Genomic DNA, 144,179 nt, shown 5'->3' with positions numbered 1-144,179 from the left:
TCAACATTACTGTTTACATTTTGGCCTCTTTGCCATCCACCACGACCTGTTTGGCTCCCCCTGCCTCTAGAGTTACCACGTCCTCCTCCATAGGACTGGTTTTCTTGAGTTTGCTGCATATTCTGATTTCTACCACGGCCTCCGGATTGGCCTCCTCTACCTCTGCCTCTACCTCTTCCAATATTTTAGTAAAAGACAGCTTCTTTTGAAGTTCCTCCTGAAGAAGATGCACCACCATTTCTCTGCTCCTCAGAAATTAGAAGAGCAATCAACTCCTCAAAATCAGGAAATCTTTCACGGATGGAAATGGATGTTCGAAACTGTGCATAATCCTTTCCTAGACCATTCAAGGTCACAGAGACTAAATCATCATCTTCCACTGGCGACCCAATGGAAGCAAGTGCATCTACAATCTTCTTTACCTTCATGTGGTAGTCATTGATGCTCATACTTTCTCTTTGCACATTGTGCAACTCTTGCTTGAGCTGCATTTTCCTGGCTTGCGTATTTGTGCTATACATTTTTAACAAAGTATCCCATGCCTCCTTTGGCGTACTTGCATCTTGAATATGCACAATCATAGAGTCTGAAATGCTGATAGACAACCAATACATAACTTTCCTGGCTCTCTCATGCCATGCTTTAAATGCATGCATTTGTTGTTGATTGGAAACATCAGGAAGAACTGGTTCTTCTTCATTTCCTGCAACAAATTCCCAATATCCTTTTCCCATAAGGAAATTCATCATTCTAAACTTCCATACTTGGAAGTTGTTCTTGTCAAGCTTTTCAGTGACAATTTGTGAAAGAGAATCACACGCCATTACAGAACACTGCAAAAAATTATGTCATTGCAAAGAACATAGCTTCAGCCTCACAAGGGCAAATCTGCAAAACTGGCAAAAGTGGTATTTGACCACACAGTCACTTCCTAGTGACAATTTTGCATCAACAGGCAACAAGGATGATTTTGTAACTCCCAATGTCTCTGCGCACAGGCATACGATGCAATTTCTACAATAACTTTTCACCAACCTGTAGAACAGTGGTCAGACAGCATAAAACTGGGCCTTTTCCTGAGTGCGTGCAGAAAACTTCCGCCTCCAAAACGGGCCCCGAAATGGCCTCAAATAAAAAAAACAGAGCAACCATGGGCTAAAGCCCTTTCCCGCAGTATATACTGCCCTCTTGCTACACCGCGAAGGGCGTCTCAATCTAAGACAATGCACTCTTGCACTTTCCGACTGTGCTACCTGCAAAGACTTGCTCCCAAAACAAAAGAATGAAAGCAACACTGGTCCTCTTACCAGAACACCGCGAACTTGGCTTGCTTTCTTGAGCTTCTTACCACGAACAAGGCTTTGATACCATGTCAAGATTGTGGGAGAGAAGGAAGGAGTCTCACTTGTAGCTTTCTTACTTGCACAATGGAGGAATGCACACACAGGTGGAGGGTGAAAACAATTTTTCTCTTCTTAGTTGTGTAAGCCAAAAGAACTCAAGTACATAGAAATAGACGAACCCTATATATGGGTCTCAAACCAAACTCAACTAACTAAGATGGCATACTAACTAAGCCACGAACTAGAGTAGATAAGGATAGCTATCATCTAGCTATTTGTAATATTCCCACCCGTGAATAATGACGTCCCGCACACGACGTAAACCTTGTGCAAAGGTTATCTCTTGCATTGAAACTATTGGCAGTGTAATGTGTGACCGCACGCGAGAAGTGGGGTCCTCCGCATTGGTAAATCAAAATCGAAAGTTCAAAACCGCAAGTCTCACAAAAACACCCTCTTGGGAGGGGCAATTTGAATAATTCAAGGCAAATTTTTTTATTTTTACCCCTTTTTCTCCAGCCGATGCATGACTGGAGAAAAGGGAGTGTGGGAGAGATGGACTTGGGGGAGTCGTGGACTCCATGGAGAAGGGGAAACCCATGCAGGGGGGGCCACGTGGTGGAGGCCTTCTCCCCCCCCATGCCTATATAAACACCCCCCTAGGAAGGGGTGAGAGGGAGGTCGCCGTGCTGGAGGAGGTCGCCATCGCCGTGCTGGAGGAGGTCGCCGTGCTGGACGTGCTGCAGCCGCCGTGCCGCTGGCCGCCATAGTCCGCCGCCACGGCCGCCAGACCGCCACAGTCCGCCGCCCCGCCTAGATCACGACCCCCCCCATCCCCCCCCCCCCCCCCCCCCCCCCCCCCCCCCCCCCCCCCCCCCCGACGTTGCTGCAGTCGACTAGAAGCTTCTTAGAAGCTTCTTAAAAAGCTTCTAAAGGGGCTTTCTTAAGCCCCCTTCCCACTAGATCCCCATAAGTCCATTTATACCCCCCCTCCCCCCCCCCCCCCCCCCCCCCCCCATCCCCCCCCCCCCCCCCCCCCCCCCCGGGACTTTGAAGAGAAGAGGAATAAGCTATAAAGCCCTCCTGCAAGATCCTTTGTAGGAGGCTTCCCGTAATTAGACTTCAAAGGCCACAAGCCATCCGTGAACCCATTCCTAGCCACCCGGGTTTTTCCTAAAGAACTCATAAAGCCCTCTTCCGCAAGCACCATTTATCCAAAGTCCCGCAAAGGAATCTCCTGCGTACGAGGGAAAAAGGCAAAGGTCTGGAGGCTGCATACCAAGGCAAGTCAATTCATAGACCGCAAAGGCAACCCAGAAGCCGAAACCACGCCTACGATGGCCCCTAAAAAGTCACAAGGTGCGCCTGCGGGAGGTTCATCTCCAAGCATTCAAGTGGATATCTCCCCGAGCCCACAAGTCCAGGTTTTTTCGAGTTTATTCTCACATAAAGAGATGTTTAGGCACGCTTAATTCCATAAGGGAGAATGCATTTTACGCTTAATTTTAATGCATGTGGCAGCGTTAAAAATACATTTGATAAATTATCTCTTTAAACATTAGACAAGGTTGATGCATGTCATGAAATTGAAATGGTTGCATTTCCAGAGTTGTCCGCCTTAGAAGACTAGCTGCATGTTGCTATTTTGGAACATTATCAAAGTAATGAGTCTAAACATATAGGGCAAAGAAATGAAATTGATAAGTGCATTTGGTTACTAGACATGGTAGGAATAAGCATGTGCCGCATTTTAGGCAACATCTTCCTTGTAATGATTCATGAGGAAAAGTTAACACCCATAAGATATTATCCGAAAAGAAATAGAAGAGTACGAAAATGACATTATGGACTTGCAAGTAGCATGTAACATGGAATAAGTTAACACTAGCTTTAGTTTGGTATGAACTTCATTAACTACATTGTAGCTAGGGAAAAGTTGCGTGTTGCATAGTCATCATGCAGAAATTTCATTCATTAGGAGCCGTATTTAGGAAAGGTTACATGGTTTATCAAAGCATGAGATTCTAAAGTGTAGACAACAAGGTTGTAAGCATGATTATTTGATGTAAGTCCTAGTAGGTCCTAGGAAAGTTAGTATCCAGATTATCATGCATTTTTACTATACCAAGGAAAGATAGAGTTATTGTGAACCATGTGATGCGTAGGAGCAATGAATCACATGTTTACATGTATTGTGTTAGTTGCAACTATTTTTCCTCTTTTAGATCTAGTTTATTGTCTCTAGGAAGGATTCATCCTTGTCGCGAGACAAGCATAATGAATTACCCAAATCACCTAGCCACAAAGGAATCATATGGTACGATAGACACCCCGAACACTAACTAGGTTAAGGATTTGGCCAAGTTTTCCAATTGACGTTAAGTCGAAACCTTCAAGCCCTATAGTCCTAACCACATTCCCAAAATGTTGAGTTAATTGGATGCTCATGTAAACAATAATCTAGGATTCCTACCTTAAGGACCAAGCGTTTAAAATGATGAAACTCGACTTGAGTTGGAACCCTAGGACTAAACATTGTCGATTTAGTGAAATTAAGGATGGGGTGGGTAAAAAGACACCCTAAACCCTCCTTCTCGTCTGAAGTTAATTCCGTGACCTGAATACGCCATTCATTAGGGGAAATGATCTTTTGGAATGGAGACAACACTTGTGCAATAAGTCGCAACGTCACTTAGCCTTGCAGGTTGATTGTAAGGAGTTTTGCCATTCCTTGGAATAAGGTTGGCAAGTTCTTGCGCAAGTTTAACTTGCAAGGGGAAAGGGTAGTCATCCTCTTGCTCTATCCTCATTAGGGAAAATTTGCCAAGTTAAGGGGAAGCTAGGTATTTGGTTGGACGCAAATGATTAGTCAATAAACTAAAGCGACATGGTCGCCGGAATCTACCATTAACAAAACCTAAAGTATTGACAGGGTATGACCCTAACCCAAGGACGATAGGAATCTTGCCAAGTTGCAATTGATTCCGGATCGAATGCGGGTTGCATTCGGAGAGAAGGAGTCACTCCTTAACAGTTTGCCAGCTAAACGTCCACTGGAATTGATTGTGCTTGTAACAGTTTAGAAGCACTGTTTGCATTGTTTGCTCAATGAACTAAAGGACGAAAATATATCTAAATACTTTAGGTTGAAGGCCTGAAGGGAGAGGCAGCTTCAGTTACCCCCGACTGCCTGCCTGACCCTAACCAAGGGGGTTGTTGACCGCGCCGGGAACGTGGACCGAACCCGCCGTGAGAGGTCTCTCCGTTGAGTTCTACTTGGAGCAGGAGGACGCTTGGGTGCCAGGGGGGGCTCTGGCCGTAAATCCCTCGCCTTCCGGGCCCTGCACAAGAGGCTAACGTGACTCGGGATTGGATCTCGAGGCCCGCATACTAGTCTACGGGCAGAAGCTTGGAATAGTGATCCCTGGTGGATTACTGGATAGCCTTCGGCCGGATTATGATCAAGCCTACGGGCGGAACTCCTTGTATTTCAAAGATAAAAGGATAAAATGATAATAAAGAAGTTGTTTGACATTGTTTTCTTTATGTCCTGTGATAAGATTACGTGAAGGAACCAGTGCTTAACAGGGCTAATCAAAGAAGATGTTTGTTATATGTCAAATTAATGTGGTAGGTAATTACATAACTAAAACAAACCGAGGAAAGTGCGGAGGATGGACCATGGGTCCGTCCTATGGATGGGTGGTCCCGGTTAGCCGGGAACTTTTCTCAAAATCTTCGACGAATAGAGGGATGATCATCATCGCCGAAACAAATAACGAGAACGATGACTTAGAATTACCTATTACCCGATTCACGCTGTTTTAGGGGAACGGAATGGGACTATTCCTTATGGCAGAGAGGTCGAGCCTTGCATCCCTCTCGTTTCCCATTCTCCTTGAACCAAGTGCAGCGTGAATCCGCTTCGGACCTGGCGTTTCTGCGTAAAGTAGTTCGCTCGGGTCTGACGCTAGTTGCTGCTAGCTAATGACCAAACTAGAAAACCTTAATTCCGGTCGATCCTAAGTGGGAAACGGCCAGGACACTTCCGCTACGTGGCAGACGCGGAAAGACCTAGATTACAAAACCCGTAACATTCCATGGGAGTGCCGGGCGGAGTTCTCTAGACAGCCTTTTCGATGGACTGCCAAGACGTGTCCTAGAGGATTCTAGTGGACACGTTACACTATTATTCATGGGCGGTGTACCAACCGCATCTGCAACTGACAAGTCGGTGACATAAATGCACAACGGTCACCCTGGCATATCACGAGTGGAGCTCGATATCTCAACAAATGGAGCATCTTGTTATATGTCTAGTACCATTCCAAGTGGGGATGTGGTATAAGTTGTATTGATTTATTCCTTTAGGCCAAGAGAGAGGATTGTTTTGGATATAAATGTTATATGATGTTATTCCAAGTGGGTGCCAGGGGGGCATGTATTTGGTTGGTTGTGGGTGTATTTAATAGTTCTTTGTTTTAGTGTTGCACTAGACCAATTTGAAGATGCATCTAGAGGGAGCCAAATCCTATGTGGAAGCTTCTTGTAGCTAGTCAAGGTAGTGTCTTTCCTTTCTGAGTTCTTTTTCCCTAAGAAAAATGTGTATATACATTTGGGGATGTTTCTTTCTTTGTTGGGGACTAGTACACAAGGCATGAAGTTCCAAGTTTAGGTTAGGTATGTCTAGGGAGGTTTGAGTAGTTGTTTGGCTCCTACATGAAGACATTGTCAGTCATACAAAGATATGTATTAGAGGTAGCCTAGTGACCTTATCCTCTTAGTTTGCTAGGAAGTTGATCCTAGGGATTCCTATTAGGTGTGAGACAACTAGGGAAGCCTGACAAATACAAAAAGCAATGATAAATGTGTCTAAAATACATACAATATAGAGATGTGTAAAAAGGGGTTCTAATCCCTGAATTAAGAACATAAAGAGAAAAATAAGCTTGCTAAAGTGTCGAGGCCTAAAATAGGCCTAACACTAGCTCTAAGTCTCTAGTCAGGGCCTCTATGCTCCAACAAAACACCCCACGAACTCATGGCCACTAGGAGTGTTTGGAGGCTACACACTGATCTAACTAAATAAGCATTTGTATGGCTCGTAGTCCAACGGATAGACCTTCCCAAACTCTTCACATGGAGTCCCTACACATATTGGTGTTGTACACCATGGAAAATAGACACAGGGAGCACCCCTTGGCTAATCATTGCGGCCCCTGTGTGGCTCTCCTACACCACCTCAGGGATTGGCCCCAAGATGCACCATGAACACATTAAGCACATATGATACATACTCCTCTATTTTCACCAATCATTCCAAGAGATAAAAGATAATCCTCACTAAATGCTCCCTTAAAGAAAATGAATCACTAACCCTACGGTTTGGGATACCTCACTCTCAGCGTGGGTCAATGTTCATGAAGACAATTGCCTTGCATCCAGGATAATACCACGTGTTGAATGCAATGCAACTGTGAATAAATCATAGTGCTCAACTATTTGTGTTCATTTAAAATAGCATTGTGATCGTGCGAAACCATTTCATTTCATGCTTTTATTCTAAACGTAATTGCTGCATTGTATAGGGTCAGCAAGCACCTAGCATGCTCGTGCTATTGAACCCTTTAATTCTCAAAACACACATATCATGTATGCAAAGTGTATCTAAAAAAATCAAATTTAGCATTTAATATGCACTTATTACCCCCTCCTCTCCCTATCATTTAGGATTGTGCATTCAATCGTAGGTTTAGAGAGTGTTTTGATGTTTTTTTTCTTCATAAAAAGTGATAAATAGTCACTTTAACATAAAGTCATCCTTCAATCATACCATGCATCCATGGACACATATATTTATTTTATTTATTTTTAAAATACAAAAAACTTATTTTTCTCTATTTTTTCTTTTTATTCATCAATAAATATTGATATTTTCTAATTTTTTTACGTGACTTGATTAGACTTGTTGAGAATTATTTTCATTCCTCATTTCATCCCATGTGTACACCATTAACACATCAAGAATCCCAAAATCTATGATTTACCTTAAAATCATAATTTTATGGGTTTTGTGTGTTTATAGAAAATTTAATAAACAATTGATTCTTGCTGATTTTCATAATGTTTCTCATAAATCAAACCATTAACAATCCAGAACAACCATTTGCAACTTAGATTTATCATAAAACGATGAAGTTTATCACTTACTCATAAAACCATGCTTTATTCACATGTATCACATAATTGGAAGGCCGTTGACGCTCATTAATAGCCATTAACGCTCTTCCAAATATCAATATATGCTCCATCATGTCTCAACATCATCTCCCAATCGAAATCTCTCAAATAATCCCACTCCCTTCTCTCATAGATTAATGTGTAAGAATAGGCACTAAGAGGAGAGAGAGGAAGGAGAGAGAAAGACTAATTTTTGCAATTTCAAACCGTGCAGCCATTTCGTGCGATACAACAGGTGATGGAGAGTGAAAACTTTGATGATTCCATTACCATGATCTGCTGGGTGGCTTCTTTGTAGCCCCACCCTTCCAAAAAATCGACGTGAAGGAGAATGCAGCATTTCTGATCAGTCGCCATTAAAAAAACACCCCCCCATTTCATTAAAAATTTGGGACCTCTAGGTCCCCAAAGGCCCAAAAGTTCATTATTTTTATTTGACACTTCAAATGTCTGACCTCTACTTTGTCTCCACCGAGTGACTAATTTGGGGCCTTTGGGTCCCCAAAGGCCCAAAAGGCCATTTTTTTTATATGACCGTTCAAATGTCTGACCTCCGCTTTGTCTCCATCGGGTGACTCATTTACGATCCGAAAAAATCATGTGCATCCGACTTGAGGTCCTAAACAGCCAGGAAGCCATCTTACTTCGGGTGACTCATTCACGATCCGAAAAATCATGCGCATCCGACTCGAGGTCCTAAACAGCCAGGAAGCCATCTTACTTCGTTTTGATAGTCAAAAAATTTATGAAAAATCTGCAACCACTACAACTGTCAAAATTTACATTCCCATCTTTCATACTCGAATCTGTGTCTTCCGTTTCCATCGGTTTTGAATTTCAGCATAAAATTTGCGTCATTCCACTCCTTTTCGGCATGTCCTAGGCATTTAAATTCTACTCTCATAGATCCTAATGAGTTCTTGGGGATGAATCTAACCCATGGCCAATGCCTTGACTTCCTAGGGCTATCTAGCCAAAAGGAAATAAGGATGGTTGGAGCAAAAATAAAAGTGAGTAATAAAAAAAGTATTCAATACCTCGTGAGAGCTTGGTAGGTTCTTGGGTATCAAGACTAGACTTGAGGCCAATGCCCTATTCTCTTTGGGTCACAACATGCTCAACTCCCTCCTTTTTACACATTCGATTACCAAATAATGCAGAATAGAAAATTTTAAAAAATTAAAAAAATATATGAATTCAAGGAAGCCATGCTATAAGAGTACTCACCTAGTAAAAGTTCTTGCTATAGTTATCCTAGGTCAAGTAGGTGGGTTAGACCACCACTTATGATTATCTCTTTGATAGATCTTTTAGCTAGTCTGTGTTGGAGTAGTTGGTTAGCAACTAGTTCTTGATCTCTTTGTTAGATTATGCTTGGCCTATCCCTTGCAGAATTCACGTTATCGCAGCATGTAGGGTTGAAGGTCACCACAGGGATTTGGCAAGAAAACTAGCCAAGACAAATGGAGATATGTCTTCAATAGATTACAGTGAATGTTAAAAGGTTCAAGAGGTACTTCTTGGTCAATCACTGGGGTTTGAGAGAGAAGATTGTTTTGGGGTTCAAGAGCTTAGACTCTAGAGTTGGTTGAGATAAGAAAAGGGTTGATACAAGAGTATTACCTCATAAGTTCAATTTCAAGTCAAGCTTGTTTTCTTGTAAGAGCAGTCAACGGATTATTAAATTAAGTACATGTATCATCAACAACTTCGCATCCCATCATTCAACTTTGTATGATTACATTCAATGTAAACTAAAGCTTATGAGTCAATTACAAGGCTTGATGGATAAAGAACTTTTCTTCAAGAGAGCTTCAAATAAAGATTCAGATAAGGTTAAGTTTCCATAGCCAAGAAGTAAAGAGGGAAAGCTTTTCTTTTATTCAATTCAAAGCATAAATGAATGGTCTTCAATCATTGCCATGCCATAGGAGCTCATAATACATGTATATTTTGATAAGATGTCAATTGAAAAGCAAGAAATGAATTGAAAGATCACTGCTGAAGCTAAATCTCTGAATATGCCTAAAGATATCAGCCTCAAATCAGCCCATAAAACTTCCAGAATTCACCTCTGATGATAGTATAAACTTTCCCTAACATAGAGAGCATAGAATAACCAAGTACAATTGTAAATCATACCATATGAAGTAATAAAGAAGTAAAAGGATCTATTATCCACAAATCACTGTGTGGGCTACCTATTTCAGCCAATATACATGGTTTCAACCTTCCGAGAAGACACTTTGAAGTAGCACAAAAACAACCCCTATATTCAAGAGCATGAAACAAGTAACAGGTAGCTTGCAATAGGCATGTAGAAGTAGGAGAGAAGAAGGACTTCATGTTGCCCTTGTTTGCTTTGTAATTGGCCACCTATTTCAGCCTTAAGCATGTACATAGAGCAATCAAGATGCTCCCTTCCATAATGCTTATGCAAGATCTACTTGCATCAAGCATAACAATGCCATGGATCTACAAGAAGAGCAAAACAAGTGTTGATATCCACAATACTCTGTTTGGACTAAAATATTCAGCCCACTTTCTTCTCATAAATAAGCCAAGAAGGCTTCTTGTCACATCCCTCTTCAAGCTTCAAGAGCAAGGATGAGTCCTTTGAGTTAGGATTAATCAATAGAGCAAGTAGTGAATTTCAGCCCTTCAATTTTATAGGATTGGAAGACCAATAACAGTCCCTAATCAGCTCTTAAAAGACTCAAGAGAGTGGATTTAATGTCTCTCTTGACATGAGAGATCAAACTTAGCATACATAGGTTAGGCCTAGTCCTTCCTCAAGACTCATAATTGAGTTTGCATCTACAATGTCCTATGCTCAAAGACATAGTCAACTTCATGAACTTTGGTGATTTTTCTCAATAATAAACTTGTGAGACCTATTTTTGAAGTAATTACATCACTTACACATGCAGTCAGCCTCACAACCAAGCCATTGAAGTGCCCAAAATTACTTATATCATGACATATGGAGCATGACTTACAAGACTTGTAGCAACTTCAAGTAAGCAATGCAAGGAAGATTATGAATAAGTAACCAAATTCAATCATCTTGACAAGGGACCATGGTAAATTTATTGCATTTAAAGGTAGAGAGTCCCCATCTTTGTTTTACCATGCCATATGCTGGTGAACTTAGGTTTTTATGACTTATTGCACTAGGCAAGTCTTTTGTAGTATGTTTAGATTGCAAGTGACTAAGTAGTATATGTATAGGTTAAAAGTTTTATGTTAGACCATGGGCAAAGAATCCCATGACAACGCCCTTGATCTTTGTCAAGGGGTAGGGTGAGAGTTGTGTTGTGTGTTATGTTGTGTATTTTATTTGAAGCGGCTTGATGCTCGCTATGTTTTATTTGTGTGCAAATCAATCTGTGGTGGGTTTGATGGCCTGAGTCACCCTATCATGTGGTCACCAATGAGAGATGTGATTAGGCACCAAAACTCAAGCAGAAAATGAATTTTTTGTGGTAAAAATGAAGAGATGCCAAAGTTTCTTAAGCAAACATAGGTGGCCGAAATGGGTTGGAAGTGTTCGTTTGTCAATCACAATTCGTTATACAATCCATTTAAAAATGTACAACTTTAACATTACAAAGCAGGTACTTGATGTCTAGGAGAACAAATTTTGTAGAAAACGATGCCATGAACAAGGTTATACCTTTAGATCTTGAATCAAAGCTCGTTTGTCCCTCCGATTTCGGAAAAACCACTTATCGATAGTATGAATGCACAAGGAATAAACTAGTTAATTGTTCATTTGGGGATTAAAGAGCTTAAATCTAAAAACATTATCATGATGAAAGGGGGGGTGCATTTTTTTGTGCACCCTCATTGGGATTTGGCAACTATTGGAATTGCAGGGAGCATTCTTGGCCATGATCTCCTAAATTTCTTTGCTATGCACTATGTAGAAATTTGTAAATCTAGTATTTCTCTCTCCTCTTTCTCTCTCGCCATAGTGGATGTTCATATCGGCTAAGAGGGCTAAAGGAAAGGGGTGTGAAAAGTGATATGATGTGAGCAATGGAGTAAGGGAGCATGAAGGTAATTGTTAGCAACTCTATGGAGCATCAACGAGGTGCTTGAATGATCCCAAAAAACAATAAAAAATAAAGCCATTTTATGGAATATCTTACAATAAGTGTAAGACCACTTTGCCTACGTGTTTGTAATATTTCTACAACAGAGTATTAAAGACCCTAGACCCCACACAAAAGCAATCCGAAGTAATCTCCCGCAACAAAGAAACACTAGCCTAAGTGCTCCATCCTCGTGCATTAACGATACCAGCCCCGCATTGTGCATAGGAAACCATGGCTCAAAACCGTAACCCACCGTGGGAACTCCCCTTCAAGGGAAAAAAGGGATAATGATTTATTTGCAAAAAAAAAATACATTAACTCCCTCTCCTTCACCCGTTGCATGGCGGGGAGAGAGAGTGTGAGTAGGAGATTGTGGAGAGGCATGGGAGGAGGACATGCAAACAACCAACTGTGTGGCCACCCCCCACCTTAAAAACGAACCCCCTGCCAAGCTTCAAAGGGGGGGATCGTGAGGGAGCTACCCGCTGCCTATCTGCCTGCCGCCGTCATCGCCCAGCTACCGCCGTCATCGCAGGCTACTGTCGCCACCAACGTCTTCATCATCATCATCGTCGTCGTCTCGTCATTGTCGTTGCCATTATCACCCTCATCATCATCTTCACCATCATCATCCTCACCAACACACGTCATCTCTGTTTCTTCCAGAAGCTTGAGAAGCTTCTATTGAAGCTTCTCTAGGCCAAGTTCACCCGTGCCTCCCCGGTCTTTCTTTAGATCGTGTCTTGCAAGGCCCGATTCCTGCGCAGTAAGGGAGATCTCGGAATTAGCAACCTCAAAACTTGTAAGGGGTGCCTAGGGGGAGTTCGCCGAGTCAAAATTTACTTCGTCAATGGCTCCAAGGAGCACATGTGGGAGCTTCCACCCAAAGTATGAGAGTGGACAACACCCCGATTTTGAATGCCCAGGTTCGGAAAAATATCCCCGCATGGGAAGGATGCACAAAGCATGTTTTAAATTTGCATAGGAAACTTAAATGCATCGAAAAATTTATATACTCGTTTGATTTACAAAGTTTAGTTGCATGACGAGTACTTGCATTTGCTTGCATTTTTGTTGTCCAGGGTAGTTACATTCTTTAACGTATGTTGCATAACTTAAAAGATGAAATTGTATGAAGGCGTCCTTGTTGCATCTCACAAAGGATAGGGCTTATGACACATAATGCACCTATGTAATAAATTCCTGGTTGTGACTCGTGTATAAGATAATTGTGGATGGGCATTGATTGATGTCTAAATAGTTGCAATGAAAGGGCAAGATTTATGATCTTTTGACAAAAACATATATTATGCAATTCGCATGCAAATGAATAATTACAATTTAGGTTGAGTTAAGTGATAAGTGAAGGATTAAATCAATGATGTATTCATTGGCATCTGGTCATGAAATAATGGTGCATCCATGCATAGAGTTCTTTTATCAAAGTTCGAATTTGGGAAGGGATGCATCTTCATTAAAATACTAAAGCTTGAATTTAATGCATAAAACGTAGGGTTTATAAGAATAGCTCTGAATGTCAATCAATATCGCATAGGGCAAGGAAAAGAAAGATCACTATAGAACCTAGAGTTGCATAAAGGCAAAAGGTCTATGGTCTTGAAATTGCATATTCACATGGAATGATACATCTCATATATCTTGCAGTTACTTACATCTTTTAGGGAAAGTACTTGCAAGTTTAGAAGAAAGTATTTGCATCTCTAAGGAAAGGATCACCTTTAATCGTAAGACAATTAGATCAATTAGATAAATCGCATGTAATTGTGTAACTCACATGAGATTCATAAAGCTGTGAATAGTTAGTGTACGACGAACACCTCAATGTGCTGGGTTAGGTTAAGTTATGTTAAAATTCTGCCTAGTATTGCACTTAGGATGCCGATTTAATATTTTCGATCTTAAAGGTCCTACCCACATCCACAGAATGTTAGGATTATTTAAATGCCATGCAAGAATGATATGGGGTTCTCACCCTAAGGATCAATTGACCAAATGCTAGACTCCCGCAAGGAATTTAGGGACCCTAGGGCCAAAACATTTATCAAGTCTAGTAGGGTTAGGGTTTTGGGTTGGGTCAATAGGACTTCCAAACCCTATATCTTGATCAAAGGTATTCTTGATCAAGAAATACCGTACGAAGAAAGATATAATCCCACAAGTCAGATACCGACATCTATCTCATGCTACAAGCTGCAACGTCATATGCTCTTGTGTCTAAATCACAAAATAGTACTGCTACACCTTAGACCAAGTTGGTGAGTTCTAATTACAAGTCAAATTTCCTAGGAATTGAGTAGTCGTCCTGCTCAACACTCTTCCTTGGAGACTGATTTGCCAAGCTAGGGTAGTTATGAATTGCCAAGAAAGCAATTGACCAACCAAGTTAGGGTGATGGGGATGTCCAGATATTATTGACCATAATATAAGGAAACCTAAGGTAGTGACAATTTGGGTCAACAGGGTATAAACCCTAACCCAAGGAAAAAGGGTAATCAAGCAACTCAGCTTACGTAACCCTTGGGATCTTGCCAAGTCCCGAATGATCCAGGATCGAATGCTGGAAGTATTCAAGGAGAAGGAATCACACCTTAGCATTTGGCTATACGAACGATGACTGGAATGCTCGTGATTGTACACTTAGGTGCACTGTTTGTACTTCTTTGCTCAAAGAACTAATTCAGGAAAAATAACTAATGCTTCAAGTTGAAATCCTGGAGGGAGAGGTAGTATCAGTTACCTCCGACTGTCTGCCTGACCCTATCCAAGGGGGTTGTTAGCCACACCGGGTTCATGGATCAAACCCACTGCGAGAGTCTCTCCGTGGGTGCTACTTGGAGCAGGAGGACGCTTGGGTGCCAAGGGAGGCTCTGGCCATAAATTCCTTGCCTCCGAATCCTGCACAAGAGGCCAATGTGACTCGAGATGGGATCTCGAGGCCCACATACTAGTCAACGGGCAGAACTTGGAATAGTAATCCCTGAGGATTGCTGGGATAGCCTTCGGGTAGGTTATTTGATGTATTCCAAAGACTATGATAAATAAAGATCAAATGTTGAAAAAGGAACTTGCTTGACATTTTTTTTAAATGTCAGTTCCTAAGTTATGTGAAGGAACCAGTGATTTATTGGTTAATTAAAGAAGTTGTTTTTACTTGTCAAACTAAATGTGGTAGGTAATTAGATAACTAAGCAACCCGAGGGAAGTGCGGTGGACGTGACTCTGGGTCCGTCCTACGGAAGGGTGATCCCGTTTGACTGGGAACTTTTCTCAAAGGAATTGACAGCAAGGTAACAATGACCTAGAATCAATAGAGCTAGAGACCGATTTATGATGTTTTAGGGGAACGGAATGGGACTATGCCTTACGGGCAAAGAGGTCGAGCTTTGCATCCCTCTCGTTTTCCATTCTCCCTGAACCAAGTGCAGTATAAATCCGCTTCGACCTTGATGTCTACGCAAAGTGGCTCATCTGGGGCTCGATGCTAGCTACCTCCTAGGAACTTGACTATTAGGAAAACCTTGGGAATGGCCAGATGCTTCTGCTTTGTGGCAGACTCGGGAAGACCTTGATCGCAAACCCCGTGGCATTCCTTGTGAGTGCCAGGCGGTGCTTTCTAGACTCTCTCGTCAATGGGCTGCTAAGACATGTCCTACAAGTGGACAGGTGTTGAAAGTGAAAAAAGATTGAATTTTTGACTGATTTTTGTTATTTTTGAGGTCTAAATGATTGATTTTTTATGGATTTAGAGTGATATATGGTTGTTAATGGAAGTATTTGAGAGTGTTTTGGATGATATTGATTATGTTTTGGAAGTTCATGATGATTCTCAGTAGAGATATGAAGCTCTATGAGGTTCTATTGAGGTTCTGATTGGTTCTATATAGCTTCTATTTTGTTCTGATTATCTTCTGTATGAAGCATGGATTGATGATTGATGAAGATTGAGATCTTTTGAAAGCTTGTTGAATAGTTTTTGGTAGTTTGGAATGGTTTGAGTATGAGTTATGAGGTTCTGATGACCTTCTGTAGACCGTTTGTAGAGCCTCTGTCTCTGCTCTATCTCTGTATTGTAATTCTGCTATAGCTGCTCTGGTTTTATAATGTAATTGTTCTATAGACCTTCTGTAAGTGTTCTGTAGAATGTTTGTGTGACTTTGGAAAAGTTTTCTAACCTTTGGAAAGGATGAATCTAAGTTCAAAAGAGCTAAAACAAATGGAAGAAGCAGCTCTACTGAAGAGACTGAAGAGAAGACTGAAGTGGCAGTGACAGTAGTGAGCTGTGAAAAGACACTGTAGTGGCTCTGTTGACTCTTCATATCAGATATACCTCTTGGGAGGTACATCCACGACCTAAGAAGGATTATTGAGAGTTATTATAAGAGTATTGTAGTAAGGAGATGATGTGCTATTGAGAGAGAGAGAGAGAGAGAGAGAGAGAGAGAGAGAGCCAGCCAGAGATAGCCAATTCTATCAAAACAGTGTAACTGTATATGAGAGATTGAGAGAGAGAACTATAAAGACATTGAAGATGAATATTATGTGATTGATTTCCATTCAAAGATGGTGTATTCCTTTGTGTTCTTTGTTATATTGATGGATTCTATGAAGAGAAGATTTGGCATTCATTGAGAAGTTTTCAGACATCATCAAGTGGGAGATTGTGAAGAAGCTTCAGGAGTCTTGGTCTATAGAGATTCACGAAAACAAGAAGGAAAAGAGTTGGAATTTATTCATGGATGCTCAACAGCAAGATACATGGGATGCTTGGTGCACTGACAATCTTTTGTTTGTCCAATTAGCAACCCACTGGAAGTTGATAGACAGAGTATTTTTCACAACATACACTATTGAAACCCTCAGAAGCTGGCATTATTATAATGACGCAACAACAATCCTAAGAAGAATGAGTTTTGATACTTTTAGAACATAATATCTTCCCCTCTATAGTGGTTTAAAAGCTGAATTCAGATATGTTGAAAAGAAGAAAGTAGAAGAGATGTTGGCTAGAGAATCCATCAGAGACTGAAGCCCTCTCTGATACTGTCCTGTTGAGTACAGACCCACTAGTTGGAGCCAACCCTTTGATGAATGACACAATAAAGAGGCAAGCGTTAGAACGATTCCAGAGGTACGTGAGAAGAGAGAAGGCAAAAATCAAAGCTGAGAACGAGCTTGTAGCAGAAGCCTCCCTTGACGCCCTAAAAGCACTCTTTACAGAAGTCCCCATGGTGACTCAAGGTCCCCTTCCTAGTCAGATCCGTCCTGGAAATATTGATGATAGGCCAGCAAATGTAGTCCCATTGCCAATTTTTAAGGGAGACTACAATGAAGACCCTGATCTTCATGTAGCAGAGTTTATGGTACCATGTGTGGCTAACAATTCCAGATGCCCTGAGCATTGGTTAGCAATATTCCCCACCACTTTCAAGGGCGCGTCGTTTCAGTGGTATGAGAGACAAGCAGCATGAACTTTTGGCACATGGGACGACCTGAAGTTGGCCTTCCTCACTAAATTCAGGCGTGAAGGTTTTGAAGAGCGGATGCGAGAGGAGTTCATGAACCTAAGTCAGTCCTCTGGAGAAAGAGTAGAAACTTATGTCTCGTGAATAGAATCCATCCTGAAGAGATAGACTAACCATCATTTGGACGAAGGAATCCAAAAAGGAGTGTTTCTCAGAGGCCCACAACCAAAAGTTCGCAAGTTCGTGGAATTGAGATAACCAATCAATCTGCAAGCTGCAGTGGAAGGTGCAAGATTGTATGACAAAGTTGAAGCAAGGCTGTCAATGACTCTAGGAAGAGGAGTCTTACCTCCTCCCATGCCAGGAATGGTATACCCACCAAATGCAGTCCCGGGGACAGTTTCCTACCCCTATCCCTAGATGCAAACAATGCCACAGTATAATGCCCCTAATCCAGTGAGGTCACTGCAGATGACAGTGCCTCAAATGATGGTTCAACCACAGCAACAGTGGCCTCAAACAGTTCCTCCAATGGCGACTCAACAATGGTGGAATCCTACCACTGGAATCAACAACCCCAAGTCTCGGCAGGAGCTCTGAATCAGAGCCAAAACAGAGGACCTTCTGGATCGACCCAACTAGTGTATGCAGTAATTATAAACGCTTCCCAAAATCCCACTACAAGTACTTCAAGAGGTGAAAATTTGAAGGACTACTTATCCAACTCAGTTGCGAGTATCAAGAAAGAGCTTCTGGATGTGATTACAGAACAGCTACAGATGTTGAAGGTGAATACCACCAATATATCTACTCCTGTGGGAGCTGGAAGAGATGTGATGCGCTCTAATACATGGTGTGGAAAGTTTTATCAAGTGAGACATTTAGCCACTGAATATACCCAAAAACCAACCATTCCTGGAGCCTTCTATTCCTACTATTTATGGAAGAACCATACAGAGGATATTTGCTCTCTAAAAGAGATGCATGAACGAAGACAGAAGGATGAAAATGCAAGATTCAACTTGCTAGAATCCAAAATGACAACACAGGATATTGGACCAAAGCCTAGAGAGTTTGGTCCTAATTTTTGTCCAAGGAGGTTTCCCTCTTAAAGTTACAAAGGATGACAGTCTGGTGGTGGTCAGAGATCAAAGGTGGAATGTTACAGGTATGGAGAAAAGGGACATATCTCCCCGAATTGTCCAAACCCTAGACGATCTGTGGATTACAATAATCGATGTAAATGTGAAGGCCACACTGCAAAGGAGTGTCTGAGTTCAGCCCCTGTAAAGGCCAATGCCACTGATAGCCAATAGAAGGTGCAAGAGCCTGCCTCCAATTTGGTAGAGTTGGAAGTTGTTGTTGTTACACGCACCAAGAAGAAGGAACCAGTGGTTTAGAATGAAAATGATTCTCCTGCCAAGACTGTAAAGTTCAATCTACCTACAGAGGGACAAAGCAGTATAGTACAGAGCACTATAGCGCCATAGAGAGCTACAGAGACAATCCCAGAGATCGGACCAGAGGGCCAAGAGATGGATGATACAAAAGCACTTCCAGAAACAGAAGAAGTGCTGATGCAGCAATTATTAGAAGAAAAAGGAAAGATGAAAATGGGTGTAGCCCCATTTCCCAGAGCCGGCTAGAGAAGCCTGTGGATCCTATCAAAGATTATAACTTGGTCAAAGACCTAGACACTTTTAAACCAAACTTAACATTTCGATAGTTTGCTGATGTTGTCTCCCAGTTACCGAAAGAAATTCAAAAGTATCTTGACAAGAAGACGTGGACTAAGGATCGCTCCTTCGACAGCAACCAAGACCAATAAGGCCCCGAAGCCTGTAAAGGACATAGATGTGGCTAATGCCTTCCTAGATCCTGGAACCCCAGAGATTAGTATATGGATAGAAGGATGCTTCATTTCAGATGCATTGATTGATGTAGGCTCACCACTAAACATAATGACGGATGTCACAATGAAGGACTTAAGGTTGCAAGGAATTCAACCTACACAGTGGATTATTAGATTGGCACACCAAAGCAGAGTCAAACTGTTGGGCATCCTCCCATACGTAAAAACAACCCTTGTATGAAGAGATTATTGGCTAACATATCTGGTCGTCAAACCAAATTCTAATGGGACCTCATGTTGAGATATCAAGCTCCACTCGTGATACGCCAGGGTGACCGTTGTGTATTTATGTCACTGACTTGTCAGTTGCAGATGCGGTTGGTACACCGCCCATAAATAATAGCTACATGACAGCTATCCTTATCTACTCTAGTTCGTGGCTCAGTTAGTATGCCACCTTAGTTAGTTGAGTTTGGTTTGAGACCCATATATAGGGTTCTTCTATTTCTTTGTATGAGACTTTTTTTGGCTTACACAACTAAGAAGAGGAAAACTGTTTTCAGCCTCCACCTTTGTGAGTATTCTCCCATTGTGCAAGCAAGAAAGCTACAAGCGAGACTCCTTCCTTCTCTCCCACAATCTTGACATGGTATCGAGCCTTGTTCGTGGTAAGGAGCTCAAGAAAGCAAGCCAAGCTCGCGGTGTTCTGGTAAGAGGAGCAGTGTTGCTTTCATTTTCTGTTTTGGGAGCAGATCTTTGCAGGTAGCATAGCCGGAAATTGCAAGAGTGCATTGTCTCAGGTTGAGACGCCCTTCGAGGTGAAGCAAGATGGCAGTATATACTGCGGGATAGGGCTTTAGCCCTGGCGACCTTGTTTTTTTGATTTGAGGCCATTTTGGGGCCTGTTTTGGAGGCGGAAGTTTTCTGCATACACTCAGGAAAAGGCCCAGTTTTATGTTGTGCAGCCACTATTCTACAGGTCGGTGAAAAGTTACTGTAGAAATTGCATCATATGCTTTGTGCGCAGAGACATTGGGAGCTACAGAATCATCCCTGTTGCCTGTTGATGCAAAATCGTCACTAGGAAGTGACTGTGTGGTCAAATACCACTTTCGTCAGTTTCGCAGATTAGCTCGTGTGAGGCTAAAGTTGTGTTCTTTGCAGTGACAGAATTTTTTGCAGTGTTTTGTAATGGCGTCTGATTCTCTTTCACAGATTGTCACTGAAAAGCTTGATAAGAACAACTTCCAAGCATGGAAGTTTAGAATGATGAATTTCCTTATGGGAAAAGGACATTGGGAATTTGTTGCAGGAAATGAAGAAGAACCAGTTCTTCCTGATGTTCCCAATGAACAGCAAATGCAGGCATTTAAAGCATGGCATGAGAGAGCCATAAAAGTTATGTACTGGCTGTCTATCAGCATTTCAGACTCTATGATTGTGAATATTCAAGATGCAAGTACGCCAAAGGAGGCATGGAATACTTTGTCAAAAATGTATAGCACAAATACGCAAGCCAGGAAAATGCAGCTCAAGCAAGAGTTGCATAATGTGCAAAGAGAAAATATGAGCATCAATGACTACCACATGAAGGTGAAGAAGATTGCAGATGCACTTGCTTCCATTGGGTCGCCAATGGAAGATGATGATTTAGTTTCTGTGACCTTGAATGGTCTAGGAAAGGATTATGCATAGTTCCGAACATCCATTTCCGTCCATGAAAGATTTCCTGATTTTGAGGAGTTGATTGCTCTTCTAATTTCTGAGGAGCAGAGAAATGGTGGTGCATCTTCTTTAGGAGGAACTTCAAAAGAAGCTGTCTTCTACTCAAATGCTGGAAGAGGTAGAGGCAGAGGTAGAGGAGGCTGATATGGAGGCCATGGTAGAAATCAGAATATGCAGCAAACTCAAGAAAACCAGTCCTATGGAGGAGGACGTGGTAACTCTAGAGGCAGGGGGAGCCAAAGAGGTCGTGGTGGATGGCAAAGAGGCCAAAATGCAAACAATAATGTTGAATGCTACTACTGTGGTAAAATGGGTCATATGGCTAAAGACTGCTATAAAAAGCAGAATGACATCATGAATGGAAAACTGCAACAAGGGAATTATGCATCTTCTAGTAGACAGGGTGATGACAGAAATGAGCATTTGTTGATGGTGCAGCACATGAACAATTCTGTGACAAGTGCAGAAGAAAGCAATGATGTATGGTATGTTGACTCAGGTGCATCAAACCACATGACAGGTCATGCAGAATGGATGGAGGATGCAAGGAAAATGGAAAAACCAGGATTCGTGGAGACTGGTGATGATACTGCACATCCTATTGTGCAGATTGGAAAAATTCCTTTGTCTATGCAGGATGGGAAAAATAAATACCTGTCCGATGTATTTCATGTCCCGAATATCACCAAGAATCTAGTTTCTGTTGGTCAAATGGTTGAGCAGGGCTTGCAGGTCAGATTTAATCCTCATGGATGCTTTGTTGAGGATATGAAAAATAAAGGTCGCTTGATAGCAAAAGGAAAGAAGAAGGGCAGAATGTTTACATTGGATGCAGACATGTCTGAATTGAGTGCAGCAATGTTTGCACATGGGACCGGTGTAGTTGTAGATATTGATATCTGGCATAAACACATTGGTCATGTTAATGTACAACGACTTAAATCAATGCATGCCCAAAATATTGTTGCAGATTTGCCTAAATTCAAGGTTGCAGAAATGCATAAGGTATGTGAAGCCTGTCAGTTTGGAAAACAGGCAAGGAAACCATTTCCTAGACATGTTCAAGAGAGTGAGAAGCCATTGGAATTAATCCACTCTGATGTGTGGACTACTAAAGCTGCATCTCTTGGAGGCTGTCATTATTTTGTCACTTTTATTGATGACTATAGCAGAAAAGTTTGGGTGTATTTTATGAAAAAGAAAAGTGAAGTTTTTGGGCATTTCAAAACCCTTAAAGCTATGGTTAAAAAAGAAACACACCTGCAAATAAAATGCCTAAGGTCAGATGGAGGGGGAGAGTACCTCTCAAATGAGTTTGCAAGATTCCTACAGGAGCATGGCATAAAGCAGCAATATTCATGCAGTCATACCCCACAACAAAATGGAATTGCAGAAAGGAAAAACAAGCATATTGGAGAGGTATCTCGTGCCATGCTCAATGAAAAAGACTTGCCAAATTTTTATTGGGCTGAAGCAGTTGCTACAACAGTCTACATAATGAACAGGAAACCCAGTGCAGCAATACATGGAATGACTCCAGAGGAGAGGTATACTGGTAGGAAACCAGATATTTCTCATTTGAAAATTTTTGGTTGCATTGCCTATGTACATGTGCCAGATGAGTTGAGATCCAAGTTGGATCCAAAAGCTGAGAAGTGCATCTTTATTGGTTACTCTCTGCAGAGCAGAAAGGGTATAGATGCTATAACCCTTCTACTCGTAAGTTTATAGTGAACAGAGATGTTGTTTTTGATGAGATGAGTAGCTGGTATAAATCAGTAAATGTGATTGATGATGTAGATGCACAAAATGGTAATGCTGCATAGAATTCACAGCAACCGTCACAAAATATTAGTGGACCTGGAGCATCCTCTAGCACTGGTTCACATTCTTTGCCATGGACAGGCAGATTGAGATCAGGAGAATCTTCTCAAAGCAATGCAGATAGTGGTATTCAGGTATCACGAAAAGGAAAAGAGAAGATAGATCAGCCCATGTTTGATGTGAATGTAGGTCACTCTTATGTGGATGGTGAATCCAGTGGCTCAGAACAGAGTATTGATGATGAGTTGGGTATTCCTTCTATTGTTACACCTGGAATAAGGAAGACCAGGGATGTTTTGAGAGCGCCTGGGAGTGAACCTACTTTGCGCAGGTCTACTAGAGCTAGGTATCATGTGGATAGGCTGAAATATGATGGATTTACAGCCATTCACTATGCATATATGGTCAAAGTGATACAGGAACCAGAACCCACTTCTTTTGAGCAAGCCATGGGAAAAGAAAAATGGGAGAAAGCCCTGGATGAAGAAATGGATGCCTTGGAAGCAAATGCTACATGGGAATTGGTACCTTTGCCTAAAGGTAAGAATGCAATTGGTTGTAAGTGGATTTATAAGGTGAAGCACAATGCAGATGGTTCTGTGAACAGATACAAGGCAAGATTAGTAGTCAAGGGGTATGCACAAACATATGGCATTGATTATGAAGAAACATTCAGTTCGGTTGCAAGGATGGCAACCGTAAGAGCAGTCATTGCTATGGCTGCATCAAAGGAATGGTCTTTACATCAGATGAATGTAAAGAATGCCTTCTTGCATGGTGATTTGCAAGAAGAGGTATATATGGAGCAGCCACCAGGTTATGTGCATACTGTTCATCCTGAGTTTGTTTGCAGGTTGAAGAAAGCCTTGTATGGCTTGAAGCAAGCACCTAGAGCATGGTCTGACAAGATAGGACAGTATCTTGTCACTATTGGCTTTCAGATTTCCAAGGCAGATTTCTCACTTTATGTGAGGAAAATAGAGAAAGGTATTATGCTACTTATCATTTATGTTGATGATTTGATTATGACAGGTGACAGTGATGAAGATATCCTTCATGTGAAAATGCTATTGAAGCAGAAGTTTGAGATGAAGGATTTGGGAGAGCTGTGTTATTTCTTGGGCATTGAGGTGATTAGATCACCAAGTGGGATACGGCTCTTGCAGAGGTAGTATGGATTGGACATGCTATCCAAATATGGGATGACAGGCTGTAAGCCTATTTCAGTTCCTTTGGAGCAGAATGTGAAGGTGAGCGTAGATGCAGGTGAGCTTCTGGAAGACCCTACTATGTACAGACGCATAGTAGGAAGTTTGATTTATATGACTATTACCAGGCCAGATTTGAGCTATGCTGTTGGATTGGTAATTCAGTTTATGTAGGCTCCAAGGAAACCGCATTTGGATGCGGCTAGACGCATACTCAGGTATGTGAAGTCCACATTGCAATATGGACTATTTTATGAGACTAGGGTTCAGATACAGTTGCATGGATACACTGATGCTGATTGGGCTGGTAGTATTTCTGATAGAAAATCTACCAGTGGATATGTGTTCTCTTATGGGAGTGCTGCAGTCACTTGGAGCAGCAAGAAACAACGTACAGTTGCCTTGTCAAGCACAGAGGCTGAGTACAGGGGTACAGCAATGGCTGCATGTGAGATAGCTTGGTTGCATAAGCTACTTTATGATATGCATTAGCCTATAGATGGGCCAGTTGTCATTTATTGTGACAACATGAGCAGTATACACTTGGAAAATAACCCAGTCTATCATGCTAGAACAAAGCACATTGAGGTGCATTATCACTATGTGCGGGAGAGGGTTTTACTAGGTCTTATTGATCTAGTTTATGTCAGCACAGAGGATCAGGTAGCTGACATATTTACGAAGGCATTGGGCGCAGAGAAGCTGCACAAGTTTAGAGACCTGCTTGGTGTGTAGGAATTGGGATTGAGCTCGAGGGGGAGTGTTGAGATATCGAGCTCCACTCGTGATATGCCAGGGTGACCGTTGTGCATTTATGTCACCGACTTGTTAGTTGCAGATGCGGTTGGTACACCGCCCATGAATAATAGCTAGATGAAAGCTATCCTTATCTACTCTAGTTCGTGGCTCAGTTAGTATGCCACCTTAGTTAGTTGAGTTTGGTTTGATGTCAAGATTGTGGGAGAGAAGGAAGGAGTCTCGCTTGAAGCTTTCTTGCTTGCACAATGGGGGAAGACACACAAGGGTGGAGGCTGAAAACAGTTTTCCTCTTCTTAGTTGTGTAAGCCAAAAGAACTCAAGTACAAAGAAATAGAAGAACCCTATATATGGGTCTCAAACCAAACTCAACTAACTAAGGTGGCATACTAACTGAGCCATGAACTAGAATAGATAAGGATAGCTATCATGTAGCTATTATTCATGGCCGGTGTACCAACTGCGTCTGCAACTGACAAGTCGGTGACATAAATACACAACGGTCACCCTGGCGTATCACGAGTGGAGCTCGATATCTCAACACTCCCCCTCGAGCTCAATCCCAATTCCTACACACCAAGCAGGTCTCTGAACTTACGCAGCTTCTCTACGCCCAATGTCTTGATGAATATGTCAGCTACCTGATCCTCTGTGCTGACATAAACTAGATCAATAAGACCTAGTAAAACCCTCTCTCGCCTATAGTGATAATGCACCTCAATGTGCTTTGTTCTAGCATGATAGACTGGGTTATTTGCCAAGTGTATACTACTCATGTTGTCACAATAAATGACAACTGGTCCATCTGTAGACTGATGCATATCATAAAGTAGCTTATGCAACCAAGCTACCTCACATGCAGCCATTGCTGCACCCCTGTACTTAGCCTCTGTGCTCGACAAGGCAACTGTAGGCTGTTTCTTGCTGCTCCAAGTGACTGCAGCACTCCCAAAAGAGAACACATATCCACTGGTAGATCGTCTATCAGAAATACTACCAGCCCAATCAGCATCAGTGTATCCATGCAACTATATCTGAACCCCAATCTCATAAAATAATCCATACTGCAATGTGGACTTCACATACCTGAGTATGCGTCTAGCCGCATCCAAATGTGGTTTCCTTGGAGCCTGCATAAACTGACTTAATAATCCAACAACATAGCTCAAATCTGGCCTGGTAATAGTCATATAAATCAAACTTCCTACTATGCGTCTGTACATAGTAGGGTCTTCCAGAAGCTCACCTGCATCTGTGCTCAGCTTCACATTCTGCTCCAAAGGAACTGAAATAGGCTTACAGTCTGTCATCCCATATTTGGACAGCATGTCCAATCCATACTGCCTCTGCAAGAGCTGTATCCCACTTGGTGATCTAATCACCTCAATGCCCAAGAAATAACGCAGCTCTCCCAAATCCTTCATCTCAAACTTCTGCTTCAATAGCTTTTTCACATGAAGGATATCCTCATCACTGTCACCTGTCATAATCAAATCATCAACATAAATGACAAGCAGCATAATACCTTTCTCTGTTTTTCTCACATAAAGTGAGAAATCTGCCTTGGAAATCTGAAAGCCAATAGTGACAAGATACTGTCCTATCTTGTCAGACCATGCTCTAGGTGCTTGCTTCAAACCATACAAAGCTTTCTTCAACCTGCAAACAAACTCAGGATGAACAGCATGCACATAACCTGGTGGCTGCTCCATATAGACCTCTTCTTGCAAATCACCATGCAAGAAGGCATTCTTTACATCCATGTGATGTAAAGACCATCCCTTTGATGCAGCCATAGCAATGACTGCTCTTACTATTGCCATCCTTGCAACTGGACTGAATGTTTCTTCATAGTCAATGCCATATGTTTGTGCATATCCCTTGACTACTAATCTTGCCTTGTATCTGTTCACAGAACCATCTGCATTGTGCTTCACCTTATAAACCCACTTACAGCCAATTGCATTCTTACCTTTAGGCAAAGGTACTAACTCCCATGTAGCATTTGCTTCCAAGGCATCCATTTCTTCATCCATGGCTTTCTCCCATTTTTCTTTTCCCATGGCTTGCTCAAAAGAAGTGGGTTCTGGTTCCTGTATCACTTTGACCATATATGCATAGTGAATGGCTGTAAATCCATCATATTTCAGCCTATCCACAGGATACCTAGCTCTCGTAGACCTGCGCAAAGTAGGTTCACTCCCAGGTGCTCTCAAAACATCCCTGGTCTTCCTTACTCCAGGTGTAACAATAGAAGGGATACCCAAGTCATCATCAATGCTCTGTTCTGAGCCACTGGATTCACCATCCACATAAGAGTGACCTGCATTCACATCAAACATGGCCTGATCAACCTTCTCTTTTCCTTTTCGTGATACCTGCATACCACTATCTGCATTGCTTTGAGAAGATTCTCCTGATCTCAATCTGCCTGTCCATGGCGAAGAATGTGAACCATTGCTAGAGGACGCTCTAGGTCCACTAATATTTTGTGACTGCTGCTGTGAATTCTGTGCAGCATTACCATTTTGTGCATCTACATCATCAATCACATTTACTGGTTTATACCAGCTACTCATCTCATAAAAAACAACATCTCTGCTCACTGTAAACTTATGAGTAGAAGGGTTATAGCATCTATACCCTTTTTGCTGCAGAGAGTAACCAATAAAGATGCACTTCTCAGCTTTTGGATCCAACTTGGATCTCAGCTCATCTGGCACATGTACATAGGCAATGCAACCAAAAATGTTCAAATGAGAAATCTTTGGTTTCCTACCAGTATACCTCTCCTCTGGAGTCATTCCATGTATTGCTGCAGTGGGAGTCCTGTTCATTATGTAGACTGCTGTAGCAACTGCTTCAGCCCAATAAAAATCTGGCAAGTCTTTTTCATTGAGCATGGCACGAGATACCTCTCCAATATGCCTGTTTTTCCTTTCTGCAATTCCATTTTGTTGTGGGGTATAACTGCATGAATATTGTTGCTTTATGCCATGCTCCTGCAAGAACTTTGCAAACTCATTTGAGAGGTACTCTCCCCCTCCATCTGACCTTAGGCATTTTATTTGCAGACCTGTTTCTTTTTCAGCCATAGCTTTAAGGGTTTTGAAATGCCCAAAAACTTCACTTTTCTTTTTCATAAAATACACCCAAACTTTTTTGATATAGTCATCAATAAAACTGACAAAATAATGACAGCCTCCAAGAGATGCAGCTTTAGTTGTCCACACATCAGAGTGGATTAATTCCAATGGCTTCTCACTCTCTTGAACATGTCTAGGAAATGGTTTCCTTGCCTGTTTTCCAAACTGACAGGCTTCACATACCTTATGCATTTCTGCAACCTTGAATTTGGGCAATCCTGCAACAATATTTTGGGCCTGCATTGATTTAAGTCGCTGTACATTAACATGACCAATGCGTTTATGCCAGATATCAATATCTGCAACTACACCGGTCCCATGCGCAACCATTGCTGGACTCAATTCAGACATGTCTGCATCCAATGTAAACATTCTGCCCTTCTTCTTTCCTTTTGCTATCACGCGACCTTTATTTTTCATATCCTCAACAAAGCATCCATGAGGATTAAATCTGACCTGCAAGCCCTGCTCAACCATTTGACCAACTGAAACCAGATTCTTGGTGATATTCGGGACATGAAATACATCGGACATGTATTTCTTTTTCCCACCCTGCATAGACAAGGGAATTTTTCCAATCTGCACAATAGGATGTGCAGTATCATCACCAGTCTCCACAAATCCTGGTTTTTTCATTTTCCTTGCATCCTCCATCCATTCTGCATGACCTGTCATGTGGTTTGATGCACCTGAGTCAACATACCATACATCATTGCTTTCTTCTGCACTTGTCACAGAATTGTTCATGTGCTGCACCATGAACAAATGTTCATTTCTATCATCACCGTGTCTGTTAGAAGATGCATAATTCCCTTGTTGCAGTTTTCCATTCATGATGTCATTCTGCTTTTTATAGCAGTCTTTAGCCATATGACCCATTTTACCACAGTAGTAGCATTCAACATTACTGTTTGCATTTTGACCTCTTTGCCATCCACCACGACCTCTTTGGCTCCCCCTGCCTCTAGAGTTACCACGTCCTCCTCCATAGGACTGGTTTTCTTGAGTTTGTTGCATATTCTGATTTCTACCACGGCCTCCAAATCGGCCTCCTCTACCTCTGCCTCTACCTCTTCCAGCATTTGAGTAGAAGACAGCTTCTTTTGAAGTTCCTCCTGAAGAAGATGCACCACCATTTCTCTGTTCCTCAGAAATTAGAAGAGCAATCAACTCCTCAAAATCAGGAAATCTTTCACGAACTGAAATGGATGTCCGAAACTGTGCATAATCCTTTCCTAGACCATTCAAGGTCACAGAAACTAAATCATCATCTTCCACTGGTGACCCAATGGAAGCAAGTGCATCTGCAATCTTCTTCACCTTCATGTGGTAGTCGTTGATGCTCATATTTTCTCTTTGCACATTGTGCAACTCTTGCTTGAGCTGCATTTTCCTGGCTTGCGTATTTGTGCTATACATCTTTGACAGAGTATCCCATGCCTCCTTTGGCGTACTTGCATCGTGAATATGCACAATCATAGAGTCTGAAATGCTGATTGACAGCCAGTACATAACTTTCCTGGCTCTCTCATGCCATGCTTTGAATGCCTGCATTTGCTGTTGATTGGGAACATCAGGAAGAACTGGTTCTTCTTCATTTCCTGCAACAAATTCCCAATATCCTTTTCCCATAAGGAAATTCGTCATTCTAAACTTCCATGCTTGGAAGTTGTTCTTGTCAAGCTTTTCAGTTACAATCTGTGAAAGAGAGTCAGACGCCATTACAGAACGCTGCAAAAAATTCTGTCACTACAAAAACTCAGCTTCACCCTCACAAGGGCAAATCTGCAAAACTGGTGAAAGTGGTATTTGACCACACAGTCACTTCCTAGTGACAATTTTGCATAAACAGGAACCAAGGATAATTCTGAAACTCCCAATGTCTCTGCGCACAAGTATATGATGCAATTTCTACAGTAACTTTTCACCGACCTGTAGAACAGTGGCTGCACAGCATAAAACTGAGCCTTTTCCTGAGTGCGTGCAGAAAACTTCCGCCTCCAAAACAGGCCCCGAAATGGCCTCAAATAAAAAAAACAGGGTCGCCGAGAGCTAAAGCTCCTCCCCGCAGCATATAGTGCCCTCTTGCTTCACCGCGAAGGGCGTCTCAACTTGAGACAATGCACTCTTGCAATTTCCGGCTGTGCTACCTGCAGAGATCTGCTCCCAAAAACAGAAAATGAAAGCAACACTGCTCCTCTTACCAGAACATCGCGAGCTTGACTTGCTTTCTTGAGCTCCTTACCACGAACAAGGCTCTGATACCATGTCAAGATTGTGGGAGAGAAGGAAGGAGTCTCGCTTGAAGCTTTCTTGCTTGCACAATGGGGGAAGACACACAAGGGTGGAGGCTGAAAACAGTTTTCCTCTTCTTAGTTGTGTAAGCCAAAAGAACTCAAGTACAAAGAAATAGAAGAACCCTATATATGGGTCTCAAACCAAACTCAACTAACTAAGGTGGCATACTAACTGAGCCACGAACTAGAATAGATAAGGATAGCTATCATGTAGCTATTATTCATGGGCGGTGTACCAACCGCGTCTGCAACTGACAAGTCGGTGACATAAATACACAACGGTCACCCTGGCGTATCACGAGTGGAGCTCGATATCTCAACATTTGAGACCCATATATAGGGTTCGTCTATTTTTACGTACTTGAGTTCTTTTGGCTTACACAACTAAGAAGAGAAAAACTATTTTCAGCCTCCACCTGTGTGTGCATTCCTCCATTGTGCAAGCAAGAAAGCTACAAGTGAGGCTCCTTCCTTCTCTCCCACAATCTTGACACCATTTGTAAGGAGAAACTAGGGCTCCTAGCCCTAAACTACGTACATCAAATTATAACGCATATCTCTTGCATATATATCAAGAGGCATACACATAACATGTCAACTAACGAGCCTATGGGTCTAGTATAATAATGGTAGATGGGTCTCAATGACTTTCTGCATTACACAAACTAACCACTACCTACCAAATAAAGCATGTTTAGATAAGATTCCCCATAATACACCATAGGCCATGTCTCATTATCAAGAGATATATTAGAGCTAAGACCATAGTTGAAACAAAGAGATCTTCTTTATAAGCATAATTTGCTAAGGAATCAATAAACTGCTTCCAATGTCGTGGAACTAGCTAAAGAGACTCTTTCAAGCTCGGTGATCAAGTCTATAATAGCGTGATAATACATACAAAGGGTGGGGTTTGTACCGTACACATCCCATTTGTTGATTCAATATCAATTAGGAATGCTCCTTTACTAATAGTTGGTGAATACCAACTCTCTTAGAAATGTTCACTCCCACTATCAGGGCTTGATATTTTTCCATATTGTTAGGAAATCCTACCCTAAGGTAGGTAGCTAATTCCATCATGACCCTATGTCGGGGATCTCTAATGACTACCTCAATGCTCCCTTTCTTATTGGGACACGTAGATGCTCTATCAAATTACAATGTATAGGTCCATGAAGGGTTTACACCGTCAGCCATTGACAATGCCTCTATTCGTAACTATAATAATTGAAGTTTAGCATATTCAAAGGGTGAACCAATGGCTCCATCCCACCTTCTTCATTGAAATCTATAGGGATACTTGTCAGGATACTCGATCAGTGATGGTATAAGACCTTAATTTTCCAAACAAATATCCCATCTTCTTACTTAATCACCTTATACTCTTTGCTTCACCGAACAAGCCCTCCTTGATATTATCTTTATTCTAGGTATAGGTGCTCCAAATAGGTGATTAGTCATGCCATCAATCGGTTGCTATCTCTCTTGCAAATTTCAAATCAAACATGGTATAAACCTACAAGGGCATTCATCTAATTAGTATGCTTATAGACAATAAGGCTTCAACATGGTATAAACCTGCAAGGACTATGCCTATAGACAATAAGGCGTAATTTGTTATGATTAACCTAGTTCTTAAAGTACACTTGTAAATTTTCTAATAATGCAATGGATATTTTCACCTATTCTAAGTATTTTGTGGGGACCATCCCACGTAGGCTCTAATTTTCTAGGAAAAATCTCCCTATACACATCATAGTACAAGACCAGTTGTCCTTTCTTAAAGGTATACTTCTTCACTTTCACATCATGAAGCTGTTTCATATGACACTTGACCACCTCTTGATGTAATAAAATCTAAAGTTTAAGCTCATTAAGATGTGCTAATATTGTAAAGTATCTGAAAAGTGTATCTTCATCGTGTGATAGAATGGTTGATCACGAATCTTATTGTAGGTAACTCAATCTCAAGGGGTAATGCACAATCCTCTCTATAGACTAATTTGAATAGGGTGTGGCCAATAGCTCGTTTAAAGATCATGTCATATGCCCATACAACCATGTATAATTTTTTGTTCCAATCTCGTTTCTTTTTTGAAATGATCTTTGATAGGATTCCCACAAGTTGCTTATTAGTGCTTTCAACTTACTCATTGTCGTGTGGATTGTAAGGTGTTATTTTATTATGCTTAAATTATCATGCTTTTCATCACCTTATTCAAGAAATGAGTTCCATGATTTGACGTCAACTCTTTTAGCAGACCAAACTGGAAAATTATATGTTTAAGAAGGAAGCTAGTAGTCTCTTTTACATCATCCTTCCTCACTGCTCATGCTTCTAACCATTTTGTAAAGTAATCAATTGTTACTATGATATATCTCTTTTGTGTAGAAGATGACGAGGTAATTGGTCCTACAAAGTCAATGCCCCACTTCTGAAATGGTAATAAAGCCATAATAGGAGTTGGTGGGTCCTTCTAATTCTCTTTACTATCATATCTTTGGTATATATCATATGTATTTACATATGCAAATGCATCTTGAAAGATGGACAACCACCAATATCTAGCTCTTAAGGCTTTTTGTGGAATCAACCATCAAGCAAAGTGCCCTCCACAAGCGAAGTCATGACACTCTTCCAAGATGAATGGAACTTTATCAAGCATAATGCATTTGCGAGATAAACATCATCTACCCCTTGCTGATATAGAGTTCCTACTGTTAACCATCAGATGAACAAGGTGGAAAATCTGGAAAAGCTACAGCAGAAGAAAAAGGCAAAGGAAAAGTGAAACGGAAGACAAAGGCACACAAGGAAAATCTAGAAACACAAGAAGTGCATAAAAGTCCCAAATAAGGGAGAAAGACACACAAGGAAAAGTGCAAGTCAATACTTTTGTAAAAGAGTGCAAGTGCATCATGATTTAATTTAAGGAGCACCGGGCTCTCATCCGTGCAATTTGTAAAGGTAGATGGGCGGTAGGAAGGAAGCTAGGAAGATAGGAGGACAATGGGAAAAAGGGTGTAGGCCACGGTCGGCCATGTAAAAAATGGGATAAGGGGATGATCGCCCAAAAGGGACTTAGGGTTTTGTATATAAAGTTGAAAAGTGAATGAGAAGCTCATTCTTGTGTGTGGCCAAAGCTTCTTCCTCTTTTTCTCTTGTTTCTTGCCTTCTTGCTTGTGCTTGAGTGAGAGATTGAGGGAGTGTGAGGGAGTGAGGGAGTGAGTGTGTGAGAGTGAGGGATCGTGGAGAAGAAGCTCCCCATCTTCTCTCTTCATCTTCTCTTCTTCTCTTCTCTTCTCTTTTCTCGCGTGGCTATGGAGGATGGAGATTGACGGAGAGGGCTTGAGGTTGCTTGAGCTTGTTGCAAGGATCGTGGAGCTACCAGAGTGCAAGAGAGAGGAGGGAACTTGATCGAGCATCAAGGTAAGCTCACTACACCCGTAAGGTAGGAATTGCGCATCGGCTATGTGAGAGGTAGCCATGGCCGCTCGGCTTGAAACGCTTGACCGTTAAGCGGTCCGTAGGTCTCGGGGTAGAGCTCTATAGCTCCCCTTCATTTTGGTTCCATTGTCGGGACCAACAGAATCAAGCCCTGAGCGTCGCGCGCATGGAATCGAGCATAGAAGTAGGGTTTGCAACCCGAACTGGTGCTCGAGATAGTTAGGAGATTTAGGAGGTTTTAATCCTGGAGCAAGTAAGGATTTTGATTTGTTGTTGAATATTAGAGTAGGACTATCCATCTCCATCTCAGTTTTTTATTTTTGTTGCATTAGGTTAAGATTAGGATAGGAAAAAGAAGGAAAACAGAAAGGGTTCTGCCTACTGGAAACAGGGAAATAGGGCCACAAATTTTGGAATGCCATTCAATTCAAGCACCACAGTGATTCTAGGTATGTCTGGCATCTCCTTGTAGTGTTTTGCACCTATATGGAAGGCACTGGATGATTCCATGGAGTAGGCGTTGAGCTTGAGCCATCACGCGCAACCTGCGGGCTGTCGTCTGTGCAGTCGGGACCAAGTTGTCTGGGTCCGATTCCCAGAATTGAACCACTCGATTTCTGGAGTCGGATTGTCCGACTACAAGAATCGGACCATCCTATTTGAGTCCCATAGTTAGACCACCCCATCCGACTGTGAGAGTCGGACCACCCCGTACGATTGCAAGAGTCGGACCGTCCGACTGCAAGAATCGGACCACCCATCCGATCCGATTCCAATAGTTGAACCCAGTGTCAAAATTGGACCACGTGTCCTAGTCTCAAAATTGGACCCCAACTGCAAGGATCGGACCACTTTTCCTAGTGTGAGAATCAGACCATTGGTCCTAGCGCCAAAATCGGACCATGTGTCCTATCACAGGAGTCAGACACCCTGTCCAACAAGGGAAATCAGACCAAAGTAGAAATTACACTGTCCGATTTTCACAATCGGACCACCCTGATCAATTTTCACAATCAGACCACTTCACCAAAACTTAAAATAGAGGGTTTTTGAACTTGCCTGACAGTCCTGCCCACCCTGTTCACATCTTTGACTGACCCTCCCCAACCCCCGCTTCCCCCCACCCCCCCGGACCCCCACAGACTCCGCACCTCCCCCAAGTAGGTTGGAGAGAAAACGCGTGTCATGCAAGGTCCTCCAAATTGGACCCTAGTGTAGTAATTGCTCTACACGAGCATGGATTCTCACTTGCAAAAGAGCAACCAAAAGCCCATACTCGAACAGAGAGAAACAGAGACCCTAGAACATCAATGGGCCAATCTAACCAACAAGGGCAAAAAGGCCACACTACAAAAACACTTATGTATTGCATATGGACTGCATCTAGTCAAAGCAGAAATCAACAACATCAAGCTGCAACTACGAGGAGGACTAGATATGACAGCCTTGACAATAGATGCACTTGAATAGCACTGCATAGACGATCCAAGACATCAGTGGAGAATCCACATCTGGTCGTGCAGTTGGGGACTCAAGGGCATTTGTCAAAAGGCTTAAATTTACAAGCCAAGACCCGGAAGACGAAGACATAGTACCACCTGCTTATCTTAGGGTCAAACTCATCGTGAAAAGAGAGCATACTATCGATGCTCTGATTGATGGAGCAGATTTTAATATCTTGACCTATGAATCACGGACCCTACTAGGCCAACCAAAGCTCACACCGACTAATGCAACTCTTAGCCCTTACGGGGACACCCACAAGCACTCATAGGGAAGTGAAAAATCCTTGTGACAATTGAAACTAAAAGCTTGCCTATCCTATTTCATGTTCCTCCAAATAGTACTAACTACGGGAAGGAAACCCTCCTTGGAAGACCCTTCAAAAGGGCAACCAAGTGTGAGGCCAACTATGTAGCAGATAGGATATACCTGACACTACCGGGTGTGAGGATAGTCACAACCTTTAGCAAGGGTGACCACATCAAATCTCAAGGGAAAGGCAAGGAGGGTGCTGACATAACAATCAGACCAGCTAACACGAGAGCAAGGACTTGTTGGAAGAGTTGATACAAGCACAAGTCGAACAATGAGAATCAGTGAGTGAGGCCATGCCATAAACAAGAAGGTCAAGAGACAATGCCAAGGACGGGCTTTGGACTTACAAATATCATAGAAGACCCCAAAAGAAGCCCAAGCCTTATAGATGAAGGCATTGATGGAGGGTCAGCACAATGCCACAATGGATTTCCAAAGCATTGCTACGTGCTCAAGGGTATTACGTAGGTAACCGATGGATTTGGGTGCCAAAACCCCTTGCTAAACCTCTCTTGTCAACTGAAGGCTAGATCGTATCAAGAGAAAAGAAGCATAGGAGGAGATCTAAATGAAAAACCAAGTCTTGAGTCAACAACAGTGGAGTGAATGAGCCCCTCATGGTCAAAATCAAGAAACCAAATGGGACCAATCGGAGGATAGATCCTCAGCCTAGCGTGCTTGACAAGCAGATATCAAATGTAATCATTGAGGATACGCAAAAGCCACTAGTGCCCAAGGAGCCTTTGATTCCCCAAGAGGATAGCAGGCATCATAGGCACAACATTGCTCATGGAAAGGTTAAATGCTCAACAAAGCAAATAGCAAAATCATCTAACAGCCATGAGTAAATCTCCCAGCCAGTGTCAAAGCCACTTAGGAGTCCCAAGTCTCCTACACTCTCTTCCCCTAAACGAACACAGGAAGTACAACAGTCCTCAAGTGCAGCTACTCAATCCCAATCTCTACCTACATCAGAGCTTCCAAATGTCCAAGAGACAGGACATTACACCACCCTTAGCTCTCAACCTAAGGATATGCCTGTGCAATCCACCGTGACTAGCTCAACTGATACTTGATCTATGCAAGTGAATGCTCTAAGGGCAACAAAAGACATGACCACTTTCAATCGATCTAAGGACTTGACACCGCAATCCACCAATAGTAGCAAGTCCACTGAACTAGCTGCTACTACTTCCAATCAGGGATCATAGCAGTCATAGCCCTTGATCGTGACAATGCCCCTTGCGGAACATGTCCTTAGTAGTTTATTTGTGGAGGAGGTGTCACAACCAACTTCACTGACAACTCCAGCACTTCCAAAGCGCCTAAAGTCTAGGTTGGAGGAGTTAAACAGAAGGGAAGAGCTAGACTCTCCAAAAAGGGAGGCAGTTGTACCCTCACAACCTAGCGAGGCTATTCAGTAGGCCACAGCTATGTCCCATAAGGATATACTAGAGAAAGAGAATGTTGAGTCCCAACCAAGCACATCAACGATTGACCTAGTCCAGGGTCCTGAGTCATTGAGAGATGCACCTTCACTGACCAAGAAAAAGAGGAGAAAACAACGAAAACAACAGCACTTACAGGTGGTTGTGGATCCCAAGAACATTGACACCAAGAGTGTTGGAGAGCTCAGGAATAAAGCATCGAGTCAATCCACCAATGGACCCATTGATGCCTCTCCTAATAGCGGTGAAATCTCAGACCCATCTGTGTGCTCTGAAAAATCAAAGCAGTTGTTACCATCAACGGTTGCTTGCAACACTCAATCCACCGACAACAAAACTCTCATTGACCAATCAAGAGTGGATACAACGCTGTCACAAGAGTGTGACAAATTTATACCAGTCACATCCAAGGAGAACCATGACGCAATAACAAAGCCTCAAGAGAAACATGGAAACCCCAAGAGCATAAGAAATCCTAGCGTTGATCAATCTTGCTCATCTAGGCCTAAGCCCCCAGCTATGCTAAAGCCTAGGCAAACTCCTAGAACCGTGCATGAGATAGCAACCGAGCAAGCCCTCGTTGAACATAGAAGTGTTCCAAAATGCTTAACTGAGTTGGATGCTATGCTTAAAGTGTTCACACGTGTCTATGTCCTGGGAGACATGGGCGCATTCCCTAAAGAGTAGCTTGAAGAATACTTGCCATTTCCCTTATCTTAGGAAGAGCAAGAACATCTTAACAAGCACTATAACAAGCTCCTGCATGAATGCATGCGACTCACCTATGACGAGGAAGCCGAGAAACTACGCTTAATTGTAACATTCAAAGAGGTGCTATGCCAACCAAATCTCTTAGAGATAGAGCAACTAAAGTGACAATCAGAGGGTCAAGTCAATTTGAACAAGGTTGGTTTGAAAACCGCGTTGCAATGGCTGAACTAGGAGCCCAGATTATGACAGTCTCAAAGGAGCGATTGGCCAAATGGCGGTCGCAAAGAGACCCAACTTATGTGGCACCAACTTCCTTTCGAGTGCTGACTGCCATTCGGGGTACAGACTTAGCTAAAACTAGCCAAGAGAACTCTCTGTCTGATAAGGTTTTCACTGAGGAGGAGTTACATGTTGCTAGTAGACTCGAACAAGGTTCCATGCTACTCGATGTTGTAAAATATCTATCGGTATTGAGTAAGCTGCCACGAGTACTAGATGTGTGTGCCACACTCCAATACAATCCAAAGTTCTACAATTGGCTTTTATCCTCGTGAAGTGACATGGATTTGTAAATATGTACATAAATAAACAATAAATTTTGTGACCCTGTATAGACAATATCAACACACACAAGCAATGATAGTCAAGCGTAGGAAGAAGAGTTGGGTTTGATAGGCTAAGCTCCTCAGGTCCTCCTCTCACCACACATTTTGAAGTCATGTGACCATTCCCATCTCCAAGTGGAGGGCATGCAACCCTCATTACTGCCATAGGAAGCCTTGACCAACATCTCTGATGGTATACACGGGGTACTGTCCCTTTCTATACACCTTTCTCCCTTTCCGGTCTATCCTTCCAAGGATGAGCCCCGCCCCACTCCATGATAATCAGTCCATGCAACTTAGCATGAGCCAAGATCTACTAATGGATGGAGGCCAAATGAATATCATCATCGGGGCCATCCCTCTACAACAAACACTGCATGCCTCACCTCTCTCCTTCTTGTCATGTGCGCTTGATAACCCACTGTATAATCCCTTCCATGCGAATAGTTTTATCCTGCCTTAAGGCCTAATCCTTGGTTTGCATATTGCAGGTCCCCCTATGGTAGCCGACATGGAGCACCCAGTGCAGCTGGCTTGCAAGGACGTTATCTAACGTTGAAGGGAGCATGTAGCACAAGCTCCTCTACCGGAACGCTACGTACCTACCCTCAAAAGGTATGCAAAGAAATGAGGTCCCAAGCAACACCGCTCAGACGTAGGCCAAAAAATCCCTAGGCTAGGGGAATAGAAGATCAAGGGAGCACATGGGGCATGGCAACACTGATCGTGCAGGCTCCCACCAGACGCTCGAGCACCAAGTGCTCAAAAGAGGAGAGGGCAATTCGAGACAAGCAGGAATTTGATGCATTGTGTAAAAGCATTCTAGAAATAGTTGCGGCCCCAGGGACTACACCATTCAGGTCCCGACTGACATTTTCCCCACCCAGCCTCATAGGAGCCCCTCACCAGCACAGCCTCAGTTGCCCGACCACCCAGACTCGCCCCGCCTCGTACAAATAGAGTAGCCCCATCTTGTATAAAAGGCTTATCAAATGCTACCTGTCCATGACTTTTTGCTTTTAAATGGTTAAGTGCTGACATGTTTCCCAATTGTACAAACTTTTCATATCAGCGTTTAATATATTTCATGTCTTTAAGCAAACGAAAAAGCTAATCAAGCGCAGGTGGTAAGTATATAAGTCAACACCATGGAATTCAGATAAGTGATGTCTCCTTGCATTGCACTGGTTTATTATAGTTGCGGCATATGCCGTGCATGTACTCTCATGAAGTGACAAGTGAATGCAGGATGACGCAGGTTTTTGTGCGAAAGTGTTCAATGCCCAAGTCACCGCAAGTCCACCGACCCCACAAAGAGCCGTGACAAAGCCATGCTGCCAAAAGCAAAGATCACCCATGCGAGTGCCCATGTTGCATGGGCCAAAGCATGATCTTAACCACTTTCTCTTTTTGGGTTACACTCTATGCTAGTGTGGGAGCTTTCGCTCAACTGCCAAGACCCACGAACTGCTTATTGTTTCAAGTGTTCCAAGCTGAGCACTAATGGCTACCTCTCACATAGCCGATGCGCCATCCATATCTACGGGTGTAGTGAGCTTACCTCCATGCCGATCGAGTTACCTCCTCTCCCACGCACTTTGATAGCTCCACGATCCAAGTGCAAGCTTCAGTCCTCAAGCTCCATGCTCCAAGCTCCATAGCCACGAGCAAGACAAGAGAAGAGAAGAGAAGATAAGAAGAGAGGAGAAGATGGAGAGCTTCTCCTCCTCGGTCCCTCACCCTCACACACTCACTCCCTCACACTCTCACACTCCCTTTCTCAAGCAAAAGCTCAAGCAAGCAAGAAGAAGAAGAAGAAGAAGAAGAAGAAGAAGAAGAAGAAGAAGAAGAAGAAGAAGAGACCCACTTTTGGCCACACACAAGAATGAGCTTCTCATTCACTTTTCAACTTTATATACAAAACCCTAAATCCCTTGTTGAGGCAAACGCACCAACAGTCGGGACTTTGGACGGACTTCTATTCTTTCAGAAGTTGCAACTCACGTTGGCGACAATCTCTCATCTTGTCTCTCACGCTCCACTCTAACTAACCAAGCATTCTCCTCTCCAACCCAAGGAAGCAAGAACACAAGACTAGCTCAAGTTGTAGTGAACTCACCTAACTTACCTTTCAAAGGCTCGAAGATAGTTCCACGACCACGATCAACACGATCCGATGCCGTTGCTCCTTCGCATCCACCACCAACCACACCAACGAGTCGAAGAGCTAGTAGAGACGGCGAGAAAAGCAAGAAGACGGTGAAGAGCTTCACCTTCCCTCAGTCCCTCACTCAACACACCTCTCACTCTCTCCCTCTCAGTCACTCTCAACACAATGGAAGCAAGATGATAGAATAGAAAGATTGAATGGTTGCACTAACAGAGCTTCCGCAGCATGAATGTGCCAAAGGGGATGAATACAACTGAGACCTCCCACCCTTATATAGACATAGAATTAGGGTTAGGGTTTGCGCCCCTTTTGCGTTTAGGGTTTCCACAACTGTGAATTAGGGTTTGCACCCTCTTTGGGCATCCTACCCACATAGTGGGCTTTAGGCCGGTCAATCCTTGAAACATGCTTGAACCTTAGCCTAAATAGACCAAGCCTACACTATTCTAATCACAATTACATGTGCGCAACCCACGCAACACATGCGGGTGTGACAAATACAACTACGGGTGATAAATACAATATGCACGGGAGTGAGCCCGGGCTCTCACAAAATAATACAACCATGATAGTCTGATGATGTCCATGAGTAAAAAGTAATACACAAGTGCCCAAAGTAATACAATGAAGCTCCACAAAATAGTAATCCACCAAAAAATAGTATCCAGCACTTGCACTTTCTGCAGCCTTCTCAAAATACGGTTAACATTATTTCCCCCCTAGACGAGTGCCAGTCCCATGGCACTCACGTCGTAGGTAGCATGCTGTAGCTTGCACCGAAGACGCGGAATGCTGGGAACAGTCCTGATCAAATAGTAGTCCTGATGGAGAAGAAATGGATGTGGCTGATGAAGAACGGTGGTTGTTGAAGATGAGGATGTTGCCTGCTGTGGGTGGTACAAATGATGTTGCTCAAATTGTGGTAGATGGTGAGACTGATGGTGTTGCTGGTGACAAATCCTGTAAAGTTGGCTATGCTGAAGATACATTTGACCGTTGATCCTTCTGATGAATAGAACTTGAATGGTCATTGGAAAATGGAATAGAGGTCGTAGAAGATGGGAGATGCAATGTTGATGTAGAAGTGATGCGCATGATTCTCCACAACTCGAATACCTGCAAAGTAAAACCTCACGTGCAGTCACTCCCTAGGGGAAAAGTGCTAGTCTTCTGATCGTGCACAAGACATATGATGATGTTGGTTTGGGAGATGGGTCAAACTCCAGGCAAGCCTGAAGTGTTGTCCCACACTTGAGGACCCAAAACCGTGAATAGGTTATGGTGCAAATACTATAGTGAGTGCACGTGCATACATAGTCTAATACATAGGTAGAAGACTTCTCCATGGGTGCTTCTGTTGATGATGATGCTCGATGATGAGGAAGCAAGGGAGCTTGATCTGATGAAGATGGAAAGAATGGTAGGTACTGAGAAAAAAAAAGGTTGTTGTTGAAGATGCAAGGGAGACACCTAAGTGGGATAGATAAAGGAATTCTTGAAGCGCATGGTTCTCCACTAGATCAACCACATGTGGTAGGTGACCTGAGGTGATGTGGTGTTACTGAGATAAATGAAGTAGAAATGAAAAGTGCACATGACTCAGGGTGACAGGTCTAACCTAGGTGAGCCGAGACTCCCTAGGTATGTCCTGACCTTGATGTGCCCTAAGCAAATGTGTGGGGAAATGGAAAAAGGGCTAGGGGGTTAGAGACAGAGCCAGCCGACCAAAGCCACTGGACGCATCCAACTTGAGGACCCCTAGGTGCAGTGCAGTGCATGTGAGTGCACATATATATCTTTTTTTTTTGCTTTCTCTTTTTTTTTTGGTTTTTTTTGGTTTTTTTCCTTTTTTTCATCATGTGATGCACAAGGGAGTCACTCCTCAGGAAGTGGCTGCAAGGTAAGTGAAAGACACCCTTTGCTCAAAAGATATGGCTTAAGAAAGGTTCGGAGATAAATGGGCGATTTTGGATAAAAAGGATGGGTACACCGAGCAAATCTGCTATCCACCATATCCTCAAGCAAGGCTACGCAATAAGAGGGGAATAATACAGCTTGAAGAAGAAGTCTTGCCATGGCAATGCGCTCAATCCCTGTGTTGATGTCGAAGAATAAGGGTGGCAGGCCATCCTCATAGGGAGTCGGTGGCTGCTGTAAGAGCTTGACTATGAGGCGGAGATAATTGCAAGTGACTATGAAGGTAGGATTGGGGCAATTTGAGTAGAGTTTAAGGAAACTGTCAAAAGAGGGTAGCAGATCACGCAACTGGAAGTGATAGATATCACTCTTATGCGGAGCATTGATATTGGGAATTTTGGGAAAGTTATGCCTGCCATGCTTCTCAGCATCATAGTTTCTGCCATACCTTCTCGGATAGGGGCAATGGAGTACATCTGTCTTCCGATTTGAGTAGAAAAAGGCGGAATGGGCCATTTCATCTGCTTCAAGGATAGGATATCGCCATTCTGGTTGAAGCTTCCACACCTCTCGTGGCTTCTCGGTGAGATACTCCCTCTTGTTCTTCTCCTTGGGAATCTTACAAGCTCCTTTCAAAGCTGACCTATCCTGTTTCTTCAACCACTTCTTAGCAATCTTCTCTCCCACTTTAATAAGCTTTTGCACTGTATTGACTGGTAAGGGTGTTCTGAATTTGGCATCTCCATAGACATTGAAATAAAAAATGATGGTCTCCTCCCTCGTCTGCTTCTCGTGATAGGTCTTAATGGGCTCATCTAGATCCTCTCTCTGTGCCTCGATGCCTTGCATGTCAATGGAATACTCTGGCACATCTTGAGGGGTAGCCCTAAGAATGTGAACCATCCTATCAAAGCACTCTTGGACCTCAAGTTCCTTGTCTGACACTGTTGGGGGTACCTGTATTTCCTCAGTAGCTCCATCTTCCTGCTCAGCAAAATCTTGAGGATCCATATAATCCTCAGAAGGAACCATATCTTCAAAAGGCTCTACTGCAATAGGGTCTTCAACAAGTGTCTCATATTGTAAGTCACATGGCTCAATAGATGTTGGCTGCATCATTTCTACATCCCTCAATTCTTGATCATTATAGCCCATGTCATGCAAATGACCAATCATCTGGCTGCTAGTTGGGTCTGAGGTCAACAACATGAGCTCCTTACCCTGGTCAAAAGTGGCTAAGGCACCGGTAGCAATTCCCAACTGAGCTTTGAGTTCCTCCACATCATCGGTGCTTTGGGATGATAAAGTGCGAATGGCCTGATGATAAAGCCCCTGCTGTAATGATAGTGCATTTTGATAGGCAGTTGCATGAAGCTTAAACTGGCGTTCCTTGTGAAGGGAATGAGCCAAGCATGTGAGTAGTTGTTGTAACATCTCCTCGTAAGCTCTGTTAGCTTTTTCCTCAGCTTGATTGACAGCAGTAGTCAGACTCATTGCAATTGTATCTTGCAACCCTGTAAAGGCTATCTTCATCTGCGTCTGAGTCCGATGTGCTTCTGACAACTCTCTGGTGAGAGTTGATGTCCTTGCCTTTTGAAACTTCAAGGCCCCAAAACTCCATATGCTGGTCTCTAGACCAAACTCCTTGCATTGCTCCATAGTGAATACTCCCCTGTCCTCATAATGATGATCCTTGACAGCCACTGATGTCGACATTGTAGACATTTCAAATTGTGAACCTATCATCTGCTTAATCAAAAGATAAGACCACATCTTGAGAAATTTCTAGCTAACCATCACATAAAATATAAAAGTCAAACTATACCTTTGCCTTTTTATAAAAATAATGCCAAAATGGATTGGGGTAGGAGAGGAGCGAGGCAATGGATGTTGGGGGTCATCCTCAATAGGCTGGGTCTCGGTGCTTCCATCAATCCAAGTCTTGAATGTTGTCCAAATGGTAGGATTGTTCTTGAAGAGCATGCCCAATGGGATGGAAACACTAGTAGAGGCTAAGGCAGCTAGCAACCCAGGGCCTACTTCCTGATACTGTAACTTCCTTGGCTGACCTTGGGCAAATGGTTGTGCACCAAGGTCGGTAGTGGGTCGTCCAAAGGTGTTAGGGCCAATTGTTGAGGCCAAGGGAAGTATGCTATTGATGCCATGTGGTTGCAAATTATCCTTGGCTTCTTCATCCCTAATCTCAGCTTGAGCCTCTTCCACCCAATTCTTTACTTTGCTAATCAACTTAAGTTGATGCTCAAGATCGGGGTATTCACCTACTTTGGCTGAAGCAACCATTTCTGTGTGTGGAGCAGACGTGGCTTGCTCAGCACTCGAGGCAACTGCGGGAACTGAAGTCACCCCGTCACTCTTGAGTTTGAGAGCAGCACGCTTAGTTTTCTTCTTTGCATTCTTCTTTCCAATGATAGAGCCAATAGCTAGAGATGGGCCAGGGATACTGACGCCACCCTGCTTATCTTGTGCTCGGGTAATGGCATTAATCGGAATGGGAATCACATCCTCATCTTTCAGCATTTCTACTGCAAAGAGAGTCAAGGGAACAGTGGGAACAATAGCTTTGCTAGAGCTAGCTTTCTGCTTCAGGCAATCGGAATACATGTGAGTGATTCCACACTCAGGACACCTTTGATCAGATTCGTTCTCCTTTGATTGTTCTTGTTTTTGTGGGCAACGTGTGGAGATGTGACCAGGTTGGCCACAAGTCCAGCAGGCAAGAGTCTCGCGGGGTTGTATCAAGCCGCGCCCTCGACCCCGTCCCAACATCATGATCAGGATTGGTCTATAGTCCATGAGCACCACATTTCCTTCTTCGTCATAAGAGACAAATGGGTTGGTATAATCATCGTCCTCAACGGGCTCTTCAACATAGTGGACAGGGGGATCACTAGGTGGGTGAGTTATGATAGGGCCCGGAGGCTCTGGGATGCCAGAAGGGTTAATGTCAGCTCGAGGAGCTACAGGTCTATGGTCAGGAGGAGCAGGAAGAGCCATCTGCTGAGGTCTGGGGTATGGAAACCCACGATTTGCGTAGGGTGCAGCATAGGGAAGCCGCCTAGGTGCTCTACAAGTAGAAGCTTCGTGACCAAACCGCCCACAATTTGTGCAGGTCCTACTCTGTCGAGAGCATTCGGATGGCAAGTGATCACCGCCGTAATGTATGCACTGCATGTTTTATTGGTACGGTCGAGGCTGCCTGAATGAGTCGATCATTTTTAAGAGCTCTTGCTGTTGTTTCATCACATCAGCCATGAGATGCTGAGTCTGGGTGTTTCCTATCTCAAGTTTGCCTCTATTAGATTGGGATTCAGATTCTAGGCTTTTTCCTTTCTTGTCATGAGTTCTCTCCTTGTGTAGGTCTTCTATGCGGATTGCTTCATCTAAGACTCCATTGAGATTTGCTCGATCTAGCACGGAATTGCTAGCCAGTGCCTCATAGATCTTTTCATTACGGATACCCTTGATGAAAGCCTTCGTGAGTGCTTTAGCAGCTAGTTTTTCAGCTAGTGGGATTCTCTTGTAGAGGCCTTTTAATCGAGACACATAGTCTCTCATGCTCTCTTCGTCGTGTTGTTCAATATTCATGAGTCGGACAATTAAATTGTCCCCGTAGCCTGCCTCGGCAAATTGCTTTATGAAGAGAGTCTTAAGAGCTGCGAAGGAAGCCTTCTCAGCTGGATTGAGGCTAGTAAACCAAGTACAACCCTTCTCGCCCATGCAAAGCCCAAAGGCTTGAGCCTGCTTGGCATTGCCTATAAGGTTATTGGCCTCGCAAACTTGCTCAAATTGCTCTATGAAGCTGTATGGGTCGTCGCCAGCACGATACTTATCAATTTGCTTGGCCACTAGGGGAACTTTGGCTTGGTCTCGTTGGGCAGGTGTATTACCCATCCCAGTAAGCAGTGTTTGAGCGATGTGAGCTCCCACACTGAGCAAGTGTGCTTGATCCCATCCAGTTCGGTTTTCATGTTCAAAAGTTCTTGCTTTGTGTCCATGGTGTGTTCGAGGATCTTGCTAAAAGTACTAGTTCCTTGGTCTTTGAGGATCATGAGTTTTTCCTCAAGGTCTGCTGGGGAGAGTCGAGCACGATCAAAGCGTGCAGCTATTTGGTAGCTATCCAAGGACTCTCGGACATCTTGTGGAAGAGAGTCTAAAAATGTTGCTTCATCCATTGTGAAGGTTGTTGGGACAGTAAGAGTCTCGGGGCTAGGGCTCCGCTCCCTAGGAGGAGAGAGGATCACCTTGCCGTTTCGCAAGCGCATACAACTAAATCACTGAGAGGTTAACCTAGGTCTTAGCAATGGTCCTCAGTGAATGATGGTTCAAATGTTTCAGAACGTCCGAATTGGTTGTTTTGTTGAGTTGTTGAGTGGGAGTGAAAAGTACCTGAAGGGTTCTCTCAATATTGGTCAAATACACACATTCTCTTCATCGTTTCCATTTTTAAAGAAAAACACACGAATTATGAAATCAAGCTTTCTTCCTTTCAAATACAATGTGCATGGGGACAAACAATTCCACCAAGTATCACAACCAGGTCATGATGACAATATGGCAAGTAAGGACGGCACTTGATACCAATACTTAAAGCAAGAGGTTCAAATTTAGAATGTGAGTAAAACAAGTAGGAGTGAAGCTTAAGGTATAGGTTAAGAGACTATGGGTGGGAATGTCAGTGAGAGTTAAGAGAGGATGAGTGAGTAGGGATGAGTGAGAGATGAGTGTGGAGAAGTAAGTGGGGGATTAGTGAGAGAGGAGTATGAGTGAGGGGTGATTGGTGCAAGTGATAATTAGGGTTTGTGAGGGATTAGGGTTGGGGTGGTACTAGTGAGTGATAAGAGGTGGTGCGAGTGAATAAGGTGCTAGGTGGGTGCGAATGAGGTGGTGCGAATGAGTATGACCTAGGTGGTGCGAATGAGGTGGTTCGAATGAGTATGACCTAGGTGGTGCGACTGAGTGTGACCTAGGTGGTGCGAATGAGGTGGTGCGAATGAGTGTGTTAGAACAAGGGTGAGAGTTATGTGACCTAGGTGGTGCGAATGCGAATGACCTAGGTGGTGCGAATGAGTGTGACCTAGGTGGTGCGAATGAGGTGGTGCGAATGCGAATGAGGTGGTGCGAATGAGTGTGACCTAGGTGGTGTGAATGAGGTGGTGTGAATGAGTGTGACCTAGGTGGTGCGAATGAGTGTGACCTAGGTGGTGCAAATAGAGAGAGAGAAAGAGAGAAAGAATATATACATATCTCTTTCCTATTCCCCTACTGACCCTTCTGGCCAACTTTCCTACTTATTATCGTTAATCTGCTTCTCCTTCTCAACTGCTTCCACTTCCCTTCTCTCCTAGTCTTCTTCCTCAACTTCTCATATTCTCCTACGCTTCCTCTTCTTCGTACTCTTATCTTCTTCTATCCCCTTCTTCTTATTCTTCTTATTCACCTTCTTCTTCTTACTCTTGGAACACTTCTCTTCTTCTATCCCCTTCACCTTCTACTTACACCTCTTTTTCCCTTCATCTACCTCACCTTCTTCCCCTCTTTCTTCCACTTCTCTTATTCTTCTTCCTCACTCCTTCTTACTTTCTTCTTCTCTTGTTTTTCTATCCTCCTCCTCTTCTTCTTCTTCTATCGTTCTTCTATCTCATTCTGTTAACCCCAACACGAAGAAAACAAAAAGAAGTGGAAAAGATGCAGGGCAAAGGCGGAAAAAAGGTAGCCTGACTGAAGAAAGAAAAGGAGAAAAGGCCAAAAGCCCAAAAGCGCAAGGGCAACCTTAAAAGTCCAAGGCAAAGGCAAAAGGGAAAAGGCGCATTTTAAAATAAAAAGGCGCACCCTGAAATCTTGTAAACGAGCGCCGGCGGGCTCTCACCCGTGCAATTTGTAAATGTAGACGGGCGGTGGAAAGGAAGCTAGGAAGATAGAAGGACAATGGGAAAAAGGGCCTAGGCTATGGCCGGCCATGTAAAAAGGGGAAAAGGGGATGACCGCCCAAAAGGGATTTAGGGTTTTGTATATAAAGTTGAAAAGTGAATGAGAAGCTCGTTCTTGTGTGTGGCCAAAAGTAGCTCTCCTCTTCTTCTTCTTCTTCTTGTTCTTGCTTGCTTGAGCTTGTGCTTGAGAGAGGGAGTGTGAGAGTGTGAGGGAGTGAGTGTGTGAGGGTGAGGGACCGAGGAGGAGAAGCTCTCCATCGTCTCCTCTCTTCTTCTCTTCTCTTCTCTTCTCTTGTCTTGCTCGCGGCAATGGAGCTTGGAGCGTGGAGCTTGAGGATGGAGTTTGCTTGAAGCTTGCACTTGGATCGTGGAGCTACCGGAGTGCGCAGGAGAGGAGGTAACTCGAACGGCATCAAGGTAAGCTCACTACACCCATAGATATGGATGGCATGTCGGCTATGTGAGAGGTAGCCATTAGTGCTCGGCTTGGAACGCTTGAAACAATAAGCGGTCCGAGGGACCAATGGATTCAAGCCTTGAGCGCTTGCGCGCTTCGAATCGAGCATCAAAGTAAGGGTTTCCCTGAACTGGTGCTTGAGATAGGTAGGAAGCAAGGGGGTTGAAGATGGTATTCGATCTCCTTGGCAAGTAGGTTTTTTGCTTTCTGTGATTTATGTTGTGGAATGGAGTAGTATAGGCATTTATTTTGTGATTTGGATGCATTTAGGGTAGGAAAAAACGAAGAAAAGGAAGAAAAAAAAAAATAAACAGTAGGGTCCTCTGTTGCTGTATAACAGGCTAAAACTGGGAAATAGGGGCACAGATCCTTGGAGTGCCATTCGATTCGAGCACCATAGTGGTTCCAGGCATGTCTGGCATTCCCTTGTAGTGTCGTGCACCTATGTGGAAGGCGCTGGACGATTCGGTGTAGTAGACGTCAGCCTAGAGGCATCGTGTGCAACTCGCAGGTCGTCGCCCGCCCCGCCGACGCGCTCGGACCAACTCGCTGTGGTCCGATTCCCAGAATCGGACCAGGGAGTCGGACCGTCCGATTCCCAGAATCGGACCAGCCCGATCGGATGTGCCACGTGGCACTCGGACCAACCCGTCCGATTTTGAGAATCGGACGCTCGGACCACTCGGAGTCAGACGCTCGGACAACCGTCCGATCGGACCAACCCACCCAGAATCGGACCACCCAGAATCGGACCAGTCCAGAATCGGACCAGTCCAGAATCGGACCAGTCCAGAATCGGACCAGTCCAGAATCGGACCAGTCCAGAATCGGACCAGTCCAGAATCGGACCAGTCCAGAATCGGACCAGTCCAGAATCGGACCAGTCCAGAATCGGACCAGTCCAGAATTGGACCACCCTGTCCGATCCGATTCCCAGAATCGGACCACTTGAAAATCGGACCACTTTTTGATCCGACTCCTAGAATCAGACGTGAGCAAAATCGGACCACTGGGCCGATCGGACCAACCCAAAATCGGACGTCCGATTCTGATAATCGGACTCCTAAAAATCAGACATCTGAGAATCGGACAAAAAACTGTCAGAATCGGACACGTGCCTAGAACACAAATTTTGATCATCTAAACCCCGAGATTGACCTCTAAGGCTACGTAGAGCTGAAGGCACATCACAGATCCATAACCAGGCTAAAATTTAGAGCACGTAGTTCAAAATTTGGCTATAACCGGTCCTCCAAATTGCATATGGCGTCTACCGTAACGGCCTTGCGGGCCGGGGGAGACTGGCCCCCCCGGACCCCCGCAGAGAGGGCTCTGCCCCCTCCGCACCTCCCCCGAGAAGGTTTGAGAGAAAATGCGCGCCGTGACAGGCCTTCCAAATTGGACCCTAGTGAAGCAATGGCTCTACATGAGCATGGATTCTCACTTGCAAAAGAGCAGCCAAAAGCCCATACCCGAACAGAGACAAACAGAGACCCTAGAACCTCAACGGGCCAATCTAGCCATCAAGGGCAAAAAGGCCACATCACTAGAACACAAAGACATTGTGTTCATACCACGTCTAGTCAGAGCGAAATGCAACATTAGCAAGCTACAAATGCCAAGATGACTAGACATGACACTCTTGACGAGAGATGTACCTTGAGTAACACTGCACCGACGATCCAAGACAGCAATGGAGAATCCACATCTGATCGTACAGTCGAGAACTCAAGGGCATGTGTCAGAAGGCTTAAATTACAAGCCAGGACCCGGAAGATGAAGACATAGTACCATCTGCTTATCTTAGGGTCAAACTCACCGCGAAAAGAGAGCATACTATTGATGCTCTAATTGATGAGGGAGCAGATTTTAATATCTTGACCTATGAATCATGGACCCTATTAGGCCAACCAGAGCTCACACCGACTAGTGCAACTCTTAGCCATTATGGGGGACACCCATAAGCACTCATAGGGAAGTGAAAAATCCTTGCGACAATTGAAACAGAAAGCTTGCCTATCCTCCAAATAGTGCTAGCTGCGGGAAAGAAACCCTCCTAGGAAGACCCTTCAAAAGGGCGACCAAGTGTGAGGCTGACTATGTAGCACAGAGGATACACTTGACACTACCAGGTGTGAGGATAGTCACAACTTTTAGCAAGGGTGACCTCATCAAACCTCGAGGGAAAGGCAAGGAAGGTGCTGACATAACAGTCAAGCCTACTAACGAGGGCAAGGACTTGTTGGAAGAGTTGATACAAGCACAGGTCAAACAATGAGGACCAGTGACTTGAAACAAAAAGGTCAAGAGACAATGCCAAGGACGGGCTTTGGACTTACAAATATCATAGAAGACCCCAAAAGAAGCCCAAGCCTTATAGACGGAGGTGTCGATGGAGAGCCAGCACAACGCCATGATGGATATCCAAGGCGTTGCTCCGGGCTCAAGGGTATTATGCGGGCAACCGATGGATTTGGGTGCCAAAACCCCTTGCTAAACCTCCCTGGTCGATTGAAGGCCAGAGTGCATCAAAAGCAAAGAAGCACAGGAGGAAATCTAAGAGAAACCCTAGGTCTCGAGGTAAGAAACCAGACATGAGTGTTCGAAAGAAAGAGCCTCAACCTAGCATGCTTAATAAGAAGATGTCATATGTTGAGTGTGCACAAAAGCTATTAGTGCCCAATGAGCCTTTGATTTCCCAAGGGGAGAACAAACATCATAGGCACAACATTGCTCATGGCGAGGCTGATCACTCAACAAAGCAAATGGCACAATCGTCTAGTAACCTCGAGCAGATCATTCAGCAACGAGTGCCAAGTCCACCCAAGAGTCCTAGATCTCCTACGCCCTCTTCTCCCAAACAGACACAGGAAGCACCACAGCAGTTGTCAAGGGCGACTGCTCAATTCCAATCTCTACCTCCATCTAAGCTTCCAACCGTCAATGCCATCTGTAGCTCTCGACCCAAGGATATGCCTGAGCCACCTAATGCGACTAGATCAACTCATGTTCGATCTACACAAATGAATGCTCAAAGGCCAATGAAAGACACAACCATTTCTGATCGCCCTAAGGACTTGACATCACAATCCACCAAGGGTAGCCAGCCCACTGAACTAGTTGCTACTACTTCCAATCCGGGATCACAGCAGTCACAGCCCTTGGCCGTGACAATGCCCCTTGTGGAACGTGTCCTTAGTAGTTTACCTGTGGAGGACATGTCGCAACCAAATCCCTCGACAACTCCAGCACTTTCAAAGTGCCTAAAGCCTAGGAAAGAGGAGTTAAACGCAAGGGAGTTGGTTGAAAAGCTAGACTCTCCAAAAAGAGCAGCAGTTGTGCCCTCACAATCGGGCAAGGATATTCAGCAAACCGTGGCTATGTCCCATAAGGACACACTAGAGAAGGGAAATGCTGAGGCCCAACCAAGTACATCAACGGTCGATATAGCCCAGGGTCCTGAGTCGTCGAGAGAGGCACCTTCATTGACCAAGAAAAAGAGGAGAAAGCAGAGAAAACAACAACAGTTGCAGGGGGTTGTGGACCCCAAGAACATTCAAACAAAGAGCGCTGGAGAGCTGATGAATAAAGCATCGAGTCCATCCACCAATGAACCCACTGATGCCTCTCCGAATAGCGGTGAAACCTTAGGCACATCCGTGTGTTCTGAGAAACCAAAGCAACCGTTGCCAGCAACAGTTGCTTGCAACACTCTATCCACTGACAATAGAACTCATATTGATCAATCAAGAGTGGATACAACACTGTCACAATAGGGTGACAAATCTATACCAGTCACATCCGAGAAGAACCATGACGAAATAATAGCACTTCCTTAGCGGTTTGCCATACAACTGGGTTGATTAATGAAATGTTTGTGCTTGCTGGAGATTTTAGGGATCTGTTTGAATTATGAATTACAAATTAAAAAAAGTACCTATACTTCAGGTTAAAGGCCTGAAGGGAGAGGCAGCTTCAGTTACCCCCGACTGCCTGCCTAACCCTAACCAAGGGGGTTGTTGACCGCGCCGGGAACGTGGACCGAACCCGCCGCGAGAGGTCTTTTCGTTGAGTTCTACTTGGAGCATGAGGATGCTTGGGTGCCAGGGGGGGCTCTGGCCATAAACCCCTCGCCTTCCGGGTCCTGCACAAGAGGCTAACGTGACTCGGGATTGGATCTCGAGGCCCGCATACTAGTTGACGGGCGGAAGCTTGGAATAGTGATCCTGGAGATTACTGGTTAGCCTTCGGGCAATGTAAAATTCCACATGGAAAAAAATAAATCGGACTTTTGAAAATTTTTTATTTCCCCCCCTTATCCCTCCAGCCGACTGACGAGCTGGAGGGGGAGGGGAATAGAAGGAGCTACTAAGCTCCTTGGTGGAGCCTTGGAGGGAGGAAGGGACATGCGTGTCGACATGCAAGAAGCAAAGATCCCCCTCCCTCCACTATTTCAACGAGGGGAGGGGGCCGCTGTACAGGGAGCATGGGGAGATAAGGGGAGGAAATAAAAAAAATTCAAAAGTCTGATTTATTTTTTTCCATGTGGAATTTTACACTATCATCAGGACTGCCATATCTAGTCCTCTCGCAGTTGCAGCTTGATGTTGTTGATTTCTGCTTTGACTAGATGCAGTCCGTATGTAATACATATGTGTTTTTGCAGTGTGGCCCTTTTGCACTTGTTGGCTAGATTGGCCCATTGATGTTCTAGGGTCTCTGTTTCTCTCTATTCGGGTAGGGGCTTTTCGTTGCTCTTTTGCAACTGAGAATCCATGCTCGTGTAGAGCCATTACTACACTAGGGTCCAATTTGGAGGACTTGTCACGATGCACGTTTTCTCTCCAACCTACTTGGGGAAGGTGCAGAGGGGGCAGAGCCCTCTCTGTGGGGGTTCGGGGGGGGCAGTCCCCCCTGGCTCGGAGGGCCATTATGGTAAACATCATGCGGAATTTGAAGGACTGTTTATAGCCAAATTTTGAACTACTTGCTATAAGTTTCAGCCCAATGATGGATCTGTGATGTGCCTTTAGCCCTACGTAGCCTTTGGGGTCAATTTCAGGGTGTAGATGCATCAAAAATTGTGTTCTAGATACCTTTTTGATTTTGAGAGTTTCTTGTCCAATTCTCAGATGTCCGATCGGACGTCCAATTTTGGGTTGGTTCGATCGGCCCAGTGGTCCGATTTTGGTCACGTCCAATTTTGCCAGGCGTCCGATTCTGAGCCATCCGAATCCTTGTGTTTGATTTCCAAGGTCTAAGTGTCTGATTTTCAGTGTGCCTAATTTTCAGGGTTCGAGTGTCCGATTTTGAGACTGGGTCCGATTCTAGTAGTCAGACCCTGAAATTGAATGGTTCGATTCTGGGAATCGGACAGACTGGTTCGACGATGCGAACGACGGCCCGCGAGTTGCGTGCGATGCCTCAAGTTCAACACCTACTCCGCGAAATCGTCCCGTCCCTTCCAAATAGGTGCAAAACAATAGAAGGAACTGCCAGGCATACCTGGTATCAATGTGGCATTCGAATCGATCAGCACTTCAACGATCTCCCTGCAGCTCTGTCTCTCTCGCTCTCTCCCTGGCTCTCAAGCTCACTCTTTTCTCAAAATGCATGATGTCAAATGTGGTCTTTCCTGGTTCCTTGGGCCTCTTATTGCCCCATCCCAGCCTGCAGTGACCTCAGAAGTTAGTCCCTCATACTCTTCCAACCAGAAATCTGAATCTGTGCCCCTATTTCCCTGTTTCAGCTTGTTATATAGCAACAGAAAACCCTACTGTTTGCTCTAATGTCTTGCTCCTATCCTTCCTAAATGCAAGAAAAAATTATAAGAAAAATACCTACACTATTCCATCATGCTTTCCCAAGTCCAAAACAACAAAAACCTACTTGCTAAGGAGATAGAGTACCTCTTCAAACTCCCTTGCTTCCTACCTATCTACGTCAAGCACCGGTTTGGGAAAAACCCTACTTCAATGCTCGATTTGAAGCGTGCAAGTGCTCAAGGCTTGAATCTGTTGGTCCCCACAACGAGACCAAAATGTGGGAGGTTTCACTCAACCGCCAAGACGCATGGACCGCTTATTGTTTCAAGCGTTCCAAGCCGACGAGCACTAATGGCTACCTCTCACATAGTCGATGTGCCATCCATATCTATGGGTGTAGTGAGCTTACCTCCATGCCAATCAAGTTACCTCCTCTCCCACACACTCTGGTAGCTCCACGATCCAAGTGCAAGCTTCAAGCAAGCTCCATCCTCAAGCTCCACGCTCCAAGCTCCATAGCCACGAGCAAGAGAAGAGAAGAGAAGAGAAGAGAAGAGAAGAAGAAAGGAGAAGATGGAGAGCTTCTCCTCCTCTGTCCCTCATCCTCACACACTCACTCCCTCACACTCTCACACTCCCTTTCTCAAGCAAAAGCTCAAGTAAGCAAGAAGAAGAAGAAGAAGAAGAAGAAGAAGAAGAGACCCACTTTTGGCCACACACAAGAATGAGCTTCTCATTCACTTTTCAACTTTATATACAAAATCCTAAATCCCTTTTGGGTGGTCATCCCCTTATCCCCTTTTTTACATGGCCGGCCGTGGCCTAGGCACTTTTTTCCATTGTCCTTCTATCCTCCTAGGTTCCTTTCCACCGCCTGTCTACATTTACAAATTGCATGAGTGAGAGCCTGGCACTCTTAAAATAAATCATGGTGCCCTTGCACTTTTTTACAAAAGTATCGACTTTCGCCTTTTCTTGTGCGCCTTTTTCCTTTATTTAGGACTTTTCTACACTTATTGCGTTTCCATATTTTTCTTGGCATGCCGTTGTCTTCCGTTTCACTTTTGCCTTGGCCTTATCTTCTGCTTCAGCTTTTTCGGATTTTCCACCTTGTTCCTCTGACGGTTAACAGCTGGGCACTCATGGTAGCTGTTACCCCAATTGTACCAACATCACACGTTCCAAAGAGGGTTGCAGTATCTCAAGTGTATCTTCCTATCTCAACGACTGCTTCTCTAACAACGAGGCTAGGACACAATCATCACTGTAATATCCATTTCTTGAGCCTTCGAAGCTTGACATTTTCCAACCCTTTGAAAGGATGATAGCCTCAACATATTGCAATGGTTGTACTCAGGCAGGTCCAAAGAAAACAAAAAACTAAAAGATACGAAGCACCCACGATCACAGCACAACACCTAGGGGTCCTCAAATTAGGTACATCCAGTGACCTTCATCGGTTGGCTCCGTCCCTAGTCCCCTAGCCCCTTAGCATCACCCACAATTGTTCAGGGCACATCAAGGGCAGGACATACCTAGGGAGCTTGCCTTGCCTATGGTTAGTCACCCTAACCCATTTGCACGATTTCCTCTTACACTCTGCCTTAATACAATTGCAATTAATTGTGGGAAGCACCGCACAAATGGCCATGAAAAGTACACCGTCCTCATCAAGCAAGTCCAATAGCTCCCAACTAAAGTGCGGTGTCCCTGTGTTCAATTATGCTACGTCATGCAGTCACAATGCAAAGGATGTCTCATACACCTTCACGTGTACTTCTTCTCAACATGAAAAACGTTGCTTTATCCACACATTGTTACGAGAAACCAATCTATGGTCTTCTAACTACGTAATATCTAAGTATGCACGAGCACTCACATAATATCTGCACCGAAATATATACACAGTTTGGGTCCTCAAGTGCAGGACAATACTCTCAGCTTGCTTCGAGTTTAACCTGTCTCCCAAACTAAGTGAACTATGTCTTGTGCAAGATAGAGAAGACTAGCACTACCCCTAGGGCAAGACCAGCTATGAGAGGTTTTCAATTGCAGGTATTGAAGACTCTAATGAAAGTGTCGTTTAATCTTCATCGACACCCAATTTTGAATTCTTATCCTTTATCATCCTGCAAGCCTACTAAGAATCGTCATGTGCAGAATCCCCAACAAACCAACACTTGTGCTAGCCATCAGTGCAATCCCCAACAAAGAATAGCCCTACTACCAACTCCAACAACCCTACCACTAGCCACCTAGGCCACCAACATGCCCTCGATGATCGTCCTCCACACCACCACCAACACTCCTCCACGGAAATCATCGATGTCCCTTCCACCCATGTCTTCAGTGCAGGCCAAAGCCTGCTACCTAGGACGGTGAGTGCCATGGGACTGGCACTCGTCTAGCTCTGTAGTGTAGGCATGAATGCTTTTGCCATGCGTAGATATGTTATTGAACTATTGCTTTAGCTGAATCTTTCTTGTATGTGTTATATTTCCATAATTCTTCATGAGTATGTCCCATGCATCCTTTGGAGAACTACATCCACTAATCTGTATAACCATAGCATCTAATATACATAAGGAAAACTAATATAACACCGTGCATGCTCTCTCAGTCCATAGCTTATGAGCCCTTTTCTGATCATTTGTCAAATTCCTTTCAGGCATTTCAGGTTTAGTCTCATCTCCTGTACATAAGTCCCAATAACCTTTGCCAACCAAAAAACTCTTCATACGGAACTTCCATAAAGCAAAATTTTTGTTATCTAACTTTTCTCCCACAATTTGAGTGATATTGTCAGTGCCTTGAGCATTTGCCATAGTTGCAGCATAGGTATTCAATGATGCATACAACTTGTAAGTATCTAACTCCTTTTCCTATAGTTCAAGACAAGTTTCATGCTATTTAGGATAGTTTCCTGCAATTCACGACCAGTTCTCTACAATTCATGACCAATTTCTTGCAATTTAGGATAGCTTTCTTCAATTCACGACAGTTTCCTGCAATTCACGACAGTTTAGTAATAGTTTCCCTGCAATTCAGGACAGTTTTTTGCAATAATTTTCCACACTAAAGAAACAAGGTATTTCAACCCTTTACAACCTCAGAAACATCCACAAGCATGTGGGATAACCCATAGGTATTTTAGTCAATACATAGACCCTAGAACCTCAGAAACATCCACAAGCATGTGGGATAACCCGTAGGTATTTTAGTCAATACATAGACCCTACAAGCACTATATATCTGTCTCATGTATTCTTACTGTAGTGAAGAGAATATGCAGTCTAAAACCTGCAACCTGACATTTAGGCACCTTCCTGACATTCAAGAAATTAACTCCTTTGAGATCATGAGTGATAAATGATGCTATTTTCTTCAGGAGTGTAGAGAGACAATGTCATACACTGCATTTACTATTTCCTTTGTTTCTCCAAAATCCATTTCTGTAGCAAGATATAGCTTGTGCAAAAAATGGGTTGCAGGCATAGTCTTCTTTGTTGACCTTTTCTTCACGTCTAATGTCTTGATGTCAAATGACCAGTGTAGAGCCTCCAGGCTTCAAGCATTCAGGCTTTTATACCATGTTGGAAGAGAGGAAGAGAGACAAAGTGGAGCAGAAGATGAGCCTTAGATAATTGTTGTTCTTTTTCCATTATTCTTCCATCATACTAACTGAAAGAGACTTACACACTTAGGTATGACTAACCAAGGCTAGTTGTGGTTAAGTCACTTACTACACCGACTTATTGAATGTCACACACATGTACAACTATATCCAACTAATGTCGATCACACACATAAAGATAGAGTGACTGAAGAGTAATGGGAGCTTGATATTCTAACACACTCATCCATACTATCCAAGAGTTAGGTAGCCTTACTTTGGAAGGGGAACCCCTTTAGCTCTACCTACACCTAAAGATTCAAAGCCAGTTTATCCAAGGATAGAGATCAACCCAACGGGAATCCCTAGATTGCTAGGATCTATCATGACCCATCCACCAAATGATGCTCTAATGCACTTTGTGGAGGAAGACTCAAACGTGAACCCTTATGTCTCTTATTATGAAGAGGGTAATCCCATATTGATGGACTATGGGCCTATGCTAGTCCTGGCCTTAGGTAGAGGGAGAGGGAGAGTCCAAGATGGAGGTCAAAGCCATGAGCCTATAGCATGTTGGATGTGTGGCCATCTAGGGCATATCTCATCTTGCTGCTCTGAAAAGGAACAAGCAAAATAGAGAGAAGTCTGACTTGAGGTGTCCTGCATGCAGAGTTATACACCTTTTTCTTGATTGCCCTAGGCAAAAACTATCCACTAGTTCAACAATCATGCCATTTGTACTAGTCCAACTCTTTTGTGTGTCGAGTCACCTGACAACGATACCACACCTATCCCCATAAATGTCATGACATGAGCTCAAACAAAGTAGGCTGGTATCTCATTTATAATGTGGACCAACCAACCTAGATGCATCTTCTATAGGGAAAAAGAGTCCGTGAAAGAGGAAAAAGAGAACCGAAGCAAAAATAACACTCAAGAGCAAGAGTGAGACCACATTAACTAAGGAAAAACACGTCACTGAAGCTGAAGTAGAAACATCTATTCCTCAGACAAGAGAGAAGGGAAGTGCTAGGGTTGGAGAGTACCCTGACCCCAACCAATAGAGCTAACAACTATGGACAAGGTCAAGGAATGGATAAAAGATGCACAAGCTCACTTGCAAGATGTAGAACCTATCATTGAGCATGGGATCAATGAACTCTCAACCACAAGTCCACCAGTCTCACCCATGTATTTGGGAGCAAAAGAAACCACTACATGGGCAAAATGAGGATGCTACGAATAGAAAAATGTCTCAAGAGCATTGGTAGAGATCCCATGAATCCAATGAGGGAAAGACGTATGGAAAATTTCTAACCACACTAATAACAATTTCTATGACATTGTTGTTGGGAGAATTATTTAGGCAAGACTCTGCACTATTGCAAGAATTGAAGCGATAAGTAGAACATAGTAACAAACATGAACTATGAGATTTCCTGGATCATGATGTCATGATATATATGCCAAGCCTAATGCCAAATTCAATGCCTAGGTCCCACAAGTGAATTGCTTTTGGGAGGGCACTAATATGCACGGAGTCTTACTTCTTGTTGTCCTAGGAGATTCTACGCAAAAAGGGATAGTAGACATAGGAGCAGGGATTAGTATACTTAGCCATGTAGTCCTACAAGCTTAGGAAAAACCATCAATGGAAACCACATGGTTCAATGTCACACTAGTGAATGGGATGAAGGTTAGACCTTTTGGAGTCTTGAAGTATTGGCCTCTAAAGATAGTGGGAATCCAATTCTCTATGAACTTCATAGTCATGAAGAGAGTGGATTATGATATCTTGTTAGGAAATCCTTGGATGAGGAATGCCAGAGTGATATATGACTAGGGAAATAGCTTGATATTCTTAGGCAATAGATTAGAAGCCACATGAGTAGAGATGGACACTTGAAAAACCTTACCAATGGACCTAGATGCCATCTATTCCATGCTAAAAGGTGATTCAAGGACTAGAAGTGATTATGGACCTATAACAAGATGCATTCCTTGCCTTGAGGATGAGCGTGACTGGATGCATGTTGGCAACCATTGATCTCCCATTCTCCCATTCTAGTTTTAGCTAGAAAATTTAACAACGCTATCACTTCTAACCTACCCAGAGTTCCCTTGTGAACGATGGCCAAGATTCCCATTAGTCAACCAATGCCAATCACCTATCACATCCCAACTAACAAGTTAGAACTCCACAAAATCTTGGAGTGCCTCTCAAGAAAGAGCTAGCTGGAAACCCAACTGCCAATTTATAGCCCCTCCAAGAACCTTGTGGAGGGGATAGAGTGTCAAGAGAGCTAGTTGGCAACCCAGCTACCAATTTAAAGCCCCTCAATGACCTTATGGAGAGAAAAGAGAGAGCAAAGAGTGGAAATGGACTAAGGTATATAAGTTAAACATGTCATATAATTGGACTCTCATGACAAGTGGGACAAAGTGTTGAGAATAGGAACCTTTCAAGTAATACATGGTCCAAGTGTGAGGATTCTGACAATGAGTACGACGATTGTTGTTCTATCAATGAGGAAAGCAAAGAGGAAGTTGAGACCATGGAATATGACATAGATGGTAGAGTGATTGAGAAAGTGTCAAAGTAAACACTATTCCTTGAGAGATCAGCACATTTAGAGTGAGAAAAGGAGGTACCAAGGTAGATTGTGATCGATCTTGGCCAGAATGCCTAGTGGTGGTAGATTATGAGCAGGTGAGATTAGTTCAGCCTTGCACCACATCATTATTTGGAGTGGAGTCAGCTTCAGAGTTGTGACCCCTAGGGGAGACGGCCTCTTCTAGTGAGGATGACAAGTACAAATCTAAGTCAGAAGTGAGCTCTAATTGTGACCCCAAAATACCTTAATCACTTGGGAACAAACATACCAAGGGGGACCTTCCAATCCACCTAAGGCACAAGAGGCTAAAAGAGGAGAGAAAAAAATAGTCAAGGTCCTCAAAAGCTGAACGGCAGAAGAAACATCAAGGCGTGCCCAAGCACTTCACAAAGTTTAAGAAGGGTTATCAAATAGTGGTGTTAGTAGGAGCTAAATAGAGAGGCAAGCAAGTGAACCCATCGAAGGACCAGCCAAAGTTAAGGAGGTCAACTTGGCGAGAGAGGAGGACAAGCCTAGACCCATGTACATAGCGGATGACCTAACTAAGGAGGAGAAGAATGATATCATAAACATCTTAAGATAATTTTTTGATGTGTTATTGTCCTTAGATGAGCTAAAGGGAATAGATATGAGTATCATGACTTACAATATTCCCATGATCCCCAAAGCAGTACCAGTCAAGCAACAACCACATGCAATGAATCTTGAGAAAGCACACATAGTAAAGGGAGAGACTGATAAGCTATTGAAGGAAATATTCATTTATGAGATAGAGCACAGAGACTAGGTATCACCCATAGTTATTTTCATGAAGAAGAATAGGAAGATTCACGTGTATGTAAACTATAAGAACATCAATGTAGTTATAAAGAGAGACAACTACCTGTTTACCATACACTGAGCACATGCTAGAGAGATTGGCAAGAAAGGAAGCCTACAATTTTTTGGATGCTTCTCAGGCCATAAAAAAGTAAGTCCACCCAGAGGATAGGCACAAGATGTCATTCACTCTATCGAATGGGGGTGTTTGTCTACATAGTCATGCCTCAAAGAGAGAGTGCTCTAGACCAATAGGAGCAAATTCTCCGTAACAAAACTACTATTTCAAAAATATAAAAAATAATTATACTTATATATATATATATATATATAATTACAAATTTTTATTGTCAATATCTATTTTTAACCTCTTATATTCATGATTATGATATTCTTTCCTTTAATGATATACATACTTGAGTCCACTTTTATTTAATGATATGTTTGGATTTATGATAATGATCGATTTAATCTAAATTCAAATTAGTAAAAATCAATGCACTTATTTTTTTTCCCTCCTTTCTTTTATCCCTCTCATGGTTTTTCCTCCTTTGTGATAGCCTAGTCCTCTCTCTCTCTCTCTCTCTCTCTCTCTCTCTCTCTCTCTCTCTCTCCCCTTTTGCCATGGATACAAAGATTTGACCTTTAGCAAGGCATCCAAGCTCCCAAATCATATCCATATCAATGTTTAAATCATTCCAAAAAGATGAAAGATGGATTCCTACAATCATTAGCAAAGGTAGTTGGATCACCATTCAATAGGCAAAGTGTGGAAAAAGGTGAAGATATAAGAGCTTGTTCATCTTTGCTTGGGAGGGTAGAATAATCTGAGATTTCAAACTTGGAGTAAATAAGGATAGCATAAAAGAGGCACTGGTGCAACATATATTTATCCATAGAGAGTTGTTTTTGGAACTTGGAACATCAAATCTTCCAATGCATAGACCAAATTGTAAGAATTTGATTCTTAAGGTCATTTTTTTCTTGAACTTGGTTTAAGGTTTGTCATTATAATATTTTTTTAGTTTGTGTTGTAGATATCTATCCCTCTAATCTTGAGGAATGGCAACCAATCGAGTCTATTGTTGATGTTATTGATGTTATGTATGGTTCAATTGGAGAAGAAATATACAAAGGTAGAAAGAAGATAGAGCTTACAGAGAATTGAATATTCTTTTATGACAATTTTTATATTGTCCCTATATAGTGCAGCCAATGGGGATCAATATCCCCCTTTGTTTGCTCGATTTTTGAAGCTTTGAGTGACCTTTGCCAATTCCAGCTACTAGGGCTATAGATGTAAAATGTTTTCTAAGATACATAGAACATTAGAACCTAATATATCAAGTAGGCTAAGCAAAGTTAAATTTTTCATGCCTATTAATATATTTGTTGACTTTTTTTCTAATGTTGAGATAAGAATATCAAAGGCCATGCTTTTAGTGAAGAGAATAACATTGATCATGTCATTCAATTTGTTGATAAGAAATGGGACACTAGGACAGAAGAAAAATTTATATGTAAGATAGATCGAGACTCTATAGCTTGCCAATATATGATTACTACTCAAAATTTCATCCTCAGCTTTTATTATAGTAGATGGCATTATGTTGGTGGTAGTCAAGTTGCTTTAGACCAAAATCTTGATAATTTTAGCAAAGATCCGATAGTGGATCTTGATGTTTGGTTCAATGAGGACATTATTGCAATCCTAAAGGTTAGATCATCATGTACAATACATCAAGTGAGGATGGATTTACAGAATGAAGATATTGAACTACCATGCTCATTTGTGTTCTAACTTAATAACAAACGAGTAAGTTTTTTATATCATATTATATCCACTTAGGTGTATATCTGATTCCACTTCTTGATTATTTATAGCATATTTTTTATAGATATCAACAATGAGAGAGAAGAATATACAATGCAAGGATATTGAAGGAAATATCTCTTTACTAACAATATAAATTTTGTCTGCCATCTCCATGACTTATACACACGAGGGCTTACAAGAAATGAGGCAAAGCTACTTCTTTTTTTGAGAACTTTTCTTAGGAGAAGGGACATCCTTTCTACGAGTCCTTTTGCTTTTCTTTGATGCTTTGGTTGCCTTAGGTGCTCAAGGCATAGCATCACTTGTTACAGTTACATGCACCTCCTCTCCTTCAATGTCCAAGCCCCCAATATTGTACATTCTTGCCAATTGCATAAAATTGGTCATTATGTACTTCATGACCTTTGCTATTAAATACAAAACACACTCACTTGTATAGCAATCCCTTATAAACTGTCTTACAATTGTATGAAAATATTGTTAGTTCATTGTTATTTTTTATAATGGACTATTTTGCAACAAACCTCTATCTTAAAGTTTAGTATCTTTTGCATTACCTTTATAAGTTTATCATCATTGAGATATATAAACTTAACCAATCTTCTAGCATGTGCAATCAATTGAAATAAATAACCTTATCTAATCATGCCTTCTAATGTACTTGCAACAATGCAATATAGACAAGTTGCGGAAAGGTCTTGATTTAAATGATTGAAACATAATAAGAGAATTGATTCTATAAACTACCATAAGTAGATTTCATAGTTTTACTTTATATGGTTGACTACATAAGTAAACTTTATATTGTTGAGATAAATAAACTTAACCAATCATGTCTTTTTCCATAAGTGTAAGCCTATGTGCATGATTAGTATAGATATAGAAATCTTAAAAAAACCCAATCAAAAAAATCTCCTATAGCCTCCTGTATGCAATTGAGATCTACCCTTGTCCATCTACAATTATCAAGACTATCAAGACTATTGTTATGGCCCCTCAAAACACCATAACAATCCAAGATACACTGATCACAGCCTAAATTGGCCCAAATACTACAAGAAACTTTTTGAATATATTTACCACCATCATGAGCAGATAATATTCAAGAAAAGTTCTCAGATATAAAACACATGTCATATTCAATAACATGAACTACTATCCATAAGAATATCACACAATTTATGATCATCATAACCATTCTTGATTGAATAACTGGAAAGAAAACAATTGTATTACTAAAAAACGAAACATAGACTAATAGGATTAAACATCAGTCAACATATCAGAGTGTTATCCTGAATTGTCTCTTTCCTGATCACACAACTTCTAATCCAATACAACTGCCTAACGTTTTGGACCTGCGCCTGACTTTCAGATAAAACATTATATGACATATAAAGTTGCTTTACACATGTTGATTCAAAAAGCCTACATACATAAAAGTACTAAGGTATGAAAGAGTATTAAATAGACGATAGAATTCGATCCCTAATAACTGTGATTGTTACAAATTTCTCTGACAAGCCATTGAAAATGTAGTTTTGGAATTGCATTATCAAGAACCTTCATTGCACTTCTAATCTTCTTTAGGCATCTAACATGCTATGAAAACTTTCTCCTTGGCTTTGATTTCCTTGTAAATTTTTATGGCTTGGAGGACTGATAGATCTTTGAAGCAAGGCCTCTAGGATCAACTTTCTTGTTTCTTGTGTGGCCTTAGTTCTAGCCATATAAAATCTCTAGATAAAATTTTAAACAACTCAAAATTAGGATAGATATCCAAATCTTGGATATTGTAATATCTTGCCATGGAGGAACCACCCCCCTTAAATTAATTGAAATTTTTCTTCCCCCCTGTCATCACCGACAACACGTGGCGGAGGGGGGGAAAAGGAAAGGATGAAGGAAGATGGCACTGTTAGATGGAGATGACGATGATGGAGGGGGGGAGGCCACATGGCCTACCCACCCCCCTGATTCCCCTAACCAGCCGCAGCTACTAAGGGGGCTGAGAACCCCCACCACCATGCACTCGTGAGAGGTGGGTGGAGGGAGACACCAGTGACTCCACCTCCTCCCCAAACCCCCCCAATATTACCCTCCTTTTCCCTATATAAACCCCCCCCTAACATGGAGGAGATAGAGAGACCTTGAAGGGCTCAAAGCCGCGTAGATAGAGGTGCCACCTCTTGCCACCCCCCTTTCTCCCGTGAGAAAGAGAGAGAACCCTTTTCTGCCGAGGAAGAGAGAGGGAAAGAAAGGGAGAGGTGAGAAAGAGAGAGAGAGAGAGAGAGAGAGAGAGAGAGAGAGAGAGAGAGAGAGAGAGAGAGAGAGAGAGAGAGAGAGAGAGAGAGAGAGAGAGAGAGAGAGAGAGAAAGGGAGAGGTGAGTAGAGAGAAAGAGGGAGAGAGAGAGAAGAAGAAGAAGAAGAAGAAGAAGAAGAAGAAGAAGAAGAGGAAGAGAGAAGAAGAGAGAGAGAGAGAGAGAGAGAGAGAGAGAGAGAGAGAGAGAGAGAGAGAGAGAGAGAGAGAGAGAGAGAGAGAGAGAGAGAGGAGAGGAAGAGAAAGGGAGAGGTGAGTAGAGAGAAAGAGGGAGAGAAGAAGAAGAAGAAGAGAGAAGAAGAGAGAAATAGAAAGAGAAAGAGGGAGAAAGAGACCCTCTAGAGAAGCTCCTCCTCTTCCCCTCCTCAGAGGGTGGCCACATGCACAAGGAAGCCTCGGGCGAGGGCATCACTACCAATCCAATTGTGGTACTACCGGTAGTAAGTAATATATTTCCAAATTAAAGGACTACTTACTTTGATTTCCGCATGAGATGCATTCGGTCGCGTACTATGCCGTGGGAGAATAGGTTAACTGAAAGGATAAAGTCCATCTCAAATATTCAAGGATGAAGTTTGCGAAGTGCATGTATCAAGGGAAGTTGATAACCCTGGGTTGCTATGTGATAAATCCATGCACATCGTAAGCAACATATAATATTTCTAAGGTACTAAGTACCGATAAGTCCTCGATTATTCTTTACCTAGGACAATATTTGTTAAGGCTCGCAGATGCATGTAGACGGTACATGCATGTGAAAGATTATATGAAACATGCATCAATGGCACACAAATTGATCTTACATGAAATTTTTGCATCCATCCTATGAAGGTTTTGCATTGAGTAATGGTTAAAGAGTTGTCTTGTGCTGCCAAACCATGAGTTGAGCACAACTCTCATGATAATTCCAAGATTACTTTGCATTAGAAGATAGCCTTACATCGTTACAAAATTGTCTCACATTCTTTAGGGAAAAGGAAGATAAATTCAATTAAAAGCCTACATAGTATCGCTCTTTGATCCCAAGGGGGAGAGAGGGTACGTGATGGGAAGGTTATCGTGACTATTCCTACAATGTCAGCAAAGGATGCCATTGTTTTTGTTGATTGATCAAATAACATTCTAAATGTTATTGCATTAAACTGATTGTGGGATGTGATTTGGATGATTATTCCAAGTGCTTGTGTTTTGGCAGGGGTCAGTAATGAAAGTGCCATGGAAAATAAATGAATGTTTGCTTGGAAGATGATATTAGGCTAATTTCCTTGATTGTGCTTGATTCTTAATTGGATTAATTAAGGAAGGATATTTTACACGGGTGGATCATCTCCAAGGTCACGTTGCATCTCAACTCAAAAGGGAACTACTCGATTCACGAGCTGAAGGTAACTAGTGAAAAGGCCAACCACAGAAAGTATGTCTTACTCCTAGGTCGCTTGGGGTCAATGGAGCTTTAGACACCACTTGCCGAGTCTAAAATGGAGTTGAAGAGTGCCGTGAGCCCAATGTTTGTGGCATTGGAAGATCCTATTCTAGATAATGGATAGAAATTATGCTGCCATGTGACTTGGATCGGGTGCTTTTGTTGGACAAAAGGGATACATAATTTCTCGTGTATGGACAAGAGACAAGGATTAACTAAAAAATAAGTTAAGGAACTTGTTTGTCAAAAGGATTGCTTGTTTTGTTTGTGTGTTGGTGTTGTTAATTACACGAATGAATCATGTTCCCTAAAAGGCCTAATTAAGGAAGTTGATTTTGAATATCACACATAAATGTGATAGGACCTAATTAGAAAACTAAAGCTATCAAGGGAAGTGGATGGGTAGAACCCCCCAACAAGTCCCTTCCTACGACGATGTGGTCTGAGAGAATTGGGAGGCTTCTCACAAGCATTTTTCCATCCTTCGATCTCTAGGTAATGTTGAGTTAGAACCTGATTCATGCCATTTTAGGGAACCAGAACATGCCCTATGGACAGAAAGGTTGAGTAGCGCATCCCTCCCATTTCCCATTCTCTTTGAACCAAGTGTGACTCAGATCTATTTTGGCTTGGGCATCTTTGCGTAAAGTAGGATGTCTAGGGTCCTACGCTAGAACGCTATCAGGAGACCTTGATCACTAGGAAGCCAAATTTCACGTCGATCCTAGTGGGTTCGGCCACGAACATAGGTGGACTTGCAAAACCCTAGGTGACAAACCTTGGAACATTCCATGGGAGTGCGGGGTAGTGACGCTTAAATTTGTTTCTTGATGGACCACTAAAATGTACATGGATAGCCAATAGGTGGGCATGTTACAGTTGGTATCAGAGCAAAACTTCGTGGGATTGATTTATGTATGGTTCGTATGTCAAGATTGTGGGAGAGAAGGAAGGAGTCTCACTTGTAGCTTTCTTGCTTGCACAATGGGGGAATACACACAAAGGTGGAGGCTGAAAACAGTTTTCCTCTTCTTAGTTGTGTAAGCCAAAAAGAACTCTAGTACATAGAAATAGAAGGACCCTATATATGGGTCTCAAACCAAACTCAACTAACTAAGGTGGCATACTAACTGAGCCACGAACTAGAGTAGATAAGGATAGCTATCATCTAGCTATTATTCATGGGCAGTGTACCAACCGCATCTGCAACTGACAAGTCGGTGATATAAATGCACAACGGTCACCTTGGCATATCACGAGTGGAACTCGATATCTCAACACTCCCCCTCGAGCTCAATCCCAATTCCTATACACCAAGCAGGTCTCTGAACTTGTGCAGCTTCTCTGCGCCCAATGCCTTCGTAAATATGTCAGCTACCTGATCCTCTGTGCTGACATAAACTAGATCAATAAGAGCTAGTGAAACCCTCTCCCGCACATAGTGATAATGCACCTCAATGTGCTTTGTTGTAGCATGATAGACTAGGTTATTTGCCAAGTGTATACTACTCATGTTGTCACAATAAATGACAATTGGCCCATCTGTAGGCTGATGCATATCATAAAGTAGCTTATGCAACCAAGCTACCTCACATGCAGCCATTGCTGCACCCTTGTACTCAGCCTCTATGCTCGACAAGGCAACTGTAGGCTGTTTCTTGTTGCTCCAAGTGACTGCAACACTCCCAAAAGAGAACACATATCCACTGGTAGATCGTCTATCAGAAATACTACTAGCCCAATCAACATCAGTGTATCCATGCAACTGTATCTAAACCCCAGTCTCATAAAATAGTCCATACTGCAATGTGGACTTCACATACCTGAGTATGTGTCTAGCCGCATCCAAATGCGGTTTCCTTGGAGCCTGCAAAACTGACTTACTAATCCAACAACATAGCTCAAATCTGGCCTGGTAATAGTCATATAAATCAAACTTCCTACTATGCGTCTGTACATAGTAGGGTCTTCCAGAAGCTCACCTGCATCTGCACTCAGCTTCACATTCTACTCCAAAGGAACTGAAATACGCTTACAGCCTGTCATCCCATATTTGGAAAGCATGTCCAATCCATACTGCCTCTGCAAGAGCCGTATCCCACTTGGTGATCTAATCACCTCAATGCCCAAGAAATAACGCAGCTCTCCCAAATCCTTCATCTCAAACTTCTGCTTCAATAGCATTTTCACATGAAGGATATCTTCATTACTATCACATGTCATAATCAAATCATCAACATAAATGACAAGTAGCATAATACCTTTCTCTATTTTTCTCACATAAAGTGAGAAATCTGCCTTGGAAATCTGAAAGTCAATAGTGACAAGATACTGTCCTATCTTGTCAGACCATGCTCTAGGTGCTTGCTTCAAGCCATACAAGGCTTTCTTCAACCTGCAAACAAACTCAGGATGAACAGCATGCACATAACCTGGTGGCTGCTCCATATAGACCTCTTCTTGCAAATCACCATGCAAGAAGGCATTCTTTACATCCATCTGATGTAAAGACCATCCCTTTAATGCAGCCATAGCAATGACTGCTCTTACGGTTTCCATCCTTGCAACTGGACTGAATGTTTCTTCATAATCAATGCCATATGTTTGTACATACCCCTTGACTACTAATCTTGCCTTGTATCTATTCACAGAACCATCTGCATTGTGTTTTTCACCTTATAAACCCACTTACAATCAATTGCATGCTTATCTTTAGGAAAAGGTACCAATTCCCATGTAGCATTTTCTTCCAAGGCATCCATTTCTTCATCCATGGCTTTCGCCCATTTTTCTTTTCCCATGGCTTGCTCAAAAGAAGTGGGTTCTGGTTCTTGTATCACTTTGACCATATATGCATAGTGAATGGCGGTAAATCCATCATATTTCAGCCTATCCACAAGATACCTAGCTCTGGTAGACCTGCGCAAAGTAGGTTCACTCCCAGGTGCTCTCAAAACATCCCTGGTCTTCCTTACTCTAGGTGTAACAATAGAAGGAATACCCAACTCGTCATTAATGCTCTGTTCTGAGCTACTGGATTCACCATCCACATAAGAGTGACCTGCATTCACATCAAACATGGGCTGATCTACCTTCTCTTTTCCTTTTCGTGATACCTGCATACCACTATCTACATTGCTTTGAGAAGATTTTCCTGATCTCAATCTGCCTGTCCATGGCAAAGAATTGTTGAGATATCGAGCTCCACTCGTGATACGCCAGGGTGACCGTTGTGTATTTATGTCACCGACTTGTCAGACGCGGTTGGTACGCCGCCCATGAATAATAGCTACATGATAGCTATCCTTATCTACTCTAGTTCGTGGCTCAGTTAGTATGCCACCTTAGTTAGTTGAGTTTGGTTTGAGACCCATATATAGGGTTCTTCTATTTCTTTGTTCTTGAGTTCTTTTGGCTTACACAACTAAGAAGAGGAAAACTGTTTTCAACCTCCACCCTTGTGTGTATTCCCCCATTGTGCAAGCAAGAAAGCTTCAAGTGAGACTCCTTCCTTCTCTCCCACAATCTTGATATGGTATCAGAGCCTTGTTCGTTGTAAGGAGCTCAAGAAAGCAAGCCAAGCTCGCGGTGTTCTGGTAAGAGGAGTAGTGTTGCTTTCATTTTCTGTTTTGGGAGCAGATCTCTGCAGGTAGCACAGCCGAAAAGTGCAGGAGTGCATTGTCTCAGGTTGAGACGCCCTTTCCGGTGAAGCAAGAGGGCAGTATATGCTGCGGGGAAAGGGCTTTAGCCCTTGGCGACCTTGTTTTTTTGATTTGAGGCCATTTCGGGGCCTGTTTTGGAGGCGGAAGTTTTCTGCACGCACTCAGGAAAAGGCCCTGTTTTATGCTGTGCGACCACTGTTCTACAGGTCGGTGAAAAGTTACTGTAGAAATTGCATTGTATGCTTGTGCGCAGAGACATTGGGAGTTACAGAATCATCCCTGTTGCCTGTTGATGCAAAATCGTCACTAGGAAGTGACTGTGTGGTCAAATACCATATCATCAGTTTTGCAGATTTGCCCTTGTGAGGCTGAAGCTGTGTTCTTTGCAGTGACAGAATTTTTCGCAGTGTTCTGTAATGGTGTCTGATTCTCTTTCACAGATTGTCACTGAAAAGCTTGACAAGAACAACTTCCAAGCATGGAAGTTTAGAATGACAAATTTCCTTATGGGAAAAGGATATTGGAAATTTGTTGCAGGAAATGAAGAAGAACCAGTTCTTCCTGATGTTCCCAATCAACAGCAAATGCAGGCATTCAAAACATGGCATGAGAGAGCCAGGAAAGTTATGTATTGGCTGTCTATCAGTATTTCAGACTCTATGATTGTGCATATTCAGGATGCAAGTACGCCAAAGGAGGCATGGGATACTTTGTCAAAAATGTATAGCACAAATACGCAAGCCAGGAAAATGCAGCTCAAGCAAGAGTTGCATAATGTGCAAAGAGAAAGTATGAGCATCAACGACTACCACATGAAGGTGAAGAAGATTGCAGATGCACTTGCTTCCATTGGGTCGCCAGTGGAAGATGATGATTTAGTTTCCATAACCTTGAATGGTCTAGGAAAGGATTATGCACAGTTCCAAACATCCATTTCAGTCCGTGAAAGTTTTCCTGATTTTGAGGAGTTGATTGCTCTTCTAATTTCTGAGGAGCAGAGAAATGGTGGTGCATCTTCTTCAGGAGGAACTTCAAAAGAAGCTGTCTTCTACTCAAATGCTGGAAGAGGTAGAGGCAGAGGTAGAGGAGGCCGATTTGGAGGCCGTGGCAGAAATCAGAATATGCAGCAAGCTCAAGAAAACCAGTCCTATGGAGGAGGACGTGGTAACTCTAGAGGCAAGGGGAGCCAAAGAGGTCGTGGTGGATGGCAAAGAGGCCAAAATGCAAACAGTAATGTTGAATGCTACTACTGTGGTAAAATGGGTCATATGGCTAAAGACTGCTATAAAAAGCAGAATGACATCATGAATGGAAAACTGCAACAAGGGAATTATGCATCTTCTAGTAGACAGGGTGATGACAGAAATGAGCACTTGTTTATGGTGCAGCACATGAACAAGTCTGTGACAAGTGCAGAAGAAAGCAATGATGTATGGTATGTTGACTCAGGTGCATCAAACCACATGACAGGTCATGCAGAATGGATGGAGGATGCAAGAAAAATGGAAAAACCAGGATTTGTGGAGACTGGTGATGATACTGCACATTCTATTGTGCAGATTGGAAAAATTCCCTTGTCTATGCAGGATGGGAAAAAGAAATACCTGTCCGATGTATTTCATGTCCCGAATATCACCAAGAATCTGGTTTCTGTTGGTCAAATGGTTGAGCAGGGCTTGCAGGTCAGATTTAATCCTCATGGATGCTTTGTTGAGGATATGAAAAATAAAGGTCGCTTGATAGCAAAAGGAAAGAAGAAGGGCAGAATGTTTACGTTGGATGCAGACATGTCTGAATTGAGTGCAGCAATGTTTGCACATGGGACCAGTGTAGTTGCAGATATTGATATCTGGCATAAACGCATTGGTCATGTTAATGTACATCGACTTAAATCAATGCAAGCCCAAAATATTGTTGCAGGTTTGCCAAAATTCAAGGTTGCAGAAATGCATAAGGTATGTGAAGCCTGTCAGTTTGGAAAACAGGCAAGGAAACCATTTCCTAGACATGTTCAAGAGAGTAAGAAGCCATTGGAATTAATCCACTCTGATGTGTGGACAACTAAAGCTGCATCTCTTGGAGGCTGTCATTATTTTGTTAGTTTTATTGATGACTATAGCAGAAAAGTTTGGGTGTATTTTATGAAAAAGAAAAGTGAAGTTTTTGGGCATTTCAAAACTCTTAAAGCTATGGTTGAAAAAGAAACAGGCTTGCAAATAAAATGCCTAAGGTCAGATGGAGGGGGAGAGTACCTCTCAAATGAGTTTGCAAGGTTCCTGCAGGAGCATGGCATAAAGCAACAATATTCATGCAGTCATACCCCACAACAAAATGGAATTGCAGAAAGGAAAAATAGGCATATTGGAGAGGTATCTCGTGCCATGCTTAATGAAAAAGACTTGCTAGATTTTTATTGGGCTGAAGCAGTTGCTACAGCAGTCTACATAATGAACAGGACTCCCACTGCAGCAATACATGGAATGACTCCAGAGGAGAGGTATACTGGTAGGAAACCAGATATTTCTCATTTGAAAATTTTTGGTTGCATTGCCTATGTACATGTGCCAGATGAGTTGAGATCCAAGTTGGATCCAAAAGCTGAGAAGTCGTCTTTATTGGTTACTCTCTGCAGCAAAAAGGGTATAGATGCTATAACCCTTCTACTCGTAAGTTTACAGTGAGCAGAGATGTTGTTTTTGATGAGATGAGTAGCTGATATAAACCAGTAAATGTGATTGATGATGTAGATGCACAAAATGGTAATGCTACACAGAATTCACAGCAGCAGTCACAAAATATTAGTGGACCTGGAGCGTCCTCTAGCAGTGGTTCATATTCTTCGCCATGGACAGGCAGATTGAGATCAGGAGAATCTTCTCAAAGTAATGCAGATAGTGGTATGCATGTATCACGAAAAGGAAAAGAGAAGGTTGATCAGCCCATGTTTGATGTGAATGCAGGTCACTCTTATGTGGATGGTGAATCCAGTGGCTCAGAACAGAGCATTGATGATGAGTTGGGTATTCCTTCTATTGTTACACCTGGAGTAAGGAAGACCAGGGATGTTTTGAGAGCACCTGAGAGTGAACCTACTTTGCGCAAGTCTACGAGAGATAGGTATCCTGTGGATAGGCTGAAATATGATGGATTTACAGCCATTCACTATGCATATATGGTCAAAGTGATACATGAACCAGAACCCACTTCTTTTGAGCAAGCCATGGGAAAAGAAAAATGGGAGAAAGCCATGGATGAAGAAATGGATGCCTTGGAAGCAAATGCTACATGGGAATTGGTACCTTTGCCTAAAGGTAAAAATACAATTGGCTGTAAGTGGGTTTATAAGGTGAAGCACAATGCAGATGGTTCTGTGAACAGATACAAGGCAAGATTAGTAGTCAAGGGGTATGCACAAACATATGGCATTGACTATGAAGAAACATTCAGTCCGGTTGCAAGGATGGCAACCGTAAGAGCAGTCATTGCTATGGTTGCATCAAAGGGATGGTCTTTACATCAGATGGATGTAAAGAATGCCTTCTTGCATGGTGATTTGGAAGAAGAGGTCTATATGGAGCAGCCACCAGGTTATGTGGATGCTGTTCATCCTGAGTTTGTTTGCAGGTTGAAGAAAGCCTTGTATGGCTTGAAGCAAGCACCTAGAGTATGGTCTGACAAGATAGGACAGTATCTTGTCACTATTGGCTTTCAGATTTCCAAGGCAGATTTCTCACTTTATGTGAGAAAAACAGAGAAATGTATTATGCTGCTTGTCATTTATGTTGATGATTTGATTATGACAGGTGACAGTGATGAAGATATCCTTCATGTGAAAATGCTATTGAAGCAGAAGTTTGAGATGAAGGATTTGGGAGGCCTGCGTTATTTCTTGGGCATTGAGGTGATTAGATCACCAAGTGGGATACAGCTCTTGCAGAGGCAGTATGGATTGGACATGCTGTCCAAATATGGGATGACAGGCTGTAAGCCTATTTCAGTTCCTTTGGAGCAGAATGTGAAGCTGAGCACAGATACAGGTGAGCTTTTAGAAGACCCTACTATGTACAGACGCATAGTAGGAAGTTTGATTTATATGACTATTACCAGGCCAGATTTGAGCTATGCTGTTGGATTGGTAAGTCAGTTTATGCAGGCTCCAAGGAAACCGCATTTGGATGCGGCTAGACGCATACTCAGGTATGTGAAGTCCACATTGCAGTATGGACTATTTTATGAGACTGGGGTTCAGATACAACTGCATGGATATACTGATGCTAATTGGGATGGTAGTATTTCTGATAGACGATCTACCAGTGGATATGTGTTCTCTTTTGGGAGTGCTGCAGTCACTTGGAGCAGCAAGAAACAGCCTACAGTTGCCTTGTCGAGCACAGAGGCCGAGTACAGGGGTGCAGCAATGGTTGCACGTGAGGTAGCTTGGTTGCATAAGCTACTTTATGATATGCATCAGTCTACAGATGGGCCAGTTGTCATTTATTGTGACAACATGAGTAGTATACACTTGGCAAATAACCCAATCTATCATGCTAGAACAAAGCACATTGAGGTGCATTATCACTATGTGTGAGAGAGGGTTTTACTAGGTCTTATTGATCTAGTTTATGTCAGCACAGAGGATTAGGTAGCTGACATATTCACGAAGGCATTGGGCGCAGAGAAGCTGTGCAAGTTTAGAGACCTGCTTGGTGTGTAGGAATTGGGATTGAGCTCGAGGGGGAGTGTTGAGATATCGAGCTCCACTTGTGATACGCCAGGGTGACCGTTGTGTATTTATGTCACCGACTTGTTAGACGTGGTTGGTAGACCGCCCATGAATAATAGCTACATGATAGCTATCCTTATCTACTCTAGTTCGTGGCTCAGTTAGTATGCCACCTTAGTTAGTTGAGTTTGGTTTGAGATCCATATATAGGGTTCTTCTATTTCTTTGTACTTGAGTTCTTTTGGCTTACACAACTAAGAAGAGGAAAACTGTTTTCAGCCTCCACGCTTGTGTGTATTCCCCCATTGTGCAAGCAAGGAAGCTTCAAGTGAGACTCCTTCCTTCTCTCCCACAATCTTGACAAGAATGTGAACCACTGCTGGAGGACGCTCCAAGTCCACTAATATCTTGTGACTGCTGTTGTGAATTCTTTGCAGTATTACCATTTTGTGCATCTACATTATCAATCACATTTACTAGTTTATACCAGCTACTCATCTCATCAAAAACAACATCTTTGCTCACTATAAACTTACGAGTAGAAGGGTTATAGCATCTATACCCTTTCTACTGCAAAGAGTAACCAATAAAGATGCACTTCTTAGCTTTTCGATCAGACTTGGATCTCAACTCATCTGGCACATGAACATAGGCAATGCAACCAAAAATTTTCAAATGAGAAATATTTGGTTTCCTTCCAGTATACCTCTCCTCTGGAGTCATGCCATGTATTGCTGCAGTGGGAGTCCTGTTCATTATGTAGACTGCTGTAGCAACTGCCTCAGCCCAGTAAAAATCTGGTAGGTCTTTTTCATTGAGCATGGCACGAGATACCTCTCCAATATGCCTGTTTTTTCTTTCTGCAATTCCATTTTGCTGTGGGGTATGACTACATGAATATTGCTGCTTTATGCCATGATCCTGCAAGAACCTTGCAAACTCATTTGAGAGGTACTCTCCCCCTCCATCTGACCTTAGGTATTTTATTTGCAGGCATGTTTCTTTTTCAACCATAGCTTTAAGAGTTTTGAAATGCCCAAAAATTTCACTTTTCTTTTTCATAAAATACACCCAAACTTTTCTGCTATAGTTATCAATAAAAGTGACAAAATAATGACAGCCTCCAAGAGATGCAGCTTTAGTAGTCCACACATTAGAGTGGATTAATTCCAATGGCTTCTTACTCTCTTGAACATGTCTAGGAAATGGTTTCCTTGCCTGTTTTTCAAACTGATAGGCTTCACATACCTTATGCATTTCTGCAACCTTGAATTTAGGCAGTTCTGCAACAATATTTTGGGCTTGCATTGATTTAAGCGCTGTACATTAACATGACCAATGCATTTATGCCAGATATCAATATCTGCAACTACACCGGTCCCATGTGCAAACATTGCTGCACTCAATTCAGGCATGTCTGCATCCAACGTAAACATTCTGCCCTTCTTCTTTCCTTTTGCTATCAAGCGACCTTTATTTTTCATATCCTCAACAAAGCATCCATGAGAATTAGATTTGACCTGCATGCCCTGCTCAACCATTTGACTAACAGAAACTAGGTTCTTGGTGATATTCGGGACATGAAATACATCCGATAGGTATTTCTTTTTCCCATCCTGCATAGACAAAGGAATTTTTCCAATCTGCACAATAGGATGTGCAGTATCATCACCAGTCTCCACAAATCCTGGTTTTTCCATTTTCCTTGCATCCTGCATCCATTCTGCATGACCTATCATGTGGTTTGATGCACCTGAGTCAACATACCACACATCGTTGCTTTCTTCTGCACTTGTCACAAAATTGGTCATGTGCTGCACCATAAACAAATGCTTATTTCTGTCATCACCCTGTCTACTAGAAGATGCATAATTTCCTTGTTGCAATTTTCCATTCTTGATGTCATTCTGCTTTTTATAGCAGTCTTTAGCCATATGGCCCATTTTACCACAGTAATAGCATTCAACATTGATGTTTGCATTTTGGCCTCTTTGTCATCCACCACTACCTCTTTGGCTCCCCTGCCTCTAGAGTTACCACGTCCTCCTCCATAGGACTGGTTTTCTTGAGTTTGCTGCATATTTTGATTTCTACCATGGCCTCCAGATCGGCCTTCTCTACCTCTGTCTCTACCTCTTCTAGCATTTGAGTAGAAGACAGCTTCTTTTGAAGTTCCTCCTGAAGAAGTTGCACCACCATGTCTCTACTCCTCAGAAATTAGAAGAGCAATCAACTCCTCAAAATCAGGAAATCTTTCACGAACGGAAATCGATGTTCGGAACTGTGCATAATCCTTTTCTAGACCATTCAAGGTCACAGAAACTAAATCATCATCTTCCACTGGCGACCCAATGGAAGCAAGTGCATCTGCAATCTTCTTCACCTTCATGTGGTAGTCATTGATGCTCATACTTTCTCTTTGCACATTGTGCAACTCTTGCTTGAGTTGCATTTTCATGGCTTGCATATTTGTGCTATAAATTTTTGACAAAGTATCCCATGCCTCCTTTGGCATACTTGCATCCTGAATATGCACAATCATAGAGTCTGAAATACTATTAGACAGCCAGTACATAATGAGGGCTGAAATGATGAACGGGTTGCCTCTTACCCATCCAACCTCCAATCCTCACTAAGAGAACTAAAGAGGGGCACCACCTAGCCAAAGGGAGGATGGGCTAGGACATCCATTTTCTCAAAGAGAATCAAGAGAACCAAGACACAAATTTACAAGAGAGAATATATGTACTAGACACCATATTGAAATATAAGAGAGAGAGATGAGAGGAGAGGGAGACACGAGGAGAAGAGATAGAAGAAGCTTGCCATTATGCTACATAATAAAAGAACTCACTCATAGCTTCCCTCAAAGAGATGAGGGTATTCTAGAATGCTCTCATGGACTTGTCATTCTCCTCCTTCTCTTTTCTCAAAGAGAATCAAGAGAACCAAGACACAAATTTACAAGAGAGAATACATGTACTAGACACCATATTGGAATATAAGAGAGAGAGATGAGAGGAGAGGGAGACAAGAGGAGAAGAGGTAGAGGAAGCTTGCCATTATGCTACATAATAAAAGAACTCACTCATAGCTTCCCTCAAAGAGATGAGGGTATTCTAGAATGCTCTCATGGACTTGTCATTCTCCTCCTCCCCTCCCTCCATGGGCTCTTTATATAGCCTCCATGAGGGATTAGATTAAGCTAATCTTCTTGATTAACATAATCCTAGATGATGTATGGCATCTTTGAAAATATGGAGCATAGTGGATGGGACAAGTCCCCACCTTGGTCATCATGCAAGAAGCCAAGGGTGGTGGTAGACAAAATAGATAAATGGAGCTAGATTACAAGAGGTGGGTGGCCAAAGCACATTATTATAATATATTTACAAGAAGGATAGAGTGGAAAGTTGGTGTGGTGAAAGAGAGAAGAAAATTGCATGTAGCCAGCAGTCTGCGCCTTCGTAACTTCAAATCCGTGAGGAATTTGGAAAAAGTTTCTTCTGCAACTTTGTAGACCAGGTCGAAACCGATCGGCCTTCGCGAGAATTTTCTTGAAATTCTCTTTTTCTTGGGAGTTATTGAGATTATAAAAAAGGCTTTCCAAAAGCTGCTTTGACTTTAGTCCCCCATATGTATATAAATACATATAAGCATGTGACAAAAGGGGTCCATGCTTGTAAGCTTTTGTGCAAGATCCAAATAACACCATGATGTGGATATTGACTTGTGTGCAAGGGTGAGGTGTCCTCTAATGATGGTGATAGATTCCAAATCTTAGTGATGCAGACGGGGCCCATGTGTAGTTGGAGGCTAGTCCTTTGAAAAATCCATGCATTCACTCAACTCCTAGGTGTAATCCTTTTTCATCTTCACTAAGATAACCATCCCTTTTACCCTTTACATTGACATGCCTCCTAAGAACTCGTTCCCCCCATTTGCTAGAGTTATCGTAATCGAGAAGCAATGTAGCATACCTAGTGCTTGAAGAGTAAACCCAGAGTGATATGGTAGGCTCTTGATAGGGGCTTTGGCCAAAATTTTGTGGTAGTAATCCGGGTTGTAAAAAACCCGGATCAATAACTTTCCTGGCTCTCTCATGCCATGCTTTAAATGCCTGCATTTGCTGTTGATTGGGAATATCAGGAAGAACTGGTTCTTCTTCATTTCCTGCAACGAATTCCCAATATCCTTTTCCCATAAGAAAATTCGTCATTCTGAACTTCCATGATTGGAAGTTGTTCTTGTCAAGCTTTTCAGTGACAATCTGTGAAAGAGAATCAGATGCCATTACAAAACACTGCAAAAAATTATGTCACTGCAAAGAACACAGCTTCAGCCTCACAAGGGCAAATATGCAAAACTGACGAAAGTGGTATTTGACCACACAGTCACTTCCTAGTGACGATTTTGCATCAACAGGCAACAAGGATGATTCTGTAACTCCCAATGTCTCTGTGCATAGGCATACGATGCAATTTCTACAGTAACTTTTCACCGACCTGTAGAACAGTGGTCGCACAGCATAAAACAGGGCCTTTTCCTGAGTGCGTGCAGAAAACTTTTGCCTCCAAAACAGGCCCCGAAATGGCCTCAAATAAAAAAAACAGAGCAACCAAGGGCTAAAGCCTTATCCCGCAGCATATACTGCCCTCTTGCTACACCGCGAAGGGTGTCTCAATCTGAGACAATGCACTCTTGCACTTTCCAGCTGTGCTACCTACAGAGACTTGCTCCCAAAACAGAAAATGAAAGCAACACTGGTCCTCTTACCAGAACACCGCAAACTTGGTTTGCTTTCTTGAGCTCCTTACCACGAATAAGGCTCTGATACCATGTCAAGATTGTGGGAGAGAAGGAAGGAGTCTCACTTGTAGCTTTCTTGCTTGCACAATGGGGGAATACACACAAAGGTGGAGGTTGAAAACAGTTTTCCTCTTCTTAGTTGTGTAAGCCAAAAAGAACTCTAGTACATAGAAATAGAAGGACCCTATATATGGGTCTCAAACCAAACTCAACTAACTAAGGTGGCATACTAACTGAACCACGAACTAGAGTAGATAAGGATAGCTGTCATCTAGCTATTATTCATGGGCAGTGTACCAACCACATCTGCAACTGACAAGTCGGTGACATAAATGCACAACGGTCACCCTGGCATATCACGAGTGGAGCTCGATATCTCAACATGAGACATATATTAAACAGAATAACCTAAGTGGTATGGCTAGATTGTCAAGCATCTTCTGCACCCACAAATGTTGACATGCAAGAGAAGAAATTCCTTCTCAAGCAAATTAAGGCACCAAAGTTTGATGGAGAAGGGATAGACGTCACAGTAGAGGGGGAGATATGGATTGAGTCAATGGATGACTATTTCTCTGCTTCAGAAACCGCTTTCTCCAATCAAGTAATGATAGGAAAACTTAAGTTAGTTGGCTAGCAGGCTCAGATATGGTGGAAAAAATGGTGCAAAGATCAAGCTATTTCCGAAGCCGCTGTCACTTGGGCTTAGCTGAAAGATGTTGTATGCAGATGATACCTTCTGCCAACCTACCAAAATTTGAAGATGAATGAATTCTTCAAGTTAAAGCACATGGAATTACCCTTGGAAGCCTACTACTCGAAGTTGATAACCCTACTAAAATACTAGTCACCTATGGATATTGGACAGCAAGTATCCAAGTTTTGCCATGGCCTAAACACTCCTCTGAACCACCATCTTGAACAAATGTATCCAACAAACTTGCAAGATGCGTTACTTTGAGCAAAGCCAATCGTCCAAGAACTTGGATCTGGCAATTGTGACAAAGATCTTTCCCAATATCAAGGTAAGAGATGCCATATGTGTGGAGAGATAGAGCACATCCATAGGAGATGTCTTTACCATCAATGCTTCCACTATAATGAGCTAGAACACATCCAAACTGATTGTCCTGACCTAAGTCCAGAAGACAGTGAAGCCCCAAGGAAATGGGGCTACACAAGTGCAGTCTATGGATACATAGAGGAGTCAGATGAAGACGAAGACCTAGAGCCTACTACACCTCTTCAGGATGATTATAAATCCTAGAAGTTCTATGGACATGTAACCTAGCTTGTATTAGAATAAACTCTACTCTTGTAACTACAGTTAACTCGAGTAATATGAGTTGCATCTATTTTGAGCCTAGAACTTGCAAATGATTAGAGATACTCTAGCAAGTAATGGCAGTTATAGCTTGCAATGAATTTTTCTTAAGTGTTCTTCTTGACTAATATAGATTGGGTCTTACTAGAATGTTGAAGCTTGGAAGTATTCTTTAATAGTACAAGCAAAGTTGATTGTCCATGGAGCTCAATCACGAACTAAGAAGAGGACAATCTGGGAACATAGTTTCCGAGATAAAGGACCACTTCAATCCGCTAAAAGGATCCTAAGGCAATTTGGTCTAATGAAGAAAATTATGCCAAGGACAACCAGGAATCTTGTGACCACATGTAATAAAGCTCCACATTGTTTTTATTGCATGGAGCTAGGTCATTTCAAAAGGAAATTGTCCAAGCTCTAGTGATCCATAATATATCAGGTACTTAGGAAAAACCTAGAAGAAATCCATGAAATGTAACTGTAATAAACTTGTCTTCTGTAATCCAGACTCGGATAATATCAAATACAATAAGTTGTTATTTCAAAAGAACACGTGCTTATGAGTGATTAAAATGTCACAATGAATGTGTGATGGATCCCTCCCCGATAGGCTCAAGAGCGCAATCCCTAGTTCTTTCAAGATGAGGACATCTCGAGTTCTCTAAGGGGGAGAGGATGTAATGTCCCACGGTGGAGGAACCACCCCCCTTAAATCAATTGAAATTTTTCTTCCCTCCCTGTCAATGCTGACAACATGTGGCGAGGGGGGGAAAGGCAAAGGACGAAGGAAGACAGCACCGTCAGACGGAGATGATGATGATGGAGGGGGAGGTCACATCACCTCCCAACCCCCCTTGATTCCCTTAACCGGTCGCAGCCACCTGGGGGGCTAATAACTCGAGCTGCCATGCACCGATGAGAGGTGGGTAGAGGGAGACACCAATGATTCCACCTCCTCCCCACACCCCCCAATATTACCCTCCTCTCCCCTATATAAACCCCCCTAACATGGAGGAGATAGAGAAACCTTGAAGGGTTCAAAGCTGTGTAGGTAGAGGTACCACCACTTGCCCCCCCCCCCCACCCCCTTGCTCCCATGAGAAAGAGAAAGAGCCCTTTACTGTTGAGGAAGAGAGAGGGAAAGGAAGGGAGAGGTGGGAAAAGAGAGAGAGAGAGAGAGAGATAGAGAGGAGAGGGAGGGAGAGAAAGGGAGAGATGAGTAGAGAAAGAGGGAGAGAAGAAGAAGAAGAAGAAGAAGAAGAAGAAGAAGAAGAAGAAGAAGAAGAAGAAGAAGAAGAGGAAGAGAGAAGAAGAGAGAGAGAGAGAAAGAGAGAGAGAGGGAGGGAGAGAAAGAGAGAGGTGAGTAGAGAGAAAGAGGGAGAGAGGGAGAAGAAGAGAAGAAGAAGAAGAAGAAGAAGAGGAAGAGAGAAGAAGAGAGATAGAAAGAGAAAGAGGGAGAAAGAGACCCTTTAAACAATCTCCTCCTCTTCCCCTCCTCAAAGGGTGGCCACACGCGTGTTTCCTCTTTCCTCTTCCCCGAGTTTATTTCTCTACCCCGCAATCTGGTTTCCCTAATTGCCCCCTGCCTCTTGTCCTCAAGAGGTTGCCAAAATTCTTGCAAAAATTGCATTCTAGTGAGTAAGATTGGGAATGGCCCCCAAGCGAAGAGTGTCAAGTGTGGGTGGAAATCCCACATCCCATAATGAAGCCTCGGGCGAGGGCATCACAGCCAATCCAACTGTGGTACTACCGGTCGTAAGTAATATATTTCCAAATTAAAGGACTACTTACTTTGATTTTGCACGAGGTGCATTCTTTTGCGTACTATGCCGTGCGAGAATAGGTTAATTGAAAAGATAAAGTCCATCTCGAATATTCGAGGATGAAGTTTGTGAAGTGCTTGTATCAAGGGAAGTTAATTTCCTTGGTTGCTATGCAACAAATCCATGCATATCATAAGCAACATATAATATTTCTAAAGTACTAAGCATCGATAAGTCCTCAATTATTCTTTACCTAGGACAATATTTGTTAAAGCTCGCAGATGCACGTAGATGGTACATTCATGGGAAAGATTATATGAAACATGCATTGATGGTTCACAAATTGATCTTGTATCCATCCTATGAAGGTTTCGCATTGAGTAATGGTTAAAGAGTTGTCTTGTGTTGCTAAACCATGAGATGAGCACAACTCGCACGATAATTGAGGGATTACTTTGCATTAGAAGATAGCCTTGCATCGTTACAAAATTGTCTCGCATTCTTTAAGAAAAAGGAAGATAAATTCAATTAAAAGCCTACATAGTATCGCTCTTTGATCCCAAGGGGGAGAGTGAGGGCGCAATGGGAAGGTTATCGCAACTATTCCTACAATGTTGGAAAAGGATACCATTGTTTTTGTTGATAGATCAAATAATATTCTAAATGTTATTGCATTAAACTGATTGTGGGATGTGATTTGGATGATTATTCCAAGTGCTTGTGTTTTGGCAGGGGTCAGTAATGCCAAGTGCCATGGAAAATAAAGGAATGTTTCCTTGGAAGATGATATTAGGATGATTACCTTGATTGTGCTTGATTCTTAATTGGATTAATTAAGGATATTTTACGCGGGTTGATCATCTCCAAGGTCATGCCACATCACAACTCGAAAGGGCACTGCTCGATTCATGAGCCGAAGGTCAACAGGCCAACCATGGAAAGTGTGTCTTGCTCCTAGGTTGCTTGGGGTTAGTGGAGCTCTGGACACCCCTTGTTGAGTCCGGAGGAACGGAGTTGAAGATTGCCTTGAGCCCAATGTCTATGGCATGGAATATCCTATTCTAGATAATGGATAGAAATTATGGTGCCATGTAATTTTGATTGGATACTTTTATTGGATAAAAGGGATAAATAATTTCTCCTATATGGGCAAGAGACAAGGATTAACTAGAAAATAAGTTAAGAAACTTGTTTGTCAAAAGGACTCCTTGTTTTGTTTGTGTGTTAATGCTATAAATTAAGCAAACGAACCCTGTTTCCTAAAAGGCTTAATTAAGGAAGCTGATTTTGAATGTCACACATAAATGTGATAGGACCTAATTAGAAAACTAAGGCTATCAAGGGAAGCAGGTGTGGGTAGAACCCCGACACTATTTGGATAGTCTCAATCCCATGCCGATTATATATTTACTATTTGACAATAAGTTATTTATCAAATAATAAAACAAAATTTCAATAATTCATCAAAGTTGTGCTATCATTTCAACTCGAATTTTTATCGAACAATGCAGCCCCCTAACATATGAAACATGAATTCGGTCTTCTAGATGAGGTAAATGTATGCCTTTTTGTGTTTCATACGTCTTTTTTTTGTCAAAATTTTGGTCAGATTCAAATAACATTTTGAAAATAATTTCATTAGCATTTCAAATATGATTTTTCTATTCGACAAGTTGGGATCTTTCAAATTTCCAATTCCTTGAACATAAAAACATGGTAACCAATATATTTAGTTACCCAAACCAATCTTAGCTATGAGTTCAAAAACAAAAGGACCAAATCAAATTAAGCTATTTTAATTAGTTGTAGAGTACTGCAAGATTGGGCCAAAGACCTCTAAATATTCGATATGATGTCATGTCCAATCACTTAATGATAGACTAAACAGTGCAGCCCCTCCTAATGTATGAAATGTGAGCTGGGTACCCTTCATGGAGGAGAGCTATGCCTTATCACGTTTCATTCATCAAACATTTTTTGAGAAAATTTAGACAGTTGTGGAGAAATTTTTGAAGAAAAACTTGATAGTAATTTGGGAAATAACATCACTATTGAGCTAACTAAGATTTTCCAAAAAAAAAAATATTTCCAAGACTTTAGCACATTGTATGTTGGGTGATGAAATCTTACTCTATGTGGTGGTGGATGCTGAAGAATTTTGAGCTATGATGAAGTTGCCTTATGCTAGTATTTCAAAGAAGGGAAAGAGCTTGGTCTTCAAAAAAATGCTTTTGTGGTTCAAAAATTGGTTTTAAAAGGACCTTTATTCCCAGGTGTGGCTGTTATAATTTGTAGTTAACTTGACACATGTGATGGATAGACTTTGTTGCCTCGGAACTTGTGCCACATGTCAGTGACATTTTTGGACATAATGTTGCTTCTATTGCACTGTTTTTTGGGTATAAAAGAGAATTTTTAGCCTCTTCTTTTTCACTTTAAATACAGATCTTCTGAATGAGTGCATGGTACTTTTCTGAACAAACACACAATGACCATTGACATATATATACAAAAACTAAGGCTCATGTTTATGTAAATTTTTATTCCATGCATTTTGTTTTCTTTTCCAAATCCATGTCTTTTTTGCATCGCAAGCTGAAAGTATGTGTATTCCTAACAAAACCCATTTATTCTTAGAAATTTATACATTTATCTGGTAACAAACTCCTATTTGTTTTTTTTTTTGCATGCTTTGAAAAATAGTTGAATGAGCTATTTTGAGGCATTAAAAATGATTAAATCCGTTAATTTTTCTTTTAAGTGATCAATTGCCTTATGAAACATGATATTATCAACTTGTAAAGGGTTTTTAACCCCCATTATTACATTTTATAAGTCCAACTAGAATAATGTCTACCCAATGAAACGTGAAATTTCATGCCTACTTTGCTACCCAAAGAGTCAATTCGTGTTTCATAAGGCACTGCTATTTTAGTTTGTCCAATTTAGCATGTATGATATGTTATGCAAGAATTTGCAAATGTGGATTATGATCTATGGATTTAGACTTTCAAGATGAATAAAGTGTCATTATAGCCTATTGTTCTGTGTTTGTTGGTCTAAGAGAAGGAAGAGAACATTGGAACCTTGCTCAAGTTCCCTTAATGAGCATGTCATACATCAAAAGGGTAAACTTCAAATCCAAAAATGAGTTCCTCATAAAATATCAAAAAGTAAAAAATGGCACTAAGGTTTTGACACATTTTCTACAAATCTTGCTTTTATCTTGTACATATGTAAAATGATGTGGTTTTGATGTTCTATGTGTAGTAGCTTAGACAATTTTTTTAGATGTAAGCAAAAGTGGATTGGTATATTGTACCCTTAAACTTGTCTTATTGTTTTTAGAATTTGGTTCTGTGAGTAATCAAGATGACTAAAATGAATATTTCTCTAGAGGGATTGGAGGAAGATGACCTAGAGGATACCTATGATTAGAAGCTCTTTGATATCCTCCATGCAATTGGAATTTCATCCAGATTTGTTTACATCACAGATACGCTCAATGTTTCCTTTGATTTTCAAGAGCTCTTGAAGGATCTTGAAGACAAATTGAAGGATTATAGGGAGTTTTACGATAGACATGTGGAAGGCCTAGAGACTGAGGGATTTGTGTCAGGACCAAAAATGGGCTCGACATTGGCTCTAAGGCTTTAGCCTAGCCTCTATACTCAACCAAACCACCCCACAGCCTTTTGGCCAGAAGCATATGGAGGATACACTCTATAATCTAACTTATACAAATTTTTATACCACTTATAGTCCAGCGGATCCCCTCCCAACTTCTCACAAGGAGTACTCAAACATAATGGTGCCTAGCACCTTCTAGCACATACACAGGGAGCACCCCTTGACTGACTACCATGACCCACTATGGCTCTCCTACACCTCAGGGATTGGCCCTAAGATGTGCCATCCAAACATAAAGCATATATGACACATAGTTACCTCTTTATAAAAATCATTCTAAGAGATGAAGTATAATTCTCACTGAATCAATCCCCAAAGACACGAGTGTACTAAACCTACAGCTTGAGATTTCTAACACTCTCAACATAGGTCAACATTTATAAAACCAAGCGCTATGCAATCTAGGAGCTGATACTTGTTTGATACCATGTATATGGAATGCAATGAAAAGGTGAATGCCCAATGAGTATACAAATAATTTATTTAATCAAATCAATAACGTGGATGTGCGCTAGAAGAGGTATGCTTGCAACTCTAGATCCTAGGTACAATGCCATTGATGTCCCTGCTAATTCAACCCACTAGTTAGTCCCAATTGAGCCAGTTGAACCCTGGGATGCTCTAGAGAAGGTTGCTGAGACACATCTCTAGATCAGCCCTACTAAACATGACCCTCCTTCTAGCATCAAGCCTTTGCTAGTATACCAACCATTGAGTACCATGGCTTCTCATTTGGTAAAGAAATTCAATTCCTCTGAAATAGAATGTCTACTCCAATTTGAGGCCATATACATTATTTATGCCAAGTTGTTTGCAATGATTGATCTAAGCCTTACTGATGATGAGGCAATTTAGGTTGCTTCTAAAAGGCATTCCACTTGGGAGGACAATGAATATCTTTTCGATAAAAGCCTCTTGATTTAGAAGGAATATGTTATGACTCTCCCTCTCCCTCAAGAGTACTTGCTATCATGCCAATTTATTCCTTCTTATGCTTCTGTGACCAAAATCCAAGACCAATTAGTACTTGATGAGCTTGAGCAGAATTGTCATTCCTTAAGTTTGTTCTTGCATAAGTGGTTTTTTCATCAACTTGAGATTTCTTATGATGGAAATCGTATTATGAACATAGCTAAGCAACGTCATATTGTCAATACACTTCAAATTGACCCAACTTACTACGAGACCACTCACTGTGCTCTATCATCCTAGCTCAAAATCTTGCCTTGCCATGAAAGTTGATATATCATCCATTGCTTGACAAGATTATAATCAAAGTGGAACTACACATTGCCAGTCGCTTTGCAGGACCCTCTTTGCTTGGCAATTTGATTACTTACCTTTGTGGACTAGATACCAAACCACATGACTTGGATGTTTTTGCCAAATTGGAGTACAATGAAAATTTCTATGACTGGTGGATCCCAAAAGCTACAGAATACTAACTCTTTTTGCTTTTTACTCTTATTTTCTTTGTACATATTTTTCTTTAGCTCAATTTGTTGCACTCACAAGAGAAAAATTCCCTCTGACTTTAGAAACAACACTACACTTATGTGAGGGCAAAAAATAAAAACAAGAGGTACAAACTCAAACCCTTTCACCTCTTGTGTGATGGTGAAATTCATGGAAGAAGAAAATTGTTTGCAATTCTTTCTACCTTTTCCCTTAAATCCAATGCATAGTACTCTCAAAGTTTCACCAACTGAATGCAGAAAAAAAATAGGTGACAAAGCTATGCAATGAACCTCAAGGCTTGAAGACAATATCATCGGCAATAGAATCTTTTCATGAATATCCTACGCTACAACAACATTAAAGACTTGAAGCTGGCACTAAATTCAAAACCTTCCTAAAGATCTCAAGCTCAAAAGGCATCATATCAAGACGTCAAAGGCCAATCAACGCAATAACTTTATCTTGGAGCTTTACTAAAGAAACACAAAACTTAAAGAATCATCAATGATGAGGTTCCACTTTCTTCAATGACACCATACCTTTACTACAATATCTAATGGTCATCTATTTCCTTAGGAGCAATTGTAAATTTCTTCATCAATGAGCATACCAATCTTCATTGACAAGTTTAGATTCTTCTTCAATAGCAGCTTCATCAACAATGTGGCAATGTGCTTCAATATCTGGGCTTGATGTTCAAATCTTCATTGTATGCACCTTAGTGCACCAATCATCTTATGCACCAAGTTTTATTATTTGCAATTAGCCTTATAATCTCATAATTCCATTTCTCCTTGTAAGACAACATAACTTATTGTATATCATTGTTGTTACTTGACTTGCTAAAAGAAAAATAAAACAATAGAGAAAAAATAGAACAAGAAATATGCATTCACGTGCACTACATCGCACCTAAGGGTCCTCAAGTTGGATGCATCCAATATCCTTGGTCGGCTAGCTTTGTCTCTAATCCCCTAGCCCTTTTTCCATTTTTCCACACCCTTCATTAAGGAGCATCAACATTAGGACATATCTAGGAAGTCTCAGCTCACCTTGGTTGACTTGTGTCCCTGATTCACTTACATATTTCATCCCTTCATTTGATTCACCCAATTTTATCAATCCTTATTTATTAGAAAGGTACAAAGGTTCTTCAATATAAAGCAAACAATTACATCAACTACCATGGGTGTTTGATCTCGCAAAGACCCATTTTCTTCAAGAGCTTATTGGATTACACGTCTGCTCCTGTCAATCCCACATCGGTGTCTCCCTAGCATCTTCATCAATAACTACCTTTTCCCTCAACACCCACAATTATTCCCATATTCATTAGATCAAGATCCCTTGCTTCATCAAGCACTAGCCATCACTCACAGAATCCATGAAGCAGTCTTCTAGCTATGTATTAGATTATATATGCACGCACACTCACTATAGTATTTGCACAATAACCTATTCACATTTTTGGGTCCTCAAGTTGGGATAACACTTCAAGATTTCTTAGATTTGACCCATCTCACAAACTAAGAACATCATATGTCCTATGAATGAACAATAGACTAGCACTTTTCCCTAGAAAGTGATTGCACATAAGGTTTACTTTGCAGGTGCAACAGTTCATGGAGGATCATGAGCCATCACTTCTACATCAATATTAAATCTCCCATGTTCTACAATATCCCATTGAACTTCAAGGGCCATTGTAGTTGTCTCCATTAGAAGAATCATTAGTCTATTATATCCTTATCACAATCAACTTCTACAGGATTTGTCATTAGTAACAACATCAGTCGCCATCTACAACAATATGAGCAACATCATCTGTACCCACCACATGAAAAAATTCATCCTCTTCAGCATCAAAAAATTCTTCATTAGTAGCATTCATTTTACCTTATCAAGTCTACTTCTTCAATTGATTGTTCCCAATATTCCACATCTTTGGTGCAAGCTACAACATGTTACCTACAACATGAGTGCCATGGGACTAGCACTTGTCTATGGGGGAAATAATGTTAATGGTGTTTTGAGAAGACTGCAAAAGTGAAATTGTTGGCTACTATTTTTTGTTGGATATTATTTTTGTGTAGCGTCAATGCCTTATTTTTTTGGGCACTTGGATTATATTTGTACTGTATGGACATCACCGCATTATCATGGATGTATTACTTTGTGAGAGCCGGGCTCACTCCTGTGTGCATTGTATTCACCATCCACAGTTGTATTTGTGGCACCGAAATTGTTTTGTGGGCTACACACATGTATTTGTGATTAGAATATCTTAGGCTTGGTCTAAGTAGGCTAAGGTTGAAGCATCCAATGATGATTGACCGACCTAGAGCCCACAAAGTGGGTAGGATGTCCAAGGGAGGATGCAAACCCTAAATGAAAATGGGACGCAAACCCTAAATGCAAAAGGGATGTAAAACCTAAATGCAAAAGGGGTGAAAACCCTAACCCTAACCATAATTCTTGGTCTATACAAGGGTGGGAGGTCTCAGTTGTACTCACCCTTTTGGCACATCCATGCAGTGGAAGCTCTATCAATATGACTACTCAAGCTTTCTATTCAATCTTTCTGGTCTATCATCCTGCTTCCATTGTGCTAAGATTGAGATGTGTGTTGAGAAAGGGGTGTCAAGATTGTGGGAGAGAAGGAAGGAGTCTCACTTGAAGCTTTCTTGCTTGCACAATGGGGGAAGACACACAAGGGTGGAGGCTGAAAACAGTTTTCCTCTTCTTAGTTGTGTAAGCCAAAAGAACTCTAGTACAAAGAAATAGAAGAACCCTATGTATGGGTCTCAAATCAAACTCAACTAACTAAGGTGGCATACTAACTGAGCCACGAACTAGAGTAGATAAGGATAGCTATCATGTAGCTATTATTCATGGGTGGTCTACCAACCGCGTCTGCAACTGACACGTCGGTGACATAAATACACAACGGTCACCCTGGCGTATCACGAGTGGAGCTCGATATCTCAACACTCCCCCTCGAGCTCAATCCCAATTCCTGCACACCAAGCAGGTCTCTGAACTTGCGCAGCTTCTCTGCGCCCAATGCCTTCGTGAATATGTCAGCTACCTGATCCTCTGTGCTGACATAAACTAGATCAATAAGACCTAGTAAAACGCTCTCTCGCACATAGTGATAATGCACCTCAATGTGCTTTGTTCTAGCATGATAGACTGGGTTATTTGCCAAGTGTATACTACTCATGTTGTCACAATAAATGACAACTGGCCCATCTGTAGACTGATGCATATCATAAAGTAGCTTATGCAACCAAGCTACCTCACATGCAGCCATTGCTGCACCCCTGTACTCAGCCTCTGTGCTCGACAAGGCAACTGTAGGCTGTTTCTTGCTGCTCCAAGTGACTGCAGCACTCCCAAAAGAGAACACATATCCACTGGTAGATCGTCTATCAGAAATACTACCAGCCCAATCAGCATCAGTGTATCCATGCAACTGTATCTGAATCCCAGTCTCATAAAATAGTCCATACTGCAATGTGGACTTCACATACCTGAGTATGCGTCTAGCCGCATCCAAATGTGGTTTCCTTGGAGCCTGCATAAACTGACTTACCAATCCAACAGCATAGCTCAAATCTGGCCTAGTAATAGTCATATAAATCAAACATCCTACTATGCGTCTGTACATAGTAGGGTCTTCTAGAAGCTCACCTGCATCTGTGCTCAGCTTCACGTTCTGCTCCAAAGGAACTGAAATAGGCTTACAGCCTGTCATCCCATATTTGGACAGCATGTCCAATCCATACTGCCTCTGCAAGAGCTGTATCCCACTTGGTGATCTAATCACCTCAATGCCCAAGAAATATCGCAGCTCTCCCAAATCCTTCATCTCAAACTTCTGCTTCAATAGCATTTTCACATGAAGGATATCTTCATCACTGTCACCTGTCATAATCAAATCATCAACATAAATGACAAGTAGCATAATACCTTTCTCTGTTTTTCTCACATAAAGTGAGAAATCTGCCTTGGAAATCTGAAAGCCAATAGTGACAAGATACTGTCCTATCTTGTCAGACCATGCTCTAGGTGCTTGCTTCAAGCCATACAAGGCTTTCTTCAACCTGCAAACAAACTCAGGATGAACAGCATGCACATAACCTGGTGGCTGCTCCATATAGACCTCTTCTTGCAAATCACCATGCAAGAAGGCATTCTTTACATCCATCTGATGTAAAGACCATCCCTTTGACGCAGCCATAGCAATGACTGCTCTTACGGTTGCCATCCTTGCAACGCGACTGAATGTTTCTTCATAGTCAATGCCATATGTTTGTGCATACCCCTTGACTACTAATCTTGCCTTGTATCTGTTCACAGAACCATCAGCATTGTGCTTCACCTTATAAACCCACTTACAGCCAATTGCATTCTTACCTTTAGGCAAAGGTACCAATTCCCATGTAGCATTTGCTTCCAAGGCATCCATTTCTTCATCCATGGCTTTCTCCCATTTTTCTTTTCCCATGGCTTGCTCAAAAGAAGTGGGTTCTGGTTCCTGTATCACTTTGACTATATATGCATAGTGAATGGCTGTAAATCCATCATATTTCAGCCTATCCACAGGATACCTAGCTCTCGTAGACCTGCGCAAAGTAGGTTCACTCCCAGGTGCTCTCAAAACATCCCTGGTCTTCCTTACTCCAGGTGTAACAATAGAAGGAATACCCAACTCATCATCAATTCTCTGTTCTGAGCCACTGGATTCACCATCCACATAAGAGTGACCTGCATTCACATCAAACATGGGCTGATCAACCTTCTCTTTTCCTTTTCGTGATACCTGCATACCACTATCTGCATTACTTTGAGAAGATTCTCCTGATCTCAATCTGCCTGTCCATGGCGAAGAATGTGAACCACTACTAGAGGACGCTCCAGGTCCACTAATATTTTGTGACTGCTGCTGTGAATTTTGTGCAGCATTACCATTTTGTGCATCTACATCATCAATCACATTTACTGGTTTATACCAGCTACTCATCTCATCAAACACAACATCTCTGCTCACTGTAAACTTACGAGTAGAAGGGTTATAGCATCTATACCCTTTTTGCTACAAAGAGTAACCAATAAAGATGCACTTCTCAGCTTTTGGATCCAACTTGGATCTCAACTCATCTGGCACATGTACATAGGCAATGCAACCAAAAATTTTCAAATGAGAAATATCTGGTTTCCTACCAGTATACCTCTCCTCTGGAGTCATTCCATGTATTGCTGCAGTGGGAGTCCTGTTCATTATGTAGACTGCTGTAGCAATTGCTTCAGCCCAATAAAAGTCTGGCAAGTCTTTTTCATTGAGCATGTCACGAGATACCTCTCCAATATGCCTATTTTTTCTTTCTGCAATTTCATTTTGTTGTGGGGTATGACTGCATGAATATTGCTGCTTTATACCATGCTCCTGCAGGAACCTTGCAAACTCATTTGAGAGGTACTCTCCCCCTCCATCTGACCTTAGGCATTTTATCTGCAGGCCTATTTCTTTTTCAACCATAGCTTTAAGAGTTTTGAAATGACCAAAAACTTCACTTTTCTTTTTCATAAAATACACCCAAACTTTTTTGCTATAGTCATCAATAAAACTGACAAAATAATGACAGCCTCCAAGAGATGCAGCTTTAGTAGTCCACACATTAGAGTGGATTAATTCCAATGGCTTCTTACTCTCTTGAACATGTCTAGGAAATGGTTTCCTTGCCTGTTTTCCAAACTGACAGGCTTCACATACCTTATGCATTTCTGCAACCGTGAATTTCGGCAAACCTGCAACAATATTTTGGGCCTGCATTGATTTAAGTCGCTGTACATTAACATGACCAATGCGTTTATGCCAGATATCAATATCTGCAACTACACCGGTCCCATGTGCAAACATTGCTGCACTCAATTCAGACATGTCTGCATCCAATGTAAACATTCTGCCCTTCTTCTTTCCTTTTGCTATCAAGCGACCTTTATTTTTCATATCCTCAACAAAGCATCCATGAGGATTAAATCTGACCTGCAAGCCCTGTTCAACCATTTGACCAACAGAAACCAGATTCTTGGTGATATTCGGGACATGAAATACATCGGACAGGTATTTCTTTTTCCCATCCTGCATAGACAAGGGAATTTTTCCAATCTGCACAATAGGATGTGCAGTATCATCACCAGTCTCCACAAATCCTGGTTTTTCCATTTTCCTTGCATCCTCCATCCATTCTGCATGACCTGTCATGTGGTTTGATGCACCTGAGTCAACATACCATACATCATTGCTTTCTTCTGCATTTGTCACAGAATTGTTCATGTGTTGCACCATAAACAGATGCTCATTTCTGTCATCACCCTGTCTACTAGAGGATGCATAATTTCCTTGTTACAGTTTTCCATTCATGATATCATTCTGCTTTTTATAGCAGTCTTTAGCCATATGACCCATTTTACCACAATAGTAGCATTCAACATTACTGTTTGCATTTTGGCCTCTTTGCCATCCACCACAACCTCTTTGGCTCCCCCTGCCTCTAGAGTTACCACGTCCTCCTCCATAGGATTGGTTTTCTTGAGTTTGCTGCATATTCTGATTTCTACCACGGCCTCCATATCGGCCTCCTCTACCTCTGCCTCTACCTCTTCCAGCATTTGAGTAGAAGACAGCTTCTTTTGAAGTTCCTCCTGAAGAAGATGCACCACCATTTCTTTGCTCCTCAGAAATTAGAAGAGCAATCAGCTCCTCAAAATCAGGAAATCTTTCACGAACTGAAATGGATGTCCGAAACTGTGCATAATCCTTTCCTAGACCATTCAAGGTCACAGAAACTAAATCATCATCTTCCACTGGTGACCCAATGGAAGCAAGTGCATCTGCAATCTTCTTCACTTTCATGTGGTAGTCGTTGATGCTCATATTTTCTCTTTGCACATTGTGCAACTCTTGCTTGAGTTGCATTTTCCTGGCTTGTGTATTTGTGCTATACATCTTTGACAGAGTATCCCATGCCTCCTTTGGCGTACTTGCATCCTGAATATGCACAATCATAGAGTCTGAAATACTGATAGACAGCCAGTACATAACTTTTCTGGCTCTCTCATGCCATGCCTTAAATGCCTGCATTTGCTGTTGATTGGGAACATCTGGAAGAACTGGTTCTTCTTCATTTCCTGCAACAAATTCCCAATATCCTTTTCCCATAAGGAAATTTGTCATTCTAAACTTCCATGCTTGGAAGTTTTTCTTGTCAAGCTTTTCAGTGACAATCTGTGAAAGAGAATCAGACGCCATTACAGAACACTGCAAAAAATTCTGTCACTGCAAAGAACACAGCTTCAGCCTCACAAGGGCAAATCTGCAAAACTGACGAAAGTGGTATTTGACCACACAGTCACTTCCTAGTGACGATTTTGCATCAACAGGCAACAGGGATGATTCTGTAACTCCCAATGTCTCTGCGCACAGGCATACAATGCAATTTCTACAGTAACTTTTCACCGACCTGTAGAACAGTGGTCGCACAGCATAAAACTGGGCCTTTTCCTGAGTGCGTGCAGAAAACTTTTGCCTCCAAAACAGGCCCCGAAATGGCCTCAAATAGAAAAAACAAGGTCGCCAAGAGCTAAAGCTCTTTCCCGCAGCATATACTTCCCTCTTGCTTCACCGCGAAGGGCGTCTCAACCTGAGACAATGCACTCTTGCAATTTCCGACTGTGCTACCTCCAGAGATCTGCTCCCAAAACAGAAAATGAAAGCAACACTGCTCCTCTTACCAGAACACCGCGAGCTTGGCTTGCTTTCTTGAGCTCCTTACCACGAACAAGGCTCTGATACCATGTCAAGATTGTGGGAGAGAAGGAAGGAGTCTCGCTTGAAGCTTTCTTGCTTGCACAATGGGGGAAGACACACAAGGGTGGAGGCTGAAAACAGTTTTCCTCTTCTTAGTTGTGTAAGCCAAAAGAACTCTAGTACAAAGAAATAGAAGAACCCTATGTATGGGTCTCAAACCAAACTCAACTAACTAAGGTGGCATACGAACTGAGCCACAAACTAGAGTAGATAAGGATAGCTATCATATAGCTATTATTCATGGGCGGTCTACCAACCGCGTCTGCAACTGACACGTTGGTGACATAAATACACAACGGTCACCCTAGCGTATCACGAGTGGAGCTCGATATCTCAACAAGGGGCTGAGCGAAGGTGAAGCTCTTTGCCATCATCTTGCTTTTCTTATCTTCTCTACTAGCTCTTTGACTCGTTAGTGTGCTTGGTAGTGGATGTGAAGGAGTGACATCATTGGATCGTGTTGATTGTGGTCGTAGAACCATCTTCGAGCCTTTCTGTGATCAAATGAAAGAAGATAAGTTAGGTGATTTCACTACAACTCAAGCTAGTCTTGTGTTCTTGCTTTCTTGGATTGGAGAGGAGGATGTTTGGTTAGTTAGAGTGGAGTGTTGAGAGGCAAGGTAAGAGATTATTGCCGAAGTGAGTTGTAGCTTCTAAAATAATAGAAGTGCGTCTAAAGTCCCCATTGTTGGTGCATTAGGCTCAACAACAATGTTAAAGCCATAAGCTTAGATGATTGCCTCAAATTTCAAGAGAGAGACTTGGTATCAACATTCAGAAAATTTGTGGATACGTTTCAAAATTGTCTGGATCCAAAATTCATTGTCACATGTAGTTATCTCAAGCTATTATAATAGTCCTCATAAACCCAAAAAAGAGCATTAAAGGAGCAGGGGGTCAACCCCTTGTTGTTTGATGTTAATGTAGGTATACACAAGTATACTATGGCTAGACTCATTTTACATGCCACCGTTGCAACATACTATCTAAAACCTATCAGAAGACATGAATGTCACACGCTTCACAAGTTGTGGTTGCCCCTTTATTGTCAAGAATCACGTGGTGGGGGAACTTGCTTGAGCTACTGCGCCAAACACACACTATATACATAAGAGAAAGCTCACTCAAGAACACAAGAAGAGAGATGGAGGCCAAAACGTTTTCTTGCTGGTTTCTTCTTCTTCTTCTTCCACATACTATACAATATACACAAAGTATAGATAAGATACAACATAAAGGAAAGTGGCCTTCTAAGTTAAATAGTGTATAATTGACTACACTAATCGACTGGCGTTATATCTTTGCCAGTTGTAGGTAGGTGTAGCAAACTAAATATAATAAGTGATAAGTCAGTGGCCATGTGAGTATCATAATGACCACAAACGTGCTAAGTGTAGACGTGAGGACTCATCTAGCCAGGCGGTTCATCATCAATGTCCGCACATGTTGAGCTTGCCATCTCAACACTCCCCCTCAAGCTCAACTCTATCTCTACAACTCCAAGTAAGCTTCGAAACTTTCGAAGCTTCTCTGCACCCAATGCATTTGTGAAAATGTTAGCTATTTGATCATGTGTGCTGACATATACTAAGTCAATCTCTCCTGCAAGTACCTTCTCTCTCACAAAGTGATAGTGCACCTCAATGTGTTTTGTCCTAGCATGGAATAGTACTCAACCTCTGTACTCGATAAAGCAACTGTAGGTTGCTTTTTGCTACTCCATGTAACTACTGCACTACCAAGGGAAAACATGAATCCACTTGTAGATCTTCTCTCTGACATGCTACCAACCCAATCTGCATTTGTATATCCAAAGACCTGTACGTCCTTACGTGCCTCATAAAAAAATCCATAATGTAAAGTGGACTTCACATACCTCAAGATACGTCTAACTGCATCCAAATGAGGCTTTCTAGGCATCTGCATAAATTGATTGACAAGACCAACAGCATAGCTCAAGTTTGGCCTTGTGATAGGCATGTAAATCAAACTCCCTACTATCCTCCTGAACATAGTAGGGTCTTCTATCTCATCTCCAACATCAGCACTCAACTTTACATTTTGCTCCAATGTTACTGAAAGAGGCTTATATGTTGTCATACCATACTTGGATAACATATCCAAGCCATACTGCCTTTGGGATAGCCATATACTATCATCGCATTTGATCATCTCAATACCAAGAAAGTATCTCAACTCACCCAAGTCTTTCATCTCAAACTTCTTCTTCAAGAAGTCCTTAACTTCAGCAATCCCATTGTCACTGTCACCTGTAATAATTAAGTCATCCACATAGATGACTATGATGACCAACCCTACATCTCCCTTTCTCACTTAAAGTGAGTGATTAGCACCAGAAATACAAAATCCAATATTGACAATATACTCTCCAATATTGTCAGACCATGCTCTAGGTGCTTGCTTCAGCCCCCCATAGAGCGCCTTCTTTAACCTACACACATATGTGGGATGCTCTAAATCCTCATAACCTATTGGTTGCTCCATATACACTTCTTCTTGCAATTCACCATGCAAGAAGGCATTCTTAACATCCATTTGCTACAAACTCCAACCTTTGGTTACTGCCAAGGCAATCATACACCTAACAGTTGCCATCCTAGCAACTGGGCTGAATGTCTCACTATAATCTATGCCATATGTTTGAGCATAGCCTTTTGCAACCAGCCTAGCCTTATACCTACTAACTGAACCATTTTCATTATGCTTGACTTTGTAAACCCACTTACAGCCAATATCTTTCTTATCCTTAGGTAAGGGTACCAAATCCCAAGTCTTATTGGCTTCTAATGCAGCCATCTCCTCATCCATTGCTGCATCCCAATGAGCATGACCAACAGCATCCTCAAAACAAGTGGGCTCAACATCCTCAACTAGTTTCACCATATAAGCATAATGATGAGCTCCATAACCTTCAAAACCAAATCTTTTAATAGGGTATTCGACCCTGCTAGATCTGCGCACCACCGGATCACTCAATGGAGCCTTTACATTACTATGAGCTCTCTGTACACCTGGTGACCTGACTGAAGGAATGCCAAGCTCATCATCCAAACTCTCTGAACCACTAGAATCTCCATCAAATACCAAATGACTGGTAGATGCATCATTACCATCCAGCACTTTCTTCTTTTCTTTGTCCTTCCCTGCAACACTTATAGATCCACCTGAAGATGTGGGGCTACTCCTTAGTCTCCTAGACCAAGGGCTCACTATAGGTATAGTGCTAGATGATGTTTCTGGTCCACTAAGACTATGTGATTCTTGTTTTTCTTTTAGCACATAGCTATCCTGATCATTATCATCATCTAATACATCACCAGTAGGTGCATACCAGTTGCCCATCTCATCAAAGATAACATCCCTGCTCACTCTGATCTCACTTGTGACAGGGTTATAGCAGCGATACCCTTTCTTCTCTAAAGAGTACCCAATAAAAATACATTTTTTAGTCTTTGGATCAAGATTCTTTCGTAGCTCATCTGGCACATGAACATATGCAACACATCCAAATACCTTCAAGTGCGATACATCGGGCTTCTTGCTAGTAGTAAAGCACTCTTTAGGAGTCATCCCATGAACTGTAGCTATGGGAGTTCTGTTCATAATGTAGACAGCAGTATGGATAGCCTTAGACCAAAATTTTTTGGGCATATTCTTTTCAGCCATTAATGCCCATGCAACTTCTGCAATATGCCTATTTTTTCTTTCTGCAACACCATTTTGCTGTGGGGTATACCTACAAGTAAATTGCCTCTTTATCCCATGAGTCCTCAAGAAGCCATTGAACTCATTAGAGAGGTACTCTCCCCCTCCATTCGATCTCAAGCACTTCACTTTTAAGCATGTTTCTGTTTCAATAGCTGCCTTAAAAGATTTGAAGTGCTCAAACACAACACTTTTTTCCTTCATGAAGTATACCCATAACTTCCTTGAACAATCATCAATAAATGTGACAAAGTATTTGTTGCCACCAAGAGATACATTCTATGTAGGGCCCCAAACATCTGTATGCACTACATCAAGTATTTTTCTACTCAATTCTCTATCATGCGAGAAGGGTTGTCTTGCGTGCTTATCAAACTGGCATGCTTCACAAACTTTATGCAATTCTACAACTCTAAAAGAAGGCAACCCTGTAACCAATCCTCTGGACTGCATTAATTTCAACCTTTGCACATTTGCATGTCCAATACGTTTATGCCATATTTCAATATCTGCAACTACTCCTTTTCCTTTAGCATATATAGTAGCATCCATTGTAGGAATTCCAGCATCTAAAGTGAACATTTGGCCAACTCTACTTCCTTTTGCAACCAACTTGCACTTATCATTAAAGTCTTCTACAAAAAAACCTTTTGCATTGAATCGGACCTACAATCCCTGCTCTACCATTTGGCCAACAGATACTAGATTCTTTGTAATTGATGGCACATGTAATACATCTCTTAGACTCTTTGTCTGGCCATCATACAAGGACAAGGGAACCTTTCCAATGTGTGAAATTGGGTGGCATGAATCATCACCCGTCTGCACATAACTTGGGTTTTGTAAGTCCTGCATCTCTCCAAAGCATTCAACATGACTGGTCATATGATTAGATGCACCTGAATCAACATACCATACATCATCATGTGTCCCCTTTCTTGTAACTGCATTCATCATATGCTACATAGCAAATAGACGCTCATTTTTGTCTTCATTCTGTCATGAAGACGATGCATAATTTCCTTGCTGCAATTTACCACTGTGAATATCATCCTTCTTTGCATAGCAATGGGCTGCAATATGGCCTATTTTGTCACAATAATGGCAAATAATAGTAGAATTTCTAGAGCCTCTATTCTGCCATTCACCTCTTCCTCTAGAGCTCCCCCTACCTCTAAAGTTTCCTGTGCCTCTAGAAACCTGCATTTCACCAAACTGTTGATTGAACATGTTTTGCTGGTTATCGCCAGCATGTCCCATACCATGGCCTCTCGAAGAGGATCTTCCACGTCCACTTCCTAAACTCGAGTACAATGCTTGGACCTGTTCACCATTTCTTTCAGACAAATCACCTTGCATATTAATCTCTTCAATAATCATGAGAGAGATTAGCTCATCAAAATCTAGAAATGGCTTCCGTACATATACTGAAGTAACAAATTATTTCCATGCCTTCTCATTGTTAAGGCCACTCAAAGTGGATGAAACCAAATCATCATCATCCGGCATTGCATCAATCGCTGCTAAACCATATGCAATGCTCCTCACCTTCAACACATATTCATTGAGAGAGATTTTTCCTTTCTTCAAGGCATTCAACTCTTACTTGAGTTGAATCTTTCGTGCCTTTGTATTTACTGAAAACATGCTCTCAAAAATTGTCCAAGCTACATGCGAAGTTTCTGCATTCCTGATATGTCCCAACATAGTATTATCAATGACTGCAGATAACCAATACATCACCTTTTTGTCTTTTGCATTCCATTCTTTCCATGCTTTTAATTCATCTACAGTCCGGAGGGATACCCAGCTCTGGCTCATTTTCTTCACTCGAAACAAACTCATAAAGGCCCTTTCCAATGAGGAAGTTCGTCACACGGAACTTCCATGAAGGGTAGTTGTTATTTTCGAGCTTCTCAATAATGGGATTTCCACGGTTCTCTGCTATTATCACAAACAAGGATACAACACAGCAAGCTAGTCTTCTGCAATCTTTTATAGCACGTGCACAGCACTACACCAAGCAACCATTTTCACTGATTCCTCAATAGTACATGTAATCTACAACCTGTTTGCAGATAAACCTTATGTTTTCTTCCTGCAAACACCTCAAAAATTACAGATTCGCAATCTATAACCTATGCACCCACTTTCGGTCAATACAACCGAAATCACACGCAACCTTGCGGCTCTAAAACGGGGCCTGCTTCAAGGAGCCCCAAAATCTTGGATTCTTGAGGAAATCATGTTATTAGAGGTCTGATGTAGAATAGTTCCTTTGACAAAATTTAGCACCAATCTTCATGAAGTTTCAAGTAATAAAGTGACCTTGAGCATATCGTGATGTCCTATGCAGATTGAAGTGGTAAGAAGCTCCAAATGGTTGGGAAGATGACTCAATATAGATCATTAGATCACTATTGATGTTGAGTATTACTTTCAAAAGCACAATAGAATTAAAAACCCCTTCTCTTAGGCAAATTTTTGAGAGGATAATATGTTGTCCAGCTTTCCCCCATAGCTAGGGTTCATGGAAGCTTTTAAAGGTAAGAGACGGTTTTGGATGTTTGAACATTATAGCAAGCCCCATGACCTCAGTAAAGCAAAAGCCCCATGAAGTCTTTGAGATATTTAAGAAGAATCAATGTTATCTTGAAGAATCCATAACTAAGGTTTCAAGAATGATATTAGATGGGGTTGAAGAGGCATTAGGGGAACATGGACTCAAAAGGGGCCCTTTAGCTTAAGACTTAATGACTCTCCTAAATGGCAAGAGATTTGAGATGGACCAATGGGAGAGGGGGTGGTGTGCACATTTTATCCACTCCCTTTTTCCCCTTGTCCTTACCACTTATAGGCTTGTCCCCCTATGTCCCCTTTTACCCCCCCCTCAACCTCTTCTTATGACATGTATAGTCAAAAAAAACATTTTTTGGTGCCTTTCTACAAGACATGCTTTCAATTTGGTCATTCTCTTACCTCCATTCTACAAATCTTCTCAACTTTCTATGCTCCCAACTTCTCTAAGCCATAGCCACATAGCCTCCAAAATCTCTCGCTCATAGCCACATAGCACCATCTTCTCTCTTTCTTCCATGTTTATTCTCTTATCTCCATTCCACAAATCTTATCATCTTTCTATTCTCACATAGCCATAACCACATAGTCCCCATCTTCTCGCAACCATAGCCACATAGCACCTACCTCTCTCTTTCTTCTTAGCATAGTTATAGCCACATAGCCCCAATATTCTCCTATCCATAGCCACCTAGGACCAAACTTCTTCTCTTTTTTCGATGGTAATTTTCTTTATTCCATTCCACAAAATTTCTCATCTTTTTGTGCTCACACAACCAAAGCCACATAGCCCTTCTTACTTTCATTACTATTCCAATGGCATCTATATGTCAACAAAGGCGACTTTGTGATTCCATATCTATTTTCTATATACGCAATACAAAAGATGAATATGGAAAATGGGAAGGAGGATTTTTCAAGAAGGATTCATGGGTCTACGTGCAACCTTCAATAGTAGCGCCTCATTGAGTTTATTTTGTCATGGTGTACTAAAAAATCATTTGAAGGAAAAAGTGCTTGGGTTTTGGGAGGCTCAAGATTGTGGTCTTATTGCATCAGTTCAACATGTGTATTGTTAGAATTCAAGCTCATCTATCTGTCTTCAATTATGACTGTACCCGACACTTAGGATGTCTAGCTGTACCACACTATGTGGACATTGAATAAGTCAGTGTTTTAGGACTTAGCAGTTTTTGATGTGAATGGTGCTTGAGACCTTAGGTTGTACTATTCACTTTATTTATGTGTGAGAATGGATTTAAAAAAAGGTAGAGAGAGCACACTGCTCTACAATGTTATTCTAACTCTTTGTCTATGTCTCTAACTTTGAACATGGTATCAGAGCACCCTTGAATGGGCTCACTGGTGGAGTGCATGCAGGAAGAGGACCTGAGAAGAATGAAGTGCCAAGGTTTGCAGTGTGAAGGGGCTGACTTCCATTGGATGTCATTTGTCTCTATCTAGGTATGTGTTGACATTTACCTATCTTTCTTGAAGAAGAGGTTGCATGGGCTTGGTTGGAGCATTTTGAGAATCTCATTGGACACATTGAAGTGTGTCATTGGCATCATTTACATCAATTGATGCTGCTGAAAGCATCCCTAAAACCTACATGTTTGCACCAGATCTGGGAACTGCTTGTTTGGCTGGAAATCATACTCAAAGGCATCAACAAGGCACTAAACAACTTGAAGACCTACTCTACAAGGTACTTTGAAGACTCCTCATGCTAATGCTTGCCTAGGAGGTGAGATATGAGTAGATGTACTACTGTACAGGTCTAAAATAGAGGGTTCACTGCTATAAACAGTGACTATTTAGTAAGTACTTGACATTGGGTAAGAGTTTGAAGCTCCGTGGCATGCTCAAAAGGGTTTGTTGGAGCTTAGATATGTTTACGAAGGCATATGTACTAGATGCCATGCTTATGAGCTGAAGTTTGGTGCAAAATACTCAGATTTGAAGCATTTGGTTGGCTAGAAAAACTATCAAGATCTGTGAACAGCAAGCATTACATGGTCTATTACTTGATTTTGAAGAGAATTAGATGACTCTAGTTAGTTCCAGGTACTTGATGACTTGGTTTTTGCCTGTCAAATGCTTTGAGCACTGAGAAGGGAGTTGAATGCAAATGTCTGGAGCTAAAGCAAGTGGCTTGACATGGTTTTGAATGTCAACAAATAGTGAATGAATAGTAAGTTTCTTGTTTGCTACTATGTCTTGAAGATGGGACAATCCTAGAAGCTGTTAGGTTCATGTATTGATTCCCATGTATGGTGGCATATGTCTATGACATTTTGAAGAGTTTGGTGGCAAGTGTCAAGAGGTATATGTACCACTATTTTTAGGCTAGAATAACTGAATGTCTGAGCACATAGAATGCTAAAAACTATTATAAATAGTTCCAGGCTAAAATTAAATTGTTAAGAAGAATTGGTTTGCAGGCAGCCAGACAGGGTCTACAACATGGCAAATGCAGAAAGGACAGACAATATTACCTAGATTGTGGGGGAGAAGTTGGACAGCCATAACTATGCCATCTAGAAGTTCAGAATGGAAAACTTCCTGATAGGTAAAGGATACTGGGAGTTGGTGACTAGAATTGAAGCTGAACCTGAGCTCCCAGATTGACCTACAGCTGATCAGAGACAACTACATCGAGATTGGACAGAAAGAGCTTGTAGGGTCTTGCATTGGTTGTCTCTATGTATATCAGATGCCATGGTAATGTAGATAATGAACTGTAACTCTCCTAACGATGCTTGGGACATCCTGGTCAAGTACTATGGCAGAACCAAAAGTGCCAGAAAGATACGGTCGAAGCAAAAGTTCAACAACATGGAGAGAAAGAGCTGGTCCATACAGGATTATGTCACGGAGATCAAGACCATTGCAAATCAGTTGGCATCTGTTGGTTCACATGTTGAAGATGAAGACATGGTTACTGTGACTTTGAATAGCTTGAGGCCTGAGTATAAGTATTTTGACACTTTTGTGTCTCTGCGGGCTAAAATGCTTGATTTCAATGAGCTATTTGCATTGTTTATCCATGAGGAGGTTAAACTTGGCTTGGCTATAGGGTCAAGGAGTTCTAAAAACAAGGATGCAGTTTTTTATTCCAATCAACGCGGCCATGGCAGTCGTGGTAGAGGCTATGGGTCTGGCAAAGGAGGCCAGCAGAATGCATCCTATGGAAGTAACAACCAGCAAGTATCGAATGCAAGAGGTGGTGGAAACTTTAGAGGCAGGGGGAGATCTAGCCCTAGAGGCAGAGGCTCCTGGCAGCAACAGCGCCCATCTGACAATCTGAATAAGGATAAGGATTGTCATTGCCAAGGACAGCTGGAAGAAGCAGGGCAATCATAAGGGCAAACAACATGGACATTTTGCTACGTCTAGTTAAGCATTGATGCTTTAGGTGATAGACTCTTTGCCATATGCAGTATATAAAAGACAAGGCTGCTAAAAAATCCATTGATGATGCAGTTTGGTATATTCATTCAGGGGCATCAAACCACATGACCCCTCATGGTGATTGTTTCACTGACATGGTAGCTGAAAAACATGGCCATGTATGTACAGGTGATGACACACAGCATAACATTGAGCATAAAGGCAAAGTGCCTCTTGTGGTTCATGATGGCAGAAAGAAAAATTTGCATGATGTACTGCATGTTCCATCAATTACGAAGAACTTACTGTCTGTCAGCGAAGTAGAACTTGCAGGTTAGATTCAATAAGCATGGCTACTTTATTGAAGAGTTTGGCAATGGACGCAAGTTAATAGCTCGCAGTCACAGGAATGGCAGAATGTTTACTCTTGATGCTACTTTGCCAGAGCTGAATTCAGTTATGTTTGCCCATGGTTCTGGCACTATTAGAGATTTGGAAATTTGGCACAAGAGAGTGGGACATGTGAATTTGCAAAGGCTGCAAATTATGTAGAAAAAATAGCTTTTTATAGATTTACCCGAGTTCCAATACTCAAATATTGGCCATGTATGCAATGCTTGCCAATTTGGTAAGCAGTCAAGGTTGCCATTTGTCAGGCATGTAAGGCAGAGTACATGTCCGTTGCAGTTAGTGCACTCTGATGTTTGGGGGCCAGCCCATAATGCATCTATGGGAGGCTCAAAGTATTATGTGATATTTATTGATGATTACAGTCGCTATACTTGGGTTTACATTCTGACAAAAAAAGATGAAGTGTTTGCTATTTTTCAGCAGTTTAAAAAGTAGGTTGAAAAGGAATTTTAGTGCTATATCTCTTGCTTGAGATCAGATAGTGGTGGGGAGTATGTGTCAAATGAGTTTGATAATTTTTTGGCTGAAAATGGCATACGCAGGCAGCTTACCTGCAGCTACACTCCTCAGTAGAATGGGGTAGCTGAAAGAAAGAACAGGGTCTTGATGGAAGCTGATCATGCCATGAATGAGAAGAAGATGCCAGTCTATTATTGGGCTGAGGCTCTTATGATAGCCATGTATATCTTGAATCGGACTCCCACTACAGGTATTCATGATATGACACTGTTTGAGAAGGTGTATGCCTATAAGCCGGATGTAAGTCACATAAAAATATTTGGATGTCTTACTTATGTGCACATTGCAGATGAGAAAAGGAAGAAGCTGGATCCAAAAGCACATAAGTGTGTTTTCATTGGATATTCGTAGGAGAAGAAGGCATACAAATGCTATGATCCCTCTACCAGGGAGACTTTGGTGAGCAGGGATATTGTCTTTGATGAGATGGCCTCTTGGTATGTATCATCAGCTATAGTGCCATCGGATATGCCTTCCACTCATGTATCTATAGTTGATTCGCAGTAGAGCACTGCTATGACAAGTCCTAGTGGTCAGACAGTATCCCCATGGACAGGGAGATTGAGAAGCTCACCGTCCACTGACACCAATATGTCAGTGAGGGGGAGATATGATGTCTTAGATAGCAAAGGAAAAGAGAAAGCTACTGAGGATTCATATGGTATGATGACACGTAGAATGACTTCTGGATATGAGTCTGCTGACACTTTACATAGTGAACTTGTTATTCTGACTGTCTATTGCCTCAGAGCAGGTACATTCCACCTCATGAGAGAGGGGAATTGAGTAGTGCACCACAACCTAGACGATCGCAGAGAGTCAAATATCCTATTGACAGGTTGACATACAGTGGCTACTTTGTAAAGCATTATGCTTACATGACAAAATTGATGGAGATCAAAGAACTAGGTACATATGTTGAAGTAGTGAAAGATGAGAACTAGTGCGCAGCTATGGATGAAGAAATGAATGCCTTGGCTGAAAATAAGACAAGGGATCTTGTGCCACTACCTAAAGGGAAAAAGACCATTGGTTGCAAAAGGGTCTACAAGATCAAATGCAAATCAGATGGCAGTGTTGAAAGGTACAAAGCCATGCTGGTTTCTAAGGGGTATGCCCAACCGTATGGACTTGATTATGAGGAAACATTCAACCCTATTGCCAAGATGGAAACCATACGCACTGTGATTGCTTTGGCTGCTGCTAGAGGCTCGAAATTGCAGCAGATGGACGTGAAGAATGCCTTTCTTAACGGTGACTTGGCAGAGGATGTCTATATGGTTCAGCCAGAAGGGTATGTATACCCTGATTTTTACATTATGTATGCAGGCTGAAAAAGGCATTGTACGAGCTGAAGCAAGCTCCGAGAGCCTGGTATGCAAGGATTAGTAACTACTTGCAGAGCTTGGGATTTGCTGTTGGTAGGGCTAATCACAGTCTATTTATGAAAAAGACTTGGTAAAGCTAGTCATATATGTTGATGATTTGATAATCAGTGGTGATGATGACTTGGGCATACAACATGTAATGAAGATGCTGAAATCTGAATTTGACATGAAGGATATAGGAGAATTGAAGTATTTCTTGGGCATTGAGGTAGTTCTAGCTGAAAATGGTTTATGGCTAATGTAGAAGCACTATGCCATGGAAATGCTGAAGAAGTATGGCATGGCTGAATGCAAACCACATTGGATACACCTCTTGATCAAAACATCAAGCTAGAGATAAGCACTGGGGCTGAAGTAGAGGATGTGACTATGTATAGGCAGATGGTTGGCAGTCTGATTTACTTCACCATCACTAGGCCTAACTTGAGCTATGCTGTAGGACTCATAAGCTAGTTTATGCAAAAGCCCAGAAAGCCGCATTTGGATGTAGTTAGATGCATTATGAGATATGTTAAGTCCACTATAGATTATGGGATGTTCTATGTCAGAGATAAGACCTTGAAACTGATTGGATATAAGGATGCATATTGGGCAGGATGCTCATATGACCGTAGATCTACTAGTGGCTATGCTTTTGGTTTTGGTAGCGGCATGATCAGTTGGAGCAGCAAGAAATAGCCTACGGTTGCTTTATTGAATATTGAGGTAGAGTACAAGGGTGCTGCATTGGCAGCATGTGAGATTGCATGACTGCTCAAGCTTATGGTTGATTTGTATATATAGGTGGATGCTCCAATGACCTTGTTATATGATAATCTGAGTAGTGTACTCCTAGCTATGAATCTAATATACCATGCCATGACAAAAAACATAGAGGTACACTACCACTTCATCACAGAGATGGTTCTTGCAGGGAGAGTTGATCTCATGCATGTGAAGACTGATGAGCATGTTGCAGATATCTTTACCAAGTCTCTGGGTAAAGATAAGTTCAATATTTTTAGACAACTGCTTGGTGTCCAGATGCTATCTTGAGCTTGAGGAGGAGTGTTAGACTTCAAGCTCATATATCTGTCTTCAGTTATGACTGTACTTAACACTTAGGATGTCTAGCTATACCACACTATGCGGACATTGAATAAGTCAGTGTTTTAGGACTTAGCAATCTTTGGTGTGAATGGTCCTTGAGACCTTAGGTTGAACTATTCACTTTAGATATGTGTGAGAATGGATTAAAAAAAAGGTAGAGAGAGCACACTAACTCTTACTCTAACTCTCTATGTCTGTCTTTGACTTTGAACATGTATGATGTGATAGACTTGAAGCTACCTCTTGGGACTACTAGACACTTTTTTCCCCTTGAATTGTAAGTCACTACTTTTGTGTTCTTAACTTCTCATATGTTTTTGAGGTTTTTACGTTTTCTCTCTTGTTAGACATTTTCCCTTCAAATCTTGTTGAGGATTAGCCTTTGGAGAACTTTCTTGGGACATACAAAGCTCTTCATGTGGATGTGGGTGAGACAATGATGATTGGAAAGTCATCACAATATCTTTTACATCGCAAGATTTTCTTCTATAAGTTCATGTATAGTGCCTACATCAGTTGATTCATATAGTTCTCTTGAACTACTTGTCCACCTCTCAATTCTTTGGAATGGCCCATTTCAGATGAGTGTATGCTTTAGACATTGAAAATAAAGATTGTATATGACATTCATAGCTTGCTGAGATTTGGAAGAACTTTAAGATCAATGGGCCTTTCATGGTATTTGCGTATTTGCATGTCTATGCTCAAAAGATGGAGTTCTTTGGGGTGACTCAACTTGCATGGAGTCAGTATTTTGTATGGGTCACTATACATGAATTTAAAGCCAAATTTATTGAATTATACATGTAGGATCTTGACTAGGTAGCTTTCAAGAATACACTTAAGGAAGATTTTTACATTGAAGATACCAGTTTGATTACCTACAAGACTTTTTAGGAGTGGGTTCTCAAGGAGGTAGTCATAAAAATATATGTATATATCATGTGGATTCAACATAAGGATTTCTAAAATACAATTTTTACACATTTTTTACATACAAAAGGGTCCCATATAAAGGGGTTACTTACATATTGAATAGAAAAGTGTTATGTTTTATTAAGGAAAAATTCACAGATAAGGATATTTATAAATAGGCCTTGAATGCATGTGATATAGAGGGTATATATATATATATAATGAACTACCTGGGAGTGGGTTCTACAACCCAATAAGGGTCTTGTGGCTACAAAGTTATTAAGAGAATTTGAAAGTTGGTTTGAGCAATTAGATCTTGCAGAACAACAAGCTCTTGCAAGTTAGAAAATTGAATTATTTCTACAAGTAGTAGATCCTGAGCTTCAAGATAATCTTCATGATTTGTTAGAGGATCAAACTACATAGATAGGGCTTGAAATAGAGTGGAGGCGTGTGAAGGAAGTTATTACTGCACTAGTGAAAAAACATAGAGGAAGATAAATATTGCATGTATCTAGCTTGCCCACTATTACAGGCAAAACAATTGATGTATCCAATAAGCCACCCACTTTTGTGGCTAATCCTATGATTGCACCTGTTGTTCCCACTGTTAGGGAAGATGTATTAGAAGAATTGGTCAAATGCATGTGGGATCTTCAATTGTTGAAGGTTGCAAAATTGGATGAGAAAGGACAAGAGAAAAGGACAAGCAGTAGCCCCTAAACTAGGAAAAAGATGTATGCGGTGGGATAGTTTGTAGCATGAAAGGAAGGATTGTGCTACTTATCATTCAAGAGGCCTTGGCACGACAACTCGTCTTTTGTAAAGAGAGAAAGATCCATGTACAAGAAAGGAGATTGCCTCTTGCTTTGAATTTTGTAAAGGGAGATATGCAAAAGTTATTGGAAGACTTGGCTGTTCGAAATGCTTATGCGACTATTACATGCTTTTACTTTTGGTCTACGGTTGGATAGAATGTCTAGTGAAGAGATGGTTGGTCAGAAGGATACAATATGGATACATGCTTTGCATGTAATTGAAATATGAAAATTACTAATAGTGAAATGTCTCATGCAAGGCAAGACATTAGTGACATAACTAGCTGGGAATCACTGGTAGATGTATATTCAATGGACTCATATTTAGAAAAAGGGAAAAACATGAATATACTTGTGGAAGAGAAATAGAAGAGAGATGAAGATAATGCAGGGATATCTAAGAGAGTGACAAGAAGAAGTGTGGATCAGCCTAAAGCTACAAATCAACCACCTCTCGAGCATGTTATGAAAGAGGTTGGATAGGAGTAGAAACATGATAGCAAGCAAGAGGGCAAGCAATTGCGGTATAAGCTACAGTTTGATATTGAGACAACCATGGATGCCTTGGAAGATCCTGTAGTGGAAGATCCAGCCAATGCATATGTAGATTATCTTAATGCATCTGAAGATATTTATGAAACTCATGTTTTTCTTAATGTAGGGACTCAAAGGGAGATTAGTCAAGTGTTGATGCAGATGATTTGCAGGATACAGTTATCATTTCTAAGACAATTCATGAGCTTGAGGATATGCCTTTAGAGGATGTTAGATATGATGCTCCACAAATGGAGAATGTTTCAGATGCTTTCTCAGAGGCCTTGATAGGAAATTCAAATATGCTTCAAGTTATGGATTGCTTCACTATTTTTGGTAATAGTCAGCATGTGTTGGATGCAAGTGAGGCTCAATTTATGTTTGATGCAGTACACAATTGTCAGTATAAGAAAATTTCCATGCATTCAACTTTGAAAGAGTAGGCCTATCGGTATGTATTTGTCAATGGGTGCATTGATAGCATGTATATGGAGGTTCCACAGCGTCTAGTATATGATACACACCCAAGGCCTTATGACCCCAGAGGGGGTACTAGATATTGCTCAAGATTTGTACAAATACTGAGTATTTTGATGAATGATTGAGGGGGGTGCCTTCTAATGTGCATAATGAGCAACAAGTTGATGCTATGGGTGTTTGACTTGGATGGTGCATCAGTGGCACATATCTGAGGATGTACAAGCTCGGAGGGGTGGATGTCATGCTGCTAGCATGCATTGTGAAAAACCTTTGAGTGCATCATCATCCAGCTTTCTTATTGATCTAGAGAGCCAATGTCATCTTAGTCATTAGTGCTAGTGTCCATATTATAGTTAGTTCCAAAATACAAGAATGCTCGATACTACTCACCCTAAGTAACAATGCAATCTCAACTAGAAGAAAGGCATGAAAGAGCTATTTTTTCACCTTCATAATGTTGGTTATTAATGAATAAAATTGTTTGAGCACTATAAATCATACACAATTGCATTGCACATATCATATGGTACCATCATGGATACATAGCAATTGTTTCCATGAACAATGACCTATGTTGAGTGGAAGATACCCTAAACTATAGGGTTAGTTGTTTGTTTCCTTGGGAAATATTCAGTAAAGGATTATATATTATCTCTTGGATTGATTCATTAAAAGATTGGATTATGTATCAAATGTACTTTATGTTTTTATAGTGCATCTTGGGGCTAATCTGCAAGGTGTAGAGAGTCGTAGTGGAGCCATGAAAATCAGTTGAGGGATACTCCCTTTGTTTGTGCTTATGTGGTGTATAACCTTGATATGTATAGGGACTTTAGCTGAGGAGTGTGGGAAGGTTATCCATTGGATTGCAATTGATACAAATGCTTAGTTCTACATTAGAGGTTAGGGTAGTGTCCCCTTAGACGCTCATATGGGCTGCAAGGCTGTGTGGGGTAGTTTGGGTGTGTAGTAGAGGCTCAGCTAGTACCATAGAGCCATTCTTGGGCCTGTTTTAGGTCCCGAAAGGTTATGCATTTTCCGAGAGCTACTAATAAGTGGCCAATTATAAATCTTGGTCAATAGGATTCAGTTTGTTAGTGTATCCCAAAAGAAAGTGAGATAGATTCAAAAGGTTGTCAAGCCAAGCTTTAGAAGCAAAAAAGAGCTGAACGGGCTCGATGGAAAGTTGAAATTATTAGGAGATATTCTCCACAAAGAAGTGGTCTAATATCCCTAAAAGGGAGGGATCTTAGTAACCCTATCCCCATGCATAGTCACTTACGAGGAGGAAGTTCTAGTACTTTTCCTCTTCTAGTCAGTCATTGTAACGTGTCCACCTGTAATCTTCAGGACACGTCTTAGCAGTCCATCAGAAAGGATGTCTAGAAAGCTTTGGCCGGCACTCCCATGGAATGCCATGGGGTTTGCGATCTAGGACTTTCCGCATCTGCCACGTAGTGGAAGTATTCTGGCCGTTCCCACTTAGGACCGACCTGAATCAGGGTTTTTCTCTAATGGTCATTTCCTAAACAGCAACTAGCGTCGAACCCCAAGCGAACTACTTTACGCAGAAATGCCAGGGTCGAAGCAGATTCACACTACACTTGGTTCAAGGAGAATGGGAAACGAGAGGTATGCAAGGCTCGACCTCTCTACCATAAGGCATAGTCTCATTCCATTCCCCTAAAACAATGTAAACCAAGATTATCATAACTTAGATTCTACGTCAGTGCCCTTGCTGTTCGTGTCCTTTGTACGATCTTCTTGCTGTCCATCATGATTGGGAAAAGTTCCTAGCCAACTGGGACCACCCATCCGTAGGACGGGACCCATGGCCACATCCATCGCACTTTCCTCATACTGTTTTAGTTATCTAATTTACCTACCACATTTAGTTGTACATGCATCAAACAACTTCCTTAATTAGTCTGTTAGGCATTAGTTCCTTCACGTAATCATAGCACTTGCTGACATAGAAAAGCAATGTCAAACAAGTTCCTTTTTAACAGCTTATCATATTTATCTTTGGAATACATTTATAACATCCAACCCATAGGCTTATCCATAATCCGCCCGAAGGCTATCCAGCAATCCACAAGGATTACTAATCCAAGATTATTCCGCCCGTAGACTAGTATGCGGGCCTCGAGATCCATTCCTGAGTCACATTGGCCTCTTGTGCAGGGCCCAGAAGGCGAGGTATTTACGGCCAGAGCCCCCTCTGGCACCCAAGCGTCCTCCTGCTCCAAGTAGCGCTTAGTGGAGAGACCTCTCGCAGCAGGTTCGGTCCACCTTCTCGATGCGGTTAACAACCCCCTTTGGTTAGGGTCAGGGCAAGCAGTCAGGGGTAACTGAAGCTGACTCTCCCTTCAGGCCTTCAACCTGAAGCGTTAGATATCTTTTCATCCTTTAATTCCTTGAGCAAACAAAGCAAAATAGTGCTCTCTAAACTATTACAAGCACAATCATTTCCAGTGGTCGTTATTTTGGCCAACTGCTAAGGAGTGAATCCTTCTTTCCGAATGCATCCAGCACTCGATCGGGGATCAATTGCGACTTGGCAAGATCCCCAAGGGTTTGTTTGTTAACCCTATATCCTTGGGTTAGGGCCATACCCTATTAGCCCGACTTAATCAATACCTTAAGTTCAATTGGCAGTACATATGTTATTCCACTTTACTGATTGGTCCTTTGCTTCCAAGCGAATATCTAATCCCCGTATCTTGGTCACTTTACCCAAGAAAGGTACTATATCAGGATGATTATTCATCCTCTTGCAAGATAACTTGCATACGAATCTGCCAATCACATTCCAAGAAATTGGCCATTCCCTTGTGATCAAATCACAAGATCATGTGACTCTGCAGCTTATTGCACAAGTGTTGCATCAAACTATGGGACTATTTACCCATCGAATGGAGTCTTATAATCACGAAATCATGATTAGATATAACAATCCATTCCTAATTGCATTAGGCCGACATTGTCGGTCCTAGGGTTCCAAGTTCAAACCGAGTTTCATCTTTTTAGCGAGAGATCCTTAGGGTAGAAACCCTAGATCGTCTCTCACAAGTACATCCTATTGTCCCTACATTCCGTGAATGTGGCCAAGTCTTTAGGTTTAAGAGTTTCAGCTTTAGCAATAAGAGCGATTAGGTAATGTCCTCAACGTGCTAACCCTACTTAGCTCTTTGGGATATGTTGCATTGAATTAACCCTTCCTAAACGAGTACTCGCGATTTTAGGTGTTTGGGTTTAAACCAATTTAACTTGTCTATTCTTGAAGATAATTACGCTACCATTTCCGTAACCACATGATTCATTGTCTACGTATAAGTTGATTTACAAACCCTAACTTTTCGGGTTAAGATCAAGGCATAGGTTAAGTTATAGCATAATTCTAATTGATCATCCTATAACATGCAAACAAGATTCATGCTACTAAGCTTTAGGATTTTATGTTTAAACATGCAGCCTATTTCTACTTTCTTTTCCAAATGAATTTGTCGTATGCTGAACTTACACACCCTTTCGTTGATTTGAGTTTTTAGGCCACTTGCCTAGAGTTAAATCTTCTTCATGTAGCCCTAACAATTTCCTACGGTTGCTAGCAACTTTCTTTAAGAATCATTTCGAAGAAAAGATGTCCAATAATGCGATATGCAATTTATTCCTTCCATGCTTAAATTTCATTTTGTAAAGATGGGCATTAAGTAATCTAATTTCATTACTTTGCAATGCATAAAAACCACTTGCTAGAAATGCATAGAAATCTTATGCTCACTTTATTTTGTTCGTTTTATTGAAAAATAATAATGATCAATTTCTTGAGCGTAAGCTATTTCCTTTTAATTTATCCAAAGTATTTCAATCGAAAAAGTGCATCCTAATTTTTGTAAAAGAATCATGCATAATTTATTTATTACGATGTAAATCAAAATTAGGAAGAAAAACCTAGACTTGTGGTGAAATGTCCACATGGATGTTAGGAGATGATCCTCCTGCGGTTGCGCCTTGTGCCTTCTTAGGGGCCATCGCGGATTCGGCCTTTCTGCATTGGACGCATATTTATGATGTTGTCCGTCTCCATCGCACACGAAACTCCCTTTGTGATTCCACCGTCCTTCAGAATCGAACCTTAGAAATGGAACTTATGAATTTTCCTTCCTTTCGTAGAAACTCCGGGGGTGCAAATTGTCTACACGGAAAGGGGGAAAAAAGAAAATAGCTTTGTGGTATGCAAAAGGGGAAAAAGGTAGCTTAGAAATCCGGATTATAAAGACCCCTTTGGAAAGGGTTTATAAAAGTCCCTAGGAAGGGCTTTTAAGATAACATGTGAGGGGGAAATCCACGGAAATTTCTAAAATGGCTATTTGTGTGGGGAGGATTTAAAAGGAACCTGGGTTCAATAGCCTTAGGGAAATGCTATGAAAGGCTTAAAACCGGCTAGTGGAGGGAAAATCCATGAGAAGGGATTTGAGGACTTGTGTGGAAACCTCACGGAAAGGCGGTTAGGTGGAATTTGCAAGGGAATGGATGGAAAAAAAATCCCGGGGGGTGGGGTTATTAAACCCACATGAAAAAGGCCTATGAGGAAGCCCACAAGAAAGAGTTTTGTGGGGCTTGCAATATGAAAGAGGGCTTAAAGAACCCCCCCTTAGAAGCTTCAAGAAGCTTCCAAAAAGCACGTGGAGAAAGAAGACGACTCCCTCAGGTGGCGTGTTGGCGGTCAGGAGGCGGACAGCGGCAGATCTTCGATCAATCCCTCCTCCCTCTCGGCCAGCAGAGTACACATCTGTCCTCCCCTTGTCGTTTTCCCGCAACGACGTCAGTCTCTCATTCCCTCCTCTACAACAGTGATTCCCTGTACTCCAGCTCCCTTGGCCATGGTTCTTATAGGGAGAGGGAGAGGTACCTCCCTCCCTCCACGCGCCATTTTGCATGGCATTCACCTCCCTGCAAGCTCCTTGCTGTTGGCTGGGAGAAAAGGGGAATAGCAAGGGTGAATAAGCTCCTTGCTCCCTTGGCCATGGTTCTTATAGGGAGAGGGAGAGGTACCTCCCTCCCTCCACGCGCCATTTTGCATGGCATTCACCTCCCTGCAAGCTCCTTGCTGTTGGCTGGGAGAAAAGGGGAATAGCAAGGGTGAATAAGCTCCTTGCTGGAGCTTGCAGGGAGGTGAATGCCATGCAAAATGGCACGTGGAGGGAGGGAGGTACCTCTCCCTCTCCCTATAAGAACCATGGCCAAGGGAGCTAGAGTACAGGGAATCACTACCATAGAGGAGGGAATGAGAGAGTGACGTCGTTGCGGGACAACGACAAGGGGAGGAGAGGATAAAAGCTGCGCCACTCTGCTGGCCGAGAGGGAGAAGGGATTTGAGGACTTTTATGGAAACCTGTAGAATTACCTCTTTAATGTTGATGAAAAGTACTAGATGAGTCTAACCAATAAACATGCAGTATAAACCACCATCAATGGACCTAGATTGAAGATCATAAGGCCAGCTTCAAGAAAGGTTTGTCCAATATGAATGCCTCCATATAATTTTCAGCTCCCAATCAATAAGATTGCTTTGAAGATCCTTTGAGCTTTGAAGAGTGTAAATTCTTGTTAGAATCAAAGATTCCAAGAATTTTCAGACATTACCATGTACAAGAGGCTAAAAATTCAATCTTGAAGAAATTCTTCAATGTACGCCCAATCTTTATGGAATACCTTAAATTAGACCTTCTTGGGGTTGCACAACAAAAGCCCCATGAATTGAAGCCTCAAGGAAGCAAAATTTGATAAAGATTGATGGCTGCCTTGTTTTGCCCCAATTTGAGATGAGAAAAATGCTTTAATCTTGCTTGGAAACTCCAATGTTTGCCTAATGTTAGATGCTTGCTTTCCACTTCTTAAAGCTAAAAGACACCAAGATTGACTCAAAACTTGAAGAAATTTCTGAAATCTTTATGCTATCCATTTTTAGCCATAGCTAGGATTGTGAAGAAAGCTTCAGGGCTGAAGGAAAGTGAAATATCAAGTAAGAGATGACTAGTACTTCTTCAGGTTAGGGCTGCATTTGATCATGCAAGAGAGGGCATAACTTCAAGATGAGGTTGTGAACTGATTCAAGTGGACAATAGCATGCTAAAATTGGTGTGCAAACTCTCCAAGACCTTCTCCTGCATCATGTGATGATAATCTTGATGAAGAACCATCAAATAGGTAGTCCATAGGTTGCTTAGGGTATCACGAATCATCTCCAGTAGATGGCTTAAAGAGAAAGGATCATGGCAGAGAGAAATGAGAAGAGATCTCCATGGCGGTTTTCAGCAAGAAGCTTAAAAAGAGGAAAAAGAAGCTTGTTCCAAAAAGTAACCATGGTTTAATCTCTCTAAACCCTATTTAAGCTTCAATTAAATCTATGATCCTTCAAAATGGTCTCAAATTGACCACGAACCACCAAAATGACCATGAATCTACCATTATTTCTTCAAACACTCTTCAAGACTATCAAATTTAGTCGTGGCCTACTACAGAGACCTTAACTAGTCATGGTTTTAACTTAATCAAATCTTGTGACTAATTCTTCTCCTCCAATTACTTTGTGCCTAAATTGTAACTAGATTTACCATGAAAATGACATTCCCATTGGACCAAATATGTGCTCTAATACCAATGTAAAGAAGCTCTGATACAACCTGTAAGTATCTGACTCCTTTTCCTACAGTTCAAGACCAGTTTCTTGCTATTCATGAAAGTTTCTTGCAATTTAGGTCAGTTTTTCTGACAACCTGCTTTGTTGTAAACTGTATTCCAACAATGAAAAAACACAGCCAATTGAGCATAAACCAATCTCAAATCATTTTAAAACATTCTATGGTAGTGGCAAAACATCCCAGCAACAAACTATATCCATACAAGTATCAATGTTTGTATTGTATACAAGTAGCAGTACTAAATACAACCAACCCACTGCCATAACTAGTAGTATTTTCTCTGTTAAAACAAGAGTATTCAAACCTCAAAACAGCCCCAAAACATCTCATTCAATTGCCACTCTATGTAGGAGTTGATACATGTCCAACCGGTCAAATATATTGCATGTATGTCAAGTGAAGATGATAGGTATCCTTCATGTAGACAATAACTAGTCAATATCCTAGTATAACCAGCAACAAATCAGTCCAAACTTTGGACTTTCAGCACTCACAATATCCCAAAAAGCATCTACCACTCAAGTGGTATGATCCAAGCATTTGTCACTAGCAAATAAGCATCACATATACTTCAACCCTGTAGGTATATTGTTTCCAAATTCAGGACAGCAACCAGCTCATTGTTTCCAACCTACAAATAAGCTCCAAAACTAAGCATTTAACACTCCAATATCATGCTCAAATGCATGATAATAAGGGAATATACATTGTTAGGATGAAAGCCACCAGTGCCCTGGAATCACCTGTTGTTTACTGGATTAAATAGCCTATCTGCAAAGGTTTGTGCTAAATATCTCAAAACCTGTGAGGAATTTAAAAATACTTTCTTCTATAAACTTGTAGACCACGTCGAAATAGTCAGGAATAGTGGGTTGTTTCTCCAATAACCATTTCTGTAGCAAGATATAACTTCTGCAAAAAAACAGGCTATAGGCACAATCTCCTTTGATTACGTTTTCTTCAGATCTGATGTCTTGATGTCAAATGGCCACTACCAAGCCTTCAGGCTTCAAGCATTCAAGCTCTGATACCATGTTGGAAGAGAGGGAGAGAGACAAAGTGGAGCGGAAGATAAGCCTCAGCTCATTGTTGTTCTTCTTTCATTATTTTTCCATCATACTCACTGAAAGAGACTTACATACATAGGTATAACTAACCAAGACTAACTGTAGTTAAGTCACTGAATACACCGACTTATTGAATGTCACACACGTGTACATTTATATCCAGCTAGTGAAGGTCACAGACATAAAGATAGACTGACTAAAGAGTAACAAGAGCTTGATATTCTAACAGTGAATTTGGCATCCCTTCTTTTCTTACGAGATCTCCAAAATTGGCTAAAAAGACACTTGTTTTATGCATGATACCCTATTCTAGAATTTTTTTTACATCTTTTGAGGATAGTTATAAGAAATAATATCCAAAATATAAAAAATAAGCTAGAATTGTCCAAAAATCCCGTCATTTTGAACCAGCCATACTATGGACACTAACACTAATGACTAATTTGACATTGACTCTCTAAATTAATAAGAAAGTCAGATGCTAATGCAGTCGAGGGCTTTTCACACTGTGTCCATGTAGTGGCATGACACTATAAGGGCCTAAGATTTAGCTCTTGAGTTCTTCGCTTAAAACTGGATAACAAGCTATTAAGGTAAAAATATGAGCATATGCTTGAGATCTCTCAAGTTCAACGAAAGAAACGTGAAGAATGGCTAAGAAAACATGCAAATACTCATAGTACTAGTCTAGTATTCCTTAAAGTTAGGGGGCTTATAGCCCCTCATAGTAAGAGTAGCCCAATACATGCATAAGTGGTAGTTTACCCTTAGCACCTAAAGCTAGGTGGTCAACTCCTTCTAGACTCCAGCCGAAGTGGTGGATCAACACTACCATCTAGTGGTGCCATTATCAACACTATAATTGTCCCTTCTAAGTCTATTTCTATATTCATAGGGATGGCACAACCACCCATAATACCCCCTTAGGCAATTTAGGGTATTTGTTGCCTATCTTTAGTGGAAATATCAAGGAAGTTACTATATATATATATATATATACACACACACACACACACACACACACACACACACTCTACATCACATGCATTCAAGTCCTATTTATAAATATCCTTATCTGTGAACTTTTTTTGAATAAAACGTAACCCTTTTCTATTCAATCTATAAATAATATGTTTATATTACACCCTTTTGTATGTAAACAATGTATAAAAATGGTATTTTAAAATTACCTTATTTTGAACCCACATGATGTACACATATATTCATGAGTAACTTACCCGAGGTGGAAGTCTGAACGAAGATGTGGAATTACATATCAAAGACTACCAAAAAGTTATGTTTAACTATCAAGTCGATGAGAAGGTACATCATTTGATGTTCTTTAACATGACTTTGAAGGAAAATGCAACCCTATGGTATACTGACTTACGGCAAATTCGATTAGCACTATGTAAGCATTCTACACTACATTTTGTAGAGAGTCTCTCTTGAAAAGGGGATTCAATATTGGCTGCATGTTCTAAATGAGACTCGATAAGAATTTAATGACAGTGTAAAAGTATATGCCTAGAAGCTCCATAAAGTCTTTCAGTATTTGGTTAATATAATCCAATTACCCCCTGCCACTTAGTTGTGATTCTTCTTAAGAGGGTTGGATTTCATGATCCGATTTGCACTTGAGTAACAGTGCACTAAACAATCTAGATGGGGCTATAATAGTAACAAAGGGAGTCAAGTCAAGAATTAAGGCTACCTATGCAGCAAGAGGGCAAGCCCTCTTAATGACTAGGATGGTGCCAAATGTGGTACGAATAGGATACAACTCAATACCACCACCACCCAATAATATCATGGGTCAAAGTCATGGAACATTAAATTAATGTTTGCCTCCCAGGGGGGGTCCACTAGGGTTTACTGTATGGTACCACGTGAGTGTAAGGGAGGGGGGTTATTTAAGGGAAGGAAGGTACATTTTATTAAGGTAAGGTCCCATAAATAAGGGGTAGATAAGGGGTATTTTCATATATTTCTTGCATGCAGGTGATGTCTCCTTATTACTACTAGTGAATCCCTCGTGGTTTGCCTCAATCACCTACACTTGTAGGGCTGAATGTTGCCCAACCAAAACTCACGATGTCTATAAGTAGTCGGCAAGGTCCTACTGTAAACCAAGTGTCTATGTAGCCACCAACCCTTTATAGATCATAAAATCTAAATCCTCTATATCAAATTGTCAGGACCTAAAACAGGCCCGACACTGGCTATAAGCACTAATCAGGCCTCTCTACGCTCAAGAAACCACACCCCCTCGGCCATGCGGCCAAGACATACAAGGGACATATTGCCCTAGCTATTATATTGAATCTTGCATTTGTTTTAAGTTATAGTCCAACGATTAAACCCCACACTCCTCAAAGAGAGTCCCTACATATAGATCTGTATGTGTAGGGACTCCTCAAAAAGAGAGTCCCTACACATAGATCGGTATCAAATACCTCGTAATCACTAATAAAAGGAGGCACCCCTCCGGCTGAATGCCGTGGCCCCACTACAGCTCTCCTACACCTTGGGCATTGGCCCCTCGATACGCTGCTGACACAAATATTACAGGTGTTACAAACTCCACTCTTATTTTAAAATGATCTAAGAGATAAGATATTTTCTTACTTAATAGTTTCCCAAGGAACCCAAATGCCTAAACCTACAACTTAGGTGTCTCATAACTCAGCATGGGTCATAAGTATAGGCAACCAATTGCAATGCATCCAGGAGTTACCATGTGATATGCGCAATGCAACTGTGAATGCCATAGTGCTCAAACAATTTATAAATCAACATTGTGTAGTGCAACAAGCATTTCTTTCAATGATTCAGCCTATACATCATGCTTCGTTGCTAAGGGTCAGCCCCGAGCATCCTCGTGCTACTTATCCCCTTTTAACTTAATTTAGAGCCATCCTATATGATATTCACAAACAAATAGATTAAAATTTCATATGTTCATAGCAAATAATTAGCATCAAAACCCCTCCTTCTCCCTGCCGTTTAGGTTATGCATCGTTTGATAGGTGTAAATAGTGATTTTTTCATGTGTTTTTCTTGTAAAAAGCAGTAAAAATAGACTTTAACATGGAGACACAACTAAACTGAGGCTTATCCCTCATGCTAAAGCCATGCCATACATTCACAAACATAAAACATATTTTTTCTTCATTTTCTATCATTAAAAAACTAATTTTCTCCTTTTTTTAAACTATTTTTCTTTATTTATTCAAATTAAAATTTTGATATTTTTGATTTATAAGTTGGGACTAATCAGAATTACTTAGCATTGATTCTATATTCATTTTCACTCCATATGAACCCTAAAATCACAACAAAACCCCCAAATTTTATCATTTTCATGAAAACTGCATAATTGTAGGTTTTGCGTTGTCAAAGGGTTTTCTGTTCATGGCATAAAACATGGAGTTCTTAGGTTTGCAGAAGAAATTCATTAGGATCCACTTAAGAAACTTTCATACATAATTCAGTCATTATTCCCTTACATTTGTCTTAGATGTCATTTAATCTCATAAGTTCCTTTGTAACTTGACATGCAATTTTCAGTTTGTATCAAGAAAAATGGCAATGATAGTGTATATGAGGACCTTCAACTTGATCAACTGGAGGTAATTGATAGTTTACAGGTTATGTCACATTGGTTTATGAAGTTTATTAGCTTGGAAGATCCAACTTTTGACAAAAGCACTCCAAAGTTGACTAGGTCCACAAGAGACACGGAGTAATAGTTGCAACGGACTTATATGACTTGTATATGATTTATGTGAACTCTTTTTTGTGTAGAAGAAGGAGAGGAGTGCAGCCCACGTTTTGCAGTGCATTTTTCAGGCCTGCACACCTGTGGAAGATGGAGGGAGAGTTGAAGACTATGGTGAATGCTCCAAAGCATGCAAACAGAAAGCAAACTAAAGATCAAGAGAAGATACAAACAAAGAAGGTAAGAGTCCTTTTGTCCCATCCATTTGGTAACATGAAAATGAGTGGTATGGCAATCCATTAAAGGGAAAAATAGAGATAAAGTATTCAGACTACTCTTATGAGTGTTTTTTTCCATTCTCTTACCATATTCGTGTACCATTGAAGCCCTTCTTGTGCCCAAGTACTTGAGTGACTTTGGGCAAGTCAAGAGGTGATTTTTGCCAATGTATACGCTAAATAGGCTCTCCCAAAATTGTCATATACAGGGCAGCCATTAAAACTCATTCATTTGAAGGGGTTTCTTAAAATCTAATCACTTCCTTGTGTAGACAATGCTCCCAAAACAATAGGGCATTGGTTGAGATTGTAATGAGAGACTTTCCCATGACCTTGTATACATTTTTGAGTCAAGTTTGAGGGCTGGAAATTATTGTTTTAATGCAGGGCTGAAGTACATTTGTGGTTCTATTGATGCATTTTTATCATCCTTTGGACTCTATGTCAGTTGTAATGAGTTCTATCTCTCTATACCTTGTATCTTGAAGTCTCAATACATGTATCTTCATGAAATGGAGGACATTAGAGCTTGAATTTGTTGTAGGAAATGGAACGAAATCTGATATAGATCTATGCATAAATCTCATGGTTAATGATGTAATTGGATCCAAGTTTATTATGGTAAACTTGTATGACACGGCTATGTAAGAAATTGGTTACTCTCTATCTCTTCTACTCTCTCCAAAACCCGAGAATCCATCAAACCCCAATCATTTTCCTCTCTCTCACTCCTTTTCTGCTCTAAACCCCAGTGGTAGACCTTCGACCCCCAACAGGATGACAGTGGTGAACCCGACGTGAAGGTCGGATACAGAAGAGAAAGCACAATGGGAGAATCATCAGGTTCATGAGGAGATGTCTTGCAGCAGTTGGTTTGTGTGATGCAAGAGAACCAACAACAACAATTGCAATTTCAGCACAGGCAGATGCAACTACGGCAACAACGGAGGCAAGATAAAGAGCGGAGTGATGTTGCTGCCATTAAAGCTTTGGAGGCAGTTGGGCAGGAGCTCAAGCAATTTAATGGGCAAAATGTGTCCTCTTTTATCTGCCTCTATACTCACAAGATGGTCTTTTTTGGGGTCTCTCATCATGCTTGGAGCCGATATTTTGCCCGTTTGGCCGTGCATGGCCTCCAAGACCGGATTCATGGTCTTTTCCAAAAAGATGCGGGATGGTCTGCATTCAAGAAGGCTCTTCAAGAAGAATTCTTTCTTGAAGATTCTGGCCTCATGACAAAGAAAATCTTCACTGAGTGGGTTGAAAGGCCCAATAAGGAACTAGCTGCCATTGCTTTTCACCACGAATTTGAAAGCAAATTTGCTCAGCTAGATCATGATGATCAGTAGAGTATGGAGAGCCAGAAGATTGAATTGTTTTTGAAGGCTGCGGATCCTCTTCTTCAAGAGAAGTTGACTGATCGGCTTGAAGATCCTGACTCTGAGACGGGATTGAAGACTGCTTGGGGTGATGTCACTAAAGCAGTTAATATGATTGCTCGGAGAGACCAGATGTGTCTAAGGTGGGGTTCTACCTCTGCACCATCTGAGTCCATAAAAGAGCATGTTCCTATATCTCGACCTCCTGTTTCTATGACCGAGCAACCAAGAAATCCTATTGTTCCACCTCCAAAGAAGGATGTCATAGACGAGCTGATCAAGAGCATGCGGGATCTCCATCTTAATCTAACAGAGATTAATTCCAAGGTGGAAAGGCTTGATGTGAAAGTGGAAGAAAGAGGGCGGATAGCTGCCCAAAGACCCATACGAGAGGGCTTCAAAAGACGTTGTATCTGGTGTGATAGCCTACAGCATGATAAGAGGGAGTGCAATGCATTCCGTAAAGTTGAGGCGCAAAAATTAGTATTTTGGAAGGATGGTAAAATTCATGCGACCGAAACTGGGCTTCCTCTTGAGCCAAATTTTGGTAACGGTGGCATGAAGAAAAGACTGGAGGATTTGGCAACAATAACAGCCTATGCAGCTGTTGATGCAGCTACTTATGGGCTGCAAATTGAGCCAACCAATGAGATTGTTAAAGCATGTAAAGCTGATGTAAAATCTAAAGTGTGGATGCAGGCCTTAGATCGCATGGAGCGAGGCAAGGCGTCCAAAGATGATTTGAATATTGCCAGTCAATGCATCCGAGGAAGAACCGGATGGACCGAGTCGGTTGATTCATTTTTAGCTTTGCTCGGTTGGCTGAAATCAATAATCAAGAAGCTGTGGTAGAAGAAAAGAGAAGAAGAGAAGAAGATGTTGTCGGTCCCTCCTCTTCAGGGCCAACCAAACATGTGAGAAGAAGTAAACCGGATTAGCAGAAGGCTGCTGAAAATCCACCACCACCGCCATAGAATGTCATGGAAGATGCCCCACAAGCAAAGAAGACGGAAGGAAAGAGAAAAGGAAAGCATCCCAGCTACAAGTTGCAGTCTGACATAGAGACTGCGATGGATCTCAAGCGGGTCCTAGAAGAAAGGATTCTTGGAAGAAAAATTGAATTTACATTGGGTGAAATTCTCGGAATTGCAAAATGAGGATTTCATGATGTAATAATTGATGTAATTAAACGGAAAAGACAATATGTTGGTGAAGAAACTGAAGAATCTGTGCATGCTTTTTTGCAAGCTCTTCATGTGTATTTGCAAGATGAAGAGAAGTTGAATACTCAAGGGATTCGATTGGAGGCAATCAAAGAATTGATTGCAGCCATAGAAGCCAAAGATGAAGACATCTATGAAGCTGAAATTGAAGATGCTATTGCAGAGAATGTTATGGTGGGATCTTCTCAATCCAAAGAGTAGCCCATGCATAAGAAAGAAGCTCGTCTTCACAACATGCAAGAAGAGATTGATACTCATTTTATTCCAAGTAGTCACTACTCCCGTACCCATTGGGCAAGGGCGACTACCGAAACCGTTGTCAAGATTGGAGAAAGAGAGACTCCATGCATTGCCCTCATAGACCATGGTTCGGAGATCAACGTAATGTCAAGAAGTCTCTATGAGCATGGCAGATGGCCCATAGATGTGGACCCGGGATGGCACATGAGAGCAGCTAATAATTCTACTGACGATCTCTATGTGGCATGTCCTTATGTACGAGTTACTATTGGTGATGTAAAAGATGAGTTTCATCTCTTTGTTCAAGATTCTTATAGCTATCCTATCATTCTTGGTCAACCTTTTATTTCTGAGTCTCATTTGGAGACAAAGGCCCTTGATGATGGTTCATCTTATGCTCGGATAAGAAGTAAGGATAATGACAAAGCTATCCAATTTTTGACTATTTGTGTAAATCATCACCGGAATAGAGATCAATTAAGAGATCATCTTGTGCCTTCTAATGCCCGAAAATTTAAGGGTTTTCGAGCTGCACTGCTGTAAGTTGTGGCTATGGCAGTGCTTCATGTAATAAAAATTTTCCTCCACATGTAAAGGGGGCTATGTCAAAGGCTGATTTGTAGGTATTTACAGCTAATAGTGTGGGCTGTTATAAACAGTTTTCAACCATGAATAGGGTTGAAAGAAAGCATTTATATCATGTGGAATGGGAGCTTAAGCAAGTTGATGTTTTGGCTGAAAATGAAGAAATTTCAAGACTATTTTATGGGCTAATTTATAATGATACATTGGCTGAAATACATGCAGCTGTCCACACAAAAAATTAGGCTGAAAATCAGTCCATATAGGTATGTACATTGGATATTTATGACATAATTCAAGAATTTGCTGATCATGAAGCTTTTGGATAGCCAAACAAGGATGAGACAAGAGTAGAAACAAAGTACAAGACAGTTGACAAGAAGGCCAGCCACAGTGGCAACTCCACTAAATCCCGAAAGTGAGGGACTGGCTAAAAGGGCATCCAAACAGCCAAGTCTTTGTGACCCTAAAGATATTGGTCACCAATTTACAGCTGAAAGCTTACATGAACTAAAAGTTGGTGAAGACTCTTTTCTCTTACCAGCAAAGCTGAAAAGCAATCTTTTATGCAGATATTGAAGAAACATGGAAAAACATTTTCATTTCAGCCTTATGAAATTGGTTGTGTGGATCCAAGTGTTGTGGCACCAATGGTGATTTTCACAGTCCCACACATCCCTTGGAAGCTTAAACCAATTCCAGTACCAAGGGCTCATTTGCCTAAGTTACTGGAGCTTTTAAATGAAAATATAAAGATGTGAATATTGAAGCCATCTTCAGCTCCGTATTCTAATCGATGGTTTACCATGCCTAAGAAGAATGGATCTTTGTGATTCATTCAAGATTTACAGCCTGTCAATAAAGTAACTATTAGAAATGTTGGCTCGGGTCCAATTGTTGATGAATTTGCTGAGGCTTTTGCAGGTAGAGAAATTTATTCTATGGGTGATTTATATTCAGGCTATGACTAATTTTAGCTTGCTTTGGAAATCCGAGACATTACCACAATGAAGGAACCTCTTGGTTTAGTCCGCATGTGTACTCTACCCCAAGGAGCTACAAATTCAATGGCTCACATGATGAATGCCATGCACAAAGTATTGAGAGATTATATTCCCCAACTTACTCTTCCTTTCCTTGATGATATACCGATCAAAGGATGTGAAATTCATGAGAAGAATGAAGAGCTCAATGAGCTTGGATGCCGCAAGTTTGTTTCCAATCATATTAATGATTGCGCTCAAATCTTGTCTAAACTGGAAGAAGTCCATCTTACTCTTTCAGGAGCTAAATCTGTTTTTGGAGTTGAAGAAGTTCTTGTGGTTGGGCATTTGTGTGGCCCATATGGCCAAAAGCCTTCCCCAATCAAGATTGATGCCATCAGCAAAATGCGGGAAATATGCACAAATGTTTCGGAGGTGAGAAGATTTCTTGGAGCGTGTTTTTTCTATCTTATTTGGATCCCACACTTCACTCATGTTGCTGAAAATCTTTATCAACTACTAAGAAAAGGCCAAAGGTTTATGTGGGAAAAAGAGCATACTCAAGCTGTTCGAAAATTGAAGAAATTGATGATTTTAGCCCCCACCTTGAAGAGGGCTGATTACTCTAATGGGCAGTCTATCATACTCACAGTAGACACAAGTCCTATTGGGATAAGATGGGCTGTTGGTCAAGATGATCTTGAGGGGAACAAGTATGCAATCCGCTTTGGAGCGAAGGTTCTTAATGAACGTCAAAGAAGGTATGCTCAAATTAAAAGAGAACTTTGGGGAGTTGTAACTACATTGAAGTGTGATCGGGAGTACTTCATGGGTGCACATGTAGTAGTTGAAACAGATTGTCTTCCACTCTTGGGCATGATTGCCAACTGTTCCACTCTCGACATAGCTATGCTTAGATGGATAGCCTATATTAAATCCTTAAATCTTGATTTGAAACATATTGCAGGAAGAGATAATCTAGTTGCTGACATGCTTTCGTGTGCCAGATATAAAGATGAAGAAGAGATGATGGATGAGGAAGTAACAGAGTCGATATTTGCTAAAAATGATGCTGTAATTGCAGGTTCAAATCAAAAAACAGTAAGAACAGCTATTCTTAATGAAGGTACAGCTGTCATAAATGCAAGTACATCATTAATTACAGCAAGTACAGCAGGTACTACTGATATAATAGAATTTACAACATCAAAGAATGAAGAAACAACCATGGAAAGATGATGGGCAACTGAAAGAAAGCATGCTCCATGCTTTGTTTTAGTTTGTTCTCATTTTATGGAAGAATATTATGCAGATGATTGGCTGAAAATTGGCCAATACTTGAGCACTATGGCGAAGAAGGAAGATTGGACTGATGAAGAGTTCAAGAGAATCAGGAGAAAGGCTTATGGCTTCTTTCTCAAAGACGGTTACCTTTGGAGGCATGCGAAGAAGAAAGGAGGAGCGCTTGTTCATGTCCTAGGAGACAAGAAGACTCAAAGACAAGTCATGCAAGAATTTCATGAAAGCCTATTGGCTGGTCATAGAGGCATATGGGGCACTTTTGCCAAAATAAAAGAGAAATTTTGGTGGCAAAACATGTATAAAGACATTGAGCATTTTGTTGAGTCTTGTCATGTTTGTCAAATGTACTCTATGGCTAAGCATAGAGATGGGCTTCAGCCTACCTTTCCTTTATCCATTCATTACAGATGGGTTATTGATTTAGTAACCATGTCATTGCACTACGGGTAGTTCTATCAGCCCATAAGAGCTATCCAAGAGAATGATTGGGTACTTGTCTATGACAGTAGCTTAGAAAATCAGTATAGTGCTCATAGGAAGCTAGCCAAGCGATGGTTTGGACCATATGTGGTGAAGGTAGTACATGATAATGCTAGTTACACTTTGGTTGAAATGGATGGGACCAAGATCAAGATACCAATAGCTAGCAAACATATCAAGCTCTTCAAATGAAGAGAGTCTTCTACTTATGAGCTTGATGACTTGGATGTGAGCCATCTACTTGAAGACAAGGAAGAAGAAGAAGACTTAGAGGATGAAGATGAAGATATGTCAGAACAAGAGCCTCCTTAAGCTGCAAATTCATGAAGTGGCACATGCCAGAGGATATGCACGTTACGAGGGGGTAAATGTCAAAGGGTTTTCTGTTCATGGCATAAAACATGGAGTTCTTATGTTTACAGAAGAACTTCATTAGGATCCACATAAGAAACTTTCATACATAATTCAATCATTATTCCCTTACATTTTTCTTAGATGTCATTTAATCTCATAAGTTCCTTTGTAACTTGACATGCAATTTTCAGTTTGTATCAAGAAAAATGGCAATGATAGTGTATATGAGGACCTTCAACTTGATTGATAGTTTACAGGTTATGTCACATTTGTTTATGAAGTTCATTAGCTTGGAAGATCCAACTTTTGACAAGAGCACTCCAAAGTTGACTGGGTCCACAAGAGACATGGAGTAATAGTTGCAACGGACTTATATGACTTGTATACGATTTATGTGAACTCTTTTTTGTGTGGAAGAAGGAGAGGAGTGCATCGCGCATTTTGCAGTGCATTTTTTGGGCCTGCACACCTGTGGAAGATGGAGGGAGAGTTGAAGACTATGTTGAATTCTCCAAAGCATGCAAACAGAAAGCAAACTAAAGATCAAGAGAAGATACAAACAAAGAAGGTAAGAGTCCTTTTGCCCCATCCATTTGGTAACACAAAAATGAGTGGTATGATGGTCCATGAAAGGGAAAAACAGAGATAAAGTATTCAGCCTGCTCTTATGAGTGTTTTTTTCCATTCTCTTACCATATTCGTGTACCATTGAAGCCCTTCTTGTGCCCAAGTACTTGAGTGACTTTGGGGCAAGTCAAGAGGTGATTTTTGCCAATGTATGGGCTGAATAGGATCTCCCAAAACTGTCATAAATAGGGAAGCCATTAAAACTCATTCATTTGAAGGGGTTTCTTAAAATCTAATCTCTTCCTTGTGTAGACAATGCTCCTGAAACAATAGGGCATTGGTTGAGATTGTAATGAGAGACTTTCCCATGAGTTTGTATACATTTTTGAGTCAAGTTTGAGGGCTGGAAATTATTGTTTTAATGCAGGGCTGAAGTACATTTGTGGTTCTATTGATGCATTTTTATCATCCTTTGGACTCTATGTCAGTTGTAATGAGTTCTATCTCTCTATACCTTGTATCTTGAAGTTTCAATACATGTATCTTCATGAAATGGAGGACATTAGAGATTGAATTTTTTATAGGACAACCCTCAAGAAGAGAGAGGTGGGAGGAGAGAGAAATACTAGAATTGCATCTTTCTCATCAGGCAGCCATTGCACTGTCTGAAGGCGGTGTCGGAGAGTGAAAATTTTCAAATGTTCATTGCCAATCTCTTATCCATAGCTTCTTTAGAGGCCCTATATCCCTCTCTCTTAAAAACTTCCGTGCAAGGGGTCGGCAACAGCACATCACGCCATTTGAAAACAGTGCCCCCCTGAAATTTTGATTTTTTTCAGAGGCCTTTGGGTCCCCCCCCAAAATCATGCTCAATCTTTAAAATTTCTTGGCCCTTTTGGCCTCTAGAACGTCTGTCTTTCCATCTAGCTCATCCATGAATTGAGTTGCGAAAAATTGTGTCTGACCGGCTCGACATCCTAAATAGCCAAGAAGTTGTCTCTTTTCAATCCAGTAGTTGAAAATTTTACTAAAAATTTTGCAACCACCGCAACGGCTGAAGGTTTACATTTCTATCTTCCTTGATCTCTAAAATTGTCAGATCTTCAAGTTCCCCTTCCGTTGTCTTTAAACTCCTGTCTCAAATTTCACTAATCCTCTTCTTTTCCACATTTTATGAGACTTTTAAAAATGCTCTGATTGGCAACCATAGGATAGGGTGACTCAGTCCGTCGAATCCCACAAACTGATCTGCACAAACAATAACCAAAGAAAGCATCAACCTACCACAAAAAATATACTCAACAAAGTATAAGAATAGCTCTCACCCTACCCCCTGATAGAATCAAGGCATGAAAATCCACAAGGGATAGGCCCATCATAATTTGACAGAAATCCAAAGCAAGTCGCTAACACGGCCATAATACGGACTGGCTAAAAAGCCTATCAAAGAGGTCATCCTAGTGGTGGTTTGAACTACCTACCAAACTTATGACAACGGGACCAGGACCTCCTACTAGGTGAGGACTTCTATAGCCTGGTCATCATATTTTCCTTGTAACACATTTCTCTTCCAAGGTTTCCATACTCAAGCATGTAAAAAGGAGGGAGCTGAGTGAAGAGTGACCCAAGGAGAATACGGCACCGACCTCAGGTCCTGGCTCGGCACCCAAGAACCTACCAAGCTCTCGTGAGGCGACACTTAATCCTTTTTTAACACTTACTTTTATTTTCGCTCCAACCATCCTTTGTTTCTTTTTTGGCTAGCTGCTACCCCTAGGAAGACAAGGCATCTGACTCATCCCCAGGAACCTACCAGGCCTCCACAAAGCGATAATCAACTGCTTGTATGAATTTTCTTCCTTTTTCTTTTCATTTTCTTATAGAGGAGTTAGAACCCCTTTTTACATACCTCTATAATTTTTATCTTGAGATATATTGAGCACTTGCTTTCTTTGTTATTCTAGCAAGCTTCTCTAACTGTCCCACACTAGCACAAACTCCTAGGACAGCTGCCTAGCAAGTAAGAAGGATAGGGTCACAAGGACTACCCTCTATAATAGGTCTTTAATGCCTGACAATGTCCTAACAGGAGGTAGACAACTACTAAAATCTCCCCCAGATATACCTAACTATTAGCTTAAGGAAAAAACTCGAAAAGGCAGCGATACCACCTCAAATGGCCACAAGAAGCTCCTGCACAGCAAAGGCTCCCTCCATGTACTTCATCCAACGTGTGTGATGCAATCATTAAAACACAAAACTCTTAAGTGTACCTACACCAAACAAACATATGGCCCTCTCAGCCTAAAGAGATATAACAGTTCACAACCAACAAAACTGGCCCTCTTGGCCTTATGAAATAAAACTTTGTATTACCATTCAGCACAACATATTATTGAAACAATCTCTTGGTCCTAACGTTGGTAGGTGAATTGGATAGTTGGCCTCTAACAACCCCCAAGATAACACCACAGGATAAAGACCAAGTATCTCACCTCAACAAATCCCACGAGATAGCACCACTGAACACATGATCAAATATATCTGATCACTCACTCCTCACTGAGAATTCAACTCAACATTTAAGCATCTTAAACCTTCAAGCTCAGATTTTACCATTTTTAGAGATAATCTAATGTTGAAACAACCATGACTAAGACTCTAACAACATGAGCTTTCAGATTCACACAACTCCTATTTTTTAGGGATGGCAACCCCATGCAACAAACTGCCCCACAAAACGTGGTCTCCATCAATCAGTGCAAAACCAATTGTAGATCCTCTCTGTTCTTCTTTTCTCAAAGCACACATAAATACAATCCAAATACACAGGTTATCAAAGCTTTATATGGCAAATTTTCATGCCCATGCAACGGCTACAAGCATTTCAATGTTGTAGACATTCCATTACAACATCAAAACAGAGATTACACTGACATAGCAATTGGAAAATCATGATGACTTTCATGGGAAACCAAGTTGGTGACGTAGATGCTGCTGAATTCACTTATTTTCTAAATAGAGCACAGAAATTGCCTCATAGAGCACTACACAGAACAATTCATAACTTTCTAACCAGATCTCGGATTGCTAAGCTTCAAAAAGAAACATTGTAGCTCTCTTTCCAATCTATAACTATTCAAAACAATTTAGAGCCAAATTCCTTGATCTGCTATCCTGAAACAGCTCTACACAACCTGTAGTCCTAAATTTTCTGCATGCTCTATACAACAAAACATAACTTCTTTGTTTCAAAAGCACAAACGAGAAGACACTTTCTTTGATTTCAGATTGTCATTTCAACATATCAGTAGATACATCTTAGTATATCTTGCATTGATGAAGAGTTGCGGGAGCTTCGAACTTTATGAACTCTGATTCATCATTTTCTTGACTGCAAATCCTTCCAATTTCCACTAACTTGAGTCTGTGCATTCAACATCTGCCCATAATACATACTCTCTGCCACATACCCAGTTTTAGATGTAGAGATCCTTTACTTTCATTCTTCTCTACTGATAGGAAATGTCATGCAATAATTGACATACATCACTTTCAACATGATGAAGAACAGTCCTCTGATGTCTTTCAGTGATATCCATACATCAGAACTGATCTCCATACTCTCTGCCCCACGCAGCAATAGAAGAAAACAAGACAAAAAGAATACTCTTATTACCATCATCTGAAAGCTGAGAACTCGCATCAGCTCATTGACTTCAGCAGCACTGCCATCATGCTCCACGGCGTCAATAACTTCAGCCTCACGATCTCTTTCATCTAAAAACTTGTTCTTCTTTTTCTAAGCTTCAGATTTCTCCCTTCTCTTCAAGAGGCTGCAAGATTCATCTCTCTCTCTCTCTCTCTCTCTCTCTCTCTCTCTCTCTCTCTCTTGTTGATTATCGAGAGAGGGGATGTACAATAGGCACAATCCCTCCTTCCTCGTTGAGCTCAATAGGAATGCTAGTTAGAAATCGTTGACAATGGTGGAAATAGACCTTAATTTCCCATTTAAAGGATCTGTCTTGCCACTTAGTAACCTGATACGCTTTGCTCCACTAGATCACTCAACCTTGGTGGTAACATTACTCAAGATATGGATGCTCCAGATAGGGAATGATGCGTCCCATCCGCTCGTCTTGGTACCTACTACATGTTAAAGCTGAATCCTGAAGGATCTGCATAGGCACCAAGCCTAATGTCAACCCTTACACATAGTAAGGCTTCAACTTATTAAAGTTAACTTTAGTCTTAAACTCTACCCCCTTCAAATCTGCTAGAAGGGTCATAGAGCCATTCTTTCCTAAATGTACAAACATGTATGGTCCATCCCATTTTGGTTCTAATTTTCCTAGAAAGAGCTCCCAACAAGCATCATAATACAACACTAACTTAACTTTTGCAAATTTGTACTTATTAGCCCAAAGATCATGCAAGGCTTTCATTCTCCTCTTCCCTACTTCTTGATGTAGTAAAGCCTCTAACTGAATCTCATCAAGATGTGCCAGGGAAGTATACCATTCATGTAACGCTTCTTCCTCTCCCAATGAATGATTGAGAGCACAATTCATAGTGGGAAGCTCTATTTCTAGTGGCAAAACACACTCCTCCCCATACACTAGATTGAACAAGGTGTGGCATGTGGCTTTCTTGAATGTCATGTTGTAAGCCCACACTGCTACATATAATTTCTTATCCCAGCCATGCTTGCTTTCTGATACTATCTTGGATAAGATTCCATCCAGTTGTTTATTCGTACTCTCAACCTGACCATTTGCTTTAGGGTTATATGGGGTAGTCTTGTTGTGCTTAATCTTCAAAGCTTCTGTCAATGCCACTATAACCTTGTTCAATAAGTGTGTCCCACGATTAGACACAATCTCCTTCGGTGGATTGAAACAACACACAATTTTCTCCATAATGAAACTAGCCATCTCCTTAGCATTATTCTTCACCGTTGCTCAAGCTTTAGACCACTTTGTAAAGTAGTCCGTTGCTACAATAATATACCACTTTTGCGTAGTTGATGAAGGGTATATTGGTCCCACAAAATCAATATCCCATTTTTCAAAGGATGACGTAACCATAATGGGGTCTAGAGGTCGCCGACAATTTTCCCTCGCATTGTGCCTTTAACAAACATCACAACACTTAGCATAGCTAAAAGCATATTGGAAAATCGATGGCCACCAATATCTAGCACAGAGGGCTTTTTGGGCGGTAAGCCAGCCAAAAACCAACAACACGTCCCCCACACATTGCATCATGGCACTCCTCAAGAATAAATGGTACCTCTTTCCGATACTGCACAATGACGATAGATATCATCTACTCCTCTCCAGTATAAGACACCCACTATAATCGAAAAGCATAATGCTTGTTGCTTGATCTTCCTCTTTTCAGACTTCGATAAAGGAGTCCCAAATCCTCTTATAGATAAATAATGTGTTATCATCGCATACAAGGAAGGGGTGGAAGCTCTATCGATTCTAAATAGACCTTCAATATCACTTTCCTCAGCCAGAATTTCCTTTGGCTCCCTAAAATCCACAAGACATTCTACAATACCTTGGAGCTTCAGTGGCTTGCTCCTAAACTCATAATCGAACTCCTGCAAAGTGATTAATCACTTCGCTAAATGGTTAGGCAGCTGCAACTTATTCAGCAACAATCTGAGTCCTTTTGCCTTCGTAAAGAATACTACCTTCTCATAGAGGATATAGTGCCTAAATTTCTTTGTTGCAAAGGCCATTCCAAGGAAAAATTTCTCCATGTACATATAATTAACTTCAGATATCCCCAATTTTCTACTTGCAAAGGCAATTGGATGATACCATTTCTCCTCCCAAATTTGAGCTAAACAGCAGCACAGCTGATACTATGCATTGTGGCTACTAAAAATATATAGAAAACTTCACCTCTTCTGGGTGCTTTTAAGATTGGCGCTTTTGCTAATTCTTGGTTCACATCCTCAAAGGATACTTGATAGGCTTTGTTCCACTCAAATAGACAGTTAAAAGATATGTGGTTCATCAATGGAAACGCTCTTTCTGCCAGTGCATTGATAAATCATCGATAATATCCCATTGAGAGAAAGTTGTGCACCTTTTTGAAGTACGCGGCGAGCTCATAGAGACTATAGTCTTTATCTTTTTAGGGTCACAATGCCAGCTGAACTAACCACATGGCCGAGTAACAACCCATAGGGCACTCCAAATATGCACTTCCTAGGAGGGTTAAGAGCAATGCAGAACTGTCTACAACACTCAAAACATTTCCTAAGAATAATTAATTGTCGTTCCCTTGTGGTGGTTGTCCCCAGATCATCAATAAAGACTTTTAACCCTTTTGGGGAGATATCACCAAAGGTCTTATCAGTTGTTCGTTGCCAAGTTCCATGCGCATTACATAGACCAAAGGCCATCACATGATACGTAAAGGTACCAAAGTCAGTTATAAATGTTGTTTTCAACTTGTCTTCCTTTACAATAGTCATCTCCTTATACCCATCAAAGTAATCCATAAACAAATATATTTCCCTGGCCGCTAATTGATTCAAAATCTGATCAATGAATGGCAACGGGTAGTAATCCTTAATCCTCTGCTTATTAAGCTCTCTGAAATCTACACAAAGTCGAATCTGATTGTTCTTCTTCTTCCTAATAACAACTGGTGAACACCATTCTGTGTGTTGAATCGAAAATATCAAGCTAGCCTTTTATAGTTTTGTCAATTCTTCGAATAGCCCATCCCTTAATTCAAAAGGCATAAGCCTTACTTTCTGTCACATAGGGCGGCTACCTTGCTTCAAAGGAATCGTATGAACAACCAACCTAGGAGGAATGCCTCTCAGCTCATCATAACTCCAAGCACAGATATCGTGGAATTCTTGAATCAAGGACACATAGTCCTTTTTTTCTTTCAAATTGAGCATGGACCCTAATTTAATTGGTTGTGAATCATTCATCGTACCAAGGTTAAGCTCAATTACATCCGCATCCCTTATCCTCTCCTAAGTCTCTATTGACTCATTCAAAGTCACTTGGTAGATATCTTCTATAGTGGAACCCCTCATTGGATTCATCGCTTGATGATGTCTCACTAGCAGATGGAGCATCTAGCATATCAAACTCTATAGAAGATAAAGGAACTCTCTCACTATGAGGAGATTCAGGATAGACATCTACTACTACACGTCTAGTACCTCAACCAAAGATCAATCACCCACAATGGGTATATCAACCTGACAGTCTGCTTGTAAGATCCATGGCATGCCTAGCAATACTTGATAGCAAGGTCACCCTGCAAACCTAATGACCCTAAAGTCCAAAATGCATTCTACATTGATAACAGTCACATGGACTTTAGTGATGCAACCTTTGGGTTGTCTTAAACTGTCATCAGCCATTTGGAGGATTGTGGAGGCATCTTTATTTATTTCTAATCCCAATCTCTCCATCAATTCCAAACTCATAATGTTGACAGAGAATCCTGTGTCCACAATAGCATGGTCCACTAATATTCCATCAACATATGTTGCTACCCTTGAACAATGCTTTTCAGCATGCTCAAGCCAATCATCTCCTACTCACGCTATTCCCAAGGGCTCAATGATATACCCTATGCATAGGATCTTCTTAAATTCCTTGTGCACTCCTAGAGACAACTTAATCAATTGTAGAAGATTTGCATCTAGCTTAACTTTGCAAAGAGAACTCGCTAAATCAAATTCAAGATAGCTAGCAAGAGCTCATTTTTCTCACCAGATCATTCTCTCATTTGTTCTTTGAACCAGCTTTGATGTTTCTTTCTTAGCTTTTGTCTTCTTCTTTGGCACCTCCTTATCCTTCTTGGGGTCGGCTTTACCATCTACGTCCTTGAGAGGTCTGCCTTCCATATAGGGATTAAGAACTTGTATCCCCTTATTATCTTGCTTTGGGTTTCCCGCGACATGTTTTTCCTTCACTTTGTCAACCTCTTTATCCTTTTCTCCTCTCATAATAACCCGTAGATTAGAAGCTTCAGTGCCATTGACACAAAAAGCTTCTATAGGCTAACTCCACTACCACTAGGTAGCTCCTCTACCATAGCTTTCTGTCTTTGTAATATTTGGCTCGGTCCTTCATCTTGCTAGAGATTATTCCCTTGCACTTGATGATTAACTCGACCTGGTTGTTTACTTCCTTGCTGCTGGAGAGAGCTAATCTTAATCCAACATGTACTAGCTAATAGGCACAACCAGCCCAATCAGCATCAATAAACCCTGTTAAGTCAAGGGATTTTCCATATGCATAAAATATCCCATAATCTATAGTACCCTTTACATATCTCATGATCCTCCTGACTGCATCTAAATGTGGTTTGCGAGGATTCTGCATAAACTGACTAATCAGTCCCACTGCATAACATAAGTCAGGACGGGTAATAGTCAAGTATATCAAGCTACTCACCATCTGTCGATACATGGTCACATTCTCTATGTCATTCCCAATATCAATCTACAGCTTGACATTCTGATCAAGAGGTGTCTCCATAGGCTTGCATTGAGCCATACCATACTTCTATAACATGTCATGAGCATATTGCTTTTGTAGGAGCCATTTACCTTGAGGCGTAGAGGCTACCTCAATTCCAAGAAAATACTTCAGCTCACCAAGTTCTTTGACTCTGAATTCAGCCTGTAAACATTATTTAATTTTAGCAATGCCCTCTTCATTATCTCCAATGATGATAATATCATCTACATAAACCACTAGAAACACACATCCATGATGTGTCTTCTTTGTGAACAGACTGTGATCTGCATCATCCAATCTAAATCCATGTTTCTATAAACAACTGTTGATTTGAGTATTCCATGCTCTAAGAGCTTGTTTCAGCCCATATAAAGCACTTTTCATCTTACATACACATGTAGGAAAGTTCGGGTGAACATAGCCTTCAAGTGGCTCCACTAGCCATATATGCATAATGGCAGGCTCAGTAATTAGTGTATGTAAACCCATCAATTGGTTTTTTGACTCTCTCAGATCTCCGTAACTATGTCTCACTTTGAGCTTGCCTCTCATGAGGCAGTACATAATGACTTTGCCTTGCTCTAGGTGTCATAATAGATGGAATGCCCAACTCACTATCCAAACTATCACTCTTGGATGACTCATAACCTACTGTAAGTGGACCTATCACATCCTCAAGCTTCTTTTCTTTTCCCTTATCCAATCTCCCCCTCACTGACATATCCGGGTTAGTGGATGTAGCAGTAGGACTCCACAAGTGTCCTGACCAAGGACTTACTGTAGGGGACCCATCACCTGTAGGACCACTCATAGATATAGTCATTGTAGGTGTATTTTTAGCATTACTAGTGCTAGTTGATCCATCAGTAGCCACTGCATTAGGATTACTATACCATGATGTCAACTCATCAAAAACAATATCTCTATAAATCAATATCTCATATGTAGATGACACATAACACTTGTAAGCTTTCTGATCTTGTGCATAACTAAGGAACACACTTTTGATAGCTTTAGGATTCAATTTCTTTCTCTTTTCATCAAGAGCATGCATATATGCAATGTTGCCAAATACCATCAAGTGTGAAATGTTAGGCTTATGACCATACAACCTCTCATATGGAGTTACATCATGAATCCCTGCTAAAGGGTGTTAAGAAGTAGCGATTGTGGTCATGCAATGCTACATTGGATGGATGACAAGGTAAAATTAAACACCTCACTTAAAAGGGGGTATTGGCATTGTAATCTTCGGTGTTTGCGGGTGTGTATATGTGAAAGCACTCTTATGTGTTTAAGATTGTGTGGTGCATGAATATGGATGAGAGATGTGGAGTAAAGTGTGCCACATAGGGCACACATGTAAAGTGTGGGTTGTATGGTGTCACATGGGGACACACATGGAAAGTGTGAGGCTACATAAATGAGGCCTTATCTCTTCTATAAAAGTATAGCCATTGTATGCAATAAAAAATAAGAAGAGAACATTTGTTGAGTGTGCATATTGTTTGCCTTCTCTTTGTAGCCATGGAGTTCCTTGTCTATTACAATCCTCCGTGATAATGTATCAATCATTTTGTACACACCATGATCAACCGCACATTGGGATTCTTGACATGGTATCACAGCCGCGCCACTGAGAGAGACTGATTTCGAAGGCTGAAGTGAAGGAGAAGAAGCAAAGATCGAGCAAGCAAGCAACGGGTAAGAAGCTCTCCCATTCTTCCACTCTCTCTCTTGGATAGTGCCTGTGGAGGCACAGGAAGCAGGGCAGAGCAAAAATCTCAGATCGCAGTGAGATTTGGTGTGCGCGAAGAGCATTGTGTATTCTGCAGATTAGCCCTTTGGGGCTGTCCCGGAGTTATTTTGGGCATCTGAGGCTGTTTCAGGCTCCGTTTTAAAGCCACAAGGTTGTGGACAACAGTTTCAGGGTACACAATGATTTCAGCTATTTTGACCAAAAGTGGGTGCGCAAGTTACAGATTGCGAATCTGTAATTCTTGAGGTGTTTGAAAGAAGCAAACATAAGGTTTATCTGCAAACAGGTTGCAGATTGCATGTATTGTTGAGCAGACAATGAAAAAGGTTGTCTGGTGTATTGTTGTGCACTACAGGTCGAGGGTTGCAGAAGATTTGCTTGCTGTTTGGTATTAGTTTTGTGATAATGGCAGAGAATAGTGGAAGCCCCATCATTGAGAAGCTTGACAAGAATAACTACCCTTCATGGAAGTTCCGTGTCACGAACTTCCTTATTGGAAAAGGCCTCTACGAGTTTGTTTCAGGTGAAGAAAATGAGCCGGAGGTGAGTGATCCTCCAACTGCAGAAGAGACAAAGGCACGGAAGGAATGGAATGCAAAAGACAAGAAGTTCATGCATTGGTTATCTGCACTAATTGACAATAATATGCTGGGACATTAGAAATGCAGAGAATTCATATGCAGCTTGCACCATACTTGAAAGTATGTTTTCCGTAAATACAAAGGCATGAAAGATTCAACTGAAGAAAGAGTTGAATACATTGAAGAAAGTGAAGATGTCTATCAATGAGTATACATTGAAGGTAAGGAGCATTGCAAATGCATTGGCAGCGATTGATGCAATGCCCGATGATGATGATTTGGTGTCATCTACCTTGGGTGGACTTAACAATGAAAAGGCTTGGAAGTCTTTTGTAACTTTTGCATATGTCAGAGAGCCATTTCCAGATTTCGATGAGTTGATCTCCCTTATGATCACTAAAGAGATCAACATGCAGAGTGAGACATCTGAAAGAAGTGGTGAACAAGTCCAAGCTTTCTACTCCAGTTCAGGAAAGGGACGTGGTAGGTTCTCTTTTTCATAAACTTCAGACAGCTACTTGGAGTTTATCAGATGGTTTGAGCTTGAGGGGGAGTGTTAGAATATCAAGCTCTTGTTACTGTTCAGTCAGTCTATCTTTATGTGTGTGATCGACATTAGCTGGATATAGTTGTACACATGTGTGACATTCAATCAGTTGGTGTAGTCAGTGACTTAACCATAGTTAATCTTGGTTTGTCATACCTATGTGTGTAAGTCTATTTCAGTTAGTATGATGGAAGAATAATGGAAGAAGAACAACAATGAGCTGAGGCCCATCTTCTACTCCACTGTGTCACTCTCCCTCTCTTCCAACAGAGTGTAAGGTTGCTGATATAGCAACCGTCTTGGCAATTAGCAGTGCATATCATCATGGCTGAGTCTTTCTTCATAGTTGGCACAAGGCTGTGATCTGGGATCGGGACATTGAGATGGCAATTGGTTCCCTCCACAGTGCACACACTGCACATGAGGTCGTACTGGTCTTCATATTGACTCTTAAAATCTAGCTAGCTCCAATTTTAGATTGGCTATATAGTCAACACTCTTTTCTTTTTTTCTTTACTAGGAGCTACTCGTTCACTAGTTGCTATAATACTCTCGGTATTTCTAAATGTGTTCCTCCCTTGCTGCATAGCCTAAGAGCTTCTCTCCATGAGCAAATCATCTACCCATATGGCCTTCTCAAAAACTCTTACAAGTAGATCCCTTTGCAAGTTCGAGTTTCTTGCTAGGGCCTTATATAGAGTTCTTTGTTGTGAATCCCATTAATGAAGACAATAGAGACCACTCTCTCATTGGGTCACTTAGCTCTACAACAGGTATCCTCTTGTAGAGACTTCTCACATATGTGACATAGTCTCATATGCCCTCTTTGTATTTTTGGCTAACATTCATCAACTTAACAATGAGGTTATTGGAGTATTGTGTCTCCAAGAATCTCTTGAGCAATAGATCCTTCAATTGAGTGAAGTTATTGTGTTCGACATTGTCTAGATTGGTAAATCAAGTCCGTCCCTTGTCTCCTAAGCAAAGACCAAATGCTTGTGCTCATTGAGCGGGGTGCATGAGGTCTTCAGCTTGACATGTTGAAATTGCTTGATGAAGCTATAGGGTCATTACCTGCTTGGTATTTATCGAGTTGCTTTGCAACTATGGGTATTTTCATATGGCCCTTGGTATTTGGGGTGTGACTCCCAGCCCGTCGGCTACAATGACGCCGCCAAGGTTGCCTCACTTTACTCAACATTGGTATTGTTTAGCAATCTTTTTGTGAGTAGCTCCCTCACTGTAAGATCAGATCTAAGGCACTCTCCCTATTCGCATCACCTTGTTTTTCTCCTACTCAAGATGGCTAGGATCCAATAAACCTCATGGAGCTCTCACTCCTGGCGCAACCTACGAGTCCTTTGCTCCTAGCTATAACTCATAATGCACTACAATGCTATCCTTCCTAGCCTCCTCTCCTCCTCAAGGTCAGCTATGATATCCACTGTTGGTCTTCCATGATGTGTTGTCCTTATTGTTTGCTAGTCATATTGTGTGACAAGTCTTGGGATGTCATTTGGGTACTCTACTACATTAATGTCTAAGTGAAGGTCATTCTCATTAGAGCTAGTACCTCCCATGATGGTTTTTTCTTGACCCACTAGTGCTTCTATGAGTCCAACTAGGCCAACTAAAGATGTATCCCTAATCTTGGCTAGTTTTTCATTCCCTCAATGATCTGATGGTTCCATCTTCTCTAGCTCTTTGTTTTTAGTGTCTTAGGTCACTCATCTGATTCCTAGGGTTATACTCCTAGTGGTGGGTTCATTTTTATCTTAATCTCCCTTAATATGTTATTTGTTAATCAAAAAATTACAAATGTGCAACATTTATATGCTAGCAGAGCAACT

The sequence above is a fragment of the Lygodium microphyllum genome, chromosome 6 (assembly GCF_053477565.2).
Source record: "Lygodium microphyllum isolate KBCC chromosome 6, Lygodium_microphyllum_v1.1.10, whole genome shotgun sequence".
Lineage (NCBI taxonomy): Eukaryota > Viridiplantae > Streptophyta > Polypodiopsida > Schizaeales > Lygodiaceae > Lygodium > Lygodium microphyllum.
Note: the sequence above shows the minus strand (reverse complement) of the source record.